General features: G+C 54.7%; 2 protein-coding genes and 1 non-coding gene across 5 annotated transcripts; 1 reads left to right on the top strand and 2 right to left on the bottom strand.

Moving 5' to 3' along the window:
* Window positions 1-7,818: 7,818 nt before the first annotated feature.
* TMEM201 (transmembrane protein 201) lies at window positions 7,819-29,253 on the bottom strand. Of its 2 annotated transcripts, XM_008151747.3 has the most exons (11): window positions 29,032-29,253; window positions 23,002-23,122; window positions 22,274-22,468; window positions 20,790-20,966; window positions 19,114-19,466; window positions 18,149-18,352; window positions 13,312-13,544; window positions 11,793-11,864; window positions 10,921-11,220; window positions 10,403-10,537; window positions 7,819-9,478 (listed from the first exon to the last, which is right to left on the bottom strand). In XM_008151747.3, exons 1-11 carry the CDS (start codon window positions 29,142-29,144, stop codon window positions 9,381-9,383), a joined length of 2,001 nt encoding a protein of 666 aa, XP_008149969.2. In that variant the 5' UTR covers window positions 29,145-29,253; the 3' UTR covers window positions 7,819-9,380. The 2 variants fall into 2 exon arrangements, with proteins under 2 accessions (XP_008149969.2, XP_028016777.2); XM_028160976.2 differs by lacking the exon at window positions 7,819-9,478 and having other exon boundaries at window positions 10,534-10,592.
* A 4,489-nt stretch (window positions 29,254-33,742) lies between these two features.
* On the bottom strand, window positions 33,743-64,973 carry SLC25A33 (solute carrier family 25 member 33). Of its 2 annotated transcripts, XM_008151746.3 has the most exons (7): window positions 64,664-64,972; window positions 52,527-52,706; window positions 40,168-40,245; window positions 39,523-39,623; window positions 37,919-37,985; window positions 34,983-35,263; window positions 33,743-34,228 (listed from the first exon to the last, which is right to left on the bottom strand). In XM_008151746.3, exons 1-7 carry the CDS (start codon window positions 64,717-64,719, stop codon window positions 34,026-34,028), a joined length of 966 nt encoding a protein of 321 aa, XP_008149968.1. In that variant the 5' UTR covers window positions 64,720-64,972; the 3' UTR covers window positions 33,743-34,025. The 2 variants fall into 2 exon arrangements, with proteins under 2 accessions (XP_008149968.1, XP_054577043.1); XM_054721068.1 differs by lacking the exons at window positions 37,919-37,985; window positions 39,523-39,623 and having other exon boundaries at window positions 64,664-64,973.
* Window positions 64,974-108,144: 43,171 nt separating this feature from the next.
* On the top strand, window positions 108,145-108,251 carry LOC114235256 (U6 spliceosomal RNA). Its single transcript, XR_003621442.2, has one exon. It is a non-coding gene; the product is annotated as a U6 spliceosomal RNA (small nuclear RNA).
* The last annotated feature ends 13,645 nt before the right edge of the window (window positions 108,252-121,896 follow it).

Below are 121,896 nucleotides of genomic sequence, written 5' to 3'. Positions count from 1 at the left end.
CTGGAGACCACAGAGTCCAGAGCCTGGCAGCTGGTCCAGCACAGCCTCTCCAGGCTTCCCGATGCCCCCCTGGCTCCCTGACCCCCAGGCTCCCTTCCCAGGCAGCCTCTCCTTCACCCCCCCCCCCCCCCCAGCTCTAGGTGATGAAAGGGCTTTGGTGCAAAATTCGTTGGGGAGAAAAACAGGAAGTGGCCCTGACAGCCGCCTGCAGAGGCTGCCTTACAGGAAAGTGGTGAGGGGCAGCCCCAGCCGGCTGCGGGGGCGTGGGGGCGGCCAGGGGAGAGTCCGGCGTGGGACCCTCTGGCCAAGTGGGGCTTTATTTTTAGACCACACATCACACCTGCATCCTGCACTGCACCTCTCCTCTGACCTTCTCACAGCGAGCCTCAAGGTTAGCGCCATGAGCCCATTGTACAGACGAGCAAATAGGCGCTGAGACGTTGAGTGGCGAGGCTGAGGCCACACAGCCTTTCCCACGCTGGGTCACGGCCCCTCGATTCTCTCTCAGACGTGGATGCTATTTGTGGTGTGTTTCTGTTCTGGGGTGAGCGTGCAGCGGTGAGGGCGGCGGGGGGGGGGGGGGGTGCTTCTGGACCCTTGGTCTCAGCACGTCTGAGCTGGTGGAGAGGGTGTGGTGGCCTGTCCCCTGAGGCTCCTGGAATGTGTGACATGGAAGGACCTCGCTGGGAACCAGGGCGGGAGGGCGCCAACCCCTCAGTACAAATCAGGCTTTTATGGCCTCACCTGGCTGGTGGGCCAAAGGACTCAGAACTCAGGTGAGTCAGAACCCCTTTCCCTCTCAGGCCTGGAACTGGAGGAACCCCAATCCCGGAGCATCAGGCCCGAGAAGCATCACTGAATGAGACTCCAAGGAGAGGGGGGACTCCAGTGGCCCCCTGAAGGCCACTCCCCGCCAGGCCCAAGCCTCACCTGGACCCTAGCGGCCCCACCCTCACCCTTGGCTCAGTCCGCTCCCCGGGGACCCATCACAGCATGCAAACCAGGGTTCTCCTTACAGAGGCCCCCGGCCTCTCCGTACCTGGGCTCCTGAGACCTGAGGCCTTTGTGGGGTGGGGGGAGGGGTGTCCCCTATTGCCCAGGTTCCTCAGGCCTTGACCCACCCTGTGCTCCGGCCCCCCTTAGCTGCCCAGGCCTACTTCCTGACCATCACCCTTACCTCCAGCGACCTCTGGGCATCCCCCCAACTTTCCACAGAGTCTCCCCCCAATCCTGACCTTCCCTTAGAAGGCCCACATGGTCCTGAGGGAGGAACCGCAGTGTTGTGCTGGCCTTCCCTCACCCGCCACCACGCGTCCTCCGGCCATGACAGCAGCCTCTGGGGACCTCCAGGCCGCAGTCCACCGGAGGCCAGGCGGGGCCAGGACGGAGGCCTCAGCGGTTCCTCCGCTGCATGTGGGGGCGGGTGCCCTCTGCCTCCACGTGCTCTCAGGTGGGCTGCTGGGCTGCAGAACCAGAAGCAAATGGGGTCCCCTCCTCCCTCTGCCCTGTTTGGGTAGCGCCCCCTCAGCACTGAGCAGCACCAGGGGCCAGCAGGAGGCGGATGCAGGGGGGAGGCGGGCAGGGGGGAAGGCCTGGCCTCCTTTCTTCTCTGGAGGTCTCAGCCTCTGGTCCCAGCCTCTGTCCTATGAAAGCGAGCTCTGAAAATGAGTTGCTATAAGTGCTTAGAACAGGGCCTGGCCCTCAGTGAGGGCTCCATGCACGTGTATCACCATCATCTGATCATCGGCTGTAATGCTTACAACAACCCCGTGAGGGCGGCAGTGTGCTCCCATTTCACAGGTGAGAAAACTGAAGCAGAAGCTCACACAGCGGTAGTGGCTGAACAGGGATGTGACCCTAAGTCTGTTGGAAGCTTGTGCTCTGTCCTGGGGCATGACTTTCAGTCTCCCGTCCACAGCGCGGACAGACACACACACACACACACACACACACACACACACGCACCCCTCTCTGCACTGGATGGGCTGGGAGGCGGCACCTTGACAAAGAGGCGGAGTCCGAGGCGGGGGGCGGGGAAACCTTCCTGCCGCCCAGCCCACCGTCTCCCCAGCTCCCTCTCCCCCAACTTCTGGGGCCTCCGGGTTGAGCTCCAGGGAGGCACGGGCGCCACCTGGTGGCGACGGGGGCAAACGCCACCTCTGTCCCAGCCGCGCCTCTGGGCGCTCAGCGCTCCGGCGGCCAGGGCCGGCTAAGGTGTGCGGCGGTTCCGCCCAACTAGTGAGACCGAACCCGAACTCCCCTCCCGTCCTGCCCAGCTCCCCCCGGCGGCGGGGAAGGAGCGCGCGCCCTCGTGTTGCTGGGCTTGGGCGGCGGGTGATTGGGCAGGCATTGAAGCAACAAGCTCATTTTGCTGAAAATAGATGGAATGCTCCCAACTCCCCATGCCTTTCTCTATTCCTGCGCGCAGGAGGCGGCTTTTTCCGGAGTCGCTTCCCCGCTTAACTTTGGGGTTGGGCTGCTGGGCCCAGCTCCGACCTTCTCCCCTCTCCCACCGGCTCCGCTCCGCTGGCGGGCGCCCGGCTGCACCGGCCCCCGGGCTTCGCTCCCAAGCCCGCCCCCCCTGTGCCCGGCACCGCCCACCGGGCAGTCGGCAGTCCCTCCGAGGCCTCTGCCCCAACCAACTTCCCGCCCCCCACTTCCTCCTGCCTCAGTGAAAGTTGTCCCTCTCCCTGTGGCCGAGCAGACACGGCCTCACGGTTCACTGCTCGCCGCCGCCGCCGCGCGCAGGTGTGCCCGGCCTCACGGTCCGTGCCACCGCCAAGGGGGCGGGGCTACAGTCTGAGCCACCGCCAAGGGGGAGGGGCTACGGCCTGAGCCACCGCCAAGGGGGAGGGGCTACGGCCTGAGCCACCGCCAAGGGGGAGGGGCTACGGCCTGAGCCACCGCCAAGGGGCGGGGCTACGGTCTGAGGGGGAGGGGCTACGGTCCGTGCCACCGCCAAGGAGGCGGGGCTACAGGTTCACTCATTCATTCAACAGGTTCCGTCAAAGCCACCAGACAGGGTCCTGTGCCTGGGACACAGCAGTGACCCAAACTCCTGCCTCCAGGATATTCTAGTGGGGGGGTGTGTGGGGAGGGTATGCAGTGTGTGTGTGTGTGGGGGGGTCACATGATACAGAAATAAGAAGATGAACACGCGCATCCACAGCACCTGCATGGCGCTCCGTGCTGGGAAGAGGAAGCAGTGTGGCGCCGCATCACCAGACCCCAGTGCCTCCTCCCTTTGCTGGCCCTCCGCACCCACATCGTGTGGCTGCTGCCCTCACCCCTATGTTGCCTTCCTCTGGGCTACGGACCCCCCTCCCTCCTCACCCCACCCAAGCTCTGAAGCCCCACTAGGCGCCCTCCTGGGTGGTTTCTCCTTACCTGGCAGGGGATCCAACACCCACACCTGGCCCCCAGGCAGCTGGGCGGAGCCTCCCTCCTCACCACGCCTCCTGAACTGAATTCAGGAAAGAGAAGGGATGACGGGGGAGAAGGAGGAGAGAAAGCCGAGCCTCAACTTGATATTTTGAAGTTTCAAACCCTTCAAAAAGCTGACAGTTGTTCAGTGAACGCCATATGCCCTAGACATCTTCAGATGGGAGGAGACAGCTGGGAGGAAAACGGACCGTGACCTATCAGAGGGGCGGGGCCTGGAGGGGCGGGGCGGAGCCTGGAGGGGAGGGGTGGGACCTGGTGGAGAGGGGCGGGACCTGAAGGGGAGGGGCGGGGCTTGGAGGGGAGGGTCCTGGAGGAGAGGAGCGGGACCTGGAGGGGAGGGGTGGAGCCTGGAGGAGAGGGGCGGGACCTGAAGGAGAGGGGCGTGGCCTGGAGGGGAGGGGCCTGAAGGGGCGGGCCTGCAGGCGAGGGGTGTTGTCAGGTGCTGGGAGAAGGGGCAGCCGTCCCTGGGCTGGTAGAGATAACGTGACAGCGTATAGACTTCTCTCCCGAGTTTTGTATTCTTCCCCCGCCCCCCCCGCCCCGTTATTTAGGAAGCCAGCTCCCCAGCTGAGAGAGGAGGGGCGGAGGTGCTGAGGATGGGAGGCGGGAGGTGGAGGGGTGACTGTTCCTCTAGGAGCCCCAGGAGCCACACTGTTCGGAACTGGCTCTCCACATCCCTATTTCACAGGCGATGAAACCAGGCCCAGGAGGACTAAGTAAAGGGTCCGCCTTGCCGTGGGCAGTGGCTGAGCTGGTGTTTACATCAGGGTGTGCTGTGCTGTTAGCCTCTGAGCGCGGGGCGTGCGCCCCCCCCCCCATCAGTCACTATGTAACCAGCAGCCGTTACAGGGGTTTCCACCAAGCGCCTTTACGCTGGCCACAGCCCTAAGAGGTGGAACACAGGGCCTGTTTCTCCAGGAGGAAACAGTCTCAGTGGAGTAATTAGTTCATCCCAGGCGAGCGGGTCAGTAACTGACTTGTCCAGCCGAGTCCCAGCCCGGCTCCACATGCGCATGCTTTGCACTGGCAGCGAGCTTTTCTCTGCACATCTTCTCGTGTGCTCTGGAAATATACATACATACACACATGTGTTAAAACTGTAAGTGCTGGTGGACATGTATATGTACACAGGATGCAGGAAATCCTGCTTTCACTCCTCCTTCCCGGCTCCCAGGAGTAATTTTTGCCAACAGTCGGGTACGCGTTCCCTCGGGGCAGGACGGGCTATGTAATTGAGAGGCGAGTCAAGATGAAAATGTGGGGCTCCCTGTTCGAAACGTACTGAGGCTTCAGGACAGCCTGCTGGGTGCTCAGTCGGTGGCAGCACTGTCCTGCTGTGCCGGGTCGGGGGTTCGATCCCTGCTCAGGGTACATACAGGAATCCACCAAAGACGCCCGAGTGGGTGGAACAACAATCAATCCCTCTCTCTTCCTTCCTCCCTTTCTGTCTCAAAAATCAATCAATGAAAAAAAAGTTAAGACAACTGTCCCATTAAGCAGTGTTGTTTTAACAGTCAGGACGCCCGATTCTGTAAGTTGCTTTTCAATAAGCTTTTCACTTCGGCACAGATTTAGATTTACAGAAAAGGGCAGCGTTCCTGTGGGCCCCACAGCTAGTTCCCCCGTTGCTACCCTCTCCCACTATTATGGCATCTGTCGCAATGAGGGAACGGATATTACTATTAATAAAACTCTACAAGAAGCTCTTGCTTTTACGTAGGATAATATTTAGGAAGTCCATGCTAATTGCATACATTCTAATACGTTTGTGTGTGGTGGGGTGCAGTGCAATAACGTGAACTGGTTACTCAGCACGGAGCGAAGAAAGGGCCGTGCTAACTTGGTCTCTCCCATCCCGCTGGCTGGGCTGGGCCGGGGCCGCTCGGGGACAGACACAGGCCCTTTGGTGAAGCCCTCGGCGAATGCAGTGCACAGCTGGGCGGGTTTGAGGGAAGGGGCCAGATGACGTTGACATGTGGAAGCCAACTCCCCCTTTCCTGTCTGTAAGGTCACAACAGAGAACCCTTGTCCCCGTGCCCAGTCAAGTTCATGACAAACTTAGTCTCTGAATAAAAACCAGAAACCAACCAAATCTCCAGACAAAACCCCAGCCTGGATTTTGTCGTCTCCGAAGCCGCGGGGAAGACCCAAGGCCATAGAGCTCCGCCCTGGGGTGGCCGCTCTCCACCAGACTCTGCCTTAAAACTAACTTCGGGAAACCACCGCCTTGGCTCGGCCCCGTAACTCCTCCTGCGGCCCCGTTACTCCTCCTGCGGCAGGTCCACAGCAGCAGCCCCCGGGGACGTCCCGGCAGTGAGACCGGCAGGCTGGGGCCTCAGCCTGGCGCTGTGCTCACGCGTGTAACTGAGAAGATGTTTTGGAAATACCACTAGTAGAAGGAAGAGCTAGATTCACTTATAGAAATGTGTATAAAAGGCGCCGAGCCCTGGTCCGGTGGCTCAGCTGGTTGGAGCGTTGTCCCGTGCAACGAAAGGTTGTGGTTCAATTCCCGGTCAGGGCACATGCCTAGGTTTTGGGTTTGATTCCCAGTTGGGGCCATATGGGAGGCAACTGATGGATGTTTCTCTCTCACATCAGTTTCTCCCTCTCTCTCCCTTCCGTCTCTCTAAAAATCAGTAAAAACATAGCCTTGGGTGAGGATTAAAAAAATTTTTTAAAGGCACCAAGTGGCCCAGCAACATGCCCACCTGTCACACAGGCGCCTGGTTCTGGCTAAGGTGCCTCGGCTGAGGAGGCCCCTTCATATTTACGCATTTATTGACTTAATTTCCACGCACGGTGCTGAGCACGTCTGGATTCAGTGACAGAGGCACCACCACAGGAAATGCTGCCACACGTGGAGATCTTCCACTCACAATCGTTCTTGGTTCTCCAAAAACTGAACAACCAGGAAACGGTTTCCACCTTCAGCATCGAGGGGCACAGCGGAAGGACCCCATTAAATCCTCACCCGCACCCTCAGCCTGAGCCGTTGGGCTACTTCCCGCACGGAGCCAGGCAGATGAATCCCGGTGTCACACCCCGATCGCTTTCTGTCAACTCCGAGCTCACAGGGGAGGCCGCACCGTCTACCCCAGGGGCGCTCTTTGACGTCCAATGTGCTTTTTCGGGAGTTAAGAGCAGCTCTGACAACTGGAGGTTCCCCCCAAACCTCAGGGCTTGTCTTGGGAAACCAGCCGTCTCCCCTCCGAGCCCCTTAGCCTTATGAATGGTCCTTATTTGTGAACTCAGGTGTTTGTGGCGCCCCCTGCAGGCAGCTTGGCCCTGCCCTTTACCATCTTCAGGCGTCCTCAAACTACGGCCCGCGGGCCACATGCGGGTGTTTTTGCCATTTTGTTTTTTTACTTCACAATAAGATATGTGCAGTGTGCATAGGAATTTGTTCATAGTTTTTTTTAAACTATAGTCCGGCCCTCCAACGGTCTGAGAGACAGTGAACTGGCCCCGTTTAAAAAGTTTGAGGACCCCTGATTCTAACTCAAGGTCACGTTTAGAGCCCACTACCACCAGCCACCCTCCCCCTGGGTGCTGGGCCAGGAGTCACTCACCTTTACTGGGGCTCCCGCATCATGCTGTGGTTTCATGATCCCACCTTGGCCCTGGATGGCGGTCCAGTACTTCCGTTAACCCAAAGCCCCTAAAAACAGGCCCAGGCTCACCCCCAAGAGGCTGCCCCTCACCCCACCAGGGGTTGCAGGCTCAGTGACAACTGGCTCATCACCTCTGAGGGCCTCCCCAGTGCCCACCCTGTGCCTGCTGCTCGGGCCGGCTGACTTAGGCCGAGCCATGAGGCCTGGGGGGCCGCCCTGGAGGGGCTGACGGGGAGCCCAGCTGCTGACCCCCAGGCCATTCGAGGGGGCTCAGGAGGAAACAAGGCCTCTGACCGCCCTGCAGCCCTGGGGCCAGGCCTTTCTGAGACGGTGAGAATTCCTGCCTCACTCATGCTGTTGTGACACCTGCCTTCTCTGCACTCATCTGTTCAAATCCCTGAGCCTTTCTGGGGACACTGCCCCCCCCACCCTATGAGCCGGGGACCCCCGGAGCTCCGTGCTGAACAAATGTGACACCACTTCCACCTCAGCTGGGCTCGGTCCCCACCCTGTGGGGTCCTCAGGGGCCGAGCTGCAGAATAAAGACAAGTACAGTTCAAAGGCTGGTGTCTTTTCAATTTTTTTTGCTTTTGTAAAGATAAGGCTGGGTTTTTTGTTTGAAGGAAAACATTAGGTAAACCCCTCCCCGCCAGCCTCTCCAGGTCTCGGTGAGGAGCTGGGACCGGGGCCTGGGAGGGGGCCAGGCCTGGGGGTGGGGTGGGCTCCGTGGCGGGCTTCCTCAGAGCCAGAGAGGAAGTGCAGCTGAGAATGGAGTTTGGCTTTATTAGGCAGAAAATAAAATTAAAAAGTTGACACATGCCCACTGTACACATGGAGGCCGAGACACCCGCGCTGGAACCATCTCGGCAGCTGGACTCGGGTCCTGGTGTGGCCCTCAGGTCCCAACCCCCGTGTTCTGGGGAGGGGTCAGGGCAGGAGACCGTAGCTCTCAGGACGTGAGTGGGGGCAGGGAGAGGAAAGTCAGAGCAATCTCCTCCCCCACGTGGTAAAAAAAATTACTAAAAAAAGCACCCAAAGCTTAAAAAAACTAACCCTCCCTGGCTGGGAGGATGGGGGCATCCTGCTTCCCAGCAAAATGCCTCACCTGGCAGAAATGTGTAGAAAAATAAAATTAAACTTTATCCCTGAATGGTGGAGCGAAGACCCTTCCTCCCGCCCGAGCCCCCACCACGTCTCAGATTCATCCAGGCAGCCACTTCCTCCCCCCGCAGCACGAATGCCTGCAGTCATACGCATGTACATGTGCAGTCACATACACACATGTGCTGCCCCACCTTCTGTCCAAGGCCCAGGGCAGCAGGGACTGGGGTCTGACAGCCACAGCATTGTGGAGGGTCCCTGTGCCATCCCGAGGGCCCTCCTCCCCCCTTTGGGGGGGGGGGGCAGGACCCGGCACCAGGGTGAGGGGGAGCCATCGTGCAGTAGTGGCTGAAGGGCGATGGCAAGGACGGAGGAACAGGGAGGGAACAAAGCCAGCCAAGGTGGCCTGAAGACTAGAGGCCACACTCGGCCCGCGGTGTCAGCGGAATGAAAGGGAGGACGGGTCTCAGCAGCGGAAAGGAGCCAGGTTCATGGCGGTGGGGCCTGGTCTCATCTGCCACCTGCAGGCTGCTCTGGGCAGTCCCACGGCACAGCCAGCTGAGGGTCGAGCAAGGCCCCTGTGGGCAGCACGGGAGGGGCCCTGGGTGTGTTCTCAGGGTACAGGGCTGCTGCCTGAGAGGCCACCAGAGGTACTAAAACGGGTGCACTTGGGCAGAAGGGAGTTGGGGGGCAAGATGCTTATATGCGTCCTGCAGGCCCAGCTGAGCCGGAGACCCAGGAATTCTGAGGTGCCCACGGGAGAGCCAGAGGGCAGGCCGGGCTCGGGATGGTAGGAAGGGGTGAGGTGGGGGCAGCGGGTGGAGGACAGGGACACAGGGACCATGCCTCCCGCCCCCCCAGGGAGACTGAGGCCCGGTGGGACGGGGCACACGGTACTGAGATGTGACCGTGGCCCATGGTGCGGGGTCCAGGGCAGGGCTCCTGCTGCAGGTACAGTGGTGGTGGCCCCACAGGCAGGGCTGGACAGTGCAGCCCCCGGGGACCCCTGGCTCCGTGGCAGCACCAAACACAACGGATGTCAGCAGATGGACGGCGGAGTGTGGCCTCCCAGGCCCCCTCAGCCTCGCAGTCCATTCCGCCCAGTGAGGAGAAGGCGTTCCGAGGACAGTCCGGCGGCAGGGCCCTGAGGAGGGCGGCGGCAGTGGCAGCAGCACGCACCTGGACACGCTCTGGCTCTCCGGTGCCAGGAGGCCGAGCCCTCGGTCAGCGCAGGCTCTGGTACAGGTAGGCCGAGGTGAAGAGGGCGTTGGCAGTCAAGCTCACGGCCAGGAGGCCCTGGACCAGGGAGGGGCCAAACCGACCTTGGAGAGAGTAGAGACCCAGTCAAGGGCAGGGCGGTCAGCAGACGCCCCGGGTGGGGTCTGTGCCCCCAAGTGCCCCTGGCCCCCGGAGGACGCCCCACTCGGAAGGACACTGCAGCCTGGGTCACGGGTCAAGTCCTGCCCTAAAGGTGCCTCCTTCCCTGAGTCCGGGCCTCCGGGAGGCACTGGCTGGGCGCCCTGTGCTTGCCCCGTGGTGACGGGCGGGGCTGTGACCTGGCTTTACAGACAGGAAACAGGGCTTTGGGGGACTAGAACCCCCAGGCCTCCAAGGTCAGCAGGCGGCCCCTCTGCGCCCTGGCATGAGCTCGATGCTGCCGTGCTCCTCCCAGACCCCACCTGGTGTGGGGGCAGCACCCAATCTTCCCAGGAAACCTCCGTGTCCATCTTCAACACACGTGCCCCTGCTCCCAGGGCAGTGCCAGGTGCTGACGGGGTTTATCTCACAGCTGCCCTGGGGCCCACAGGCGGAGGCGGCAGGATGTGAACTCAGGTAACTTTGCCCGGCACAGGCCGGCGCCCTCCCGGGAGCTGTCTGCGGAGGCGAGGTCTCCTGAGCACCACGGACCACACGGGCAACCGAGCACTTGACGGTGGCTGGTGCCGCTGAGAACCCAGCGTTCACTGTTACCAAACTTTAATTTTGTTAAGATTTAAATAGCCGCCTGTGACCGTGTGACCCGAGGCTATTGGAACAGCGTGCAGCCCTGGACCTAGCAGGGAGGGAGCCGGCGGGACACAGGCTGCATCCTGGGGCCCTGGGCGGGTTACCTGACCGCCCTCCATCACTAGGGGGCCCCTCGAGGGTCTTTCTCGGTCAGGGTCCCAGACAGAACGGGTGATTCTGGCTGCACACCCGCGGCCCATGCTGCCCTGCCCTCCCCCTGAAACAACGCAGGGGCAGACCTCTCCAGCTGGTCTCCTCGGGGCACCCTTGGGTGGTGGTGTCCACCGCGCATGTGGAGGACTGCGATGAGTCGTCCTCCTTCTTGATGGAGTGGCTGCTGTAGGCGCTGCCTCCCTCCCGCATGGACCTCATGTCTGCAGAGAAGGGTGTCTCAGTGGGTGCTCACGGGCCACCCCGGGACAGACAATTCTTGAGCAAAAAAAAACCTGTTACCAGACGCAGCCTGGCAGGGCATAATGCGTTTCTGATCCATCCTAAGGAACAGACCAGCCTCAAGGTCAATTGCAAAACAATAAAAGAATATCAGCTAACAGAGCAATGTCCTGGAGGGTTCAAGGTCCTGAGAAGCCCAGCCAGGGGCCATGGAGCTGGGGAGAGTGGCCGCACACACCCCAAGATCAAGGACAGGCCCTGTGCAGCCTCCTAACGGGGGTCCCCACCACAGCGCTGATCCCAGAGGCGCCCCCACAGCCCAGCTGGGCTCTCCTGCCCCGGGGCAGGGGTCAGAGGAGCGTACCCACGGTGTGCTTCGTGTCCGGCGCCGGCTGCCTCTGTGGGACCTGGGGTGCCTCGATGCTGAAGTGGCTGCCGTTGAGGGGCAAGTGTTCGTCTGAGCTGCTGGGGGTGCTGGGGGCCTCCCCGGGCGGCGACGGGAACAGCAGCAGCTTCTGCCCCTTCAGGTTGAGCCGGGCAGGGCTGATGAGGGGCCTGCGGTGGCGCAGAGAGCCGGTGCTGGAGGCCACCGAGCCGGCCACGGAGGGCGCCGGGGAAGGGAATGGGGACGAGGGGCAGCTCCCCAGCAGCAGAGAGTAGTAATCTGGAGGGCGGAGGGTGACAAAAACAGTGCCTATAGCGCAGGCGTCTGCGATTGGTAGTCAGTCTGCACTTGCGGTTGTTACAGTCAGCTTGACGCCTCTTCTGTTCCTGTTACCCCAGGAGAAAGGCAAGGCTGGGCAGAGGGGGGAGGAGCCTGCGCCCGCCAGGCCCCGTGGGAGGGGAGAGGACCCTGGCACCTCAGCAATGTCCCCTCTGCCTCGCGATTTCTATCCAACGGCCGTGGTACTGCCCTCAGCTGAGAGCAAGGCCGGGCCGGCAACCAATTCTTGAGACTTAAGGTCAGCTCCCCGCCCTGCTGAAGCCGGGACCCCGAGTGTGCATCTCCACCAGCGGCCACTGATGAGGACGAGAGCATTCCATCTCACCCTAAACGATCATGCCCACTGCACAGAAGAAATCGAGGCACGGGGGTGTTAGTCACTTGCCCAGGCTGCACACAGGGAGGCGCAGGGATGGGATTTGAACACAGACCCTGCCTGACCCCCAAGTTCATGTTTAACACACAACCCTCTGGAAACCCCACCGAGGCAGCCTCCCCATCACTCCTCTTACCTGAAACAGGGGCCTCCCCGGATGGAGACATCTGAGACGGCGGGCGGCTCCCGCTGAACAGATACCCCGAGTCTGGAGAGGGAAGAAAGTGACACAGGTCAGGCCTGCCGAGCGACAGGGGCCCACCCTCCAGCCCCATGGCCGGCTCTGCCGAATCCAGCCTCTGTCACTCACAGCCCTGCCTTTCACCCCGAGGGCCATTAACCCGAGTCATTTCCTTTTTTAAGGATAAACCAAGACGCAGTGCCCACCCCCAGCCGTCTGCAACACTCTCCCTCCAGATGGTTCTGGGAAGGCTCTGGGTCTGCACCGCCGTGGGCCCAAACCCACCGCTCCCCACCCCGAAGGCCTGGACCCCCGGCTCCTGGCGGGCAGCTCCAGACAGCAGTCATGTGGGGAAGGGCAGCCGTGGGTCCCCTGCCCCGGCTGCTGCGCACGAAGGGCCCAGGAGGCCCGAGCTGGGCCAGGTCAGGGCTGTGACCGAGCAGGGACTCAGGGACTCAGCTAATCCATGGCTTCCAGGCAGGAGCGCAGGCAGCAGCCCCTCTCCCAGCGCCCCGCCCGTGCGGTTCCACAGAAACGTCCAGAGTCCAGGTCTGTGTACTCGGTGCAATCCCACCTTCACTCCCATCCGAAAGCCTCCGCCCCACACTGTCCCTGTGAGCCTCCCTCCTGCAGGGGGCACACCCCCACCTACGAGGACCCCACCTGCACGCAACCCTGAGCTGGGCTGACCCCCACCGCCCGGCAGCAGTGGGACCCGGGCAAGTCACAAGGAAACTGAACCCACTCGGCAGAGCTGCTGAGCGGCTGAAAGGAGACAGTGACTGCACGTTAGCAAGCCCTGGGGAGCCAAGAGGTGCCACATTCTCAGAGGATGGGGTCCTGCTCAGGGCCCCCCCACGGGCGAGGCCCCCCAAGCCCGCTCCAGGCGGCTCCCCCAGGGCTGAGGGTCCTCACAGAGCAGCAGCGCTCCGAGTGGGAAGGCGGCTGGGCTCACAGCCCCGCCCCAGGACGACCCTGCGGGGAAGGTGAAGAACGAGACTGCGCTCGTGACAAGGACGAGGTGGCGGTCATGGCAGGGCCCCGGGCGCAAGCACTCAGGACGGACCTGAACTGAGTCCTGCCCTCGGACCACACGGAACGGCTGGGGCACAACTTCCAGCCCAGGTCTGAAAACAGCAGCAGTAACAACAGGGCAAGAACAGGGTACGGAATAAACCCCGCGAGGGGCTCAAACATTTACTGAGTGCCTGCTGGGTGCACTGCCCTTGTGAGCACTTTAAATCCTCTCGCTTCTCTCTCACAACCACCAGGGGGCCGGTTCTACTACTGGTCTTATTTTCTTGAAGGAAACTGAGGCTCGGAGCCAGAGCCAGTAAGACCCTTGGTGAAGGGCAGCTGCTTAGTGGATGCGGCAGGATTTGAACCCAGTTCCTCCAGCCCGTACACAGCCGGAGTCCCGGTGCCCAGCTGCCCCCAGGCCCACGTGGCCCGCCGATGCCCGAGTGCCTCTTACCTGCTCGGGTCAGAGAGGGTATGGTGCCCAGCGAGAGGGCCCGGCTGAGGCGGCCTGGCAGCGAGGAGGGCGAGGCCCGTCGGGGAGACCGGAACAGCTGCTGGTTGGTGAGGGGCAGGAAGCCGGGCGAGGTGGGGAGGAAGAGAGACGGCGAAGAGGCTGCGACGCTCGGGTAGGGGATGGCCAGGCTGGGGCACGTGGGGAACAGGCCGGCCGAGTCTCCGGGGAGGTACCTGCAAGAGGCCACGGCGGGGAGAGGAGGTCAGCCTGGAGGGCTCTGGAGGCGGCTCCGCCAGCTGTCCCCTCACCCTTGGCACAGGTGGGGCCTGAGTCGGGGTCCCAGAGGAGGCGTGCGTTAGTTGAAGCGGAAAGCAGTCCGACCACATTCACACCATTAGGATCGGTGGCTGGGAGGTGCAGCGTGACCCACCGCCCCCGCATGCCCCTTCCGATCCGTCACAGCAAACTAGTTCCACTATGGGTCTCAGTATTAAAGTGACACTGTCGCCCTTGCCAACCTCACACCAACCCTTCGCCTTGAAGCAGAAATGCCCAGCCCCTTGCCAGGCTCCCAGTAGCGGCCAGTGGCCTGGGCTCCTCCTTGTCCTTCCTGCTCGTGCCCAGAGCCTCCCGACAGCGGCCGAGCTCGGGGCCCTGCTCCCCGGGCCTGACTCCAGGGATCCCGACTGCTGCCCTCTGGCCTCAGACAATGGACATTAATCTCAGTGTCTTGTAGAGCAGAGGGGGGCGGCCAGGCTTAGGATCCCCAGGAAGAGACACGCAGGACACAAGCCAAACTCGAACTTGGAGAAGATTCCTAAGTGACCACAAGGCTGCCCAAAAGATGGAAGGTGACAGTGTCCCTTTAACTTGAGAATGGTACAAATCACACAACAGGACCCGGTGGCCCCAAGCCAGAAGGTCAACCATGCTTCTGATTAAGGCAACCGATTACAGAGGCGGGGACGGAGACAGTTAATACATTAGTCTGCCCACTGTCTGGACGGAGCTGCGGGAGGTCCGGCCTTACCTCGGTCCCCAGGGACAAAGGAGCCCACGGACAATGTGCTGACGATGGACAGGCTGGCCAGGCCCTGCAGCAGAGCCGGGCGGCTGAGGGACCCCCCAGGCCCATCGCACCCGAGGAGTTCCCTGCTAGTTCTCACCCTCCCCTTCAACAAGCTTTGAGGAAAGGGCAGGGTCAGCATTGCCCTCCGGGAGATCACGTGACCTTTTTAATGCTGTCCGGAGTGCCAGCAGGCTTCCTGGACTTCAGAACCCAAGGCGGGAGCATGGGGAAATCAAGGCAGGAGCTCAAGCCAAGCTGCTCGCCCAGCCTCCACCTACCGACCTGTCCTGAAGCCAAGACACCTGGGGAAGCCTCCCCCACCCCCGATTTTACGGTTTTGTGGCAGAAGGGGGAGCGTTAGGGATGTAGAGGCAGCAAAGGACGCCGGGACCTTTGGCAACCTGCTCTGATGGTGCATAAAGCTGGTCCCTGCTGGGCCTGTGCCGCCAGAGGACCCAGGTGTGTCCGGAGAAGCCGCCGAGGAGCAGGGCACGCCCAGGCCCCTCCAGCAGATGCAGCAGGACGCCTCGGGGGGAGAGGGTCCGAGCCGGGCTACAGGTTTCGCAGGTGGTCAGCTGGCCCAGGACAAGCTGGGTCTTGCCAGCACTTTCCACGACCCCGCCCCGTGCCAAAAACCCGTCCGCATGATCTGGCACAGGGGCTGGCCCGTCTCTGATGCCACTAAAAATGTTGGCGTTGAGGGGGAGACAGTTCTTCGGTCTGACCCTCTCAACTAGCGGATCCTCGTAAGGTGCCGAGTGTGAGCTCTGGTCCCGACCGCAGCCCGGGTCCTGGGAGCCTCCTGTTAAAGGGCCGTCTCCGCTGGCTCCCGAACCGACACTTCCACGGGCCCCTGAGGCGCCCAGACCGCCCGCGCTCCGGAACCGTCTCCACAGGCACCAGCCCGGAATCTGAGTCTACGTCCCGGGATAAGGGGTCCGAGGAGGGCCGGGTGCTTGTACAGTGTCCCATCTGACAGAGCGACGTTGGCCTTTTTCAGCCCAATCCCAGTCCAAGCCAAGAGTGGAAGGAGCAAGCTATTTACAGTTTGCTGAGACGGGGAACTTCCCACCCGGCAGGGCACACAAGGACAGCTGGGCCCTGTCCTTCCATTTCCACGTCGCCAGCTCCCAAGCCTGACTCCGTGGGCACGCCTGTACCCCCAAGTCCCGCCCCCGGCACAGGCGCCTGGAAAGAACGTGAAAGAAAAAACAAAAAAGACGCGATACCTGACGCCCACGGGTCAGAGCAGGGCCCCGGAGGCATTTATTTAAAATACAGCATCAAACACACAACGTCCGGCCGGGAGCTGCGGTTACAGGGATTCGAGGGCCACTAGACAATCATCTGCAGTTCTACACGACCAGGGACAGACACACGGCAACAGGCAGACAGAGGGACACGCTGCTCCCAGGCCGGTGCTGCGAGGCGGAGCGCTCCTGGGAGGAGCCTGCTGGGCCCGGGTGGGGACCCAGACCCAGAGGGAGAAGACAGCACGTGTACCTCCCTCAGGTCTTGGGGACAGAGGTCCCTGGCAGGGGTGACACACTCCCAGCTAAGAAGCCATGATCCCAGCAGTGCCCGCACTTCCTCAGCTGTTGCCGCTAACGTCAGGAGGTGCTGGAATAGCCTCCAAGTAATGCAACTTGAAGGGACTGGGGGGCAATTAAAAAGTCACAGACTGAAAAGGCCAGGGAGCCTCCCTCGGCTGAGGCTCATTTCATGAGGGTCTTCCCATCCCCACGGGGGCAGGCAGACATCTGCTCAGCGGGGGCTCCCGGCCAGCTAGGGAGCTGGTTGTGGTGATTATAAATAACTTAAATACACACACACACACACACACACACACACACACACACAGATGTCCTGCTTCTCAGTGCCAAGAAAAGCAGTCATCAGCTTCCTTGAAAACAGGAGGCTCCAGAGACAAGGCCGCGCACAGCCCAGCACGCCCCTGGCTCTCCACGGGCAATGCCGCCTCCCCTGCCCCACAGGCTGGCTGGGAAGGGGCAGGCGGCCGCGCCAGCAGGACTAGGTCCTGGCTCTGCATCCCCACTCCTCCTCCGCTTCCCTCCACACGCAACCAGCGGACAGGCCTGGTGTGAGGCCACACAGCTGCTGGGGGGCAGCTCCTGACTCCCTGCGCTCTTCACGCGTGGGTGCGGAGGGGCACGGGATCAGGGGGTGGGGCAGCCTCTCAGGGCCCCGTGAACACGAGGATTAGTGACAGGGGCGCAGGTGCAGCGCTTGTGCTCCCTGGGACCTCGCTCGGGTCTGGCCAGGCCTGTGCCTCCTGCCCCGCCGCTCAGCTGGTCGGTGGCCCCATGCTGAGTGGCCCTCATGCCCGTGTCATCTGTTCTTGCCTTCCCTGGGCTCCGAAGTGCCGAGTGGCAGGACATGGGCCCTGGAGGGAGTGTGCAGAGCACTCGGAGGTTCGGCCTGGCCCAGGAGCCGCCGAGGCCTCTGTGGACGCCCTACAGGAAAGTAGAAATCGGGAGCCTCTGCACCCCCCGTGAGGGCTCTAGGGGCCAGAGGAGTAGTGACTGTGACAGGCGACTCACAAAATGACAAATGACCTGGTGCCCTCAAGGACCTGCACGTCCCTTGGGCCGCTTACCCCGTGCTAACCTTGGCCTTGGGCAACTAGGTCTTTCCCAGGCATCCAATGGAGGGGAGAGAGAACTGGGGCGTCCCGGGCATCCCTGGCCTGGAAGCCTGAACCCTGCGGGGGCAGGTGGAGGGCCCAGCCAAGAGGGTTGGGGTCCTGACTTTCTGGGGCAGAGCCAGGGGCTCCCAGGAGAATGGGCACGGTGTGCATGCCCTATTCTGCCTGTGTGCCCACAGCCGTGCCAAAGAGATGAATACAGGACTCTTCAGACTCCCCCAACCTGGGCAAGCTCCCACCATGGCCTGGGTGTCCAGAAACCTGCTGACCACAGCAGAAGCAGGATTTCCTACTGTTCACCGTGAGAAGACCCTTGCCCTACAAACTCATGATCAAGGCCAGTCTGGGCCCAAGAACTGCACCCTCCCTTCCCAGGAAAGGAGGTTGAGGGTGAGAGGGGCTCAGGAAGGTCTGAGTGGGAATGGGGCAGTGGGCCCAGGGGGCAGCCCAGACTTCTGGTCCCACCGGTTTCCAGCAGGACTGGCCGGGCACTGGGCAGGACCAAAGGGACAGACCAGAGAAGGGACATGGGGACGAGGTGCGGGCTCTCCTCTGGGCCCCGCTCAGCAGCACCTGCCCGTGTCAAGTTGCCCAAGGGGTCAGGCCACGTGGCAAGGGCTCAGTCTGCAGCCACTGTCACCAGCCTGTGCCAGGAGCTCAGAGATGGGGCTGGTGCAAGGAGGAGCAGACAGCAGCCCCATCCCACGGTGTCAGAGCCAGGCAGGGGCCGTGGCGGGATGGGATGCCTGGAGCTGCCCGGAGGAGGCCATAGGTCACCGGCAGCCTGTGTGGGTGTCGCCCGTGTGCTGGCCTTGGGGCAATGAGAGGGTCTTTGGCCCGAGAGATGGTGGCACTCGAGAGTGTCTTAGGCTGGGGGATGACTTATTGGTGTGGAAAGGAAAAAGGGGGGTGGGGGTGGGCAGGCCTGATTCCTCACGGAAGGGCAGGGGCTGGGCCAGGACTGGGGCTCTAGGCTGGGCAGGGATGAGAGTGAGGCAGGAAGAAAGCCAAGACAGAGAAGTGCCCTGCTCTGGGCTGGGGGCAAAGCTCTGGGGCTGTCTGTCCGTCTGTCCTCCCCCCGCAATCACTGCTGCTTCTCTGACCTTCGGGGCCGGAACCTCCGTGGGCCCGTCGCCTTCCTTGTGGCCACAGCTGCCATCAAGCCCACCAGGCAGCACAGGGACATGGTGCCGAACTTGAGCGTGTCCAGCCAGCTGGGCGAGCTGGCCTGCAGGTACTGTTCGGCCAGGTGCAGACCCAGCAGCAGGGCCCACAGGCAGGTGCAGAAGGCGTCAATCCTCCGGAGCCTGAGGGAAAGCGGGGCTGTGTGAGGGCCCATCTCGGCAAGACAAGTCCCCTCATCCTCCCACTCGCTGCCCCTTCACCCACCCCGTCCTGCTCCGAGGACAGAATCCAGAGCCAAGAGCGCAAGTGCCTCTCGACCCGCCTCCAGCACTTACACGCTGCTCAGCTCTGAGCAGGTCCGTTTCCCTGAGCCGAGTGTTCCAGCCTATAAAACGGGGCTCAGAAACCTCCCCAGCTCGGCCTCAGTGGCTGGGCATAAACCTATGAACCAGGAGGTCACGGGTCGATTCCCAGTCAGGGCAAAGGCCTGGGTTGCAGGCTCAATCTCCAGTAGGAGGCGTGCAGGAGGCAGCCATCAATGACTCTCTATCATTGATGTTTCTCTCTCTCTCTCCCTCTCTGAAATCAATAAATATATTTTAAAAAGAAAGAAAAGAAGAAACCTCCCTCAGAGTCACTGAGATGACATGGACACCAGTCAGAACAGGGAGGGAAACCAGGGCCCAAGGGCACCCACTCGACCCTCCAACAGCCACTAGGTGGAGGTTATGAGGAGTCTGAGGCGGAGAGGAGCGAGGCGCTTCGGCCCTGGTGGCCCAACCAGCAGCGGTCAGTGGGGGCTGCTCTGAGTGCCGCTGCCCCCTCTACGGCAAGCCATTTACTTGGTCTCGCCCTGGACGCCCAGCTGCTGGGAGAGGGACACAGCGGAGCCCAGTGCAGGCTGCGCGCCCAGCAGGCCCTCCCGGCTCCAGCCCACACGCACCTGATGCGGCCGGCCAGCAGCATGGCCAGCAGGCAGGTGAGCAGGCCCAGCACCGCGACGCCCGTCTGGTGGCCCCGCCCGTAGGCCCAGGCCTCCTGCAGCTTCTCTGTCATGTGCTCCGGCAGCAGGCCCAGCAGTTGCCGCCAGCCCTCAGCCTCAGGGGCAGTGCCATTGTCAGGAGCAGCCGAGCCATTGCCACCAGGGGGCAAAGCTGGGGGCAGGGAGACCCCCGGGGCAAAGGGGTCGCTGGTGCCGTAGAGAGTGGTGGCCAGCAGGAAGGCACAGGCCAGGAAGGCGAGGACGCGGAGCACGATGACCTGGACCGGGGCCTTCACCGCGGACGAGCAGAAGCTCTGAGGGAGGGAGAGACTGGTCAGCGAGATGGCAGGAGCCGCCCACAGCCACTGCCAGCGCACTCCGTGCTCGGGGTCCGGCCAGGGCCCGGGGCACTCTCTGAAGAACCCACCCGGGACCTGCTGATCCGAGAGCCGTCTTGACCAGGCCCGGAACCTCGGACCTTCTCGGCCGTCTCTAGGCTTACGGCTGAGACCCACCGACCCGGCCACGGCTGCCCCTTCACCCCGCCGTGTGGGGAAGGCCCCCACATTCTTTACAGAGAGCTTTTGATATTATGGTGACCTTATTCTTTCAAATAAATTTTTCAATATTTTTGCCAAATTCTCACCATAAATCCCTACTGGAATTTCAATAAACATATAAATAACTGGCCAAAGTTAAGTTTAAAAATACGGCAATAAGTTGTTCATGTAGAAACACGTGGTGAGGAGAAAAACCACAGGTCCGAGCGCCCTGCTGTGCAAACACGGGCTGTGGGCTGTGCGTGGCCATGAGGGCGGAGCCAGCTGCGGACTGGAAACCACCTGCCAACTGGACACAAGGCACATCTGGGGACCGAGGGGGTGGTTCTATCTACATCCACTCACCACTCTATCAGATATTTAAGACCCAACACATTCCACTAACTGAATACTGTGATAAAAAATGAGTGAGTTTTAGCTCGGCCGGCGTGGCTGAGTGGTTGAGCATCGACCTATGAACCAGGAAGTTACGGTTCGATTCCTGGTGGGGCACATGCCCGGGTTGCGGGCTCGATCCTCTGTGCGCAGAGGCAGGAGGCAGCTGACCTATGACTCTCTCTCATCATTGATGTTTCTATCTCTTGCTCCTTTTCCCTCCCTCTCTGAAATCAATAAATACATAATTTTAAAAAGTTAATGACTTTTAGCCAACTGGTTCCGGGTTCAAATCCTGGTGCCTTGGCACACGAGGTGTGGGGCCCCCCACAAGTTTCTTTACCTCCCCGTCTGGTTTCCTGGCTGTGAGCGGCCGCCACACGGCGCGTTGGGGAAATGCCAGGTGTGGGGAACGGATGCAGGTGTGGGAAAGTGCTCAGACACATCTGGGCTCAAGATTGTCAGGTATGCAAATGATGGGTGGACCCCAATACGTAGCCACTCTTCTGGGGACACCCTCTCCAGCTGCTGACACAGGGGCTTGGGAACAGGGCCCCACAGGAAGGTTGTTTCCCAGGGAGAAGGGCCTTGGCTCTGGAGAGCTGCCCACCAGTCTGTGGGCCCAGCCCTCTGTGAGGGGCTTTCCTGCACAAGCCCCAGGGCTGTGCCGCCCCAAATGCCCCGTGGGCGCACTGCTCAGACCTGCGTGTGGCTCTGGTCGGCCTCCCGGCGCCTGAACTGGTGGCTGACCAGCAGGGCGCGCAGCTGGCGGTTCTGGTGCTTGATGTAGTGCTCCACGGCCGCCTGGCACGGCCGGCACAGCTTGTAGATCTGCTCCAGGTGGTGCCGGTACACCTCGATCTCCTCGTCATACCTGCCCTGCGGGTCGGGGGCAGAGGCTCAGGTTCTTGGGTTCACTTACAAGCGGGGTGACCATGGGCAAGCTGTCCCCACTCTGATCCTGCTTCTTCCACTGCCCACAGGACAAACAGCACCCTGAGTGCGTGCCGACGGCTACCGGGAGTAAGGGCGAGCCCAGAGCCCAGGACGCAGCAGGGACCCACAGGGCACGGAGGCACTCTGGCCAAGTTCCACTGCTCCAGAGGAGGCCACAGGAGCAGGTGGCTCTGGGCTGACGCTACCTGGACTGGAGCAGACCGACACTCAGAGGCAGGGCCTCCCCGCTGGTGAGCCCTGAGTCTAGAAAGCATGAGAGGCCCTGGCTGGGCTGAGTGGGAGCTGCAGGGTCCTTGGGGCTCCAGGAATAGCCTGCAGACGGTCCAACCCTCCCCTCCTCCTAAGGATGCAGCAACGCTCCTCTCCCTGTTTCCAGGGCCCCCAAACATCTGTCTGCAGGGGCCAGGGGGGGTATCAGTTTGATCTTATCTTGCTGGGACCAAAAGCTGCCCTGGTTGCCAAGTCACACATGCCTCCATCTCTCTCTCCCAACGCCCGCCTCCCCCCCCCCTCCCCCGGTTCCCAGCTGGGCCTTGGGAAAGCCAGCATCTCGGGGCCTCAGCTCCTGAGGTCACAACCACCGGCCTGGGGGTGGGAAGGCAGGACCAGCTAGAGCAGTAGTCGGCAAACTCATTAGTCAACAGAGCCAAATATCAACAGCACAACGATTGAAATTTCTTTTGAGAGCCAAAATTTTTAAACTTATTCTTCTAACGCCACTTCTTCAAAATACTCGCCCAGGCCGTGGTATTTTGTGGAAGAGCCACACTCAAGAGGCCAAAGAGCCACGTGTGGCTCGCGAGCCGCCGTTTGCCGACCACGGAGCTAGAGGACAAGGCTGCTGGGCTCCACGGCAGGCCCGGGGGAGGTGAACTCCTAACATCCAGCCTCCCTCGCTCCACCAACTCCAGAGCAAAGTGTCGGGCCAGCGGTGGGCAAGCCTGACTCAGAGGGACAGGGCAGGTGGGTCTGACAGGGCCCCAGCTGGAGCCACCTGCCCCTGCCCAGGGACAAACCCCTCAGGACCGGCAGGCACTAGGTTTCCATGATGTCCCCAGCCTTGGAGCCAAGAGAGCAGGAACCATGCGATGGAGGGAGAATGGAGGCATGCTCCGACGAGATGAAAGAGGGAGCCAGCGCAGGTCAGGGTGGGGGAGGCCCGGTCCGGAGAGCCCTGGGCATGCCCTCCCCCAGGCGGCCCCCTCGCCCGGTCCCGGTCCCGGCCTCACCTCATCCCGAGGCGAGAAGGCGGCCAGCTGCTTGATCTTGGTGGTCTGGTGGTGGCTGCACCTCCTGCACAGCAGCACCTGGCTGCTCACCCACTGCTGTGGCTGCGCCGGGGCGCGGGGGCTGGGCGCGCTGCTCACCACGTGGTTCAGGTGCTCCAGGTACTGCGCGGGGATCGGCTTATTGTAGTCACCATTCTGGGGGAGGAGGGGCAGAATCAGCGGGAGCCCGACCCAAAGGGCGAGTCTCCACAGCGGCTGGGGCTCTGCGTGAGGCCAGAGGCCCGGGGCGGTGACACCCCAGTGGTAGCAGCTTCGAGTGCTCCCATTCCCTCCTTCCATGCAACCATCAGCTGCTTGTCCTCCACAGAATTTACCAGGAACCCCCACAGGCAAGAGTGCAGCCCCAGGGGGCACGGCCCGGACCAGGTGTGGTGGGGGGCGCTGTCTGTGAACCAGGTTTCCTATTGTGATGGTGGCTGGCAGAGCGGAGTCCCGGGACAGGGGCAGTGTGGCTGCAGAGCCTAGAGCCTCCCTGGCTCTCTGCAGAGAGCCCGCTGACCCCTGGCCAAGCGCCAAGCAGAGAGCGGGCGTGAGCCAGAAAGATCCGGGGCTGAACCCCAACCTGCCAGCTTCGGTGGTGTGCCTCTGGACAAGTCACCTCGGTCCCTGGGCTGCGGGGGGGTGGAATGGGGGGGCAGGGCGGCTGGACAGGGGCGGGGCCGCCGCACCTCCTGGAAGCCGTTGTACTGCTCGCAGTGGGGGCAGTCCCAGCAGTTGCGGTTCCCGTAGGGCACCACCGTGTCCTGGGCGCAGAACCAGCAGTTGACAGTGGTGTGAGTCGGCTTCGTCCTGTGCACAGGGGAGAGTCGAGTCAGCGAAGGCCTCTGTGCCTGCGCACAGCGGAGACCAGGAGGGGTGCGGAGGCAGCACCGGAGGCCCAGCATGGAGGCCACACGGGCCTGGGCTGCTCCTGGCCCTCCAGGTCCTGCCCACTCACCAGGTCCCTGGGCTCCAGCACGCCCACGAGGGGACCCAGGGCTCCAGCACGCCCACGAGGGGACCCAGGGCTCCAGCACGCCCACGAGGGGACCCAGGGCTCCAGCACGCCCACGAGGGGACCCAGGGCTCCAGCCCGCCCACGAGGGGACCCAGGGCTCCAGCACGCCCACGAGGGGACCCAGGGCCACCCGCCGCTGGCTCCTGGGGCTCCTGCTGGTCAGGCCACAAGGCCAGCCCTGACTCCCTCCCTGGGAGGCCTGTTCCCAGGCTGCGGAAATGGTGCTCCTAGAGCCCCCGGGGAGGCCAAGGGGCGGGGCTTAGACAGCTGCGGGCTGGGGCCAACCCTCCCTGGCGGAGGGAGTACCCTGCAGACAGCACACATGTGGTGACAGGTGCTGTCTGCAGGGTACTCCCAGCCCAGATACCAGGGATCTGTGCGCGGGCCCCTCCAGCCACCTCGTTGGCCAGGGGTGTGATGGGGGTGTGTGTGCGCAGCAACTGCCCAGCAAACCCCTGGTCCTAGGAATCTAGACACAAGCAGGTGACGGGAGGCAGCTGCTTGAGCCCTGGGGTCCTGGCCAGGCCACCTCCAGCTCTGGGGGCGCCATTCGGACCCTGCTGTAGTGGCAGCCACACCACACAGACGCCTCTACTGCCCACAGGGTGGCACGGCCCCCAGCTCCCAGGAGCCAGGGGTGCCAGCTCTGCCCACTTCTGGCTGCGAGCCCCGGGAGCTCCTCCTCTCCCGTTCTTCCTGCCTCCCTAGGGCCACGTTTGCAAAGTGTTGAGGTCACAGCACCTCGGGGATCCGTGCATTACAAGGACCCAACCACACAAGCCACACAAAGGTGCTTTGCCACGTGAGGGGCCAGCTCCGTCACCATCCTGCCCCCGAGAGCGGAGCTCCCACTCCCGACACTGCAGCTGCCTCCTGCCCTCCCTGCCCCCGACCACGCAGGTTCCAAGAGTTCTCCAAGCCTCAGTCTGACCACCTGTTAACGGTGCCTGGCCCAAACGCCCCCTAAAGGGTAGTCACATGGGGTGGGCGGAGAGAGGAGGCGGCTCAGGGAAGTGCCCCCCAAGAAACCCCTCAACCCACTTCTCCCCCAAGCCAGAGACGGACAGAGATGGAACCAGGATTGCCCCTGTAGCTGCAGCCCCGCACCCCCGGCCCCAGCTCTGAAAGCTCACAATGGACAAGGACTGCTCTGTCACGTGTCCACAGCAGAGGGCAGGGCCCGGGAGAGCAGCACTGCGGTCACAGGCGTGGCCTTTGGGGAGTCGCCCTGCCTCCAGACACCGCCACCTGCCACCTGCCTCGCTCATCTGGGCAGCGGGATGATAATCCCTCCCCGGAGCCGCAGGGAGCCAAGAGGGTCAGGTGGCCACCGCGCAGCACCGGACAGCTTTGTGGGCTTCAGGCGAAGAGCCTGGGAGGAGGAGGTCAGCCATGCAGGAGGTGTGGACGCCTCTGCTCTCCGCGGGGCCAGCACTCAGCACCCCGAAACGAAGCCCTGGGCTTTCTCTGTTCATCAGCACCTGCTTCACAGGCTCCCCAGTAACTGTGGGGCGTGTCCCAGTGGTGACGATGCAGGCAGGTGACCTCTCATCTGCCCCCTGGGACTCTCCAGCCCTTTCACCCCACAACCCCATCACCCCACACCGGCCTCTGGACTGAAGCCAAGCAGAAGAGCTGGCAGCCCATGAATAAAGATGGGGAAGGAGACAAAGACGCCAGCCCAGGGGAGGTGGTGGGGGCGCAGGAACTGCAGCCTCGGTCCTGGGAGCCAGCTCGAAGCCCCTCCCACCCAGAAGCCACCATTTCCACGAGAACCTCCAGTTCCTCCGCTCCGTTGCTAGGGAAATGAGCCTGGCCTGGAAGCCGGTGGCAGGAAGGGCGGAGGATTAGCCTTGGTCCCTGGGGCTAGCGGCTCCAGCTCCGGTCACTCAGCCCTTGGTGATCCCTGCCCAGCGTGTGAGTGGAGGAGGGGTCCCCGGGGGCAGGTGGGAGTCCACAGGTCAAGGAGTCACCCCCCACAGCGCCTCTGGGCGGTCCCCGCAGGGTCCGCAGGCCTGTGAGCGGCAGGTGAGCTAGCAAAGCGCTGGGAGCTGGGCTGAACCTCAGCCCCCACACACCAGCACTGGGCCCCCTGCGTCAGACACGTGGGCGAATGGGAACCCTGTCCTCTGGGCTACACCACTCCCCTGGCCGCTGTAAGACATTTGGGCCCATCTATTCTGTGCCAGCTGAGCCCTGTCCCCGACTTGCTCAGGGAAATGCCCCCTCCCGCCCTGATAAACCCCTCAACCCACTCCTCCCCAAGCCAAAACCTCTGCCCCGGCAAGACTCTGGGACCACCCACCCCTAGAGCAGGTCTGATGTGACAAGATAGAACGAGGCAGCGCGTCCCAGCAGGTGGGCAGATGGGAGGCCTGGAGGTGCTCGCCCAGCTCCCACTACACCTTCCCTGTGCACAGCTCTTGGCTCTGTGGGGCCCCGAGGAGCCCGAAGCAGCAGAGCAGGGGTCCCTCAGGGCCGTCCTCCACAGGCCTGAACACACTCCGGGGAGGGAAGATGGACACAGCATCACCCCAGCAGCCCGATCACAGCGTTTAGTTAAAACAAAGCTCGCGGCATCCCACCATTCCCTGCGGGTGGGCATATTCTAGGCCCCACCGGGCTGCAGCTCCAGGGCCTGGGCCCAGGGCCCTGCCAGGGGGTGGGCACCGCTGTGAGCCCACAGGTGAGAGACAGCCCCTGTCTGGGGGGCTGAGACTGGGGGAGGCCAATGTGCCAGCTGGTTTCCACCAGGCCCTGAGGGTGCCCAGCCTCCCCCAGAAGGGGCCTGAGAGTGGTCCCATGAGTCAAACTCGGTTCCCTTAGGGAGCAAGAGGTCACCTCTGGCAGGGCCCCAGGAGGAGGGGAGTCCTTGCTGAGCCCCTCGTTGGCTTCTCGCTTGCTCCTCTGTGCCTTGTGTGGCACACATGCTGTCCTATCCCACAGGGAGAATCCAAGAAGTTGCCTCCTGGGCAGCAGCGTCAGAATGCCAGCCAGGACCCCAGGGGCCTCCGGGCAGAACGAGCCCAAGTCCACAGCAGCCCTGCCACACCGAGACAGAGAGCCCCAACCCACCTCCCCGGGACAGACCTCGCGTTCATGGAGCTAGGCCCCCAGAGAGGGAGATGGCCCCCAGAGAGCGAGCCGGCCCCCAGACAGAGAGCTAGGCCCCCAGAGAGCGAGCCGGCCGCCAGAGAGGCAGAAATGAGCCAGCTCTCCACTTCCGACCTGGACAAGGATGAGAACGGCGACCTCACGGAGCAGCTGGTGACAGATGCCACAGGAGAGAAGCCAAAAAGTGGAGCATCTGCTATTACCCTGAAGAACAGGTCTGCTGGCCAGCAGGGCAGAAGGAACAGATGGCATTCAAACAGGCGGGGCTGCTGGGCAGAGGGGGACCACCCAGTGCGCCCCGGAGCAGCAGAGGGAGAGCATGGAGAGTGCTGAGCGGAACCGGCTCTGGCGCCAGGACAAGGCTCCGCTGCTTACCCTGAAGCTGCATGCCCTCGGCCTCCCACCATGACACCGTGCAGGATCCAGTCAACCCCTGTGGGCGGCCCCCGAGGTCCCGAGCATGGGCGCAATGCCGAGCCGCGGGGTCTGGGGGGATGGACCCAGGAGCAAGGCAGCCCCAGGCTGGGCTGGGAGCTGAAGCTGGCGGGGGGCGGGCCCTGCCGTTGGTTGGACAGCTGGGTGCCGAAGGGGAAAGGCAGGCAGCCTTCGTCCTTAGCTGTAACGGGGAGAAGAGTGGACCTGCCCCCAGGTGTCCCGGGGCAGCACTGGTGGGAAGGCCAGGTCGGCCCTGCCTGAGGCTCAGGGCACTGCCCTCCTCCTGGCGGCTCCCTGGCCAGCGTCCCCTCCACCTCTGTGCTGGGCTCCCAACCCCCCAGAGACCAAATCACTTCCAAACACGATTCTCCTCAGGAGGGTCACCCCAAACCCATGCTGCGGCCAAAGCCTCCGCTCCTGTCACAGGGCTCCTCTCCCTGGGGGACAGGGCTCAGCCTCGGGGCTGGTCTTGGTTCCATCATGACAGTGGCCGGTTCATGACCAGACAAAGCCAGTGCTCTGTGAGCACCTCAGAGCATCCTGGGAAGAGCTGGTCCTTCTCAGCAAGCCAACAGGTCCCAAGGCCACCCCACAGCACCCCTCCTGCTGCTGGAGTCACAAGCCTCCCAGGACCCTCCCAGATCCCCTCGCCCAGCATGCCCTTCTCTGCACCAGGGCCCGGCCTCCGGCCTCGGGGACAGGGAAAGCTGTGGCTGGCAGTCTGAGAACAGCCGGAGCACAAGACACAGGAGCACGCGGCACGGTCCAAACGCGGCCACACTACACACCAATGAGGCGTGGCCACGCGGGGGACAGTGCCTGGCCCGGCTCTGATCCCGGGTCACCGGGAAGCAGCAGCATCCAGGAGACAGACCGGGCGCTGCAGCCCTGAAAGTGCCTTGCATTCTGTCCCCTCCTTTCAATCAGCGGGTCCCGCAAGCCCTCCCAGCTCCCAGAACTCGGGCAGGAACCGGGACACTAGAGATGGGGGTTGTCAGGGACCCCTCTGAGTTGGGGCTCCTTCAATGCCTCACTGCCCTCCCCTGGAGACTGCCCCCTCCTCAGCCTGCCAGTCTGGCTCAGCCTGCACACAGCTGATGTCCCTCCTCCTCCTTCCTCCTCCGCGACGCCTGTGACTCAGTCACTCTCCCCTTGGGTGCCAAGTGGTACATGTGGTGGTGAAGTGAGAACAGCCAGGCTGCCCAGGTTCAAACCCCAGCTCGGTCACTCGTGGGCAGGTGCCTTCGCTTCTTCCACTTAAAACCTGAGCTTCACACACCCCCTTGCTGAAGCTACAAGCCCACCCACCGTCTCCCCAGAATGTTCTCACAGCCCCGCCTTTTCTCCCTGTCCCCCGGGAAGGGGGTCAGATGGAGACACATTCCCAGGGTGGGCCGCAGTCCCTGCTGAAGCTTTCAGCCCTGAGCCCCGGGGTCCCTGAGACAGGCTGGCTCTGAATGGGGGTTGGCGCGACCTTTAAGCCTGGCCAGGGCTGGGGGCGGCCCGGGACCAGCTCAGCAGCAGCCCTAGCCCAGGGGTTGGGGATGCTGGCCTCGGGGTCAGCCCACCCCTGACTCTTCTAGTTAACGAGTTTACTTAGTTCTGGGGGAGCAGGGGCTGTGACTGCAAAGGGCTAACGTGAGACTAGACCTGAGACGGGGGAGCAGACCACAAAGCGCCACCTACCACCAGGCCACCCCAGCCTGCTCTCGAGGACCTGGAGGCGGGGGTGAGGGCGGAAAGCAGTCAGAGTGCAGTCTGATCCCCGCTGAGTTCTCCCGCAGGGCTGGGGGCCCGGGGGGGGGGTGTAGTGTTGGGGTTTGGGGGTCCTGCAGATGCTGCGGCTCCCAGCACAGGTCTCCTCGGAGAAGGAAGTTTGTAACCCACGTGCGGGCTGCTCCCGCCCACCCCGCATGCCTGGAGTCCCCAACCCATTCCTCAGCCGCTTCCGGTCTTCTTTTGGGGGGTGGGGGGGCGTGCAGGGCGGGTCTCAGCACGTGGGCACACAGGCCTGGCCCCCACGCAAAGCCGCGGCCTCGCCGGGCACGGGCTGGGAGGCGCCGTGCCGCCCGGAACCGCCGAGGCGGGAAGGCCGCGTGCGGAGGGCGAGGGCGGGGGCGGGGGCCGAGGCCGCACGGGCCCGCGCACTCACCTCCGCGCGATCCGGTAGAGCAGCACGCCGGCCGCGGCGCACGCCGTGACCCCCAGGCCGCCGGCCAGGCCTGCCGTGGGGCAGCGGGCCAGCAGCGCGCTCACTCCCTCCATGGCTCCCCCGCGGCCGGCGGTGGGCAGAGGCGGCGACGCCGAGGAGGGCCGCGGGCGGATTACCGGGCGGCGGCGGCGCGCACCTCCTCGCGCCGTGACCTCCGTCGCTTTGTAGCGGGCGCGGGCCCGCCCCCTGACTCGGCGCGCTCCCGCCGCGCAGCCAATCGGGGAGTGGGACGAGCCCGATGGGCGGGGCGCCGGGGGAAGCGGCGGCGGCCCGACGGTGCCCTCTGGCGGCCGGAGGTGGGAGGCGGCGCGGAGCCCTGCGCTCCCGCGCTCGGCAGGCCCCTCCCGCATTCGGGCTACTGACCACTTGGAAGCTGTCTTGGCTCCTGCTGGTCCAGTTTCCCAGCGCCTGGGCCAGACCGGCTGCAGCGCGCAATGCTGTTTGCTTCAAGTTTCAGTTCCTTAAGCCACTTCCACTGAAGCCACGCCAACGGGCCAAATAATTTATAGAAGCATGATTATGTTTATAGAAACAGCTACGAGGTTGAATAAGTCATAGGACAGCCATATATCTGAACATAGGCGTTGGCCTGGAGGGATGGATGATAATCAGCTGCCTCCTGCCCACCCCCTACTAGGGATGTGCCGGCAACCAAGGTACATGCCCTTGACCAGAATCGAACCTAGGACCCTTCAGTCTGCAGGCCGACGCTCTATGCACTGAGCCAAACCGGTTAGGGCATGCATGTTAGTTTTTTTAAAATATATTTTATTGATTTTTTACAGAGAGGAAGAGAGAGGAATAGAGAGCCAGAAACATCGATGAGAAACATCGATCAGCTGCCTCTTGCACACCCCCTACTGGGGATGTGCCCGCAACCAAGGTACATGCCCTTGACCGGAATCGAACCTGGGACCCTGGAGTCCGCAGGCCGACGCTCTATCCACTGAGCCAAACCGGTTTCGGCTACACGTTAGTTTTAATAACATCCGGTTTAACTAAATAAGCCCTATAATATGTGTATGCTTCTAGGAAGTAGATGGGTAAATGAACTGCAGTTACCTCCAGGTGGGATTAGCGAGGAAGATGCATATTTTGTTTTAGCATTATGGATTTTCATTAAATTACTCTTATAACTAAAAAGAAACAAGTAGGAAATATTTGTACTTAATTACATAATGTTTCAGTGTCCCCACAACTTTTCCAGTGTTTTGGGGGTCATCATTCCAGTTTACTGCTGTGGACAGTGGTGGGTTGAGGGTTTCCTGTGGCCAGTTCATCTGTCCCACACCCTAGTTCTGTGTTAGAGCTGCCTGTGGAGAGGGGAGGGCACCACAGGAAACCTGGGGGTGATTAGTGTCTGCAATGGAAGCTCCTCATTCTTGGAAGTGGGTGTCAGGGCAAAGGCCTCTGGTGAGTCTGTTTCACCCGCCTGGGGCACACAAAGGAATGAACGAACAGCCGTGAAGCTGCCCTCTCCACGTGCAGCATTCTCTTCCCAAGGAAGAGCCAGTGTCTGCAGTGTCCCACTCACAGGAAGGGCTCTGTCCTGGGCACCATGGAGCCAGCGCAGCTCTTCGGGGATAACGCCTGTGGACGCACCATGGGGCAGTGAACTGGATGGAATGCTTTGCTGGGACTTGGCTTCAGCCAGGTCATTCCACAGGCTCAGGTGCCCCCGCTGCTTTTCATTCATCTACGGGACTAGCCGTCAGACCTACTACTGGTCAGCTTATTCCTCACCATCCCCGAGACCTCAAGCAAGTCATGTGAACCTCTGAGCCTTATTTGTAAAATGTGGATGATAAACCTGCCTCACAAGGTTGTCAGAACGAACTTAAATGAGAAAATACACAACACTTTGCAGTGTTTGGCACACACTGGGTAAGCAATAAGGGTTGTCTTTTTATAAATATACTAGAGGCCTGGTGCATGAAAATTCATGCACGGGGTGTGTGTGTGTGGGGGTCCCTCAGCCCGGCCTGCCCCCTCTCACAGTCCAGGAGTCCTCAGGGGCAGGAGACGACCTGGCAATCAGGGGAAGGCGATGCCCCCATCACACCTCTGCTGCTGCCACTGCCGGCAGTGCAAGCCTCAGGCCGGCCCTGGGTGGCTGGGGGGGCTGAGGGGACTCTGGAGGCAGGTGCACGGAGCGGCCAGACCCATCTGAAGGTGGGCCCAGCTGTGTTGTGTGTCTGCTGCCCTGGCAGGGCTGAGGGGACTGGGCGCCACCATCTTTGAGGGTGTGACGGTCAGTTAGCATACTCCCTCCTTATTGGCTGTGGGCACCGCCATCTTTGTGAGGGCGTGATGGTTAATTAGCATATTCCATATTTATTAGATAGGACTAGAGGCTTGATGCATGAAATTCGTGCAAGAGTAGGCCCTCGCAGCCCCGGCTTCGTCCAGGTCATTCTGCCGTTCACTGTTCGGTCAATTTGTGTATTACGCTTTTATTATTATAGATTACTTAAAAATAATAAGATCCCAATGACTAAGCTTGTAGAGAAGAAATAAATCAAGGAATTTCTCCATTAACAGTTCAGTGACATTTTCCGTTTAAAAATCCAGCCCTGGCCCGGCTGATGTGGCTGTGGTTGAGCGTTGACCTATGAACCAGGAGGTCACAGTTCAATTCCCGGTCAGAGCACATGCCTGAGTTGCAGGCTCAATCCCCAGTGGGGGGCGTGCAGGAGGCAGCTGATTCCTGAAATCAATAAAAATTACTTAAAAAAATATCCAGTTCTGACCAGTTTGGCTCAGTGGTTGGAGTGTTGGCCTGCATACGATAGGGTCAAGGGTTTGATTCCCCATCAGGGGCAGTCAGGAGCAAGTACCTGGGTTGCAGGTTAATCCTTCCCCTTGGGGTGTGTGTGAGAGCCAACCAATCGATGTCTCTCTCTCACATGGATGCTTTCCTCTCTCTCCCCCGCCTCCTCTCCCTTCCAATCTCTCTGAAAGATCAATGGAGAAAACATCCTTACTCCTTGGGTGAGGATAAAAAGATAAATTGCCCAGCTGGCATGGCTCAGTGGTTGAGTGTCCACCTATGAACCTGGAGGTCATGGTTCGATTTCCAGTTAGGGCACATGCCTGCTTTGCGGGCTTGATCCCCAGTGTGGGGCGTGCAGGAGAGCAATGATTCTCTCTCATCATTGATGTTTCTCTCTCTCTCTCTCCCCCGCTCTTCTGAAATCAATAAAAATACATTAAAAAAAAGATAATTAAATAAAAATCCAACAAGCCCCTTTATAGAGGAAGCATCCCTTTTTCCTGCCTATTCTCATCCTACCTTTGGGGCTGAGTTTCTTGCATTTCAGTGCCTGGGGGGCAGGAGAAGCAAGCAGAGGACTAACTTGTACTAGGTCAACATAAAATTTATTAATTCAAGAATGTCAGTGAAAATTATTTTGAAATGATTCTCTTACCTAATTTAGTGAATATTAAGCAACCTAATTTTTAATGTTCATATCAGATAAAATCTTGAGAAAAATTCAGGCTTTAATATGAATATTCGAACCAAGACGTTGGTAAGCGCCATATCACAAACAGTTAACACGAGGTTCTGGAATAGAAATCTTCACTGTCATACATTTAGGAAGCATGAAACATGCCTAGCTGTTGACAGTTGAAGCGAATTATACTAGGGAGCTCACCACCACCGACAAAATTCCTTCATGACTCAAGGGAAACAAAATAAACTCAACTTAAATACAATCAGAAACCACCTGCCCCTCATCCCTACCAGAGCGTCTGCCCCTGAATCGGAAACTCCACGCATCAGTTATTAGAGTCCTATCTTTCTAGACATTCAGACTGAAAACGAACCCAATGTTCAGCATGTGCAAAGTCCGGGGAGAGAGCTAACGGAGACAATCCCTCTTACCTGCCTCTGCCTTAGCTCTCTCACCGGACTTGTTCCTTATTAAACTTCCTTACAAGATGGGAGGATGGGCTTATCATTCTGCTAATTTCTCATTTCTAGATTTAAAAAATGTTTTTTTGAACTAGGGTATTTAAGCACCACCACCACTTCCGGGCACAATAAAAGTGAGCTAGCTCTTCAAGGAGCCGGCAATCAACCTTGGTCCCAGCAGCGGGGACCAAGAACAGCTCACACCCTCACGGGACTGCGGCACTCCCCACATTCCGTGTTCATGGCCGGCCACGCTCTAACATACCTGCAAAGTACCCGGGCTTGACTGGGCTTGGCTTCTGGAAATACATCCAGGAGCGAGGCCACTGGTAAACAGTTTTTTGAAATTCTCACCTTTGGTTCACTTGATCTTAGCCAAAAGGCCGAGAAGCGATTCACCTTTGGTTCAAACTGGGGATAGTGGATAACTTCAGGAAAATGCATATAGTTTTAAATATTTAATGTCAGAAAGTTGCTTTTTAAAACTCAGCAGCCTGAAAACTTGGAAGTGTCAATCTGTATGAGACTTGGAAATGTACAAAGAAGAAAACAGCTAGGCAATCTGTTCTGGTCAGCCCAGTGTCACCGACACGTGTCATCCCTACCTGCCGCGTGCGAGATTTGACATTCTGATTAGAAAACACGTGCACTTTGACTTTAGAGGTGGTCTCTGTGTTTCTAGTGTTACCAGCCTGAGTTTACAGTACCGTGAAGTGAAAGAGAACAAAAACCAAATTTATACTTAAATTAAATAGCATGATTTAATTTACTTGCTGCTTAATCCTGAATCCTCTTAAATTAAAAAAACAACAACAAAAGTTAAAATTAACTATTAACGTTAATGAATTTAAACCTTCCAGAAAACATGAATCCAAAAGGAAATGTCCAACAGGTGACTGAGCCACATATTTTATGGCCTTTCCTGTATCGGCCTCGAACTTTCTAAACATCAATGGGAAAAAAAAATTCTTTATCGAGTTTTGCAGTTTTATTCTTCCGGAGCACAATGTTCGGCCTGTTACTGAGGACTGTCTTCCAACAGGTACACAATTAACTCATAGGTGGACAGCACAATGGCCGTGTTTGGGATCTGCCGGATGAGCTGGGCAAAGAGTCCTCTATAGAAGGCAAGGTAGCCTTCTTCCCGGAAGACCAGCCGAGCGGTCTGGACAAAGGACTTGTACTTGGTGCCCTCCTCCCGCAGCCGCGTCCTTATCACTTCTGCAGAGAGAAACACACACTTTTGTGACAAATAAATTCATTTCCATGTAATATGAGGAGAATTCAAAGCACACAGCTTTATAATTATCAATGTATACCTCTGCCCAGATGCCACCTAAAATAATAAACTATGTTAAGATCTCAATAGATGCCCTGGCCGGGTAGCTCAGTTGGTTCGAGTGCTGTCATGCTATGCCAAGGTTGCGGGCTTGATCCCGGTCAGGGCACATACAGGAAGCAACCAATGAATGCATAAATAAGTGGAACAACAAACTGATGTTTCTTTCTCCCTCTCTCCCTTCCTCTCTGAAATCAATAAAATATATTTAAAATAAATAAATAAAGTTAAAAAAAATAAACTTTAAGTGAAAAATAAAATTCAAAGTGGAAGCTGAGAGATTTTAAGTGTGGCTCCTATGTCATTTTTTTTTTTCAAAGTTAAAGAATTTTAAGTAAAATCCAGATTTTTGGCTTCTTGAAAACATCAGAAGTTCTACAACACAGGCCCACGTTCTGCACAACAAGTTTTGGGAACTGGGGTTGAGTGACACCGAGTTCCTGCAACACACACACACACACACACACACACACACACACACACACACACACGGGCGTGGGGGAGGCCAGGCCCACTCGGGCTCGGTTCCCTCACCACCTGCAGGCATGTGCATTTCAGTCGGCTCCAGGTCCAGGTACACTGACAAATGGCACAGCCTGACAGCTGTCCCTGCTCTGGGAGAAGAGTGGCACGTACCGTGTGGATAGGCGATACAAGAGGCACATCCCTTGGACACAGCAGCAGCTGCCATGAGTCCAAAAAAGCTTGCGGAATTCTTCTCAGTCCCATTTGTAGAGGGGGCGAATGGCGCGTCCTTCAGATACTTCTTTAAACTTTCATAAATAGCAAAGCAGATGACAGTTTCTGAGATCCCCGCATACGAGGCAGTTAATCCCCGATAGAAGCCACGAATGCCTTCCGTCTGGTAAACGTGGCGCGCACACTGGAGCGTGTTCATCTGCTTGCAGCCGCGCACCCTGTGACAGAGACCAAGGACAGGCCATCAGAACACGCGTGAGCGGGCTCCAAAGACACGCGCCGGATGGAAGGAAATCAGTGGATGACACGTATTCTCCCACGGCGAGCCCAGGTCCACGGGCTGGGCCACCCGGCCGGCCCACAGAGAACGTGTGCCCGTACAAGAGTCACAAGAACATGTGCATAGCCTCTGGCCCGAGTTCGGAAAGGGCTTCGTGGAGGACGACATTCCTAACCAGCATGACCAATTCGTCCGAACACCTCAAAGGAGGCGGAGAGAGGTACCCTGGGCACCCGTGCCAGACCAGAACTGCTGTGCAGGCGGACTAGCTGGTATGTGAGGCACAATTACAGTGACGATGCCAATGTGTTTTAAGAAGACACTGAAGGAAAACCCGCCAGCCTTCGGCAGGGAGGGGAGTGTTAGGGTGGGTGACACTCTGATCGCTCGTCTCCAAACGGGGCACTAACTCCATTACTGCTAAATGCCTAAAACCACAAACGTCCAACAGACCACACAGCGACTACTCAAAAGACAGGCTGGGTGTCCTCCCGTGATGGAAAGTGCTCAACGGGCTGGATACAAGCTGAATCCCAGGACCCGACAGTGTGCGCACTGGTCAGGCAGAGACCCGTCCGGCTCCCATCACGCTCCACGGTCTCCCCCAGGCTGTTCTGTACCTGAGCTGGGGTGATCTTTCTAACACCCATCCAACCCGCCACGCCCTGCTTGCCACTCTGCAGGCAGGGTCTCTCAGCCTGGGGACCACTGACACTCGGGCCAGATCACTCTGTTGTGGGGCTGTCCTCTGCCCTGGAGGACCTGGCCTCTACCCACCATGTGTCACAGCACCCCACCCCACCTGAGCTTGACAACTAAAAATGTCTCTAGTCGCCACCAAATGTCCCCTGGGGCACGTGCCCGGGGCTGCCAGCAACTGCTCTACGGGCTCTCCAAACAGAGCCCAGGCCCAACTGCAGGCTCCTTCCCAGGGAGGGGCCAAGGCTGCGGGCCTGCCTGCTTCCCAGGCTTCTCTTTCCACGTCACTCCTGCTCCCGCACATTCGCATGTGGCACTGACCACGCTTCTCTTCTTCCCTTCCCCAGAGTGCACGGTGCGTTCCTGCCTCCAGGTTGGCCCGGACACGGTTCTCTGCCCGCAGCCTCTTCGCTGCCGCTTTCTCCGACGGCAGGGACGATGTTGCTGCCACAGGAGCTGCCTCTGTGCATCCTGCCTCGACTGCACTGGGGGCCCTGCGGGCCCTGCAGTACTGAAGGCCCTTATCCCACCAGACCGACTCCCTTTATTTCCTGAAAGCCGAGCCTCTGGAAGGTAGTGCCTGTGTCTCACTCCCCGCGTTTCCCGTGACGAGTGTGCAGGATGCATGTGAGAAACGCTCCCTGGTGAGGGACATGCTACAGAGCCATCCGAACAATCCTTTCCAACCTCCTGAGCACGGCTCACTGCAGGCAGATTAACAGGACGCACATGCGGCCCTCCGCTGACTCGAGCACTTATCTCTGCTAAGGGACTAGCACCCTGCACACCCTGGGATTGGGAGTGATTCCCGAAGGTTTCCAGGAGAGGAGCTGGTTAGAAGCTGGAAGGCAAGCCGGTGAGAGCACAACCAAGAAGGGAGAAATGACTCCTGGTGAGGGATGGTCGACTCAGGGCTAGACACGTAACAGCACGTTTTTAGGAAATTGCAAAGGACCTTGAGTGGTAAGCCAAGGAGTTAGGGTTTAACCCTGAGCATAATCGAGATTCATCAAAGGATTCTAAGCACATATGTTCAAAATTATTAGAACTGCTGCATTTTAGAAGGTTCTTTCGGGCAGGATGGGACGGGGAAATATGGGGTCAAAGGCCACTACAGAGGCTGCTGTGGTCACTGGAGAGAAGAACAGCCCCTACCGGCACAGGCAGGGGCTCCTGCTCTCCCCGCTGTCCTTTCTAAGTAGCTTAAGTTGGACTGGATTAGCTGCAAGTTTCCAGTGCCCACACAGTTACACAGGGTTCTTAGAGAGAATCCTGTCACAAACCTCACTTACCATCATTCCGCCTCTGAAATTACAGTAGTTACTGGGCCACGGCCTGATTTAATATATTAAGTAGGTATATCACTGTATCGTAATTTTAAAAAACATTAATAACGGTATTTCAGCAACTGGTTTCCATTGCTTCTACTATTCTAAAAAGGGCCTGCAGACTTCGCCGGACCACCAAAGGAATCTGCAGGCTGCAATGAGTTTCAGGCAGAATCCAGAATACTAGGGCCTTGGAGAGAAAATGGCCCTTCCCAGGCCTGGAGGCACTCGCTGCTCTCCCTCACTGTAAGGCATCTTCCTGCCTGAAAGAGAAGCATCTGGGGAGAGTCCCTAGCGCTGCAACTGGGGTGGGGCCCGCCAAGCACAGGGACCCCGACGGTCTGCGGAGGTCAGCACTGCACACCAGGGGCCACAGCTGAGTGAACTTGCGGCCACCTCTGTTGGTCTTTGTCCCCACAATGCTAGATAGCACGACTCTCCAAACAAAAGGAGCTGCTGTAGGCTCACATTCAGAAAGAACAAGACTGTGTACTGCACTCCACGGGGCTGGGGGAGAAATATCCCCAAGAATTCTTATGTTAAGGAAGCAACAATTAATAACTTACTTCCGTTCTAGCTGCATCCGGGTTTTAACCATCCATATAGGATTCATTAAGGAATTTGTGATAAAAGCTGGAAGAAAAAACACACCAGAAAATGTCATCACTGAACACAGCCAATGCTGATTAAAGTTGTCTATTCCCTCTGATAAGTGCTGAAACCAGGCTTTCAATGGTTTAATAATAAAAACGGACAGTAGGAAGCAGCTACATTTCTGTATCGCACAGGACGCTCCAGTCCCTAAAGTGTAGCTTCTAGTGGCCTAAAAGTCTCTCCAACCTCTAGAGCCCTGACTAGGGTTTCCAGCCTCTAGGTGGTGCTGTTGATATTTCTGTCAATGTGATGCCCATGGGAAACATGAAACCACTCTACAACTCAATTTATAAGCATCAGATCCCGAAATAATTTGTTTTTAAGGGAAGTTGCTGTCTTAATCCAAAAGGCTGCCTTATATCAAACTTATAATAAAAGGAACTAAATCTCCATTTAACGGAATCCAAAGGCAGACATTTTAATACCTCCTAATGTTTCAGGAAACTGAAGTTTTAACCCTGATCTGCTTACAAGAACCATTTGTTAGTGAGTCTCCCCATCTCAACACTGCTAATCATTCCAGAGCAACAGAGCAAAGCAGAGTCAGGCATCAGCCTGACTCAGTGACCCTCCTTGTGACCTTGCCCCCCCCAGGCCCGGGCTCAGCAGTCAGACAGAGGACCCCAGGGCGAGGCTGAAAGACTGCCGCAGGTTTGCTTTAGGTACTGAGGGTTCTTCTAAGCGAACGCTGCCCAAGTTAAGCCTGATAACCAGCGTTTAGGTTGCAGCTAACCCCTATCGGTCTCAAAGTGAAGGCTCCTCAGAGCTCCGCACTTAGCACACACGCCTTTCTTGTTTAACATTAGTTCCAACTGGGGTCCAGAGCATCATCTGTAACTACTCAGGGGGGTTACTGGTGCTTTATTTGACGTAAAGAGGTGTATACACTTACAGGCTGGCAGAGGCGGAAATTCTTTATAAAATGCCAATTTAAGTTCTCTAAAATACCTTTCTAGTTAAACAGACATAAACATAAATCTGTAAGACATGGCCTTCTCTCAGCAATCTACAAGTCCATGCTTTTTTTGCCAAGCATTTCCTGGGGGGAAATCCTGTTATAAGTTTCCTATAGTGAGTAGGAGGACTCCCTCATGAGGAACGCTCTGGGGCCTGTTCCGGTCCCACTAAAAGCCCACCAACCCCGACCCTCGTCGTAGAACCCAGGGATTAGGACAAAGTGCCAGCTGTGCACAGGAGTCATGAGAAAAGGAGCTTGAACTTTAGAAAACAATGTCATGGAATAGACATGAGAAGCACATTAAAATTCCTTGAAAAGAAGCACTGCACCCAACTAGCATGCATGGACATGGACATGTTGAGGCAGAATGAAAAGCTTTAGTGGCCAGAGAGATAGGAACCAGGTAACAAACTGACCTTAAACCCATTATTTTATCAGCTCTAACATACAGCGTCAGAAAAATGATTTCCGACGGAGAAGAGGCAGAGAGCTAATTTCTAATTCCTAGAAAAGGCTGTTGGGCATGGCACGTGCTTGCTCCTCCCACGGGTAACGTACCTGCAGAGCCAGCTGAGAAAATGTGCACAATATTGCTGTTAGGCACGAAAATGCCATTGAACTGCTCTTTGGCTTTGGAGTAACATGCAAAGTACACAGCCCTGTTAGAACAAAGGGAGAAGGAGATGAAGACACCGGTACGGCCAATATCATGTCCCTCCGCAACCTCTAAACTTCAGGTAAATAATATGGACACGAAGTTAACACGTAACGAAAGCTCGGCCTCCTCTGTGTCAAACCCAAACCTGCTGCAGGCTCCTTCAGGAAGGTCCTGCTCGCCCTCAGAAAGTATTCGGTGGAGGGAAGAGCCCAGAATAACGGAGGAAAATGAGATTTTGGTAACATACAAAGCCTATTTATATTCTTCATTCTGGATACATGCCAATCCTCTGAGCACCAGCATATACTGTAACATTTAAAATGTGTAGTATTTCTAAATATACCACACTCGTCCTGCCTCACACCAAAATGAGCGTGTGATTGGGGGAGGGGGCAATGCTGATCACAAACAGAGAAGATTCAGGGATGAGAGCAGCTCGTTTTCACTCAAAGAGACGGGCCACCTAGCAGTACGGCCCTTCCGTGGGAAAGGACTCGGGATATTACATCCACATGAGGGGAACCGGGTGAAAGTTCAAAGCTTACCTTGACGGTGCAACTCCAACCAAATTTGGACCCAAGCCTCTAAAAAGTGACTTTGGTCCCTCCTTCTCCAAGATTGACCTGAATAATATAAAGAAGATCCATCTTTAAAATCCTTAGGCAAGGTCTATGCAAAGCAAGCATCAGCCTTCCGCTAGCGCCTTGACTAAAGAATAATAGGTTGTTGCACGGCCCTGTGGTTTGGTGGTTGAGTGTTGACCTATGAACCAAGAGGTCACAGTTCGATTCCCAGTCAGGGCACATGCCCGGGTTGCAGGCTTGATCCCCAGTGTGGGGTGTGCAGGAGGCAGCCGATCAGTGATTCTCTCTCATCATTGATGTTTCTATCTCTCTCCTCCCTTCCTCTCTGAAATCAATACAAACATTAAAAAAAAAAAAAGACTATTACTAGATTGCTTACAAGACCCCAGTCTTTATCTGATTATGTTACAACACAGCATCGGAAGGCTGAAGAACACGGCTGCAGTAGCAGTGAAAATCCGCGCTTCGTAAGCATCAGTCTGACATGTTTGCAAGAAGCTTTTCCCCTGCTCACGCAGGAGCTGCTCACGCAGGAGCAAGGCACTCGAGGTTTGTACGAGGAGACCCTGAGGGACAACAGGCACTGGCAAAGGGCGGACACAGGGACAATGGCCCCACTATACCCAGGTCCCCTGAGAGACACGTTCAGAGACTTCTTTGGATGGCACTTCTTTTGGGTTTACTCCTTATTTATAATAACCCCATTTTCTAGATTTTTACTTATTGTGGGCAAGCCCTAAACAGATATAAGGAATAGAAAAGGCTAGTAATTTCATGGGCTGGATGGAAAAGCCTAGTACCTCAAGTCCAAAGAGAATACTGTGCCTGCTTTTTCTTTTTAATTTTTCTCATTGTGGTAACATATATGTAACAAATTTTTACCATTTTAATCATTTTTAAATGTACAGTTCAGGGGCATTAAGTGCATTCACATTGTTGTACAACCATCACCAGCATCTGCCTCTAGAACTTTTTCATCGTCTCAACTAAAATTCCACACCCACCGAACCCTCCCCCTCCATGCCGCCCCTCCCCCAGCCCTTGGCACCACCATTCTACTTGCTGTCTCTATGAACCTGACGGCTCCAGGGCCTCCTGGAATCACACAGTATTTGTGCTCTTGTGCCTGGCACATTTCACTTAGCATAACTGCTCACGGTTCACCCATGTTGCAGTACATGCCAGAATTTCCTTCTTTTTAAAAGCTGAATAACATTCCATTGTGTAAACGGGCCACATTGTTTATCCATTTATCTGTCAGTCGACACTTGGGTTGCTTCCCACCTTTTGGCTCCTGGGAAAAATGCTGCTATGAACGTGAATGTCCAAATGTCTATTCAAGTCCCTATACCCAGAAATGGAACTGCTGGATCATATGGTAATTCTAGGTTTAATTGTTTTGAGAATTGGCCATACTATCAACCACAGCAGCTGCACCTATCAACAACACACATGGGTTCCAATTTTTCCATATACTTGCCAACATGCTTTAAAAAATAACTGTTAAATATAGTTTTGATCAACAGTGACTAAGAAAATCCTAAAAGAACATTCTTTAGAAGCATAATCCCCACTGCAATGTAATTCTTTAAGTTAGTTAAGTTTATTCTTTTAAAAAATATATTTTATTGATTTATTACAGTGAGGAAGAGAGAGGGATAGAGAGTTAGAAACATCGATGAGAGAGAAACATCGACCAGCTGCCTCCTGCACACCCCCCACTGGGGATGTGCCCGCAACCAAGGTACATGCCCTTGACCGGAATCGAACCTGGGACCTTTCAGTCCGCAGGCCGACGCTCTATCCACTGAGCCAAACCGGTTTCGGCAAGTTTATTCTTTTTAAAAATATATATATTTTTATTGATTACAGAAAGGAAAGGAGAGAGAGAAACATCAATGATGAGAGAGAATCATTGCCAGCTGCTTCCTGCACACCCCCTACTGGGGATCGAGCCCCCAACCCTGGCATGTCCTGACTGGGAATTGAACCGTGGCCTCCTGGTACATAGGTCAGTGCTCAACCACTGGGCCACTCTGACTGGGCAAATTTACTCTTTTCAATGGCTCAGTTTTCTTGGTATCTAAGAGAATTTACATTGTTAAATTAGAGTCCTCTCTAATTCAATCTCCTTTTCTGAGAATTTTCTTTACTTGTAATTAGTACTTCCAATTTGACAGCATTCTAAGTTGGCCAAGCTCAAAAATAATCACATTGTTTTCAAAAGAGTTTATATACTGTTTTACTTTCATTATGACACTGAAGGTAAGATAAAAAGACATCTTTCACTTCATGGAAAAGATATTCCTATAAAACTAACAATAAAATGAATCCTGTCAATTCCTACTCTACCAACTTTGACTTTTCACACAGAGAAAACGTTTCCAAAACCAACCTGAAATTTTTGGTGCAAAAGAGGTTAAGCTGAGGTGTTTTAGTCCTTAGCATGTTGCTAATGATCAAATTTTCTCCATTTGTAGTTTTCGCTCCTGTTCTTTCCTTCCTCAGATCAGTGTAATTTTCATGATCTAGATTCCCAGAAATTTGAATCCTAACCTCTCCTCTCCACGATTTTTGATGTTTATAAAATAGTTCAATTGCTTGATGAGAAAGAATATTTATACCTTTAAGAGCATTCTTAAAAAGCAGTAGGCTAGCAATTAGACAAGAAAAAAAAGAAAAGAAAAGGTATCTAGATTGGAAAGTAAATCTATATTCACAAACATATAAATAGAAATACTAAAGAATCCCCTAACAATTACTATAATAAACTAGTTCAGCAAGGTTGCAGGATACAAGATCAATGTACACACACACAAAAATACCCAAACAATTGTATGTCTACACAGAAGCAATGAATAATCTAAGAATGGGAATAAACAGCTATTCCATTTACAACAGCATCAAAAAAATGAAATACTTATCTACAGAGAGACAAAGTAGATTAGTGGTTGCCAGGGGTTGGCGGAGGAGGAATGGGGAATGACTGCTCATGGGTACGTGTTTCTTCTTGGTGTGATGAAAATGTTTTAGAACTAAGATACGGTGATGGTCATATAACTCTAAATATACTAAAACCCACTGAACTGTATACTTTATTTATTTATTTTTTTAAATATATTTTATTGACTTTTTACAGAGAGGAAAGGAGAGGGACAGAGAGCTAGAAACATCAATGAGAGAGAAACATCGACCAGCTGCCTCTTGCACACCCCCTACCGGGGATGTGCCCGCAACCAATGTACATGCCCTTGACCGGAATCGAACCTGGGACCCTTCAGTCTGCAGGCCGACGCTCTATCCACTGAGCCAAACCGGTTTCGGCTGAACTGTATACTTTAGGAGGACAAATTGTATGCTTCTGAATAATATCTCAATAAAGCTACTACACTACCTCAAAATATTAGGGAGACAATAGTTATATTTTCTAATCCTATATAATAAAGAGGTAATACGCAAATTGACCATCACTCCAACACACAAGATGGCCGCCCTCATGTGGACACAAGATGGCCTGCAAGGGAGGGCAGTTGGGAGTGATCAGGCCTACAGGGGACGGCAGTTGGGGGTGATCAGGCCTGCAGGGGACGGCAGTTGGGGGCAACCAGGTTGGCAGGGGAGGGCAGTTAGGGGCAACCAGGCTGGCAAGGGAGGACAGTTAGGGGTGACCGAGCCAGCAGGGGAGGGCAGTTAGGGGCAATCGGGCCGGCAGGGGAGCAGTTAGGTGTTGATCGGGCTGGCAGGGGAGTGGTTAGGGGGTGATCAGGCTGGCAGGCAGAAGCAGTTAGGGGCAATCAGGCAGGCGAGTGGTTGGGAGCAGCAGTCCTGGATTGTGAGAGGGATCCCAGATTGGAGAGGGTACAGGCTGGGCTGAGGGACACCCACCCTCCCTGTGCATGAATTTCGTGCACCGGGCCTCTAGTCATAAAATATTTTCCTTGCTGGCAGGTATAAACCCAGACCCTTTAAGTTAGGGTGGGGAATGTCCGGCCCACAGGCGAAATCATTTAGTCTGGCCCTGCCAAGGCATTAGGGGTGAGTTAATTAAATGTTTGACCCAATATAGCAAGCTAATTTTTAAGTTGATAATTTTGTATGGCCTGTGAATGATTTTATAAATATCCAAATGGTCCTTGGCAAAAAAGGTTCCCCACCCCTGCTTTAAGTGATCCCAAGATACACTGTTGTTTGCGTGGTCCAGACTAAACCCTCTGGCCACCCTACGTGTCACATAAAGGTACCTTGTTGGACACACTAGACAACTAGGGAGGCATATCTCACTAAAGGACAGTAGATTTCTTTTCTCTTTTATCTTTTCATCGCATAAGGGCAAGGTCAAAAGCAATGTATTTAAAATAAGACCTAGCCATAATAATGGAATGCTATTCGACAATAACTACAAGTGAAAGAGGCCATAAACATATTGCATGACTTCATTTATATGCAAAGTCCAGAGGAGACACAGCTAGAGACAGAAGGTAGGTTAGTGGGCTGGGACTTGGGGTGGGGAATGGGGAATGACTGCAAATGGGTGAGGGCCTTCTTAGTGGAATGACATGTTTTAAAATCACATTGTTGTGATGGTTGCGCAAAACTATGTGAACATGCTAAAAACAGTCAATTGTCTTCTTTAAATGGGTAAGTTGTATGTGAATTACATATTAGTAAGCTGTTTAAAAAACCCTGCAGGGAGAAAAAGAAAGAAAGGCTCACTAAAAAAGACTGAGAGAGATGAGCAGGAACAGAGTTTAAACAAAATTTAGTTCTTGTGCTAAGTCAATCATTTACAAAAGATAACAGAAAAGTGGAATACAGACTGCAGATGAGATGAGTTAAAAAGTAGTATATCAAGCCCTGGCCAGTGGTGCTCATTGGTTAGAGTGTTGGCCCGCACCCCAAAGGGTCTTGGGTTCAATTCCTGGTCAAAGGCACATGCCTGGGTTGCGGGTTCGCTCGCTGAACCTGGTAGGGGTGCGTGCGGGAGGCAACCAGTCGATGTGTCTCTCTCACATTGATGTTTCTCTCTCACATTGATGTTTCTCTCTCTCTGTCTCTCCACCTGACACCCCCCCGCCCCCCACACCCACACACTCTCTCTCTCTCTCTCTGAAAAACCAACGGAAAAAATATCCTCAGGTGAGGATTAACAATAACAGCAGCAAAAAATAGTATATCAATATTAAATTGCTTGAATTTGAAAACTGCTGTGGTTTTTTAATCTTTATTCTTAGGAAATAAATGCTGAAGAATTAAGGGAAAAGGGGCACAATGTGTGGAACCTATTTTCAAACGGTTCATGAAAAACATGGATGTATACAGAACAAAATGACAACACAAATGTGGCAATATGTTAAAAATCTGTGACTCGAGATAAAAGAGTATAAGCAAGTTATTGGTACCATTCCTGTAACGTTTCTACACGTTTGAAATCATTTCAGAAAAAAAAGTTCTTTAATAAAAGTAAGTTATAGGCAAGCCATAGGTTGTAAAAATATTGAACTCGTGATTATAGCCCAATGTTACGGGAACAAGGGCCGTGACAGGCAAGTGTTTGGTTCTGTAAGTCAAACCCCAAATGAAGGTCATTCACACTAACCAAAAACAAGTCATTTGGCCCTCAGCAGAGGCATGAGAATTTCGTTTTTCAACTCTAAATACTTGACTTCTTTCTTACAACAGGCCTGATTTAAAAAGCTAAGATCTCTGAACAAAATCTTTTCTTAAATAACACCTGCAAGAGACCTACACCTTATAGCATGTAAGATTGTCAAATGGTCAGTATATCCCCATGTCTCCAGTTTAGATTCTATCTGTGGTTCCCATTAATGAACACTGTGCGGCCAGCCCAGGGGTCATTTAAACACGATTCCCGGACTCTCTGGCTCCAGGAAGCCTGAGCCTCGCATCTATAATGCAGCAGGGAACACCAGTCCTCAAGTGACCAGGGCTTCTTCAGAGCTGGGCAGGCTGTCGCCATAGTGACGCACATTAACAGTGGGCAAGAAGTCAAGCCTGTTACATAATTCAAACTTCTAACCTTGCTGGCTGTGTACAAAACTCTTCTGGAACAATCAAGTGCCTACTATAAATGGTACACTTCAGCCTCAAAATACAGCAGCAGGATCCAGGCCGATTTTCCCACAGTCAGAGAAACTGTCATTTAGGCAAGAAATGCAAGGAGAAGCGGGGCCTTATTTGGAGCATTTCATCTTCACTAGTTGTAGACCACGATCCAAGACAAAGGTCTCACCTGAACACTCAGTTTTATTTTTATAACACAGACTAGATCCCAAATATATTACTTTTCAGATAAAAAAGGCACCTGAGTAAAAAATTACCTGAGTGATGTAAAAAATAGGAGGAGCTCTGATTAAAAAAAAAAAGCCTGGCCGGCATGGCTCAGTGGTTGAGCATCAACCTATGAACCAGGTCAAGGTTCAATTCCGTTCAGGGCACATGCCGGGTTGTGGGCTCGATCCCCAGTGTGGGGCGTGCAGGAGGCAGTTGATTAGTGATTCTCTCATCATTGATGTTTCTATCTCTCTCTCCCTTTCCCTTCCTCTCTGAAATCAATAAAAAAATATTTTAAAAACACACACAGATTAAGTCATAAGACTTTAAAGCAGACACAAGAAATAAATTGATATATTATTCCCCTTTGGTGAATTTAACAGTGAGAGCCTTTTTAAAGTAACCATCTTCAAAATGTAAAGGTTAATGGTGCCGCAATGGAGAACATGTATTCTCTAGAGGGTCACCCTGTGACACAAACACTGATTTGCATTTTGAAAAATAAACTTCCCGTAAACAAGTTCGGTTAAGCCTTTTAAAGTAGTACTTCCTGACAGAGTAAGACTAAGAAGAAGCAACCTAACCATCATCCCTGCCCCTGCTAGGAGAAGAGAGATGGCTGCAACCAGGTGGCAGAGTGCCAAGCAGTGCCCTTCTGCCGATGCCCGAGACAGTGCCGCTCCTGCTGGCAGTCTGCCAGGCGTGTGGGTGACAGGCCACTGTGGGACTCAGTAGCAGGAGACGCCCATTTCCCCTGGAGCGAGTGTGCTTTCTTTAGGAGAGAACTGTGTAATGTGACAGTCCCCTTTTTGCCTTGGCTACCAAGAAACTCAGTTGTATTTAAAAAGTACAGGAAGTGGATATTACGATAGCCACCGATATTTATTTACATGTTGAGCTCTTTACATGTGACATTTTACTGATGTGCCAAAATGCATTCATTCCTTCTATTTGTACTAAATGCTTACTGTGTGACAGGCAGCATTCTAGGGGTCTGGGGACACCTCCGTCACCATAACAAATCAAAGTCCCTGCCGCGGAGGAACTTCCATTCTGGTGGGGATAGGGAGAGAAAATAAACAATACTAACAAGTAAGCTACACTCGCTGTTGGATGGAGGTAAGTGCTGGGGATAAAAATAAGGCAGGAAGGAGCGATGGAGCAAGAGGGAGGCTCAGTGTTAAACAGCACAGTCACTGCAAGGCCTTCCTGCTAGGGTGACAACTGGGAGCCAGCCATGCAGATAAGGTCAGGCACCAAGGCCCTGAGGCGGAATGTGCCAATGTTCCTGGCCTTTTAAAGGGACAGCTGAAGGGTGTAGGAGGAGAAACATCAGAGAAGTAATGGGAGCGGTGGCAGCTGTGTGGAGGCCGCAGGGACAGAGGACAGGTAGTCCCTGGAGGGATCTGAGCGAGGATCTGGGTTGAGAACAGACTGAGGATGGGAGGGAGCAGGCCTCAGGCCAGACCAGCGAGGAGCTCATGCAGTGAACAGGGGAGACCGGGTGGCTTCCATCAGGCGGGGGTGCTGACAAGCAGGGGCAAGGGTCAGGTGCTGTGCGTATTCTGAAGGCAGAGGGGACAGGACTGGCTGTGGGTGTGAGAAGTAAGATCCGAGGATGACTGAGGCGTTAGGTCTGTGGAGTGGAAGCTGGAGTTGCTTCGAGACTGCGGGCGCGGCAGGGCTGGGAGCTCAGTTCTGCACGAGTTCTGCTTTGCTTGCCACTGCACACCCAGGAGGAGCTGTCAAACAGGCAGCAGGACTGCAGCGGAGAGGCCGGGCCTGAGCCCTGGGCCTCCAACCAGAGGCTGCTAGCCCGCAGGTGGGGGGGGGGGGGGGGGCAGGGGGAGAGACACACAGGGGTTGTCCCAGCGTCTCGGAGTGGACCTTGGGCTCTAGTGGAAGCCGAGCCCTGCTAGGGCACTCGGGATTATTTACTGCTTTCAAGTCTTTCTTTGAAATAGGTGAATATACATTAAAAATGGCCTTGAGCCCTAACCGGTTTGGCTCAGTGGATAGAGCATCGGCCTGCGAACTCAAGGGTCTCGGGTTCGATTCCGGTCAAGGGCATGTACCTTGGTTGCGGGCACATCCCCAGTGGGGAGTGTGCAGAAGGCAGCTGAATCTCGATGTTTCTAACTCTCTAACCCTCTCCCTTCCTCTCTGTAAAAAAATCAATAAAATACATATTAAAAAAAAAAAATGGCCTTGAGCCCAGTCGGTGTGGCTCAGTGGTTGAGCGTCTGTCGACTTATGAACCAGGAAGTCAGGGTTCGATTCCTGGTCAAGGTACATGCCCTGGTTGTGGGCTCGACCCCATGTAGGGCATACAGGAGGCAGTTTATCAATGACTCCCATCATTGATGTTTCTATCTCTCTCTCCCTCTCCCTTCCTCTATGTAATCAATAAAAATATACTAAAAAAAGAAAAAGGCCTTTGAGTAAGTTGTATAATTCCAATTTGTGTTTCCTCATCTATAAAATGGGGTGATATCCCACCTGAGTGCTCTTCTCATACATACAGTTGGTGTGAAAAATCAATAAAATAATACTACATAAAAGTGGCAATTTTCAACAGAAAGCTATTAAATATCAGCTGAGAATCTTAATAATGTACATAAACCAAGCTGATGAAATAAAGCTTTAATAAAATAACTTGATTAAAAAAAAAGCCACTTTCTGAGTCCCGGGCCCAGGTGAGGCCGTGCGCCCCTGGGTCCGGGAGAGGCCACGCGCTCCTGGGTCTGGGTGAGGTTGGGTCCCAGGCCCGGGTGAGGCCATGTGCCCCTGGGTCCGGGTGAGGCCACGCGCCCCTGGATCCAGGTGAAGCTGGGTCCCGGGCCCGGGTGAGGCTGGGTCCCGGGTCTGGGTGAGGTCGCGCGCCCCTGAGTCGGGGTGAGACCAAACCAGAGGGAGTCGGACCTGCATTACCACTATTTGTCCACCATCCAGAACTGAAAAGTCAGTGCTGACATGTACACATAAGGAACTGGTGGACATTGAAATTGGGTCTCAAAAGAACTGTTGGTCCAGAAAGAAACTCACTACAGACTGATTCATTTGCCTGTCAGCATAACTATTATTGCTCGTCTCACATTCGGTTCTTATAAGTATATTTTTAAGTAACACATGATCTCACTCATCTAGGGGAAATGATGAACAACATAGACTGATGAACAAGAACAGACCCAGAAACAAGGAGGCATCGATCCGACTGTCGGGCCTCAGAGGGAGGGTGGGGGAGGGTGGGGAGATCAACCAAAGGACTTGTGTGCATGCATACGAGCCTAACCAATGGTTGGGGACAACAGGGGGGTGGGGACATCCGTGGGGAGGGGTGTGGGATGGGAATGGGGGGATGAGGACAAATATGTGACATCTTAATCAATAAAGAAATTTTTTTTAAAAAGCCACTTTACAAACCCTTTTCTTAACAAAATATAGCTCAACAAGAATTTTACTTAAAATCCCATTACTTATATTTTCATGTGGCTACAGTATAAATGGTTTTAAAAGTATTCGTGTGTAAGTGGTGTCTCGTTATTGTGTAGCCGTGGCTACTTTAACCAATGGCTGCTGTGAAACGCGTGGCCGTGCAGTGCGCTGTGCACTGTTCTTGGACTTCAAGACAGGAAGCTTTGAAATTTTGATTCACATTTTAGTAAACAATGGTCCTAACTGGGGAGAGAAAATACACACACATATATATAGTGTGTATATATACATACTAGAGGCCTGGTGCACGAAATTCGCGCACTCCGGGGAGTCCCTCAGCCTGGCCTGTGCCCTCGAGCCCTCAGGGGATGTCCGACTGCTGCGGAGGTGGGAGAGGCTCCTGCCACTGCCGCTGTGCTCTGCGCTCATCAGCCTGTGAGCCCAGCTTCTGGATGAGCGTATGCCCCCTGGTGGTCAGTGCATGTCATAGTGACCAGTCGGTCCGCCTTTTGGTCTATTTGCATATAGCCTTTTATTATATAGGACACACACACACACACACACACACACACACACACATACATATATATATATATAGGGAGGGAGGGAGAGAGAGAGAGAGAGAGAGAGAGAGAAAGAGAGAGAGAGAGATTTGTTGGAGCTAGAGAGACACCAGAGAACATGTAGAACATGCAAAAACCTGAGCTACAGAAAGCCTCACTTTGATCTACCTACAGGCCTGGCCCGCTGACACCCACAACTTTTGGGTAACAGTGTCCCAGTTACAGTAAGCCTATAAACACACTAGTCATGAGTTACTTGCAAGCACGCAAGAGGAAGTTCATGGAGGATGTTAGTAAAGCTGGCAAATGACCTGTCTTTCCTTTTGTCCAAAGCGCTGTATGTTCCCCAGAAGGTGCCATGTGAGACTGCCCTGCCCACACGTGTAAAAAGACCAACAGGATGGGGATGCTTCCACAGCCATGTCTTCTGCAGGACGTGGGGCTGTCCGCTCCTTCCTGAGGTCAGAGTGGGCCTCCCATCAGTGTCCCCGTCCCTGCACCCTCCTCGCGGTTTAATTTAAAAAGTGGGTTCTGGGGTGTTGGGTGCCAGCCTCTTCCTCTGGCTGGGCTTCTGATTCTTCACTGGGACCTTGTCCTCAGCAGCTGGTCTTGCGTTCAGTTTTGCTCGATAAGCTTGGATGCAGATCATCCACGTTTGGCATGGAGGCCTGTGTGCCTTGCAAACAGGCTTTACAAACAAAACGCACCTAAAAATAAATCCAGTGCTTTCCAATGCATTCTCCTTATCTAAAATGGGACTGAACCCTGTCCAAAGTGCTCCGTGTGGAGGTTATTCGGACAGAGTGCTTCCACGTTACTGCATCTGCCTCTAACACTTCCCAGCTGAACGACTACACGGAACGACTACCCTCTTCCAGTGGTACATCTCAGATACCAGGTGTAGTGAAATTCAACTACCATTTACTGAACACCTCTCTTTTTAAAAAAATACTTTTATTGATTTTTACAGGGAGGAAGGGAGAAAGAGAAACATCAATGTGAGAGTGGATCATCAATGAGCAGCCTCCTGCACGGCCCCCCTCCTGGGGATCAAGCCCATACCCTAGGCATGTGCCCCGACTGGGAATGGAACCAGCAACCTTTTGGTGCACAGGACAATGCCCAACGAAGTGAGCCACACTGGCCAGGGCTGAACATCTCTCTAAAGCACAGGCCCAAGGTGACATTCAGATGCCATCACGAGGTCTTGATTTCTGATTCTAAGCATAGATACCAACAAGTCAAATTCAACTTATGGACATTTGCTACTTCAAAAGCAAATGAAATATTTTTAATGTAGTAAAAATAATAAATTAGGCAGGTAGCCTAGGTCTGAAACAAATTAAAAAAAAAATGTTTTTATTGATTTCAGAGAGGAAGGGAGAGGGAGAGAGTGAGATAGAAACATCAATGATGAGAGAATTATTGATCGGCTGCCTCCTGTACACACCCTACTGAGGGTGGAGCCCGCAACTCAGGCATGTGCCCTTGACTGGAATCGAACCTGGGACCCTTCAGTCCACAGGCCGACACTCTATCCACTGAGCCAAACCAACTAGGGTGAAACAAACATTTTAAAAACCATTTTACTAAGTAGCTATTGAAACTTTTCTGTAAGTATGAAAGTATTTCCAAATAAAAAGTAAAAAATTAAAATGTTGTTTCCAGATTACTTCCCCTTAAAATATTCAAAACCTTTCTCTTGTGAAATTTAAAAGTTTTAATTTCATTCCATCATGCCATAGCTTCCTGCTAGCCCTCAGGATTTTGAGCAACAATTTGAACATGATTTTTTAGTTTGCTTTGTTAGGTTTGCTTTAACTGTCCCTGGATGGTGACCGCATGCACACTGGGTGACCTGCTGCCAAGGGTGCAAGGTCAGAGTTCAAAGGTATTGGTACAGAAACCTAATTCTTAGGTTTGGAATTAGGCTGTGCAAACAGGAGATCCATCTGATGTGCTTAACAAACATTCGGTATTGACAGTGGGGGCAGGGGTGTGGCAGGAGTCCAGGTTGGGGACTGAACTTACTTCAGAACCTGCAGAAGTCCAGGCGTCACTGACGTTGGTCTCACCACTCCAGCTCCATCAATGGCCCCCAGGTGAACCTGAGGGTAATAGACTGTCCGCAGAGCTAATTTCGAAGACTGCAACCTTGTCTTAATGACTTCGAGTGGACAAGTGAAAATAGCACCAACCGTGCCCCCGCACCTGTAGGAAAAGAAACCACGACAGGGTCAGAAAAGCCGTACCATTCTCTACACAAGTGAAACGTGAAATTTATATTTTCTTTATTTGAAAAAAGAGCTCGACCGGTTGAGTCCGGTGGTTGAGTGTTGACCTATGAACCAGGAGGTCACAATTCCATTCCTTGTCAGGGCACATGCCCAGGTTGCAGGCTCGATCCCCAGTGTGGGGTGTGCAGGAGGCAGCCAATCAATGATTCTCTCTCATCATTGATGTTTCTCTCTCTCTCTCTCCCTTCCTCTCTGAAATCAATAAAAATATATATTTTTTAAAAATGAAACTTACGTTCATTTGATAATTAGAACATAAGGGAGGCAAAAAAAATTATAGTTGAAATCACAGCCGCTAATGAGATAACCATTGTTATGTCAGCACATCCTTTAGGGCTTTTCTGTACTGGCTCTTTAATCTCACTTTTCCCGTTATCCAGATGTTGTGAATGTCAATATATACACTTACGTCATCGGTAATGGCCGCATACTATTCTCCTATATTGATGTATATTAACCAATTTCCTACTGTTAGACATTAAAGTCATTTCCGATTTCACTACCCTGTTGCGATGAATATTCTAGAAAATGCATCTTTTCAGTCAAACGAAATAGTTCTTCAGGCAATGCTCCTATTTGAAAATCATTGCCTACTACAACGGACTTTTAATAAAGTCTAATTAATTTGGACTTCATTGAAAATTAGGCTAAAGCTTATTTTTTAACGACAAAGTCCTTGAGGTCTGAACCAATCAATTCATCCTGTTTTTGTTAGTCAGAGTCTCTCTGAGTCAGGGGTCTCCTTTACAATATTTCATACCAAAATATTACCTGTATTAAAAATTTAAGTATTTTTCTTCAAGACAACTCACTGATCCTAAAATAACTCCTCCCACCTTTTCTTAGACAATACCCATGAAACTGCGCTCCGGAGGGCTGGTGAGAATTAACAATGTCATGTGCCATCGAAAGCCACCCGCACCACCAGCCACGCAGGTTCTACCCCTCGTACAAGAGAGCGCAGGGCCTGTGTCTCATTCATCTTTGTTTCCCTGGCATCAGGACTCCCAAGTTCACAAACAATACTTGCTAAGCAAAGGAATTATTAAGTTGAAGTTTCAAGGAGGGTGTCTTTTAAGGGCTCTCCATGTTTGAAGACAGAACTTCCTGTCTGCCCGCTATCACAGGGGACCTTCCCAGGAGCACCTCACTAGGGTACAGGTAGAGCCTGGCACACTAGAAACGATACAGCACCATATCTCTGAGGGGAAAGCGGTGACAAGGACAGGTCTGTCCGGCTCACAGAATATTAAGTTAGGAAATCTGGCTGGGAACCCAGCACCTGGCATGGCGCCTGAGTCAGGAATGGGGTAAAGCCCCCGTGTAGTATTTTAAAATCAAGAGCCTGTAGCTCCACAGGGCAAGTCAAATCCTGGTAACTGGACTCAGAGAGCTGGAAGCTAGCGGTTTAAATGCTAGCATTTCTACCATGGAGTGAATGACCACCTCATGGTAAGCATGCAATCCTCCAACAATCCTTCAAGGTAGGAACTCTTTAGCCTCAATTCACCCTAAGGCATCGAAATGTCAGAAAAAAGAGAGGAAAAGGTAGACTGGGGGCGGGGATAGCCATATTGGGCTATTTGTAAACCTGCTTTAGAATCATGACGATAATACACCTAAAACAAACTGTTTATATACACAGTGTTTTCTGAACTGGGAGCCAAAGCCCATCAACCACAAAGCAAGGGGATCGGTGAGAACGGGCGGGAGGCCGGCAGGCAGGGCGCGATGGATGAACCGGCCGGCATTTACCCCTCAGGGATTGGGGGCTAATAGAGAGGGGACCCTGGGTCTCAGTGAGGTCACAAAGCAGCTCAGTATCTAATCTGAAACCCAAATCCAGACCCTCTGTGTCCACAGCTGGTTCGTCCGTCCCACTGTGCTCAGGTTTGCCCTCTGGGAGCATTATGGGAAGACGGGTGGTGCAGACAGCTTTGCCAGCTAACGTACGCTGTTTCACTCTTACTCAAGATGGAAAACTGGTGATCAGACAAGTAGGACTTCAAAACTCTAATGGGTCCTTTTGTATCAAGAAAAATTGTGAGCCCAACTGAATGCTGTTCTGTAGTAATTGGCTCTAAAGAAAATAGGATATAATGGGGAGTGTTTAAAAAAATAACTTCCTAACCATGTCTATTCACACAAAATATTACTCTTATCTATTACCATAAACATGTGCTTAAAAGGTATATTTTAAAACATTGGAAAATTTACATGCTACAAAATCAGGTAAAGGAATAGCTGAAACCTATTTATGCTCAATAACATGACTCCATGTCACCGAAAACAAACAAAAAACCCCACCACAAAACAGCTTCTGAGGAACTCTTTCATCAGAAAGCCAACAAGTTCGAATGTGGCCCAGGCCCAGGTCAACCACCTCGCTTTGCCCCAGGTCAGCTGCACTCCTTATCGGGCCGGCTGTCATCCAAATCTATGCCCCTGATCAAAGGATGGCCTTTGGGCGGTGTGCTTGCCCAACTGGGCAAATGTGCTACTATCAAGAGGCGGTGGACTCTGAGGATGGCAAGCCACACTCACTCCGTCACTGGCATGGGCTGCACGCCGTGCCCATGGCGGAGGGGTGGCCTTCCAGACCACTCACCAGGGGACAGAGTAAGGCGCTCTAAACAATGTTACTACTCAGAAGTCAGTCCCTTCTGACCTACCAGGAAAAAACTCAGAGGAAAAAATGTCCAAAGGATATTCTGAGTCGTTAAAGCTGTGGTATAATAATACTCTTAGAAGAACCTGATATTCAATTGAAATGTCCAAAGAAGTCTTCCTGAATCTTAAACCTTTCAGAGCAGAATTCTGTATCTTTCAGCTCAACTTCTTTTTCTTTCTTTGTGAGCCAACACATCAAGACAATCATCTGAACCAAAATGCTGACTTCTCCAGACTGGCTTTCCAAAATTTTCTAAAAATATTTCATCATGTTGGCCACAGAGCACTTAAGAGTACAACCAATTCCATTCTTTGTAGAAGCGTTCCTGTCAATCCCCAACTGTTGGATACAAAGAAGCCCTTCAGTGTCCGCCTGGCTCCTAACTCCTAACCTCGGTGACTAGCTTGGATGGAGCCCCACCCACCGCGGCCCGCGGCCGCAGAATTCCCTCAGAGGACTCTTCAGGAGTCCCAGGTCAGAAAGGGTGGAGGCAGCAGCTCTGGGCAGCCTCCCATCCAGCCTCCCGTCGCTGCTTCTCAGCTGTGCTCTACTGAATGCCCCCTTCCTGCCTAGGAATCACAGGCAGGTTCCATGACTTTCTGGTAACTTTCAGCCCCAACACTGGAAACCCATCTTGGTTCCACCAGTAGCCCCTCCCCCAACCACCTTTCAGCCTTACTTGGCCTGCAACCCTTCACACAGCACCAGGTGCCTCTCCTTCCTCTGGTCCTCATGCTCCTTGCCACCAAGCCAAGGGGCCCAGGTATCCTCCCCTGCCGGCCACAAGGCGACAAGACTGGCACTAGGAGGAAGTCACCGAGTCCTCTCATCCTGGTGGCATGGGCTGATGCAGCACAGCCTCCCACCTGCAGGAAGAGTCTGCCACACAGCAAGTGACTGCTCAGCCTCCCCAGCTCCCTCTGCATGGAGCCCAGAGCACTAGGGCAGGGGTGGGGACAGGGAGAGACAGTGACAGGAAAAGCCTCTCTCAACACCACATGCCACAATGTTGACAACTATAACCTTCCTCCTCTGCACACACAATCCGGGCGGAACAACTGGTGCAGGCGGGCAGACTCTGCCCCCTCTCTAGGCCTCAGAGCAGGCTTCTCTGGGTTCAGCCCAGGACCGGGAAGCCGATGCTCAGCCAACAGGCAGAGTCACATTCAGCATCCACTCACACAGGGACACAGTGTGGGCATCAGGAAACAGACTAGTCCTGGTGAGATACCAATACTTTAGACCTCATATCCAAAGTGGGGGACATCCTTAAGAGGTGCATACTTAAGAGGTCCACAGACATACAGGAAGAAGATAGCACAGAGAGAAATAGTTTCGTTACATTAACCATTATCATTCCTACCTCTAATTTCTATTTTGTGCATGTTTCTAATATATATGTAAACTTAATAAGAGTAATAAACATACATGGAGATATGAACAAACATCTTAACCATAGGGCTGTGTGATCAAAGTCTGAAGACCATTACTATTCTAGACCAGTGGTTCTCAACCGAAACAATGTGCCCCCATCCCGTGACATCTGGCAATGTCTGGAGACATTTTTGGATGTTGACATTGGGGGAAGGGGTATTAGCATCTAGTGGGTAGTAGGGAGGCTGCTAAACACCCTACAATTCACAGGACAGCCCTGCCCCACCCCAAGCAAATACTCATCTGGCTGAGGTTGAGAGCGCAATAAAATGGACAAGCTATCGGAAGGCAGTGTAAGGAACGTGGAGGCCACTGCTGCTGTCTCCCAGCATCCATGCCTCTTCCTGTCTTAAGACAACTGATCCCAGATGTCTTAAGCCATGCAGTTTGGATGCAACTGAACCATTTCTAGGTTTAGCCCCGACCCAATAACAACGCCGCCACGTGTTCAGCAATGGGCACCTTATTCAGCCCAAGCAGCATAGCGCCCCTGGGAGCAATGCCTGGTTTAGAGGCCGGTGCATGCCCAGGTTGGTCCAGAGTTAAGCTCCAGCCAGACTTGTTCAATGGTGGGGAACATCGGGAGCTGCTGTCAGCCATGCTGTGTTCCTCGTGTAAGGACCAACCCTGGAGTCAAGCAGGTATTTCTAGAAGGCAGAGCAGGCATCACTTGAGGTCCCACAGTGATACTGTCCAGCTATTTAGATAAGTCCTCACCACGCCTAGCTTTCTCTAGAACTCAGGTGTATGCACCAATAACCAAGCCAGTAGGAACTGAAATTCTTATTATTTACAACTGAAAGCCTCCTAAATGAGCCTAGTCAAAAGCCTTATACCCAAGCTTTTCAAGGAAACGCGGCGGAGTTTGACATGCTTGGCTTAAAGGGTTTTACTCTTATCAGCAATCTTCCAAAAAGCAGTTAGGACTGTTTCTAGTAGGCTAGGTTTCTCACAGGAGGAGGAACTCCCTGGATGGTAATTTAATTCGCCCCTAAGGAAACACTCTAGTCACTGATGTCAAAGTCCAGAGGAAATCTCTGGGGTACTCCATTCAGCAAAACCACCCAAAGGCTCTGCACGGAGCAGCAGAAAGACCAGGAGGGCCCGCGTTATTTCTCAGAGCCATCGCAACAGTCGCTCTCTGAGGCCTAGCTGTCCAGTCTCCTAAAAACTCTTATCACCTGGATTTTTCTGTGCTTTTTCCCTTTTACTACTTGTTTCTTTTTCTATAAAGACATTCCTCCTCCCATTCTCTCAGTCTTCCTGCGCAGAACTGAAGTCTTGTGTTTATTACATAGACTAGTGGCCCAGTGCACGGAATTTGTGCACGGGGTGGGGGTGGGGTGGGGAGTGTCCCTCAGCCTGGCCTGCACCCTCTCCAATCTGGGACCCCTCAGGGGATGTCTGACTGACAGTTTAGGCACAGTCCCTGTGGGATCAGGCCTAAACCGGCAGTCAGACATCCCTCTCGCAATCCAGGACCACTGGCTCCTAACCGCTCACCTGCCTGCCTGCCTGATGGCCCCTAAGCACTCTACCTGCCGGCCTGCTCGTCCCCAACTGCCCCTCCCACTGGCCTGCTCGCCCCCAATTGCCCCCTGTCAGTTTGATTGCCCCCAACTGCACCCCCCTGCCAGCCTGATCGCCCTAACCGCCTCTGCCTCAGCCCCGCCACCATGGCTTTGTCCAGAAGGATGTCTGGAAGGTCTCCCGGTCTAATTAGCATATTACCCTTTTATTAGTATAGAAGATAGAGTCCTGGTGCACAGGTGGGGGCCAGTTGGTCTGCCCTGAAGGGGGTCTGGGGCTGGACTGGGCAAGGGGCCTGGGGCAGTTTGCAGGCCAGCCACGGCCCCATTAGAGGGTCCCCGCTGGGGCAGGGTGGGCCTGGGCAAGGGGCTGATGGCCGTTTGCAGGCTGGCCAAGCCCCCATCAGGGTGGGGGTCTCCGCTGGGGGGTGTGGCCGGCCTGGGAGAGGGGCCATTTACAGGCTGACAAGCTGAGGGCCATTTGCAGGCTAGCCATGCCCCAACTGGGTGAGGGTCCCCGCTAGGGAGCATGGCCAGCCTGGGTGAGGGTCTGAGGGCCATTTGCAGGCCATCCACACCCCCATCAGGGTTGGGGTGTCTGCTGGGGAGCGGGCAGCCTGGGCGAGGGGCCTGGGGTGGTTTGCAGGCTGGCCAGCCCCCTGATGGGGTGGGGGTCCCTGCAGGAGGCGGGGCGGCCTGGGCGAGGGCCTAGGGTGGTTTGCAGGCCTGCTAAGCCCCAGTCTAATTAGCATATTACTCTTTTATTAGTATAGAAGATAGGTTTAACTGTTTATCTTTTTACCCACATAGGCCTGTCTTGATTCCTCCCAGGCCCCCCGTGAATTAGGCTCCTCTCCTCCAGTTTACCGTATAGCAGAACAAAGCTAGACTGTTAGTACATATATAGCTTTATGTGATCAGAGACATAAAAATTTTAAATTATGCACATAAATTTTTACTCTTTAAACTCTGAATTTCAAGTAACAAGTACCATTTTTAAAAACTTGGTCTTTTCAACAAGACCTCTGTTTTCTACACACACACACACACACACACACACACACACACGGACATTTTAGGCACTATAGCCAAGACCAATATGCTCTTTATTATAATCGCCACCAGACTGATAGTAAACGGTTTCAGACTCACAGCTTTTTCATGACTATGATACGGACTCTACCCACAAAGGACACTGGCAGACCCTGTGACTCCAACCTCTGGAACTTTCTTTGTAGTTTCCCCTTTCATGTGCTATCTCTATAGTCACTCCTTAAAAACACTAGTACTTCTTCACATAGAACTTTCTGGCACAAGGCTTAGAAGATTCTGATTATGAAAATTCTGTATTCATTCAGTCAAAGCAAAATGCATAGTTTTTGATGCAGCTAATTATCCTTTAGATGCTACTTCCTGTCTTCTAGCTCCTGGTTAGAGCATCATCCCTAAGTTTCGGGTTTGATCTCAGGCCAAGGCACATACAAGACTCAACCAACAAATGGAACAACAAATCGATGTTTCTCTCTCCCTCTAAAATCAATCAATTAAAAAAAAATACATGTTACCTATGCCAAGATAGTTTCAGCAAATCTTAACAGAGAACTATGTTCATAATTCACAAATAATCAAACTACTTCTTCTCTTAATTTGGGACAATTTAATAAGCCACATCAATCTATACTCCCAGGCATGACCCACAATACCTTTTATTCACTTAATTAATCATTAAACAAGTGTCCATTAAGCATCTGTAACATGTAGGATTCTGTACTTGGGATGTACCAGCAAAGAAAACAGACATGGCTACTATCCTCAGGAAGCTAAATTCTAGCAGCAGTCTTTCATCCAAATACCACACAACTTTTAAAAGTGTTTACTATAGATATGAAATACACTGGATTAAATCAATTTATAGTCTTAGCATACTTATATAAGCTATATACAAAATATGTGCACATTATATTGGTCTTATCAAAAGTTCTTTAAGCATTTGAAATAAATCTTGCATCTTCTCTACATTGTACCCCTAGCAAATATATTAACACATGCCCAACACTTCAAAAGAAACCATTAGCCAGTACAGATTAAACTTGTAGGCAAAAGCATGGTACAGGCGTATACTAGGTGACAGCTATTCATAATAGGGGGGTGGGAGGAAGATTGAATTTTGAAAATATCTTATATATTTTAAACCCTTAAAAACATACCATAGTGGCATTAAGATATATTTTAAAGCCTCTGTAAGTATGCTTGATGACAAAAGAAAAAATCATGGCATAAAAATAAGACCTAAAGCATATAATCTAGGCCATTAGCCTCGAGAGTTAATGACAGCTTAGTCTATTTCAGGTGCCGAGAACATCTCCTAATCGCACCCGGATGTTACTGCTTGCTCAGCAGGGGAAGGACATCCCTCACCCTACATGTGCACCAGAGCCCCGTCATTCGACAGGGAAAACGTAAGGGATTTCCTCAGCAGACATAAGGCCTAGACACGGAAAGAATTTTACTGTTTCTCTTAATGAGATGTTAAGTTCAAATAGTAGAAAAGGAATGATGGGTTTTGTTATATAATAACAATAAAATCTGTGCAAGTACATTTTGTGTTTTGATAATACTACCCAGATTTTGAGATAGGAGGAAAGAAAGCAGAAAACAGTAAAATCCCTGACCATATTAAAAGTCAACATCAAATGAATGAGGTTCATTCACACAGAAGGCACCACCCTAAGAGATGTTGTTGTTTTTTAAAATATATTTTATTGATATTTTACAGAGTGGAAGGGAGATGGATATAGAAACATCAATGAGAGAGAAACATCGATCAGCTGCCTCCTGCACACTTCCTACTGGGTATGTGCCTGCAACCAAGGTACATGCCCTTGATCGGAATCAAACCTGGGACCCTTGAGTCCGGCCGATGCTCTATCCACTGAGCCAAACCAGTCAGGGCCTAAGAGATGGTTTTATGAACGTGCTGGTAGGTAGCAAAAGCCTTAAAAATGGTCCGGCCAGTGTGTCTTAGCAGTTGAGTGTCAACCCAGGAACCAAGAGGTCGCCTGTTGGAATCCTGGTCAGGGCACATGCCCAGGATGCAGGCTCCATTCCCAGTAGGGGTGTGTGCAGGAGGCAGCCGATCAATTATGTTTCTCACTGATGTTTCTGTCTCTCTTCCCCTCACCCTTCCCTCTCTCTAAAAATCAATATAAACACATTTTTAAAAAAATTAAGTTAAAAAAACGCCTTAACCTTTTGCACTCGGATGTCGAGTGTTAGCATTAGAATAAAGGAATCGAGAAAAAAGCAAGCGAGTGCAAAGGGTTAAAAATATGTTTTAACTCAGCAATTGTACTTCTAATGTTTATCCAAAGGAAATCATCAAAGAACTACACATCTACACAAAAGGATGTCTAGTTATTTATATTGGCAACAAACAAACAAACAGCAATGAGAGATTAGAAGTTACGTAATCCGAGTATTATGTATCCCTGTCATAAATTACTGTAACATCCTCACTGAACTCGAGTCATGGGCCTGGAACTGGTTTGCCTCTTCACTGAAACCACTGGACAGGAAGTCTCCACTAAAGGTACACGGGGAGAATTCACTACCATTAAAAATGTAACATATTAGGAGGAAGAAAGCAGTTCTGAAAATACGAGCCTATTTTAAAATTAACTACAGAATGACATCTGGTCCACAGATACACACACAGAACCTTTTTCTAAAGTGCTGACTTCTCGGTGTTGGTTTGTGGGTGATTTTTCTTCCGGTTCTTTTCTTGAAGGGCAACACTATATTAAAAAGATTTGCAGCTTAATGTAGGGCTATTTCCACCTTTGCAAAGAACCCAAGAAACTGCCTTTTAAAAAAGAAATAATTAAACCTGAAAGACTAATGAGTTGTTTTGGGTGTAGCTTTTATTTTCGAGGATCTAAAAATAACTTTATCCATTTATAAGCCTGTGATACCTGATATAATATTTATTCAACATCATTAATTGGGGATAGCATTAAACTTTAGATGTTAGTTTCCAATGGCTATTCAATAGAAGGAGACAGGTGACACTTGAAGAGCTGGGGCTGACTTCTTTTCAAAGGAAATGAGCTTAGTTCTTTGGAAAGATTCCAGTAACATGGAAACTAGTTACTTCTAGCAAAGCAGCATCTCACCCACTGGACCAAGCTGGGGGTTGACTGATTTTAACTGTAGAATATACCCATTCAACACTTGGCTCCTACAATCTTCTTCCCTAAAAGAAATGCATTTTAGGCTAATGGGAAGGCATCAAAATCCATTTAGTTACTCTGAAAGCCTCCTTTGGAAGATTTATTTTCTTTCTTGAGTGTTTTAGGTAAACCTGAAGTGCTGCTAATGAAGAAACTAAATCCTGTTAAATTCAGGGCTTCAGGCACTGCCCTAATGAACTCCCTAAATTTTAATCAGTTTTCCTCCATCACAAGGCTGGTGCTTCCGGTAGGAGAATCAGCAGCCAGAGGGCACTGTGAAGGGCATGCGGAAAGATTCATCCCGACAGGGTGATCCATTCCGCGGCCAGCCTCCCGGAGCCTGCTCCGAACAGGCAACTCTCCAGTACGAAACACAAAGAATTTTCAAGAGACCACCTCCCTAAAAACAATAAATTAAAATCAGAGTATAACATCATCAGAAAAAAATTACCCTTCTTGGCTTTAATAATATGGCCGACTTGTTTAAAATTCTCCAGAATGACAAATTAATACTTTGCCATAATTTAAGAATTGCTGCCTGCCCCCCCTCCCCAAGCTGAAATATCAATGGGAAGAAAATATCAACGGGGAGATGAAGTGAAAGGATGAGAGGGAATGAGAGGGAAGATATGAATGTTTTGGTTGGAAAAACAAAGAAACTGCCCTGACCGGTGTGGCTCAGTGGATAGAGCGTCGGCCTGCGGACTGAAGGGTCCCGGGTTCGATTCCGGTCAAGGGCATGTACCTTGGTTGCGGGCACATCCCCAGTAGGGGGTGTGCAGGAGGCAGCTGATCGATGTTTCTCTCTCATCGATGTTTCTGACTCTCTCTCCCTCTCCCTTCCTCTCTGCAGGAAATCAATAAAAATATCTTTAAAAAAAAAAAAAGAAAAACAAAGAAACTGCTCAGCACTTCCAGTAAGTACATAGAACTCAGAACCCTTTCACCACAGTTATTTTCACAGGTAAGTTCTCAACCATTACTCGTTTGTAACAAGGAAACATATCTAGGCAGCAGTCTAAGCTGCAACTAAAATCCTCAAGTCAAGAGGACAAGCCGGAATAAATCCCATTTTATACAGAATGTCCGTCCTATCCTTAAACACTGCTGTGCCGGGCCTGTGAGGTCCTCCAGCAAGACTCCAGAAGGACCCAAAGCCACGGGCTGTATTGAAGGAAAACAAGTACTAACACTCAGAAACATTTAACCATCTATTTTCTGAAGAAACAAACAAATCAGCGCTGTCATGAACCCCGTGATCACCCATCCTCCCTAACAATGCGTTGCCTCCCCTGAAAACCAGCAGTAGCAGCCGCGTGACGATCAAACGAACGCAGCTCTCAAAACAGAAGCGACTTACCTCGGACGCGTCTACCGGCAGGAAAGCAGCATTTCAACACGCTTTCCGGACCTTACTTTCTCCCGAGGGTGGGGGTGGGGGGTGGGTCCCCCAACACTCCCACAGGTTGCTGGCCGCATCACAGTCGCCAGCACTTCCCAGGCCCTTGCCGATACCCAACACCTACAGCCCACTGGACTGTCTGAGCGCGGCCCGAGCTACCCTGCCAAACTCCGGGGCCAACCCGAGCATCCGTCCCACTCCCGGGCCCTGGGCGGTGGTGGTGGCGGGGGGTCCAGGCAGAGGGACTGCAAGGGCGGCTGGCAGGGAGGACGCAGGGCAGCTGAGCCACGGTGACCAGGCAGCACCGCCGGAGGGACACTCGTCACACCGGCCTGTTATTGTTCAAAAGGACTAACAGCGGGAGACGCCGCGGGGAGGGGGAGGGGCGTGGGGACGCGGCAGGCTCCGGGTAAAGCCACGCTCGGGGGATGCGGACCCCCGGAGGGAAAAAGGCCGACGCCTCCCGGGCCTCGTCGCCGCCCCGACGCCGGGACTTCCTCCTCGGGGAGCCGGCGCTTCGGCCTGGGGAGGGCCGGTAACCGGCCAGGGCGCACGGAGGGCGTGGGACGGGCCCAGAGAGCCGCGGGGTCGGGCCGGGACGCTCACCCGCCGGCGAAGAGGTGGAGCAGCGTATTCTCCTTCTGCTGAGAGCCGGTCGCCATGGCCGCGCCGGTTTCGCGGCCCGCCGCCGCCGGTGCCGCAGGCGCGAGGCGGCTCGAAGGATGCGCGAGGCGGCCCGCTCCGCTAGCCCCGCTGCTCTCAGGCGTCCGCCGGCGCCGTCCCCATGCAGGCGCGTCCCCACGACCCGCTCCCTCCGTCCGCACCCTCCGCGGCGTGGCCGCCGGCCCTTCACCCGCCTCTGCGGCAGCGGCCCGGCGTCCAGTGGAACCCCACCGCGCGGCCGTCACGTGGCGGGGGCCGGGTCCGACGTCACCCGGCGGCGCGCGCCGGGGCGGTGAAGGGCGGGGGTGTGGACCCGGATCCGTGCTCCCATTGGTCGGCGAGCGGATATGGGCGGGGCTAAAGCCCAGCCCGGGGCGGGGTTCCGCTTGGAGCGCGAGACTGGGCGGGGCCAGCCGGGGCCCTCGCGGTGGAGGGAGAACCGGCTTAAGCAGCCTGGTACCTGCTCACGGGCTGAGAACCTGGGCTCGGCTGGCTGGGGAGGCCCTGGCCTTTTTACTTTTTTAGTCTGTATTTTCCTTTACTTTGTGATACGCACGATGTGCAAAAATGCATAATAATTACATATGACATCTCACAGCTCTGTACTCACCACCCAGTTTAGGGAAAAAACCACGATCAAAAGCACTAAAACCCCCAGTGTACCCCTAGTATAATTTTGTATATTTCTTATTTTTCTAGAAATAGCATTACATGCTGCAATACGCTTTTTGGCCTATCGTTGGTGATCATCTCCAGACTGCTTCTCTACTTGTATGTCCTTGGGTCACCGTCACCCTCAGCCTGGCATCTTCTCACCTCCAGGTCCCCACATGCAGGCCTTCCCAAGCTACCCTGGCAGCGCGCCTATCACATGACTCCGTGTGATTTCCTCGTGTAGGTTTCTGCCGTTACTTTGTGGATCAATTGGTTTAAGTTGTCCTTTGGCCAGTGGAATGTCAGCTTCAGGAGTGCAGGGACCTTGTTTCATTTGCTCACAGTTGCTCCTGGCAAAGTATCTGAGGCTAGTAACGCCCAAGAAATGAGTAAATGTCCCTAACTGAACTCATCATTCCATGCCTCTTTTATTTCCTGTCCTGGAAATATGATGACACCACCATCTGCACAGCCACCAATGCCAGAAACTTTCATGTTACCTTGAACTCCTCTCCCTCTATCTCTCCCTCTCTCTCACTCGTTCTCTCTCTCTCTCTCTCCTCTCCCAAAAGTCCATCACGCACCTGGCACTTCTATCTCCTAAAATTCTCCCAAAGCGCCCACCCCGTCTCTGTGTTCCTTCCACTGCTGCTGCCGTTTCAAGTCAAAGCTGTACCTTGACCAGACAGGAGCGGCTAGAAGTCCTGTGTGTAAACACAAAGAGAGCTTTAGTAGAAGGGGAATCGTGTGCAAACACAGGAGCTGGGGATTTGATTGCTGGGACTCTTTAAAAACAACTCTCGGGGGCAGTCATCCAAAATGCAAATACAGTGAATACTCTATATTAAAACCATTACTCCCAGGCCTAGAAAGGGAAGGCCACACAGCACTCCACATTATGGGGAAAAGGAAGGAAAGAAGGCAGGCAGTGAGAGAAAGTGTTTCCGATGCTTTCTGGATCTCCCAAGTCCCTTGCTTTGGTTGTTAGGAAGTCCGTGTTGGTCTTAGCTGAAGATTTATGAGGCAGAAGGGAAGAGGAGGAGAAAGTAATGCGACTCTGTTAGCCAGGAGGGAGCTGTGCCCACCTGGGTAAAATTCTAAACCCAAGGAGACACTGCTATCCTTGGATGCTCTCTCACAGAGGTGTTTGAGGCTGGGACCCAGGCCTCTGACGCCAAGGCAGCACCCAGCCTCCTGCCTTTTTTCGGGGGGCAAGGGGGCTCTGCCAGTCTAGGGCTGAGCTAGACACATAAACAGGCCTCCCCACCTGCTTGTTCATAGTTATGCTGCCTTCGGGTTGGAGTTTTTCCAAGGTCTTTCATGTATATTATCTTGTTGGGTACTCACAATGTGTGTAGCCTGTTGTTTTCATTCTGTCTCTATGGACAAGCAGGATAGATTTGCTCAAGGTCACACAGCCAGCTAGTGGCTGATGCAACAATCTTTCACGCCTCCATGCTTTGGGACATGCTGTTGCCTAGGAAGCTCCCTTCCGCTGTGGGCCAGCCAGAGGAAGCTATCTGATTCATCCATCCATCCATTCATTCATTCATTCACCCATTCAGCACGTATTTGTTGAGTTTTTTTATTTATTATTTTATTGATTTTCTACAGAGAGGAAGGGAGAGGGACAGAGAGCCAGAAACATCAATGAGAGAGAAACATCGATCAGCTACCTCCTGCACACCCCCCACCGGGGATGCGCCCACAACCAAGGTACATGCCCTTGACCGGAATCGAACCTGGGACCCTTCAGTCCGCAGGCTGACGCTCTATCCACTGAGCCAAACCGGTTTCGGCTTGTTCAGCTTTTTACTCTGTTCCATTCAGTGTTCTAGGTTCTGAGGATACACCAGGGATTAAAATGGATAAAAATATTTAGCAAAACGGTAGCAATCAGATCCAGCAATAGGTAAAAGGGATGATGTGAATATTTCTCTCTTTTCCGCGTCCAGAGTGGCTAGAGAGTGGTCTGGTTCCTGAGTAGGGGCAGCTGGGGATTGAGAAAATGAAAGAAAGAGACAGACACAGAGATAGGAAAAAGCTGGGGCTGGGGGGGGACAGCTGTCCTCTGATGGAGAGACAGGGACTCAGAGCCAATACAGCGTGTTTATTTTACACAGCAAAATACCAGGAAGTTTTACTAAAGCCCAACACAAAGGAGATTATGCACATTCTTGGGTGGGCCCAGAGTCTATTCATTCCTGGTGCTTGGCTGGATTTAAATAACAAAACCCACCCGGAGCACCTGGGCTGAAGGTCAAGCTGACAACACTCCTGCCTCTGGCAAAGCGTGTTTCCAGGACGTGGCTTTGCCCACGCCACTGGATTCAGCTGACAATAATTAAAGAAATGCCCGTGTGCCTTCCCAGGCGCTCTCTACAGGATGATATCTCATGGTCAAATGAGATATGCCCCAGGAATGTGAGGTTGGTTTAACATTCCAAAATCAATCAATAAAGTTCAGCATATGTTGTGTATTGCTTTAATATGATTTCCAATCCACCTGTTTATGACAAAGAAAAAAAGGTGCTTTGATATAAGAATGAAGTAAGTCATGTGAGGATGTCACCTTTTCCATCTGTTGTCATTGATAAGCAGTCAGCAGCCTGGCTACTGGGGCCCCCCTGGGGGCTTATCCATTAGAACATGTGGGGAAGCAGCTATGGCAAGGGGACCTTTTTAGACAATAAATACTGAGAACTTGGGAGGACTATCTGAGAGTTTCAGTTTGGATGGAGGGACTCCTGCTAATATAAAAACGTCCAGAAGACCCTCGGGTACCTGTCCTGTCTTGGTGAGGTTCTCCTGGAAGATAGTGGTGATAAATATCTCAGCTCCAGGTGAAAGAGATCAGCCCTCCCACCAACGCTGGCATCTTCGTTCCCTAGCAACATGCCCTAGCAACCCAGGACTTAGACTTTTGAGCTGGCAGCAGGAAATCGGCTCTTTGGTTGGTTGCCATCGCTCCCAGTGCCTACTCACATCAAAAGATACACCTCTGTGGAAATTTGGACTCTATTCCTTCGCCTCCCCTTGCTGGGAACAGTAGTGTGATTAATCTGTCATTTGTTTGGAATAACTCATTTCTTTATTTGACTTACTAAGAGATACCCTGTATACAATTGGCTTGTGAAATAATTATACACTGAGTGGCCAGATTATTATGACCTCTGAACACATAATAATCTGGCCACTCAGTATGTGTCTGTGTGTGTGTGTGTGTGTGTGTGTGTGTGTATATATATATATATATGAATATATATGTATATGTATATACATATATACATACATATACATATATACATATATATATATATATATATATGTATATGTATACATATATATATGAGGCCCGGTGCATGAATTCGTGCATGGGTGGGGTCCGGACAGCCTGGTCAGGGAGGGGACATGGGCGGTTGGCCGGCCTGCCTGCTGGTCGAACTCCTGGTCGAAGGGACAATTTGCATATTAGCCTTTTATTATATAGGATATACACTGAGTGTCCAGGTTATTATGCATTCAGAGATCATAATAATCTGGCCACTCAGTGTATAGATACTTGGTTAAAGCACAAGTGGGGCAACTCAGCTAATCTGAGTGCCCTGCCTGGGGGAGGTTCAAGGGTTTTATACATGTCCCCCCTCTAGGTTTCAAGGTTCCCCTGCCAGATATCTTGGCAAGGGACTAGATTTCAAGGTCCCCTTTTACATTGTTGTGGCTTTTCCCAGTATTTGTGAGAAAGTGGCGATTTTATCTTGGCAAGTCCCAACACTGCTGACTTCTTTGCTCAGTGGGTGAGATAAACTCCCATTTCTTCATCCCTCACCCCTTCTCCTCATCCTGCCCTAGAAGCTATCTATACTGCTTAACAATCAGAATGTACATCGATTAGTGAAAACTCATTAAAAATTACACTTAAAGTGGCTACATTTTATTGTATGTGAATTATATCTTGACAGAGGTGGTTAGAAAGAAAACAAAAAGCAAGGCAGACTCTATATCCTATATAATAAAAGGCTAATATGCAAATTGTCCCCACCGGTGGGAGTTCCACCTACTGGAGTTAGATGTGTGCTGGCCACCAGGGGGCGGCATGGAACATGGTGGGTGTCAGCGATGTGGCGCTGGCAGCAGGTAGCAGTGGAGGCGCTGCTGCCCTGATGGGCCCGATGAGAGCAGGACCATGGCGGGATGGTGGAGCAGGTGAGCGGGCGGCACCAGGCCAAGGTGGGTGCGAGCGGGGGCCCTGATCGCCCCACCAGTCACCCCACAGATCGGCCCTGATGGCTGGCTAGGCCTAGGGACCCTACCTGTGCACAAATTGTATAAATATAAACAATAGTATAAATATAAACCATATATATCAAGTTTGGCAATAGGTCAGGGCTTGGACAGATAGTTATACCCAGAAATCCCCTTGGTGTTGCTGAGTCACAGACCAGGGGACCACTCCCAGGCTTGATGGGGTGGGGAGGAGCGGCTTCTTTGTTTGTTTGATTCTCTTAACCATTCAAATTCTAAAGGACCCCAAGGTTTCTGCTGACGGGTTGCCAGTTTCTGCCAGCTTTCTCTCTCTGACTATTGGCTGTCAAACTTCTAATTGCTTCTTCCATGCTGTTTTTCTGCAAAAGCTGCTGGTGGCTGGGAAAGCATCCCAACCTCACCCCCAGCGGCTGGGGTTTCACATCTTGCAGAACATTGTAAGGAGCAGTTCCGCTTTGCAGAGAGCCTAAGGCTGGAGCAGGGAGCCTAAGGCTGGAGCAGGGCCGGTTTCTCGCTGAGGCCCCACCTAGAGTGAAAGCACACACAAGGCCTTTGTCTGCTCAGGGGCAGGAGGGCCGCAGGGCAGGTGGTGTGGTTGGGAGCAAAGGACAAATCCCAGCTACTCTCTCGCCTTTGCTTTCTCCTTAACAGATCCAACCAGAGCCAAGTTTCAGCGACAGCCTTTTTTGTTTTTGTTAATCCTCACTCGAGGATATTTTTTCCATTGATTTTTAGAGAGAGTGGAAGGGACAGGGGAGGGGGAGACAGGGACTAAGAGGGAGAGAGAGGTGGGGGGAGAGAGAGGTGAGAGAGACACATTGATTGATTGCCTCCCACATGTGCCCACCTGGGATGGGGGATTGAATCTGCAATCCAGGTACGTGCCCTTGACCAGGAATCAGGAATTGAACCCTGACCTTCTGGTATGCAGGCTGATGCTCTGACCAGCGAACCACACCGGCCAGGGCCTGCCTTTTGTTTTGTTTTATTGGAGAAAAATAGAACCCCACGTACAAAGGGAAGAGAGCACAAACATTCAACTGATGGCCCTAGCCAGTTTGGCTCAGTGGTTAGAGCGTCGGTCTGCGGACTGAAGGGTCCTGGGTTTGATTCCAATCAAGGGCACATGCCCAGGTTGCAGTCTTGATCCCCAGGAGGGGGCATGCAGGAGGCAGCTGATCAATGATTCTCATCATCGATGTTTCTATCTCTCCCTCTCCCTTTCTCTCTGAAATCAATAATAAAAAATATATATATATTTAATTCAACTGATACAGAACAATGGCTGAAAAGTCACAAGGATCCAATGTTGTTTGAAATTACTTTCCAATTTCTTAAACAGCTCCTCTCAGGAAAAGCAGAAATGTTTATTTGGGTTTTTAAAAAATCAGAACTGCTTTAATGTACTGGGGATGGAGCCCCAAACCTGGGCATGCGCCCTGACTGGGAATTGAACCAGTGACCTCTGGGTTTCTGAGTTGATGCTCAACCACTGAGCCACCCTGGCCAGGCTGCTTTAATGCCGTTTGCAGCCGTATGCTTCTTTGACTGTTGGAGCCATTAGGAAGGATACCCAGGTCCTAGCAGAGACTTGGGTCTGGTGTCCACTGTGGGTTGTTCTCCTGAGTTCTCAAAGGCCTGTCTACAGCTGTTTAAACAAAGTTGCCCGTGTCTCTCTAATTGCACCGAGGTGAGAGGTAACAACTCTTATCTAACAACTAGAGGCCCGGTGCATGAAATGTGTGCACGGGTAGGGTCCCTAGGCCTGGCTGGCGATCAGGGCTGACTGGGGCCTTCCTTCCCCAGCTACCAGCTGCTGGCTGGGGACTTCCTTCATTCCACACACCGTCCCCGTCCTCCCCCCCCCCAACCCCCGCCCCGGTGGTCAGTGCACATCATAGTGAGTGATCAAACTCCCAGTCTCCTGGTCAAACTCCCAACGGGACACTTTGCATATTAGCCTTTTATATATAGAGATACCCCATATTTCCAGCCTTCCCAATTTCTTTTCAGACAGCCATTGCCTATACTGTCTCAGCTCCTCTGGCATTGCATAAAGAGCTCATCTGACAAGGAAATACGATTTTGTGTGCCTTTTCTCCATACGTGGCCATCTACTGCTAACTCATCCCTGCTGCTCTCTGAGATACGTAGACGGTTCCACAAGGCCTGGTAGTCACTCTTCAGGAATTTTTACGTAGAATTGATCCTGTTTGGAGGAGACTCTTGGGGTCACGTTCGTCATCTTGAAAGCTGGTCCCTTTTCTGAGGATCTTAATTTTTTGAAAGTGTGATGCTGTTTCAGCTGAAAAATTGGCAAAAGCAGTTACAGTCTCAACGAGGCTCTGCAGCGGAGCCTTCTGCCCTCGGAAGGCCTGTGTGGCCCAACTCTGCCAGGCTGCCAGGGTCAGCCTGCCAGGCTCTCTCTCCAGTCTTACGCGGGAACCTGTTTTTTCAGTCTTTGTCAGCCCCTGTCCAGCACCCATTTCCCTGGCCATTTCTTAGAAGGAAAGCACCTTCGGTGAAATGTCAATTCAAGAGGCCTGGCCCAGCTGGTGTGGCTCAGTGGTTGAGCATCAACCTATGAATGAGGAGGTCATGGTTCCATTCGCGGTCAGGGCACATGCCCAGGTGCGGGCTGGATCCCCAGTGTGGGACGTGCAGGAGGCAGCTGATCAAGATTCTTTCTCATCATTGATGTTTCTCTCTCTCTCTCTCTCCCTCTCCCTTCCTCTCTGAAATCAATAAAAAATATATTTTTTAAAAAAAAGGGAGAGAGAGGCTCAGACTTATGTTTCCAATATATTTTGACTAATGCTTGGAACTGAAGGTCACTCAGTGTTAACCGATGACACTTGTAGCCGGACTCTCTGACTGCCCAGGGCAGACGATGCCCTTTTCCTTTCTCCTCCTTCCCTCCCACTCTCCCTTTTGTCCCAGCTGCTGAGAGGCCGTACAGCATAGGATTCTCCTGCCAAATGGCCAAGTTACTTAACCTCCCCGTGCCTCAGTTTCCCCACCTGAACAACCAGGCGAGTTATGGTACATACTTCAGAGTGAGGGTGGTTAATAATAAATCTGCTGACACTGACCATGCGCCGGGCACTGTCCTAAGTCCTTCTAGGACTCTCCCGTTGGAACTGTGATTGCGTCCCTGTTTTCTGTGCCAGGGAGAAGGCCAACAGCTGGCCTGGCTGGGAGGTGGTGGAGCTGGGATGTGAACAGAGGGAATGCCTTGGCAGAGGGCAGGCGCTTCCCCACCCAGCTGCACAGCCTGAGGACTCTTAACGGGCGTAGGGCCCTGCCCGTGGCCAGTACTGAGCACATAGCCGTGTGTGTGTGTGTGTGTGTGTGTGTGGTGTGTGTTACCAGGATCCTCACCAGTATCTATTAGAATCCACCAAAATGCACAAGAACTCTTGTGCAATGTGAAAAAGCAGAGTGGGCTGGAGAGAAAGGTGAAGGACATGCGTCATCCTAAAAGAAGGATGGCTGTCATTTATTGAGCACCTGCTGTATGCCAGTTTGGGGTGGCGGATGCTATAAGCACACTCTCGTATCCAAAGCCCCAGCGTGTTTCACAAGTCAGAGTTGTTCTGATGATGGCAGAGACATCAAATGGTGCGCACACCTCAACACGACACCCCTGGCCCAGGGTAGCGCTCCGTCTTCAAGCACGTACGATTTTGAACAGTCATGCTGTGAGGGATTTCAAAACACCCTCTAGCCCTGGTGGGTGTGGCTCAGTGGTTGGAGCAATGGCCTGTGACTGAAGGGTCCCGGGTTCGATGCCGGTCAGGGGCACATGCCCAGGTTTCAGGCTTGATCCCCAGTGGGGAGTGTGCAGGAGGCAGCTGATCCATGATTCTCTCTCATCATTGATGTTTCTCTCTCTCTCTCCCTCTCCCTTCCTCTCTGAAATCAATAAAAATACATGAAAAAAATAATAAACACACCCTGTCAATAGCCTCACAGCCAGGCAAGGTCAAGGGTTGCCACCGAACAAGGTGCAGCCGGTCGGCCAGGTTCTCTGCCAATTTTCAGGGCTTTTGGAGACGGAATTGCGGACGAGGGACTGCGGAGTGGGGTGGCCAGGCTGAGTGTTGCCTGAGGTCGCAGAGCAATGATGGCCATGATGAGAAGAACACGCACCATAGCCCGGCCCAGGGTTACCTCATTTCATCGCCCAGCAACCACGGCCTCTTAGTATTCCCCTTCTACCCGTGAGCAAACTGAGCTGAGGAGAAGCCAAGCCAGCTCCCCCTGCCTGCGGAATGAGTACGCTTGACCACCATGCTGGGGCAGATGTTCATCACACCCACCCTAGAATCAGGCCCTGTGGGTTCAAATTCCAGAACCTTGGGCAAGTCACTTCACATCTCTGTGGAGAAGGGCTAATCGTACCTGCCTCCCAGGTTGTGGTGAGGGTTAGGTAAAGTAATTGTGCCTCGACCAGAGAAACTGCCAATCATGAGTCTGATTGGGATGCTTCTGGCTTCCCAGCCCCACAATAGGGTGTAAGCCACATTGATTGGTGGGAGGAGACTGGCAGTTGGCAAGGCCACTGGGCAAGAGAGAAGGGGGGTCTGGGTTCCTGTCCACAGTGTGGCCCTGAACTGGGGAGATGCCCGCTGTTCTTCTCAGCCTGGTACCCAGCGCTGATGTTCTGAACTCGAGGGGTGCTGGGTTAGGAGCATCCACATGGAGGTGTCCACCCCAAAGGGAGAGGCTATGGCGTCTGGACCCACAGCAGCCTCCAACTGCTGAGGGGCTGGGGAAGACACCATTCATTCATTCATTCCTTCATTCATACATTCATTCATGCAACCAGTACTGATTTGCCCCCTGCTCTGCTGCAAACCCGGGCATGGCCGGGGCCGTCAGAGCGGCGAACTTTATAGGCTCCTGCCTACGTGGAGCTTCGGTTTCGTGTAGAAGGAAGTGGAACAAGCTCTTCAAGAGACAAACAGGGCTGTCTGTGAACTGGCGCAGCTCCCGGCGGGGAGGGGCCGCTTTGCAGTGAGTGGGCTGTTTTCGGGGCTCGCTCTCCCGGGGAGGCAGAACCTGGCCCCCTTCGAAGGACTGGGAAGAATTCGTTAGCCCCTGGAAGTTAGCCCAGGCTCCTGCCCGCCCGGAGGAGCTGGCTCGGGTTGCAGGCCTGGCACTGCCGCAGTGTAAGTGGGGCAGAGCCCAGGCTGCCGCTCTGGGCCCAGGACTGGGGGAGGGGACAGGCCTGCCAAAGGGACCCGGAATCCGAGCCTGTGCCTGTCCCAACGACCTTCCAGGGGGAGTCCATTATAATTGTCCCCATTTTACAGATGAGGAGACTGAGGTGCAGAGGCCTTGGCTCCAGTGTCTGCGCCCTAGCCCCTCCCCACCGGATTAGAGGCTCTGGGCAGAAGGGTCCTCAGGCTTCCCCCTCTCGCTTTCAAGTGAAGCTGCCCTGAAAAGTCATCTTCCTGTGGCAGCCGATCACCCACCTGCCTGATTTGTCCATCTGTTACAGGGAGGGGCAGGAAGGCAGGGGGAGGGAAGAGAGACAGGCGGGGTTCTCGGTATCAGAGGGCTCTTCCTGCCTCCCCCACGGCCATCACCGGCAAAGCTAGCGAGAGCCGAGCGTGTCCCTGTGTGCCCCGCCACTTGCAGGCTGTGTGACTTGGAGCCAGTTACCTGCCGTCTCTGGACCTCACCTGCCTCCTTTAGAAACAGGTGCTTCCAATGCTGACTTCACCCGGTCCTCCAGAGTCTTCCCCATCACACGCCTTCCCTCCCAGTGAGAAAGTGGCCTCTCACGCTCCCTCGGGACTCGGCCTCCAGGTTTCTTCCACTCGGCGAGCTTCCCCAGGACAAGGGCAGTGTCCTTCCCACATGGGCTCTGAGGGCCGGGGGGAGAGGGGATGCCATTTAGTGGATAAATAGGGTGGGTCATGTGACCCACGATCATTTTACCGCGGGGGAAACTGACGCGGAGACGCGCATTGTGCTGAGTGTCCAGCTGGTCAGGGACAGAGGTGAGAAGACCCCCGAGTCTCACCCTTCCCCACTCCATGCTCCTTCTGTGATGTCCGGGTGCCCACCCGAAGGACATGTGCTGGGCAGGTGACAAAGTGCTGTACAGCGTGGTCCCTACACTCAGACTGCCACGCTTCCCGGCACGGTGGTTGGGGCCTTTCTCTCTCTCTAGGTGACCTCGTCCAGTCCCACATGTTAAAGGCCATCAATATGGCATCCGTACCCGTCCCCCATTTCTTTCTTTAAAAAAAAAAAATATTTTATTGATTTTTTACAGAGAGGAAGGGAGAGGGATAGAGAGCTAGAGACATCGATGAGAGAGAAACATCGATCAGCTGCCTCCTGCACACTCCCCACTGGGGATGTGCCCGCAACCAAGGTACATGCCCTTGACCGGAATCGAACCTGGGACCCTTCAGTCCGCAGGCCTGACGCTCTATCCACTGAGCCAAACCGGTCAGGCCCCCTCCCCCCCCCCCCCCCCCCCCGCCCATTTCTATCTGCAGCTTCATTTTCCCTGAGGTATGTTCTGGAACATCACCTACGTGACACTCCCGACGGAGGAAGTGAGTGTTGACACGGCACATCTATTGATTCCTCGTCCCATCCTCCCACACCTGCTGCCCCAGCGCCTCCCAGACCTCGCTGGATAGTGACCAGTAAGGGACATGGCCCCGCGGGCTGATCTCTAGGCCTGGAACCAGTTCGGGCTTCATGGTGTCACTGAACCAGGAGAAACCGGATCCAGTTTTCTGCAGCTTCCACGCGAGCGCCTCCTGGGTGGACACCAGGGTCTCGGGTGAGAATAAGAAGTGGCCCCCACCCCTCAGGGAGCTCAAGTTCCGGGGGGGAGACCACCCATAAGCGGAGACGAATGTACACGCAGTCATGACCTCGTGTCCGAGCCGTGGAGGAAGTAGCAGGGTGCTGTGACGTTGACTGCTTTGCGTACCTAGCATTCCCTTTGGAGATGGTTGAGGGAATAGGGGTGCGGGGGGAGGTGTTGGGGGGGGGACGGCCTCCAGGGGCCGCAGCCTCAGCGAAGGGCGGACTTGAACACCTCTCCCAGCGGAGATTAGGAGGAAAGTGTCTGAGCATCCGGACTCCGGGAGGAAGGAGCAGGTGGCCCACTCGGTGAGGCTGCCCGAGGGGAGCGGGTGTGCGTGCCAGCACCTCGGTGAGCCGGAGAGAACCAAACCCGAAAGCTACCTGAGCCTTGGCTGACCCCCAAGCGTGGCCTTGGCGAGGCCGGGGGCAGCTAGTTTGCCTGGGGGAGGGGCCCCCGGCCGCAGGGAGGTGAGGGACGGGACGAAGGTGCACAGGGGGTGGGTAATGAGCTGTGCCCACTGTGGGGACATAGGCCAGATCCCGCTGGCAGCCCGGGGAGGCTGTGGGAGCAGCTCAGCACGTCCCCCCGAGGGACACGAGGCTGACCCCTGGCTCCCTCACACGGCACGTGTCCCCACCGCCCGGGAATGGGTTCAGGAAGCCACAGGGGCCTGCCAGGGACGTGCCCGCCGTGCCGTTGGGGGCTGGCCGAGGTGGGCCCGTGGCAGTGTTTGACCCACGAAGTTAACCAGTCCTGGGGGGACAGGCCCAGCAGGAGCCACGGCTTCACAGGGTCCCCATCCTCAGGTGCCGACAGAGTGTGAGCTCAAGCCCCCCTTTCCAAAGCGCAGCCTGCCCCCGGCGGTATTTCCAGATTCTTCTGCCTCGGGGCACTCCTCCAGGCCTCCAGGCCTTTGTACGCGCTGTGCTCGGAGACTTACCTCAAATGTCACCTCCCTGCGGAGCCCTGGCTGCTGTCGGTCCCCAGCCCCAGCTGACCCGGCTCCTCCTGCGGCTCATGTCCCGCGGCGGCCGCTTTGTTGACGTGTTTTTCCTCTTTAGTTCTCCCGGCCCAGGAAATACATGTCAAACAGATAACAGGCCTCCTCTCGGCCCTTCCTTGGGAACCTGCACAGAGAAGTCGGCCAGCTTCGCCCCTGTAACCCCTCTGTGACCTTGAAAATAATAACAGTGAATTCTTGAAAACATCCGGAGAGGTTCAGGCCAGGTCTCCCTGGAAAGGGTGGGTGTCGGTGCTTTTGTTTTACACGGACCGAGCTTCACCGCGCAGGCGTGGGTGGGTTTCAAACGCACCCTCGGTTCAGGGCACACGGGGTATGTGTGGGGGGTGCTGCCCAGCCCGGAGCCTGGCGGGGCCTGGCAGCGGCCCCCGGGACCTTGCTGTGCTGTGCGGTGCTTCCTTCCCCCAGCTGTCCCCTCTCACTCCAGCGAAGGCTCCAGGACACGCTCGGGGCTGCCAGAGCTTCTTAGGCAACCACAGGGACACGCCAGTCTCTCACCCGCTCTGCACCCTGGCTGTCAAGGCCACGGCACAGGCGGCGGGCGGTCACGGATCACTTTCCCATGCCCAGAACTGGAGGGCCATGCTGTTCCTGAATGGCCCATTTGGTCACAGGTCACATGTCTTGAGTGAGGCGTACACTGGGAAAGTGACTTTGAGTGGGTGTTTTCATCCCAGGACCAACTCCGGGGAGGGGTGGAGGCGGGGGTACCCATCCGTGGAGAGTGTCTTTCTTAACCTTTTTTTAAAAAAACATTTTTATTGATTACAGAGAGGACGGGAGAGAGAGAGAGATAGAAAATCAATGATGAGAGAGAATCATGGATTTGGCTGCCTCCTGCACGCCCCGTACTCGGGTTCGAGCCCACAACTTGGGCATGTGCCCTGACCTGGGAACTGTGACCTCCTGGTTCATGGGTCGATGCTCAACCACTGAGCCATGCTGGCCGGGCTCTTCACTTTGTTTTTTTATAGCTCAGATTTGACAGCAGGAATTATATCCACCCACAAGGATTGAAGCAAAGAAAAACTGATCCATCAGTTAGACTCAGAGTCTGTATGATACACCTGGCTTAATGGATTTTATTTTTAATTTTTCAGAATAAGGATTGCCAAACTACAGCCTGCGGGCCTGTTTTTGTATGGCCTGGGAGCTAAGAGTGTTTTTGACATTTTTCCATGATCGGAGGAAAAGCACAGGAGAATCATTGACCGGCCGCCTCCTGCACGCCCCCTACTGGGGATTGAGCCCGCAACCTGGGCATGTGCCCTTGACCCGAATTGAACCCGGGACCCTTCAGTCCACAAGCTGATGCTCTATCTACTGAGCCAAACCGGCTAGGGCTTGTTTGTTCACCATTCATTCATTCATTCATTCATTCATCCCCCTGATAGATAGGCAATGCTGTGTTGCCAGGTGCCACAGACGAGCGACATCATTAATGGCTTTGTCGCCAATATTGTAACCCAGGGCTCCACAAACGCTCTGGGAAACAGTACCAACGTTCAGCTCTGCAGCCATCTCAGTCCCGGAGGCTGGAAGTTCACGATCAAGGTGCTGGCAAGTGTAGCTTTTCCTGGGCCTCACGTGGTGGTCTCTCTGTGTGTGCATCCCCGGTGTCTCTCTCTCTTCTTAGTCCTGTTGGCTTAGGGCCCACCCATCCGAATTCATTTGATCCTAATCACATCCTCAAGGCCCCTTCCCCAAACACAGTCACGTACTGAGGGACTAGGAGCTGGGACTTCAACATGTGAATTTTGGAGGAACACAATTCAGTCCATAACAGTGTTCCCTAAATCCAGGGGCCCTGTCCTTGGCATGGATAGGAAATGCCTTATCAGGCTTCAAAGCCGCTGCCGGCTCCTGCCTTCCCACCTGTGGAGCCCTGAGGGTCTTCTGATGCCCAGACGTTGGGAAAGGACCCTCGGAACATCCAGCCTCCTGGTCGCTGCTGATCTGCTGTCCATCCTAGGCGACTTCTTCTCGATGAAGGTGGGAACCCCACCCCACCCCCCGGCCGCAGAGTCTGAGTCTGCCCCCCGCCCCCCCCCCCCCGCATCCATCTGGAGCCCCTGAGGATGCAGGTGAGCCTCCATCTGCCTTCCCCTGACTGCCACTCCCTAAGCCCCCAGCCTCAGTCAATGCAACTCTTTTTGGAGATGAAAGAAACTCTGAACTTGGGCCCACGGGTTGAGGCAACCAATCGATGTCTCTCTGCCCCGCCCCCTCTCTTCCACTCTCTCTAAAATTCGATGGAAAAAACATCCTTGGGTGAGGATTAACAACAACACACAAACAGGAACAAGCGAACAAAACAACAAAACAGACCCTAGCTGATGGCTTTCAGGCAGTAGTGTTTATTTACCTTAGTCATTCTCGCACAGGGGAGGTGTCACTGTGTGGATTCTCAGGCCCATTCAGAGTTACTTTCAGGACAACCCCAGCTGGGGCTGGCCCAGGTGGTCTCTTCACTGGAGCCTGAAGCTGCAGGGCGGGGAGCAGAGGTCTCTCAGGCTGTGGGGTCCTGAAAGCTGAGCGGAAGCCAACAGGAAGCAGGCCGCACACACCAACGGTCACACCTGTTCCAGCTTCCAGTTGTCGCCTCTCTCCAACTCTAAGACACGGACTTGGGATCGGAACCCGGGGCGATTTTGCAAGTGGCAGGAATTCAGCCGCGTGTGCGGGCCCGCTGCCCTGCCCCGGAGAGAGGCCGCGTTCGGACGCCAGATCAAACGCAGACGGGGCTGCAGAGTTAGGCAACAGCCGCGAGGCAGCCGAGGCAACCGGTGCCAGAGGCGCCTCTGAGCGCAAGTGTCGCACGCACAGCGCCCCTGAGGGTGACCCGGCACAGGGGTCACAGCGGGAGGTGGGTTTTCAGAGCAATTGCAAAAAAAACGCGCTGGTGCTCAGATGCCAGCCCTACCTGCGGCCTCCTCGCACGTTAGTGGCCAACGGGCACTCGGCGTATTTCCTGGAGCCCGTCTCCCTGTGTGCCACCAGACGGGTCATTCAAGCAGCCGGTGCTAGTGCCCCTTCCACCACTTTCACCTTAAAAACAATTTTTAAAATTGATTTCAGAGAGGAAGGGAGAGGGAGAGAGAGACGGAAACATCAGTGATGAAAGAGAATTATTGATTGGCTGCCTCCTGCACGCCCCACACTGGGGATCGAGCCCGCAACCTGAGCATGTGCCCTTGACTGGAATTGAACCTTGGTCCTCTCAGTCCGCAGGCCGACACTCTAGCCACTGAGTCAGACCAGCTAGGACCATTTTCACCATTAACTCACTTGTGCTGGGTTGAATGGTGGCCCCTCCCCAGATATTTCCACGCAGAACCTGGGAATGTGACCTTGTCTGGAAAAAGGGTCTCTGCAGATGGAACGAAGTTCAGGATCTGGAGAGGAGACCACCCGGGATTAGCCAGAGGGGCCCTGATCCAGGGACCGGAGTCCTTGTAAGAGATGAAAAGGAGAGACACCGACACAGAGACAGAGCCCAGGCTGGGGTGATGCGCCACCAGCCAAGGGAGCCCCTGGGGCTGGAGGAAGCGAGGAGGGCCCCGTCCTGGAGCCTCTGCAGGGACTGGTCCTGCGGACGCCTCGGTGTTGAACTCTGGCCTCCGGGACTGTGGGGGGAACATCGCTGTTGTGTCAGGGCACTCAGCTGCTGGCCCTTTGTAACGACAGACCCAGGAAATGTCTACAGTCCTTCTGAGTCGTCTGTAACCTGTGAAATCTACTTACCTGTTTAACAGACACGTATTCCTTCCGTGGAGCACCCTCTGCACGCAAAACAGATGGCTTCAGATTTCTGAGCAGAAAGGAAGTCAGGTCTGAACGGAAAGGAAGTCAGGTCTGAGCGGAAAGGAAGTCAGGTCTGAATGGAAAGGAAGTCAGGTCTGAGCGGAAAGGAAGAGGTTTTGTGAGTCTGCTCCTTGTTTTCTGGAAATCACTGAACTGAGCCTTTTAAGTCCCCCGGATCACCCCGGCCGGTGGGGCTCAGTGGTTGGAGCGTTGGCCTGCACATTGAAGAGTCTCCGGTTCAATTCCTAGTCGAGGGCACATACCTGGGTTGCGGTTCGTTCCCTGACCTCAGCCAGGGCAAGTGCGGGAGGCAACCAATCTCTCTCTCTTTCCTTTTCCTTCCCCCCTCTCTTCTACTTTCTCTGAAAAGCAATGGAAAAAATATCCGCAGGTGAGGATTAAAGAAAGACTCCTGAAGGCTGTGGCCAGATGGAGAGCTAATACATTAATCTATATATATAATCAATCTATCTATCTATCTATCTATCTATCTATATAAAGAGGTAATATGCAAATTTGTCCGGGATGCCTTTACAGTCATGACCGGCACGGCTCAGAGCACGCCCCCACCCCAGCGCGCGCACACACGGGTCCTCTGCCGTGAGCTGCAGAGGAAACACCTTTTCTGACCGCTCATTGGCTAAGCTCCCTGTACGCCGCCACTCGCAGTGCTCTTGGTAACTTGGGTATAAGAATCCAAGAAGGTGATCTAGGGTTTTTCCACCACACTCCTGGAGGAAAAAACGAAGGTCTGCTGCTGGAGGGGCTAAGAAATGTCATATCCTGCCCTAACCGGTTTGGCTCAGTGGATAGAGCTTTGGCCTGCAGATGGAGAGGTCCCAGGTTCGATTCCGATCAAGGACACATACCTCGGTTGCAGGCTTGATCCCTGGCCTGGCTGGGGCTCCTGTGGGAGGCAACCAATCCATGTCTCTCTCTCTCTCTATCTCCCCCGCTCCCTTCCACTCTCTCTAAAAATCAATGGGGAAAAAATATCCTCGGGTGAGGATTAACAAAAAACAAATAAGCCCTAGCTGGTTGCTCAGTGGTTAGAGCGTTGGCCCATGGTCCCAAGAGTCCCAGGTTCGATTCTGATCAAGGGCATGTACCTCGGTTGCAGGCTCCTCTCTGACCCGGGCCCTGGTTGGGGCGCGTGCAGGAGGCAACCAATTGATGCATCTCTCTCACATCGATATTTCTCTGACTTCCTCTCTCTCCCACTCTCTAAATATCAAGGGGAAAAAATCCTTGGAAAAGGATTAAAAAAATAACAATAATAAATAAATAAAAGATAGTTAAACAAACAAATCAGAAAACCTCCCCCAACCAATCAACCAACAAACAAATCCATTAAATGATAAGTAAACAGGTGTGGGTCCCGGGGTGCAGGGCTCCTGAGGACACCTGTCAAGGCAGTAACTTTAGTGCTGTGACCTCTCCCCTCCAGGGAGCTGGCCCCTCTGCAACTGGTCCATCTGTCAGGTCTGAGCAAGTGCACGGAAAGTCATCTGCCTCCCCCTGCGCCCTCCTTCTCCCTCTGTGCTCCCCCTCACCCCGCCCCCGCAGTAAATAGCTCCCAGAGGCCAAGGGGACGGACTGTACCGCTGCAGGGGGGGGGGGGGCGGGCCAGGCCAGGGCAGTTATTTATAAGCCCGGGCAGCCGCCAGAGCTCTGATCAGACTGGTTTGTTTGAGTCTCTCTGTGCCAAGTTTTTTCTCTTCCCAATGAGAGTCGGAATCTGAACTCGGCCAGGTGAACCCAGAATCAAGCCGCTGGATCAATGCTTGCTCGCTGGCCACGGTCAAGGCCCCGACAGTCCAAATGTCCCGTTTGTTTCCCACGCCCCTCCTGGGTAAATCCCTTATGGTGGGAAGGAAACGGTGGGCCGGGGGTGTGTGTGTTGGGGTGCTCCTAAGCGCAGCTGCCGAGAATCTGTCCTGGATTGTGCCCTCAGAGGGGGACAGGCTAGGGCTCACTGTGATTTACAAAGGAGACTGAGGTTCCCGGAGCAAAGGCCTTCGGAGCGTCCGCCGACTCCAGGGCTCAGGGCCCCGGGCACTTTTGCTTTCATGGCTCTCTTCCTCCAGAAAAATTATTTAAAGTTATATTTTAGCCCGGCCAGTGTTGCTCAGTGGTTGAGCGTCCACCTATGAACCAGGATATCAGGCTGCGGGCTCGATCCCCAGTGTGGGGGCGTGCAGGAGGCAGCTGATCAATGATTTACTCTCATCATTGATGTTTCTCTCTCTCCCTCTCTGAAATCAATAAAAATATATTAAAGCCCTAACTGGTTTGGCTCAGTGGATAGAGTGTCGGCCTGCGGGCTGAAGGGTCCCAGGTTCGATTCCGGTCAAGGGCATGTGCCTTGGTTGTGGGCACATCCCCAGTACGAGGGTGTGCAGGAGGCAGCTGATCGATGTTTCTCTCTCATCGATGTTTCTAACTCTATCCCTCTCCCTTCCTCTCTGTAAAATATCAATAAAATATAAAAAAATATTTAAAAATCGTTATATTTTATAACTGTTGGTTTAAAGATAAACATAATTCAGACTGGGTTCATTATTATACATTTATTATCAGTGTATTTATTTTTTCTTCTGATCTTACAAAGTAATCCAAATAATTTTGTGGGCTCCTAAAAGTCTCAGGATCATGGGCCTCCTGGGTGTGGAGGCTGAGGCTGCCCGGATGCAGCTGGGGCCTCCCCGCCCCGCTGATTTATTCTTTAACGGGCGTCTGTGTCGAGGTATACTGTGCAAAGTGTCTTACACACAAAGTCACATTTCTCCTCCGAAACAGGCCCCTGGGGTGGGGAGCCTTGCTGGCGACCCCCAACCCGCAGACGTGGAAACTGAGAAGTCAGATAACTCGTCCAAGGTCACACACAGCGGGGGCTGGGCCCGCAGCTCCTCACACCCCACAGCCTTGCTCGTAACCTCTGTGCCGGGTGCCTCCTCACCCACATTTGACTTTGGGAAGTTTGCGTGGCCACAGTCAGAGCTGCACACAGCTGCCTGGAGGCCGCGTTAATCAGTAGCCACTTGCACCTGGCCCAGTGGGCAGGCCCCGGAGCAGAAAGTACAGTACAGATGGGGCCGCAGGGCTGCCAGGCTGTGCACGCCCACCCCTGCCTCCCTCTCCCTGGGCCCGGCGTCCTGGGTGTTGGCAGTACCCCCAGCTATCCCAGGCCCAGGGCCACTGCCCTGTGGGAGTTCGTAAAAGGTGGATCCTTGCCTGCAGGAAGCTGGTGCGATGAAGTTACAGGTCTACTGTGTCCAGCAGGTCCATGCTGTGCACGATGCTCCCTTCAACCATATCGGGGCCTGTCCAGGCCTCCCAGTGCCAGCGCCACTGCCAGCTTTCAAGGAGTTTCTGATCTGAGTGATGTGATGCAGCGAGCCCCTCCCCCCATGCGCCGAGAGAGAGAGAGAGAGAGAGAGAGAGAGAGAGAGAGAGAGAGAGAGAGAGAGAGAGAGAGAAGGCGGGGCCCGGGGGAGGCTGCAGAGGAGGCAAAGGACCACAGCTGTCCCACGGCCAGGCCTGCCCGGGCATCCTCGCATCCCCAGGCCTCCTCAGTCTGGGAGGGAACAGTGGGGTGGGGGTGGGGCGCATGGTGATTGAAAAGCCAGGGCCGGGAGGGCTCCCTCCTCTGGCTGGGCTGCGTCTGGGCTCCCATCCGGCTCCACCACTTTCCAGCTGGGAAACTTGGCAAAGACAGCGCCCGTCTGTAAAAACGGGGGCACTAAAGGCAGCCCCCGCGCGGGTGCGGGTGAAGGTTACGGAGATGACACAGGTGGAAGGAGAGAGAGGGTCACCAGGGGGAATTGTTAGTGCCCCCGGGTTGCTGCTCGCGCCGCTGCGCCCCCTGGTGGCCGTGGAGGGAACTACGCTCTGGCCCGCTGGCTGCTTGGGGCTGGGCCACCTGCCCCCAGCAGCTGCCTCCACTACCATTTACTAATCAGGAGCCCTCGGCCCAGCTGGGGTGGCCCAGTGGTTGAGCTCCGACCTATGAACCAGGAGGTCATGGTTTGATTCCCGGTCAGGGCACATGCCCGGGTTGTGGGCTTGATCCCCAGTGGGGGATGTGCAGGAGGCAGCCGATCCATGATTCTCTCATCATTGATGTTTCTATCTCTTTTTCACTCCCTCTCTGAAATCAATAAAAAAATATTTTTTAAAAAAAGAGTCCTCAATGGTGGCCATACTGAATTTTCTCCCAGCTCTCTGCTTTGAGGGACAAGATTGGTGGACGCTTTGGGGTGAAAACATTGGCAAAGTGTTTCAAATTCTCAAATTGATGGCACTAGTGTTTAATTCGCAAAAAGAATACATTAAGAGAGAGGGGTAATTTACTGGTGAAATAACTGCTTGGCCATTAGGGGAAAATTCTAGATTCCACTGAAAAAACCCTATTGAGTAACCCATTTGTGAAGATCAAGTATTTATCAATACCATCTTTCTGGATCAGTTTTTGGGGGTGTCCTTGGACGGCCAATGAGATCTTTCACGTGACCGTGTCCCCAGCCCTCGTAGAGGGAGCCCCGGAGGCGGCACTCACCACGCAGCCCTTCACGATCCTTTCCTGGGACTTCCTGAGTGGTTGGATCCGGAGGACAGGGCACAGGGCACAGGGGTGCCGACCTGCAGCTGGACGGAGGCGACACCCACGGCTGGGAAGGCAGAGCGGGAACCCTGCGGAAGCGAGTGAGGACGGGCCGTGTTTGCGGTTTTGGCCTGGACTCCAGGTTGTGAAATCAGGGCACTTGAGCCATGTTTGTCTACATTTCATCAGGCCCAGTTGGCCCCCGGTGACATCTGAGTCTGTCCCAGTGTTTATATCGCTGGAGTTGCCCTGGAAGTCGGGGTGCTGCCTGCCAGGCTGTGATGTGGTGGCTGTCCCAGGAGTAGCAGCGCAGGCCTGCCCCTTCCATCCCCCCCACCCCGAGCTCAGGGGAGACGGGCAGCTCAGAGAGAGGGGCCTGTGGCTCGGGACCGAGGGGGGAGAGGCCGGGCTCCAACCTGGGCTCAGGTTCTCGGAGCCCCTCGGATTTCACACCGCCTTCCTCCCAGACAGAACCTTTCTGCTCACTGGCCCAGAACCCCCAGGACTTGGGTACATTCGAGCTCTGGCCATTTGAAAGAGGTGGACCGTGCAGCATTTTCTCATTTTCCTCTGACTTTGTCTCAGGTGTATTTTCTGTTTTTTAAAAAAAAATGTTTTTTTTGTTTTTGTTTTTTCCCCTCTGATAAAAGGACCAGAGCCATAGAGGGCTGGCTGGGGAAAATGGGACAGAAAAACAAATAACCCCTGTGTATCTCTGCCCACAAAACACGCGGCTCGGGTCCCCCTAGTCATGATCACGGCCGTCACCCCAGAGCACCTGTAAATGTAAGTGAGGCGTTAAAATAGAAAAACACTAAGAGGAGATCGTACGTGCGCTCACCGGCACGCACAGAGACAGGCGCGTGAAGCGACGACGTGGTAGTGAGCTCGATGGTGGTGATCATCTCACAATGTTTATCACGAAACCAGACAACCAAGGGGTCCGGGCTGCCTGTCACTACTTGAGCCAATTAAGCAGAGTTGAATCCGATGTGAGCGTTTATTCGGATCCTGCCGGCACGTGGGCGAGCTGCAGGTCATCCAGGAAAATTCGCTCTGCGCCTCCCCAGTAAGCCAGCTGCTCATATTGGGTAGGACATAGATTACATGGGGAAATAGGCACAGTATCAACATTACAGGTTACCAGCAATGCCGGCTGGGGGGTGGGGGAGGGCATCAGAGAGGGCAGACGCCTCCAGGAGTAGATTGTCTCAGCCACGAGGTTGTAAATCTTTCCATAATGCCAGGCAGTTCTCGGGGAAGGAGGATGGATTGCATTCCGATGTGAGCTCCCATGTCCCAGGGCGTACAACTCCCAGCCAGGTGAGAATGCGCTTTCTCTAAGCAGAACTGTAAACAGAGCATGATCCGTGTTTCTTATCATTGTAGCTAGTCCCCAATATCCTATTTCTGCCCCGAACACTATTTCTGCCCCTAGCACTTACATCAGATCTTCACGTTGTACACCTTAAATCTATACAGTTTTTTTCCCCAGTTTTTATTTGTCAATTATACCTCAATTATAGAAAAGCACCTTTCTTCAAATAAATTGCAAGATGAACAGGGAACCTAGAAATAAAGAGAAATTGAAATGGCAGGTCAACGACTCTCAGTGGGCCCTGATTCAGACAGGCTGTTCACAAAAAAGAAAGAAAAGAAGCACATTTGGCATTGGTGACATGACAGTGATACTTTCATGATGGTGAAGTTTCTAAAGGTGTGATAACAGTATTAAGGTGATGTTAAAAAGAGTCCTTATGGCCTATGCATTCATAAATACTGTATCCACAGATGGAATAATATGCTCTCTGGAACTTGCTCCAAAATAATGCAGTTGGAGGGAGGGGATGGAGATCAGGATGAAATGAGAATGAGATCGGGCTCACATTGGCAACTGTTGAAGCAAGGTGGTGAGTATGTGGGGACTCATTAGGTGATTTTATTTATTATTATATTAAAAATATTTTTTTATTGATTTCAGAGAGGAAGGGAGACGGGGAAAGAGATAGAAACATCAATGATGAGAGAGAATCATTGATCGGCTGCCTCCTGAGCACCCCCACAGGGGATTGAACCCACAACCTAGGCATGTGCCCTGACCGGGAATCAAACCGTGACCTCCTGGTTCATAGGTCGACACTCAACCACTGAGCCACGCCAGACGGGCTGATTTAATATTTTATGTTTGAAGTTTTCCATAATGAATGTCCATAACAAAAAGGTTTTAAAAATAAAAAAAGGGGGGGATCTTCAGGTGCAAAGGAACTGAGTGACGGAGAGGTACCCCAGGGCTGGGAGAGAGCTCCCTCCAGATGCCCTTCTATGGTACATCCCCAGTGCCCGCCAGGGGGCGTCCGAGACCATGGTAACTGACGCCGGGCCGAGGGGCTGGGCGGGGCTGTGTGCGGCCCTCCCCCTCCCTTCTCAGCCCCTCGGAAATCTGCTGAGGCTTCAAACTCCTCCGAGGGGAAAGGGGAAATGTCTGGGCACAAACCGAAGAGATGTGCATGGGCCGAGGCGAGGGCCAGGATCGCAGGAATGTGGCTGGGAACTTGCGGATGAAAATGGGATTTTCTTCCTGTTTTCTTATCCTGGGGTCACTTCAGAGAACTCTGTTTCTTTGGTTTCTGTCCCAGGATTTCTCGTCTCCCTGGCGTGTGTTTTTAAATCGAGTTCTTAGGATATAATTCTCATACACAACCCTCCCATTTAAAGTGCTCAAGTCCATCGTCGTTAGTGTATTCACAGATATGTGAAACTGACACCCCCGTAATGGTTAGACTTCTTTACCACCTCTAACGGCAACTGTGTACGCTTTAGCTGTCACTCATCGATCCTCCCGCCCCCTGCCCCAGCCCTGAGCATCCACCAATCCACTTCCTGTCTCCAGATTGCTCCAGTCTGGACAGTCCCCTGTGTTTGTTTGTTTATCTTCATTGATTTCAGAGAGGAAGGGAGAGGGAGAGAGAAACATCAATGAGAGAGAATCATTGATTGGCTGCCTCTTGCACGCCCCCTACTGGGGATCGAGCCGGAAACCCAGGCATGTGCCCTTCACCGGAATCCAATCTGAGTCCCTTCAGTCCACAGGCGGACACTCTATCCACTGAGCCACACCAGCTGGGGCTCCCCTGCGGTTTTGATGAGCCAGCAGGCTTCCTTCTGTCCCACCTGGAGGTGAGAACTGAATGGGGGCCCCGGGGCCTCCCGCCCTTCCCTCTGCAAGCTTGGTCCGCAACACAGAAGTTGCAGAGCCACTGTAATCTCTGGACCCCCCCATGAAACTGGTTTCTCCAAATCAGTGTCTAAAGAGTCGGGGTCGCCCGGCCAGTGTGGCTCAGTGGTTGAGTGTCGACCTATGAACCAGGAGCTCACGGTTCGATTCCCGGTCAGGGCACATGTCTGGGTTGTGGGCTCCATCCCCAGTGGGGGGTGTGCAGGAGGCAGCCGATCCATGATTCTCTCTCATCATGGATGTTTCTATCTCTCTCCCCCTCTCCCTTCCTCTCTGACATCAATAAAAATATATTTTATAAAGACTCGGGGTCCACTGCAGGGGATCACACCCTGGTCCAGTGCACACGCGTGTGCACACTCAAGGGTGATGAGCAGTTACCGTCTACAAAGGCCCCCACCCCCTCCTACGTGGTCAGGGGACTGTCAGATGGCGCGGCCACTGTGGAATCGGCCTGGCCTCTCCTCAGACAGTGAAACGAAGTTCCCATACGACCCAGCAGGTCTGCTCCTCTGCCCGCCGGGTGCAGAGGATGCCGGGAGGGCAGGGCCGCGGGCAGGAGAGGGGGGAACACCCAGGCTCAGCGCCGAAACCCAGCCTCTTTCACCGTGTCGTGCCCTTGGCCTTCGTCACCTACGCCATGAAGCTGACCCAGAGCGGGCGCCGTCGGCCTGCAGGCGGGCCCAGGAGAGGTGCCAGCACCCCTGGAAATAAGACGGCGTTTCTCAGCCAGGGAGTTTCCCGTTGGGTCTTCACCTATAGCGTCCACCTATAGCTTTGGAGGGAATTTTGAGGAGAAAAGGCAATAAAAGTGATGAAGAGGCTGGAGGGCCTGATGAGGAGGAGAATGGAACAGCAGCTTGGCCGCCGCCTGGCTCGGGGAGAGCCCAGGCCTCCCCCTGGCGGCTGTCCAGGGTCCCAGATGGAAGACGTTGGGGGAGTCTGGGAGGACATAAGGAGAGTAATGATGTGATTTTATGAAAAGGAAGTGATAGGCTGAGGATCAAGCCTGTCTCTGGGCAGAAAGCCTGTTTCGGAGAATAATAGCGTCCCGGGGGCCGGGGACGTGCTGCTCGGCTGGATTCAGAGAACGTTTCACAAGATCAAAGTCGTCGGAGCTGTTCTGTTGGGAGTGGCCACCCCTCCCCAAGGCCCACGGCCCCCCCCCCCCCCCCCATCTCACGAGTTTGTTGGAAACACTGTCGCTGGTTTGCAGTCCAGGTTTTGGGGGGCGTGGCCAGGCGGCTGGGAGGAGCCCTTTGCAAAGGGGAGCAGATGGGTGTGGTCGACAGAGAGCACCTGCATCCCCCCTCCCCCCCCCGGCGGGGCCAGGGCTGGACCAGGGACCAGAGGCAGTGGGTGCTCCCCGAAAAACCAGAGGGCTCTGGTGGTCCGAGCTGAGCAAACATTTGTTGGTGCCTTCTTTTTTCTTTCTTTCTTCTTCTCCTTCTTCTTCTTCTTCTTCTTCTTCTTCTTCTTCATCCTCATCTGAGGACTATTTTCCATTGATTTTTATTTTTTAAAAATATATTTTATTGAGTTTTTACAGAGAAGCAGGGAGAGGGACAGAGAGTTAGAAACATCGATGAGAGAGAAACATCAATCAGCTGCCTCCTGCACACCCCTACTGGGGATGTGCCCGCAACCAAGGTACATGCCCTTGACCGGAATCGAACCCGGGACCCTTCAGTCCTCAGGCCGACGCTCTATCACTGAGCCACACCGGTCAGGGCTCCATTGATTTTTGTAGAGAGTGGGAGACAGAGAGGAACATTGGGTGAGAGAGACACATGGGTTAGTTGCCTCCCACATGCGCCTCAGCCGGGGCCAGGGGTCAAGCCGGCAGCCCAGGTGCGTGCTCTTCACTGGACCCGAACCTGGGACCCTCAGCCCGCAGGCCGGCGCTCCGGCATCTCCTGAGCCAGTTCCTCTGGTGTCTGGGTTCCTGTGCCCACTGGGTCATGGCGCCATTTCTGGCTGGAAAGGCAGTCCCATGGCCGTCGCCTTCGGCACCTACTCACGGCCACCACTTGAAGCTGACCGCGCGGGCACAGACACTCACCTCACCTCCTCTGGCCCCCGCCTTTGCTGACGAGGACACCGAGGCCCCTGAACGGTCAGTGGCTTCCCCAAAGGCACCCGCACGCCCAGACCGCGCGTGCGGAACGCGGGGACCCTGGTGCAAGGGCTCCACGCCTGCGGACACGCGAGGGCAGCGCTTCGACACCGGGAGTCACACAGATTTCAATGGGCGGAGCCCCAGGTGCTGCGTGTCCGACGGGCATCCCGGTGACACCTCCGCTGCTGCCCCAGGTCCCACAGTGACAGGGGCGGGCTCGTTCTTTCCACTCCGGGAAAACAGAATCGATGGCAGTTTCGAAGCCGAACCGTGCCCGAGCCCCCTCTGCCGCAGGCCCCGTGCAGGGCCGCTGCCCGTGCTGCCAGGGCCTGTGCGACCCGAGGGTGAAGACGGAGGAGACACCTTTCACCTCTGGGATGGGGGCCAGGAGTGCTCGGTCTGCAGCCAGCGACCCGGACCCTTCTTGTGCATTAGAATTACCGGTGTGTGTGTGTGTGTGTGTGTGTGTGTGTGTGTGTGTGTGTTTTCAGGCTTTTAAAGCCCAGATCGCTCAGGCTCCCTCCCTGGAGACTCTGCTCCAACTGGTGTGGGTGGGGCCCAGGGTTTAGAAGCCCCCAGGGGATGCTGAGTGCAGCCAGGGTGAGAACCCCGCTTTTGATCGGTAACTTCCCCTCATTCATTCCTCCTGTTAAAACAAGGAAACAACAGGCCAGAATGGAGTCACTTTTGCTCAGCCATGCCTCCGAACCCAAACTTACTGCCTGACCTAAATGCAGTGTCTGCCTCTCCCAGGAGGGGAATTTTAAGCCAAGCCATCTGGAATTTCCTGATCAGCCCTAGCCAGGTAATCTGCTGATAAGACCCCCTGCCTTCCCCTAAGGAAAGGTGTCCTTGACTAAAAACGATCCACTCTTCTTTTTTTTTTTGTTAATCCTCATCCAAGGATATTTTTCCGTTGATTTTTAGAAAGAGTGTGTGTGTGTGTGTGTGTGTGTGTGAGGGTGGGGTCGGGGGGGGGGAGGGATGGGGAGAGAAACATCAATGTAAGAGAGACACATTGATTGGTTGCCTCCCACCCATGTCCTGCCCTTGACCGGAATCAAACCCGGGACCCTTCAGTCCATGGGCCGACACTCTATCCACTGAGCCAAACAGGCTAGGCCAGTGGTCGGCAAACTCATTAGTCAGCAGAGCCAAATATCAACAGGACAACAATTGAAATTTCTTTTGAGAGCCAAATTTTTTAAACTTCAACTTCTTCTAACGCCACTTCTTCAAAATAGACTCGCCCAGGCCGTGGTATTTTGTGGAAGAGCCACACCCAAGGGGCCAAAGAGCCGCATGTGGCTCGAGAGCCGCAGTTTGCCGACTGCTAGGGCCACTCTTAACTTCTTAGTTCCACCCTCTTTCTGCCCATAGAGGCTCGGGGCGCCCTTGTGGTTGCTGAATAGGAGGCTGCCCGACTTGAGTTGCTTAATAAAGCTCTTCACACTTACCTGGTTGAAGTTTGTTCTTTTGTGTTGTTAATCCTCACATGAGGACACTTTCCCCCCATTGCTTTTCAGAGAGAATGTAAGGGAAGGAAGGAAGGGAGAGAGAGAGAGAGAGAGAGAGAGAGAGAGAGAGAGACATTGATGTGAGAGAGACACAGCGACTGGTTGCCTACTGCACTCTCCAAAACCCAGTGATGAGCCCTTGACTGGGAATTGAACCCGTGACCCTTCGGTGCGCCGGCTGATGCTCTAACCCCTGAACCACACTGGCTGGGCTGAATTTTGTTCTTTAACAAGTTGCATAGCTGACATTTTACAAGATCAAAGTCCTAGGGTCTGCTTTGTTGGGAGTGACCCCCCCCCCCAGTATTTTTTGAGGCCCCACGATGTGCCAAGCACTGACACAGCTGTGAACAAGTCCCCGACCAGTGGTGATGGGAATATAAAGTCGGGGAGGAGTCGGGGTGGGTGAGGTGGGGCGTGGGGTATTCTCGAATACACGGGCAGGGCAGTTCTCTAGAGAAATGAGCTCTGAGCACCGTGTGGTGCTGGGGTCGGGGCGGGGAGGCCCAGGCCCAGGCCCGTGTCGGGAGCTCCCAGGATGATGGCGGAGACCTGGGAGCAGGTGCTGCCACCCGACGGGCACCGAGCACACGAGGTTCTGGTGCTCGAGAAGCAGAGAGAAGAGTGTCCGAAGCTGCCTGGGTATGGAGAGAGCCTTCCCGGAAGTGGACTCGGAACTGAGTCTCAACAAACAATTACGTCTTGGAAAGGGAGGAAGAATGTTCCGGAAGAACCCACACGAGAGGCGTGAACTGGGAATGGTGAGATGGGGTCCGTGTGGGCGCCAGAAGTCCCTGATGGGTGGATCGTGAGGAGCCGTGTGTCTGGGTTTCATCCTGAGGGCTGTGGCCACCAGCCCGGGGTCCTGGACCAGCCACAGTCCACAGGCCACGTCCTGCCCACGGCCTGTTTGCTTTGCTTGTTATTAAATTTATTGGATGGCCTGTTTTGAACAACCTGCAAACTAAGGACGGTTTTTGCTTTTTGAAATGATTGGGAGGTGGTGGATCAAAATAAGAATATTTCATGACAAGAGGTCAGGGTTCAATTCCCGGTCAGGGCACATGCCCGGGTTGCAGGCTCGATCCCCAGTAGGGGGCATGCAGGAGGCAGTTGATCAATGATTCTCTCTCATCATTGATGTTTCTCTCCCTCTCCTTTTCTCTCTCTCTAAAAATAATCAATAAAAGCACATTTAAAAAAGATTTCATCGGGACTCTGCCCGATGCTTGTCTGAGGCTGCCTTATGCTTATCTGAGGCTGGCTTCCCTCCGCCGGGCAGAGTGGAGTCGTCCTGACCGAGGCTGCGAGGCCTGCGCCCTGGGACTGCGGGCCGCCTGGTCTGTCCACGAAGACCTGGAGCTCTGAGACCGGCCTCGTAGGCAGGCGCCCAGGGAACCAGACGGAGGTCGGGGCCCTGCAGAGTCCCTGCTGCTGAGGCCGCCCGGCCCCGAGGCTGCCCCTTCTGAGGGTGGAGACCACTGGGCACCGATCCGCGGCTGCTGCTGGAATTTCACCTGCTCGGTGAGGCTCCCTCACCAACCCTCTGGGAGCGGGGATTCGGCCCCGTGAGCCGCCTGAAACGTTCCTTCTGGCCGATGTTTATAGCCTCATGGGTGCTCCAGGCCCGGAAGGAGCCGGTGGTCCCTGGAGCGGCCTGCCCTTTCCCTGCAGCCCCTCTCGCGGGCTGAATGGCAGGTCCTTTACCTAGAATCAGCTTTCATTGTTGTGTTTTCCCTTCGGGAACAAGCTGTCCATTCAAGGGCAGGCGTGAACTTGGCTTTCTGGAGCGGGAGGCCTGGAGGCCGCCTCCCATTGCTCCACTGCAGGAACCCCGGCTCCTGAGTTCACCCTGGGACCCCGGAGGGAAGGCAGGATTGGGGGTCAATCAACCAACACTGGGTCCCCCAACTGAGCCTGAAACAGGGGCCCCATTCCTTTTTCAAAAAATATTTTTTTTATTGATTTCAGAGAGGAAGGGAGAGGGAGAGAGAGAAACACCATTGACGAGAGAGAATCATTGCTGCCTCCTGCACGCCCCCTACTGGCGATGGAGCCCACAACCTGCGCATGTGCTCTGACCTCCTTGTTCACAGGTCAATGCTCAGCCGCTGAGCCACTGAGCCGGGCAGAGGGCCCATTCTTGATTAGGTCCCAGGGTGGACGGGCTATTGGGATTCTAGGGCTGGCTGTGAGTCAGTCCAGGGCGGTTCCACAGCCGCTCCAGGCCCGGCCCTGCTCGATGAGGCTCCCTCACCCACCCTCTGGGAGAGGGGATTCGGCCACGTGGGCCGCCTGGAACGTTCCCTCTGGCACGATGTCTATAGCCTCATGAAGCGTCCAGAGAGACAGCGTCTGCTCCCTGACAAGGAAATGGAGGGACAGGCAGGGGAAGGAGTGCACCCGGGAACCAGAGCCACTCCCAACTACAATCCTCAGCCTCTGGGTCAGGCACCTCTGGGCAGCCAGGCCCCAGGCCCTCCTGGGTCACCCAGCGCAGCCCCACCCCGTCGGCTCAGACCCCAACTGGCATCCGGAGGGCGGTCCCTGCCAGGAGCCCCCGGGACAGAGAAGAAAGTGCACGGAGGGCTCTTTGCCCCGCCCCGGCCAGCGTCCCCTCTGACCTCCGCACGCAGGCCCAGACACTGAATCAAAGCGCGTGGAGCTGGCTGGCAGGAGGCAGGCAGAGGCCCACAGAGCAGGATCGCCCGGCGAGGAAGGGCACGAGGGATGAGCCCCCGACAGCCTCCGGGCTGTCGTATTTAAACGCGCGCATGCGACCGCTACCAGAGCACTAGACAGGATTTGGGGGTGTCTAACTCTGGCTGGGGGCAGAGACCCCCTTCTCCCCACTGTCCACAGTGGGTGTCAGAGGCATCCCTGTGAGCTGACGCTGCAATGGAGCCCCAGCTCTCCCCAGCCCCCACACAGGCAAGGGTGGGGGGCCCCAAGAAGGGCAGGGCCCCAGAGTCCAATCTGAGCCAAAGCAAAGACCAGTCACTAAAACATCACCAAAATATTAGAAATTGCATCCTTAAGTACGGGACGCTTGCCTGGACAAAGGCTGCTGGTATAAATGAAAACTCTGTATCTTCGGGAAACATTTGGAAAATAAGCTCTCTTTCAAAGCCGTGTTCCAAGGCATTTAAAACAATATATTTTATTGATTTTAGAGAGGAAGGGAGAGGGAGAGAGAGACAGAAAATCAATGATGAGAGAGAATCATTGATTGGCTGCCTCCTGCACGCCCCACACTGGGGATCGAGCCTGCAAAGCAGGCATGTGCCCTGACCGGAAATGGAACCCTGACCTCTTGTTCATAGGTCGACTCTCAACCACTGAGTCACGCCGGCCAGGCAACAAGGCCAAAGGCATTTTGTTCATTTGTTCGTTCGTTCATTCATTCATTCCATCAACAGACCGACTGAGGCCTTACTCTGGCCCAAGCGTTATGCCGGTCAGTAGTGAGTCAGGCACAGACGTGGCCCTGGAGGATCGCGGTTTGGGTGTGTGGGGTTGGAGAGGGGACACGGACAGATAATTAAAAACAACTTGTAGGCGAGTGCTGCGACTGAACCACACACAGGGTGTGCAGCCGGGGGATGGCTTCCGGCCGGAGGGGTGGCGGGGCACTGAGTCAGGGAGGCTTTTTGGAGGAGGTCATGCCTGAATCAAGTGATAAAGGATGAGTAAGCATTTGGGGGTCCAGGTGGGGGGATGCAGAGGGGACAGCAAGAGCAGAGATCCAAAGGCAGGAAAAGCATCATGTGTGTGCGTGTGTGTGTGTGTGTGTGTGTGTGTGTGAATTGTGTGGCTGACTTACTGAATGAGAGGCGGAGGGTACAGGGATGAAGGGGGAGAGCGGGGAGGGGGGGGTCAGATCTGGAAGGCCCTGTGTTCCTTGCTAAGGAGCTGTTTTTTATCCCATCAGGGATGGGGAGATTCCAAGGCAGGTGAGTGAAATGGAGTCCCCTTTGCCACGCGCACTGTTTGGGTTCCTTTCAGTTGCGTATTACAGAAACCCAGTGCCAATTATTGTGAGCACAAAAGGCTGGCCAGCTTTCCAAAGTGAAATGTCTGAGGATGGGTAGGGTCACCTTCAGGCAGAGCTGGATCCAGGTGCTCGGGCCGTGCTGACAAGAGCTGGCCTCCCCGTTGTCTCTGGGTTCTCCCAGGTGGGTTTTATTCTCGGGTGGGCACTCGTGGCCCGGTGGCAGTGGTGGCTGCCGCAGCAACTCCAGTCTCCCATTCTGCAGATTTAGCGGGCCAAGCTAGCAAAAGTCCTGCGGCTGCTCTCATTGGCTGGGATCGAGTCACAAGCCCGTCCCTGAACCAATCAAGGCCCGGGTCATGTGCCCTCCCTGCGAGCACATGGATTGAGGAAGGGGGGGTTGGGGTGACTTTCCCAAAGTAAGATGCAGGCGCTGTGAGCAGGAGAAGGGGAAACGGGGTGCGGAGTAGGGAAAAGCAACAGACATCGGGTCACATACCCATTGCAAGGCCCCATTTACCTGGAATGTCCAGAACAGGTAAACCCGAAGGGCAGGGGGAGCTATTGGTGGCTGCCAGGGGCCGGGAGGAAGCGGGATGGGGGTGGCGGTTGAGCGGGTGATGACAATGTTTTGGAACCAAATAGACGTGGTGGGTGCCCAACACGGTGAACGGCTAAATGCCGCCGCACTGTTCACTTTACAGTGGTTGATTTTACCTCACAGGAATCTCACCGCCATAAAAAATAAAAACATGCCACACGTGCCCCCCAGGATCCTGGGGTGCTGCTGGGCCATGCCACCCCTTCCTTCCTCCTCCTCCTGCTCTCTCCCTTCTCTCAGCGGACCGGACCGGGAAGCAGGCGTGGTTCCGGGCGTGGTCACGGCAGGTCCGCTTCCCACTGCAGGGGCTGGAGACCTGGTGGCTGGTCTGGAGGCTGAGCTCATGTACCTTCAGGAGGCCTGGTAGATGGAGCGCCAGGGGATGCCGGGCACGTCCTGTTTGCCAGCTGCACCGGCTCAGGGCGGCGGAAGGGCGCTGCCCTCGCAGGGTGCCCGCTGCAGCCCCAGGCCGGCCAGGAGCCCTGGGAGGGAGGGGTTCCGTCATCACTTGGCACGGGGATGCGCACTTGACGCCACCGTGAGAAAGGGCTGGGCTTGGGGAAGCTATTCGCGCTGCAGTCGTAAAGGAGAAGGGTTTTGGCTCACTCGCTGGGCCTTTCTGAGCCCTCTGGGCTGGGGTTTGGGCAGAGCCCAAGCCGCCTGGGGGCTCTCCCAGAGTGAGCGCACAGACTCCTGCAGGACCAGAGGCCGGATCCAAACCCTCCTCCTTGGCTGCTCGCACCAGCCCCTGCGGCGGGATGAGGACTTCTGGTGCCCGCAGGCCTGGCGCGGGCTCGCTGGCGCGGGCACAGGGACGGTCCCTCGGGCTCGGCGGTGCTCTCTGCTCCTACCTGGAGCTGGACAGGCTGACCTGCAGCCGGGGTCTGGTCTCAGTGGATGCTTGGGGATTCTCAGGACGGGGTCCTGGGCCTGTTTACAAGGCAGATCCTGGCTCTCCCCTCCCCCACCTGCCACGGGGTCAGAACCTCTTGGAGCCATTCCCCTCCCCTCTGCCCCCCCCCCTCCTCCGGGGGGGGGGTTGGCGCACAACTGAAGTGAGAGAGCAACCCTGCTTTGCTCCGGGAGGTTGAGGGTTTCCCCTCCTGCCTGGAGGGTGGGGTAGCAATTCCTGTGATGCTGGGTTCTGGCAGACAGTGTGGGGGGTCCTGGCACCGAGGCCTGGGTTTGAACCCTGTTTCCACTCCTTACCAGCTCTGGGACTAACCGCTTCACTTCACTGGTCCCCAGTGTCCTCGTCTGTAAAGGAGCCCCCCAAATTCGTGCCCACGCAGACCCTCGAAACGTGACCTGCTTTGGAGATAGCGTCTTGGCAGATATAGTTAGTTAAGGATCTTCAGGTGAGATCACCCCAGATTTTGGGTGGGCCCTAAATCCAATGACAGTGTCCTTATAAGAAAAGGAGAGGACACACGGAGACATACACAGCGCACACAGGCCACGTGGGGATGGAGGCAGAGAGGGGGGTGATGTGGCCACAGCCAAGGAGGTGTGCACCTACTGGCTTGATCTCCCACCTCCAGCCTCCTGAGCTGTGACAGGGCGGTTCCTGTTGCTTTAAGCCACCCAGGTGGTGGTCATTTGCGATGGGCAGCCCTGGGGAACGAAACAGAGGCAGGTACCTCCTAAAGCGTCTGAGACACAGCACATGGCAGGTGCTCCGTGAACAGCCGCTGTCATCACTGTGCTGGGCGTGTCGAAGGAGCACCCCCAGGCCCCCCCCTCCCCCCGCTGGTGCACTGTCTCACCCCACAGCCCCCAGCTGCCCGAGGCTGGAGCCCTGGAAGGCTGCCTGGAGGGAGCGAGAACAAGGAGCCGCCCGGGAAGGCGGCTGCAGGCGGAGGGCTGAGGCCGCAGGAGGAACGCTCCCGCCATGAATCACGCGCAGCAGGCCCGTGGCTGCTGCTGACACGTTGCACCCCGGGGGCCGCACAGCCGTGACCTAATGCTGGTTGTCACTTACTCAGGGCCCCTCCCGGCTCCGCCCGATGCTTCAACGCTGCCCAGAGGGAGCTGTCCCCACCCCGGCCTGCGCTCCCCTCCCCTGCACGCACTGCGGGACCTGCAGACCTTCCCAGCCAAGGCCTTCGCAGAGGCTTGTGATTTGAATGCGTTTGGAATGGGCGACGTGGGAACCCTGGGCCGTGCCAGAGCGTCTGCCACGGCGGCGCGGGACAGCCGGCTGGGATAGGCTCCGAAGGGGTTTGTTCCCAGGCTGGACGCTATACAAATAACGGCTTACAGGTGGGGAAACTGAGGCCCAGAGGAGATAAGGGCTTGCTCTCCACTTTCAGGTCAGAGAGCTCCTTGGCGACAGAGCCAGGGTTTGGATTTGAGGCTGACCTTGGGGAAGGCTCTGTGCTACCCCCTGGGCCAGTGCTCTCTTCTTGGCTCTGGAAGCTCCTCTCCTGCTCCCGGTCTCCGGATGTGGCTCCGAGTCAGGGCATCGTGGCTCCTGCCTGGAGAGACCACCTCCCGGAGGCGCACAGGGCTACGGACAGCAGTGAGCACAACCAACTCCGTCCGTGTCCACCGCCTTCGGGGATGGAGAGAGCTTCCCCCAGGTTCTGGGTTTGGGATCTTGGCCACAGTTGCCAGACCACCGTGAGCAAGGGTTTTAGGGGACTCCTAGACAGGACATGGGGCGTGGAGGATGGGTCCCTGAGCCTCCAGGGTGCCTACAGCCCCCCACCTGTCCTGTGTCTCCTGGGGAGAGAGCTACCCGCTTCCCTGCCCGTGAGCTTCGACCGGGGACCTAGCGCTGTGGACGGGGCCACTGTGAGCTCTTCAAGCCTCCTGCTTATTTCTTTTTACCATCATGACCTGAAGCCAATATTTAACGGTTACCAAGGCAACAGCCCAAATCTCCCAGCCCTTGGCCCCCCTCCAGCCTCACACGATGGGGATGAGGGCATGAGGGGGAACAAGAGAGTGAGTCAGCCGCCCCCCACCCCCCAACCACCTGGGAAAACAGTCACCGAAAGCCAGATCGCAGCCTCTGCTGCGGTAATTGTTTGCGCTCCTGCGACTCAGCACTTTTCACACAGGCGCAGCGGCCAGGCAGGCCTCTGTCCCAACGTTTTGTTTTGTTTCGGCCGTTATCGTTGGAGCCAGTAGGGTTTCCAAACGTTTTGTTGGAGCTTAATCTACACGAAGAACGTGTGCAAACCGTACGTGCAGAATCCCGCCCCCCCCCCCCCCCCCGCCAGACTGAGCTCACCCGGCACGGGACCAGGCCCATGAACAGCACAGGGCAGCCCCGGAGCCCCCGTCCCCAGGCCTCGTAGCCGTACCCACAGGGAAACCACGGTCCTAGCGGCTCACAGCGCAGCACGGTTTGGCCTGTGTCTGCGCTTTCTATTCACGGATCCTAACCATGTTCTCTCCTGGGATGAAGCCAACAGCACTTTTGGTTTCTGAGAGACCCGAGTGGCCCTCCCCACCCCCAGCTCCAGGGAGGAGCGAACAGAGCCGACTGGAAGGCACCTGCCCGTCCCACAGGCCACGCGGTGTCAAGACAGGGGCCGGGAGGCATGCATAGAAGCGGTGTGTGTGTGTGTGTGTGTGTGTGTGTGTGTGTGTATGTGTGTGTGTGTGTGGTTTTCAAAAAGGCACAGCATCCTTCTTTCTTGTGTGGCATAACCGGGACTTCCCCGGCTCGTCTCCACCGATGCACAGGGAAGGGGAAAGGAGGGGGACCCCAGAGTCGTGAGAAGGCCACCAGGGAGGCCTCCAGAGCCCTGGCTTCTCCCAGCAGGGGACCTCCCCACTGCAGGGCTGGCTCCAGTGCCCGTGCTCATGCCTGGTCGGTGCGGGCAGGGGATGCAGCAGCCTCCCGGTGTCCCCGTGGTGTGGGCGGGCCTGGCCCTGCCGGGCAGGGTTCTCCCGCGTTCTGTCCTGGGATTGGGGAGGGGAGCCGTTGCTGGTGCTTCACATCCTCTTGGACCGGGAGTCTCACGTCTACCAGTCAGTGTAGACGGCTGCCTTGGTGGCTACGTAACCAGAACCTCCCGGGAAGACGAAAGAGGAGAAACAAGAGCCTCAGAGAGCACAGCCGTCCCTCCGTATCCGAGGGGGATTGGTTCCAGTCCCTCCGCCCCCCTCGGATACCAAAACCCGAGGATGCTCAAGTCCGGCAATAAAGTGATAGTATTTGCACATAACCTACGCACACCTCCCTGTCTGCCTGAAACCACCTCTAGTTACCCCTACTGCCCAATACAATGGAGGTGCTGGGTAAGTAGCTGATACGCTGTGTTGTTTAGGGAATAGCGACAAGAATCAAGGGCCTGTACCTGACCCCACAGACGGACCCCTGTAGCCTCAGGGCACGGTGCACGTTGGCAGCCACGTAACTTTTTCTTTCTGAAAAATTTTGATCCACGAACCCGGGGACAAGGAGAGAGGGCCCGACTGTATAAACCTGCGTTTCTTTCTTCTTCTTAGGTTCGATGCTCACAGAGTTGCATTTCATAAACTATAATAGGACTTTCTATACATGAATCCTAACCGTTCTATACACGAATCCTAACCGTTCTATACACGAATCCTAACCGTTCTGTACACGAATCCTAACCGTTCTATACACGAATCCTAACCGTTCTATGCACGAATCCTAACCGTTCTATACACGGATCCTAACCGTTCTATACACGAATCCTAACCGTTCTATACACGAATCCTAACCGTTCTATACAGGAATCCTAACCGTTCTATACAGGAATCCTAACCGTTCTATACACGAATCCTAACCGTTCTATACACGAATCCTAACCGTTCTATACACGAATCCTAACCGTTCTATACACGAATCCTAACCGTTCTATACAGGAATCCTAACAGTTCTATACAGGAATCCTAACCGTTCTATACAGGAATCCTAACCGTTCTATACACGAATCCTAACCGTTCTATACAGGAATCCTAACCGTTCTATACAGGAATCCTAACTGTTCTATACACGAATCCTAACTGTTCTATACACGAATCCTAACCGTCTATACACGAATCCTAACCATTCTATACACGAATCCTAACCGTTCTGTACACGAATCCTAACCGTTCTATACACGAATCCTAACCATTCTATACACGAATCCTAACCGTTCTGTACACGAATCCTAACCGTTCTGTACACGAATCCTAACCGTTCTATACACGAATCCTAACCGTTCTATACAGGAATCCTAACCGTTCTATACACGAATCCTAACCGTTCTATACACACGAATCCTAACCGTTCTGTACACGAATCCTAATCGTTCTATACACGAATCCTAACTGTTCTATACAGGAATCCTAACCGTTCTGTACACGAATCCTAACCGTTCTATACAGGAATCCTAACCGGTCTATACAGGAATCCTAACCGTTCTGTACACGAATCCTAACCGTTCTATACACGAATCCTAACCGTTCTATACACGAATCGTAACACCTAAGAAGGGGAAAAGGAATCCGGGGGTTGCTCAGGGCTTACTCTTGGTCTCTGTACTTACTTTGTTGGACTCGGGACGAGCTGGCTAAGCCCAGGTCTGCGGGCCCCGCCCTGAGCTGGCCTGGAGGGGCCTCTGCAGCTGGCATCCGCCCGTGGCCCCGCGTCTTCTTCCTGCGCCTGCACACGCTGCTTCAGCGCAGGTAGGAGACAGGAAGCTCTGCCCGCCCCCTTGGGGACGCTTGTCCCAGACCCCGCCCCTGTAAGCCTTGCTCTTTCCAGTTGCTCATAGATCCCAGAGCTGCGTTTTTCTTTTTTAAATGTTTCTTATTTATTTTTATTTTTATTTTTTTTTTTAAATAGTGGAGCTGGGACTCAAGTTCTGGTTTCAAAGCTATACTCTTTTCTTTTTTAAAATTGATTTCAGAGAGGAAGGGAGAGGAAGAAAGAGAGAAACATCAATGATGAGAGAATCATTGATTGGCTGCCTCCTGCACGCCCCCTACTGGGGATCGAGCATGCAACCCCGGCATGTGCCCTGACTGGAATAGAACCTGGGACCCTTCCGTTGCAGGCCGGTGCTCTAGCCACTGAGCCACACCAGCCAGGGCCCGGAGTTACATTTCATTTCTTTCGCCCTCTCGTGGCATTTCTCTCTCAGATGTGGGACAGGCTCCCTCCGGAGCTGGACTGGACTGTGATGCTGCTCACCAGAACACATTGCCACACCCCAATCCTTCCTTTGGGGCCCCCCTCCCCGGAGTCCTGGCCCCTGGAGCCACCCTCAGGGAGATGCCGAGTGTGGGAAGGCGGTTTCTGGAGTGTGCAGGAGGCACCTTTGCCCCCTCCTCGCTCGAGTCTTCCTCCTGTGGTTCAATGTGAGATCACACGGCCTGGACTCTGTCTCGCAGGAAGGTCTCAGGACCAAGGGGGCCAGCAGCGTCCTTCTGGCGGAGGTCCCCACCAGCTATGGAGCCACGCCCTCGCCCCAACGCTCTCTCTACCCCGCAGGAAATCCTTGGTCTCAGCTCCTCTTACTCCAGGGAGATCGCCAGGATTGCTCGTCCTCCCTCCCCCTCACAGCCGGGTCAGCTCCTCCGTGGCCAGCTACGGGGTGACCAGCCTCCCCAAAGGGCCGACACCGATGCCTCCTCTGCCCCGAGGGTCACCAGGCTCATCTGACCAGAGTGTCCCCGGTGCAAGGAGGCTGGGGGAGGGCGCAGTGCGTCTTCTACAGCACACGGTTTGTCTGGGCTCCTTTAGGGGCCGGCGGGCTCGGTGAGGACGGTGCGGCCCCCGCAGAGGCACGCGCGGATTTACGAGCTGTCACCGTCCTGCTGCGGACAAGCCTTCCTGCCGTTCCCTCTCCTCTCCTCATTCCCCGCTCTCCTTCCTTTTCTCGTTTTAATAACCCTGGCTGCATAGTTCCTCTAAACCAAACCATCTGTGTGCGAGCTCTCAGGAGCAGCCATGAAGGCGGTGAGGACCGGAGCCCTCTGGGCGCAGCCCGTGCCGGCGTCTCCAGGAGGCCCGGCGAGAAGTGCAGGGTCCCCGGGGGTAGCGCATCGGGCAGGGCCCTTTAGGGCCTGGAGTTGCCTGTGCACCGCGGAGAGGGTCCTAGGGCTGAGGCAGGGACAGCGCAGGCTCGGGGTCCCCTGCCTGCCGGGCGGGCGAGGCGCTGCAATGCGACATTGTGCGCATCCATCCGGGCTCACGGTGCCGGGATCACTGGGCCTGAGCCGAGCACAGAGGAGCCGGGAAACAGCTCACAACAATGCGCAGCGCCTAGGTGACGGGGAAAGAGGAGTCTGTTTGGGAACAGATTTCGGCCGCCCCTTCCAAGGCATTAGTAATTCAAGCAGCAGCGAGCGTAACACTGACTTGGGAAACTATGAAAAGTCGTATAACAATGTTCTTCCCACAGCTTTCATCGTTGGCTCGCCGGGTTCCGCGCGCCGTCAGCCACCTAATCACAAACAGAGGAGGACGCAGCCATCTGGCAGCCGGGCCCCTGCGTGATCTGTCCGCTGCGCTGGGTCCCTTCCTGGGCCGGGTGTCACCAGGCCCCAGCAAACCTGGATGGCGAGTCCCACCCAGCCACGGCCCCGAGGGTGGCGCGCGCACATCTAGGAGAGAGAGATTTTAAAACCTTTTTTTTTTTTTTTTACCTTGGCTGGCATGGCTCAGTGGTTGAGCGTCAATCTATGAACCAGGAGGTCACAGTCAGGGCACATGCCCGGGGTTGCGGGCTCAGTCCCCAGTAAGGGGTGTGCAGGAGGCAGCCAATTAGTGATTCTCTCTCATCATTGATATTTCCATCTCTCTCTCCCTCTCCCTTCCTCTCTGAAATCAATTTAAAAATTACATATATATATATCCCCCAAACATGTTTAATGGAACTTATTTATTTTTGGTGGGAAAGGGGGTGGGAAGTGAGAGATAGAAAGAGGAACCACCTCTTTGCCTGGGACTGAGAGGGTCCCAGGCCAACCGGGATGAGTTAGGTGGGGATGTCCACAGAGTAGGGAAAAACCCAGCATCCAATGGCAGCATCGGGGATTTGCCCCTAACTCCCCGCTAGCCCCTGGGAAAATCGCATAGCTTCCCCAGGGCTTACCTAGAACAGGAATAGATTGGACTACAGCGGGGAGATGAAGTTCAACAGCCTACAGGCCAGGCAGGTAATCTGAGAGTGAAGGGGGCGGGTGTGAGGGCACAGGTGCCCGGGGGGCGGTGGGCAAGCAGACCTGGACACGAGGTTCCTTTCCTCACCAGCCCATCACCACCAGGTGGGGGGTGAGCCCGGCCTGCCAGACATCTGATTTTTAAAAGAAATTTTGGTGAAAACTCCCACATTCTGAACTGTTGGCTCACATATTAAGGACATCCCGTATGGGCCGCACAAACACATCTGCCTGCCACAGTGGCCGCTGGGCCTCTGGGCCACTGGTTTGCCACCTCTTGACTACATGAGTTCCAAGTTTCCTGTCCGTTCCCACCGTCAATGATTTTGCAAACTCCAGCCAGCCGGCCCCTCAGCCATTTGGAAATTAATTACATTGTTTACTCTGAGGAAGAATATATATATATATATATATATATATATATATATATATATATTTCAAAAGGTGATTTCAGGGGCTTAATTCTAAGAAGCAATTTCTGTAGAGTGTCCCAGGCCTGTATTTTTATCCATTTATTCAGGTGCTGTAGATATAATACTTTTAAGATGTCTGTTATGACCTGGGTGAACCTTGAAAACATTATGCTGAGTGAAAGAAGCCAGACCTGGAAGGTCTCATGTCGGATGTATCCATTGATATGAAATGTCCAGAGTAGGCAAATTCATAGAGACAGAAAGTAGATTAGCGGCTGCCAGGGACTAGGGGAGGGAGGGTGGGCCCATTAGGTCAGAGTTTCTTTCAGGGGTGAAGAAATGTTCTGGAATTTGATAGTGTTGATGGCCATACAACCTGGTGAGTATTCCAGAAACCACTGAATAGTACGCTTTAAAATGGGAACTTTTATGGTATGTGACTTATATCTCAATTTTTTTCTTCTTTTTTACTTATATCTCAATTTTAAACTAGGTGTTTGAGGTGTCAGTTCTTCCCAAATTGATTTATAGAGTTTATGCAATCCCAGTCAAAATGTCAGCAGGCTTCTTTTTTGGACAGAAATCGACAAACTGATTCGGAAATGAACAGGAGGTGCCAAGGACACAGACTAGCCCAAGAGCTTTGGAAACGAAGAGCAAAGGAGGAGGAGGTCTCACACGCCCTGATCTCAGGGCTTGTAAAGCTACGTAACGGAGACAGGGTGGCGCTGGTGTAAGAAAGGCAAACAGATCGATGGAACGGAACAGAGAGCCCAGAAACAGGCCTACACCAATACGGACAACAGATTTCCAACAAAGGTTCAAAGGCAAGTCAGTGGAAAAAGAATGGTCATTTCAACAAATGTTCTGGAACAACTGAACACACACACACACACACACACACACACACACACACACACATACAAACACACACACACAAAACACAACCCCGAAAAAAAAGGACCTTGATCCATACTTGCATCATATAAAAATATCAACCCCAAATAGACACAAATGTAAAACCAAATCATATAAAACTTTTAGAAGAAAACCCAGGAGAAAGCCTTTAACATTGGTTTAGGCAATGAATCCCTAGAAATGGCACAGTCCCTAAAAGAACAAATTGATAGAAATTGGACTTAATTCAAAGGAAAAACTGTTTTTTTTTCACACACTGTTAAGAGACTGAAGACAAGCCACAGACTGTTTAAAATATTTACAAATCATATATCTGATAAAGGAGTTGTATTCAAAATATATAAAGAACTCTAAAAAGTTAATTATAAGAAAACACATTTAATATGTTTTAAAATATATCTTATATAATACATGCCTAATATGCTAAGTGTCCGACCATTTGTTTGACCGTTCAACCAGTCGCTATGACATGCACAGACCACCAGGGGGCAGATGCTCTGACTGGTAGGTTAGCTTGCTGCTGGGGTCCAGCCTATTGGGATTGGGCAAGGCAGGCTGGACATGCCCTGGAGCCCTCCCATGGTCACTCCCTATCCCTGATCATGCACCAGTGGGGTTCCTCAGCCTGGCCTTCACCCTCTCGCAATCCGGGACCCCTCGGGGGATGTTGGAGAGCCGGTTTGGCCCGATTCCCGCAGTCTAGGCTGAGGGACCCCACCGGTGCACGAATCCGTGCACCAGGCCTCTAGTGTGTGTGTGTGTGTGTGTGTGTGTGTATATATATATTGATTTCAGAGAGGAAGGGAGAGGGAGAGAGATAGAAACATCAATGATGAAACTCATGAATCAGCTGCCTCCAGCACGCCCCCTACTGGGATTGATCCGGCAATCTGGACATGTACCCTGACTGGGAATTGAACCATGACCTCCTGGAACCATGACCTCCTGGTTCATGGGTCAACACTAAACCACATTGGCCTGGCAAGAAAAGCCATTAAAAAAATAGGCCAAATATTTGAACAAATAAACAGATGCTTATTTTGTTTAATAAGCTATATGTTCCTTTCTGGATGGCCCATACACATATGAGAAAATGCTTTATTAGTCACCAGGGAAATGCACATTAAAAGCACACTGCGATATTGCTGCACAGCTATCAGAATGATTAGAATGAAGAAGGCTGACCATGCCACGTGCTGGCAAAGATGTGGAGCAACTGGAACGCTCATGTATCGCTGGTGGGAATGCAAAGTAGTATGGCCACTTTGGAAACCAGTTTGGCAGCTTTTATAAAAGTTAAACGTAGTGCTCTCTTTGGCAGCACACACGCTAAAATTGGAACGATGCAGAGAAGATTAGCATGGCCCCCACGCAAGGATGACACACAAATTTGTGAAGCGTTCATATTAAAAAAAAAAAAATTAGACACACAACAGCCGTATAACCCAGCCACTCTACTCCTAAACATTTACCCTAAAGAAAAGGAAATATATATTCACACAAAGATTTGCATACACATGTTCACAGGAACATCCTATATAATAAAAGGGTAATGTGCAAATAGACCAAACAGCAGAACAACCAAACAACCAATCAAAGCGTAATATGCTAATGATATGCTTAGGCTACTCAACCGCTCTCTATGACGTACACTGACCACTAGGCGGCAGATGCTCTGACCGGTAGGTTAGCTTGGGTCAGACACACCCTGGAGCCCTCCCACGGTCTCTCCCCAGCCCGATTGTGCACCGCTGGGATCCCTAAGCCTGGCCTGCACCCTCTCGCAATCTGGGACCCCTTGGGGGATGTTGGAGAGCCAGTTTCAGCCTCCATCCCACAGGCCACTCCCCTTGGGAGGGCGCCAGATGCAGGGCTCATGGCTGGCGAGCACTGCTTTGGCAGTATGAGCCTCTCCCGATCGGGACTGATTGGGGGAGAGCCCACGGCAGGCACAGTGGGGCCGGGATGAGCAGGAGTGGCAGGTAGGAGCTGCGGGCGGCATTGGAATGCAGGTTTCAGCCCGATCCCTGCAGGCCTCCCGGAGGGACCCCACCCGTGCATGAATTCATGCACTGGGCCTCTAGTTACTTATAATAAACAAAAACTGGAAAAACCCCAAATGCCCACCAGCAGATGAATGGGTAAATAAATTGTGGTATATCCATACAATGGGATGTCACTCAACAAGAAAAAGGAACGGACTGTTGCTAGGTGCAATAGCATGCACATCTCAAAATAATTATGCTGAGTGAAGTAAGTCAGACAGAAAAGGACACGCTTGTATTAGTTTGCTCGGCAGCCCTAACACAGCGCCGCAGACCAGTGGCTTGAACAACGGAAATTGGTTTTCTCACAGTTCTGGAGGCTGAAAGTCCGAGATCAAGGTCGGTGGGTCTACTTCCTCTCAGGCCTCTCTCCTTGGTCTGTGGACTGACCATCACCTGGTATTGTCACGTGGTCACCCCACTGTGTGTGTCTCTGTCCTAATCTCTGCCAAGCACACAACTCAGAATGGATTGGGGCCCGATCTGATGACCTCATTTTAACTCAATTACCCCTTTAAAAAGCCCTATCTCCAAATACAGTCACATTCTGAGGTACAGGGTTGAGGACTTCAAAATATGAATTTGGGGAGGGGTACAGTTGACCCCATGACGATACTGTATGGTTGCGTTGATGTAAAACTAGGAAGCCTAAGCTAATCTATAGCGCCGGGAAGCAGACAGGCGGCTGCCTGGGATGGGGAGCAGAGCGGTGGGAGGAAGAGATGAGGGGTCCCAGGAAACTTTGGGGGAGCCATGGACACGCTCACATGCTCATATTCTAGATTGTGAAGACGTTTTCATGAATGTATACATATGTCAAAAGTTATCAAATTGTATACTTTCAATAGGTGCTGTTTATTGCATGTTTTATGTTTTTAATGATTTCAGAGCGGAAGGGAGAGAGGGAGAAAGAGAGAGAGATAGAAACATCAACGATGAGAGAGAATCATTGATCTGCATGCCCCGCACTGGAGATCGAGCCTGCAACCCCGGTAGGTGCCCTGACCAGGGATCAAACCGTGACCTCCTGGTTCACAGGTCGACGCTCAACCACTGAGCCACGCCGGCCAGGCTTAAGCTATTTTTAAAAAGTGATTTCAGGGGTTCAGTTCTAGAAAGAAGTCTCCTCTAAGTGTCTTGGGCCTTTTCCACTTCCGGCTCCATCCCGTCCACAGACGTCAGGAGGAGGCTGATGGTGAGCGGTCCTTCCTGCCCCCTCACTTGCTTCCTGTCGCCCTGTGACCCGTGACTGTGACGAGGCGCCGCTCCTGTGGTTGTGTCATGTTGTATGAGGCTGTTGACCTTAAGACAGGAAGACACCAGCTCTTAAAAGCGGAGCGCTTTCTCTGGCTGGAGGAGATGGAGTGGAGAGACGGGGAGCGGGAGAGGGACTGGATGCTGCTTTGAAGGTGGAGGGGCCGTGTGAGAAGGAACGTAGGTGCCCGAGGTGTTGAGGGAACCCCCTGCTGACAGCCACAAGAAGACAGGGACCTCGGTCACCTCCCTGTGCCCCCTCCACCCCCAAAATCCTATGTTGAAAACTAGCCCCCAATGTGATGCTGTTTGGGGACGGGGCATTGGGGGTGCTTAGGTCATGAGGTGCAGCCCTCATGAACGGGGCTAGTGCGTGGGAAAGAGACCCCGGAGAGCTGCCCGGCCCCTTCGGCCACGTGAGGACACAGCAAGGGCCGGCCAGCCAGGAGCCAGCAGCGGGCTCTCACAGACACCAGGTCTGCGGGCACCAGGACGGTGCGAGTGGCTGCTGTGTACGTCTCCCTGCCTGTGGGCTTCCGTTCCAGCAGCCGGACAGACGGACAGTCCGACGCCCGGGATGAACCTGGAGGTGAATTCCTTCTGAGAGCTTCCAGATAAGGCCTCGGGTGGCCGTGGGAGACCCTGAGCATAGAACCCGGTTCCGACCCAGAGAACCGGCGGCTACTAAACAGGTGCTGTTTTAGTTTTTTCATTTTTTTTACGTTAGTGTTTTTTTGTTGTTTTTAATATATTTTTATTTGATTTCAGAGAGGAAGGGAGAGAGGGAGAGAGAGGTAGAAACATCAATGATGAGAGAGAATCATTGATCTGCTGCCTTCTGCATACCCTCCACTGGGGATCGAGCCCGCAACCCAGGCAAGTGCCCTGACCGGGAATCGAACCAGGGACCCTTCAGTCCGCAGGCTGGTGCTCTATCCACTGAGCCAGACCGGCTAGGGCTAAATGGGTGCTGTTTTAAACGGCTGAGTTCATGCTAACTTGTTATGGCAGCAAAACAAATACCCCCCCTCAGAGAGGGGTTCCCGGCCACCCTATCTGAAGCAGCCCCCACCTCCCACACCTGTGCTGTTCTCTCAGTCCCTCCGCTGCCGCAAAGCAACGATTCTGTCCGTTTTGTCTGACTCTCCCGTCCTAGAACTTGGCCCGTGAAGGCAGAGACAGGGCCGCTCTGATTCACCTGTGGGTCTGAGCACCTGGCCAGAGGCGCTGCCCCTGCCCCTGCCCCTGCCCCTGCCCGGTGACTGTCATTGGATGGATGTGTGGTCCCTGAAGACCGCTCCTGTTGCCGGCCAAGGGGAGTCACGTGACCTCCCTGCTCCCTTCCACCTGAGGACGCAACTGTAACGTGCTAGTGTAATTAGGAGACTTCTCAACAAAGGTTCAAACTAAACCAACCGGATGTTAAAAGTTATTATTCCTAATTTCCTCCAACCAAAGCAGCTGGTTAGCCAACTTTCTCAGCTGAAACTGAGATTTCGCTGTAGTGCTTGTTTGGAATCTTTCTGGAAAAACCAGTGATGATGCTCTTGTTTCAGCAAAAAGGACTGACCAACTCTTAGGGCCCTGAAAAGTGAAGAGGGATGGGAAAGGGTTAAACAGGGAGCTTCCCTGTGACCCAGCAGTTCCTCCCCGCCCCCATAGCTGCCCAAGAGAAACAAACACCTGCGTGTAGCCCAGGCCGGTGTGAGTCAGTGGATAAAGCATCTGCCCGTGGACTGAAGGGTCCCGGGGTCGGGTCTGATCAGAGGCACGTACCTGGGTTGCAGGCTCAATTCCCAGCTCTGGTTGGGGTGTGTGTGGGGGGCAACCGATCGATGTATCTCTCTCACATCGATGTTTCTCTCTCTCTGTCTCTCCCCTTCCCTCCCACTCTCTCTCTCTCTCTCTAAAAAAAAAAAAAAAAGATATGTTGGGAAAAAAAGAAAACCCACGTGTGAACAAAATTGTGTTCAGGAGTGTTCACAGCAGCAGCAGTCATAATAGCCAAAAAGCAGAAATAACTCAGAGGGCCATCAACTGGTGAATGGATACACAGCATAGGGCAGCTACACAATGGAAGCGAATCAGACATAAAAGGGAATGAAATCCCGATCCACGCGCAACCTGGATGGGCCTTGAAAGCATCAAGTGAAGGGAAGGAAACAGTCACGGGAGACCACGTGTTGTGTGATTCCATTTATGTGACGTGTCCAGGACAGGCAGGTTCGCAGAGAACATAGATTAGTAGTTTCCCAGGGCTAGAAGGGATGGGAGGGTTGGGGGTGATGACTGAGGGGTGCGGGGTTTCTTTTTGGGGTTCTTTTAGAACACTGTGGGGATGAACGCACAACTCCAAACACGCTGAAACCCACGGCCCTGTGTGCTTTCAAAGGGTGAGCCGTATGGTCTGCGAAGTATCCTACATAATAAAAGGCTAACATGAAAATGACCGAAGGGTGGAATGACCGGTCACTATGATGCGCGCTGACCACCAGGGGGCAGACACTCAATGTAGGAGCTGCACCCTGGTGGTCAGTGTGCTCCCAGAGGGGGAACGCTGCTCAGCCAGAAGCCGGGCTCACGGCTGGCGAGCACAGCGGCAGTGGTGGGAGCCTCTCCCGCCTTCGTGGCAATGCTAAGGAGGTCCGACTGACGGCTTGGGCCCACTAAGCCATCAGTCGGACATCCCCCCAGGGCTCCCGGACTGCAAGAGGGCGCAGGCCAGGCTGAGGGACCCCCCCCAAGTGCACGAATTTTGTGCACCGGGCCTCTAGTATCTCAATAAAAAATATGCCACAAAAGTAAGAATGAGAAAAAAGGGGGTGGGGTGAGGGCTGCAGGCACTGCAAGGTGACCACGTGGGAGCGGGACCCTCAGCCCAGGCTCCCCCCCTGCCCAGGCCACTCCCTGGGGGACAGACTCTCAGCACCGCCTCCCAGACTCTGGATCTAAGAAAGCTCTTATTTTTCTGCTCTACTGAAAACTCAAGGTCATTTCCTCTTCTTTCTTTAAATGTTTTTATTGATTTTTAGAGAGAGAGGAAGGGAAAGGGATAGAGAAAGAGAAACATCATCGATGGCTGCTTCCTGCACAGCCCCTACTGGGGATCGAGTCCACAACTCAGGCATGGGCCCTGATGGGGAATCGAACCAGCAACCTCTTGGTTCCTGAGTCGATGCTCAACCACTGAACCACACCGGCCAGGCAGACACAAGGACATTTTTACATATGATCATGGCTGTTCTTGTATCTTCAGACAAAGAAATAGGTCTAAAATCCAGCGTGTTAAGACCAGAGAGCATATGCAGCCTTCAGATCTCCCCTGGTGGAATTAGTTATGTTGTGAAGGAACCTCCTGAATTTCTTTCTGGGGGCCTCCCGCTGGGCCTTCTGAGAGCCCGGATCAAGGCCTGTGGAGCCCCCCCACAACCCCCCTGCAGGAGGGGGCGTGGTGCTGGCCTCCCACAGGTGTCAGGGCTCATCAAAGCCCTCCTTGCCCGATTCCAACAGTCTGGCTGATCCCTCCGAGGAATTTCAGCTGCTGGGAGGAGCCCACCACGTGAGTCACACAGATGGCGGGGAGAGACATTCCTCCTGGGTCCCCAGTGACCCTGGGTTCTCACCCAGAGCGCCCCTTGTCAGCGCTACGCAGACGCAGACGTGACTTATGGGGGGTATCGATCGTCTGGCCCTGGATGGAATGTCAGTGCGGGCCGTGGCGACAGCAGGCGTGTACAGCGGAGCCCGGAGAGGTTCTCACAGCCTCGGGCCGCGTCCAGAACCCGCTCCCTGCAGCTTCTAGGCTTCAGTGCGGCCTGGAAAGGACAGAATCCTCCTCCTTTGGCCTTTCACAAACTTCTTCGCTTGACGCAGAAGGCGAGGCCTGGCGCTGCGGTGTTCTGAGACCTGCCCTTTCCCACACGCGTGGCATTTGTTTGTGTCTTCCTGCGACTTTCTATAACCATGTCTGACAAGTACATTATTTTATTTTATTTATTTATTTTAAAAATATATTTTATTGATTTTTTACAGAGAGGAAGGGAGAGGGATAGAGAGTTAGAAACATCGATGAGAGAGAAACATCGATCAGCTGCCTCCTGCACACCTCCTACTGAGGATGTGCTCGCAACCAAGGTACATGCCCCTGACCGGAATCGAACCTGGGAGCCCCCAGTCTGCAGGCCGACGCTCTATCCACTGAGCCAAACCGGTTAGGGCCATTTTTTTTACTTTTTATTCTCACCCGAGGACATGCTTAGAGAGAGAGAGAGAGAGAGAGAGAGAGAGAGAGAGAAAGAGCGAGAGAGGGAGGGAGGGAGAGAGATGGGAGAGAGAAACATCCATCAGTTGCCTTCCGTATGCTTCCTGGCTGGGGATTAAACCCGCAACCCAGGTATGTGCCCTGACTGGGAATCGAACCCCCAACCTTTCCTGCAGGGCTATGGCTTCCTTCCCTGAGACCTGTGGGCGGCATCTGGGAGCACAAGGCCGGAGTCCCCACAGCCGTCCGGCTCTCCGCGATCCCAGTCCCTGCACTGGTCTGTGCCTCTCCCACTGGGATCAACACCCACCTCCCCTCTTGGCCCAAATCTAGATGAGATCTTCCCAGATGGAACCGCATCGGCGCCAGGTTGGCCGAGGTGGGCCCTGAAGGGCCTCATGGGAAGCCATGGGTCTCGGGCTGGCACAGAGGCGGGAAGATGTTAGCGACGGAGGCGGAGGAGGCTGGTGTCCTACCCGGGAGGCCCACGCCGGGTGCTCTGACCCGCTCTCGCCAGAGGGCGCCACACTCCTCCTTTGTGGCCACCCTGGTCTCACTTCCCGGGTTCAAAGCCTCAGGTCAGACGCTCACCGTCACGCCACTTCGCAAGCGGCTGGTAGGCATCGCCGTTTCCTCCCGGGAACCTGACGATTTCACGGGAAAACACAGCTGGCCAGACAGCGGCTCTTTGGTAAAAGAACCTGTTTTTGGATTGAACAGCGGCAGGAGTTCCCACTCCCCTTTAGACTCCAGAGTCATCTCCCCCTTTCCGAGGGCAGCATCGGCCCTACTTGGGGTCCTGGGTGGTGAAGAGGTGCTGAGACGGCGGGTGTGACCATGGGGCCTCGCTCTAAAGCCGATGGGACAGACCCTGCTGGTCCTGGCGCAGCTGCTCGGCCAGGAACCCAGCGGGACGGCGCCCTTTCTCGGTGGCCGCTGGTCAGAGAAGGACACCGAGCGGGAAGCCCTCAGCCATGCGGGGGCTGGGCATGTGCCTCTGCCACGCAGACCGGGAGGTTTGTCCGGCTCTCACTGTCAGGGGGCCCCACGCGGGAAACCTGCTCAGATATTTGGGGGTGCCCAGGCCAGGAGTCCTGAGGGGGTGAGAGGTGAAGCCACCCCTTGGAGAGGGATCCCAGAGCAAGGGGAGGGGGGGGCGTGCCATCAAACGGTGCGTGTGTACCCTGTGTGGAGGCGTGAGTGTGTGAAAGTCACCAGGATGCAAACTGGGGTGATCCCCTCCCCCCAGTGCCACAGGGGCACGGCTTACACCAGAGCCGGCTACGGCCTCGGCCTGTGGGCCTGTGGCTCCCAGTTTGCCCATGTCCAGCCTCGCCACGCCTCCTCCGTCCAGGGACGTTTTCACCAGGGACAGGCTCCGAGCTCCCCAGCCCCACGTCGCTGAGGGTACGGGCAGCCCTCCCACCTGCCCCACCTCATGCTCCAGGAGCCGGGACCTGGGGAGGGTGGCCGAGGCCTCACAGTCCCCAGCCCATGCCTGGAAGGGCTGGGGGCCTGGGTCCCAGCAGCAGCTCCTGTTCCGTTGGGGCCTCCACGGGTCAGTCTGGCCCTTAGTCTCCCGGGGGCCTGTGTTCTGGCCACCGCTGCCCCAGGGGGCCTGGCCTGTGAACTCCGGCTCCCTCAGCTGGTTTAGGCAAGTTTTTGCCCTTCGACATGCTCATGATGGAGGTTCCATGTGGTGATGGGCATTTGGGGGAGGGGGCGTGCAGAGAGAGAAAATGACGCTCAGGCTCGTTCTCAGAGAGAAGAGCGAAGTCAGAACTCGGTTGGTCCTCAGGCCAGGCCTGGCTGGAGCCCGCGCGGCCTCGGCCCCGGTCCCGGTCCGTCACGGGTGGGCCGGCCATGGAGGGTGCGACGGCCCAGGATGACCCTCACATGCGCGGCTTCCTAGAGCCAGTCCCGTCCTTTCCTGTTTCATGGGAAGACTGACTTCATGTTTCCGACCCCTCATTTTGCCAAGTAAGAACGTTAAGGACAACAGCCACATACTCTTCTAATCATTTTCCAAAAAGAAAGCTCTTCCCACGGAATTACTTAATCTCACAGCAAATGACCAACGGATGGCCTTTCAAAGGAACACATTTAGCTTTATAAGCTCACACGGCTGTCCCGTTCCCTCCATGTCGCTGCTGGCGTGTGGCTGCGCCCTCAGGCCCTGCAGGCCTGGGCCTCTCTCTCTTCCCTCCCTCCCCCACCTGGGCTGTCAGCCTCCCTTGGGACTGACGTCGCTCATTCACGGGACATTTCACTGTAGCCTTTCTTCTTTTTATAAACAGAGGCCTGGTGCACGAATTCGTGCATGGGTGGGGTCCGGCTGGCCCGCCTTGATTGCTGCCGATCAGCCGGGCCAGCTGGGGGGAGGGGACACGGGAGGTTGTCTGGCAGGCCCGCCGCCTGGTCAAACTCCCAGTCGAACTCCTGGTGGAGGGGACAATTTGCATATTAGCCTTTTATTATATAGGATTTTTATTGATTTCAGAGAGGAAGGGAGAGAGAGATAGAAACATCAATGATGAGAGAGAATCATTGATCGGCTGCCTCCTGCATGCCCCACACTGGGGATCAAGCCCACAACCTGGGCATGTGCCCTGACTGGGAATCGAACCATACCCTCCTGGTTCATAGGTCAACGCTCAACCACTGAGCCACACTGGCTGGGCCAGTGATACTTGTTGAAGATGGTAAGGCAGACTTCATTCAGGGGGTGGGGGCGTGGCGGTAGCTGTAGAGAGACTCACACAGGGTCTTGCAGGGAGGGAGGGAGATTGGACCAACTCCCCATATAGCGTGGGCATTGATAGCCAAGGGGCAGGGGAGGGCCAGTGGCTGGGAAATTAACAAGAGAAAACATCAGGGGTCGGGGCTCCTGGCTGAAGCGGCCTCCCGGGTCCTTGGGGAAGGCAGCCGGGTGGTCAGACATCCCCTGGGAGACGGAGGAGGAGGAGGAACCCTCGGATATCGAGAGTTGGGGTTCTTGCTGAACCGCCCAGCAGGGTTCTTGCTAGCACGGGGTTCATGGGGAAGGAAGGACAGAAGAACTAGGAGGAGGCTCAGGGGCCTGAGTCGGTCAGGCAGGACTCTGTTCTTCTCCAGCGTTTGCCCCGAGGACAGTCCTCAGTTTCCCCGTCCCCTCTGGTGCCAGGTGCAAAGTCTATGGCACAGCAGCCCCCCACCTCCAGGAGCCATGTTCTTCTTGGGGCCACAGAAAGGGGAGGCCCTCAGACCTAGAAGAAATGGAGACCAAAACCAACCCACCCCCAAACGCCTCGAGCTGTTCTGCATTCTGGGAGGCAGGTGTTTGGCACGAGAGGATGCGAGCCGAGCCGAGGGACTGAGAGGCAAGCAGGGGTGCGGCAGGGTGGTGGGGGGCGTTGGCAGAAACGGCTTCAGGGCATGCGACGAGCGAGGAAGAGGCTGCGACCCAGTGTTGAGTGTTCGCGTTGGGAACTTGCTCATCTCCCCGACCTTCCCGAGCACAGAGCCGTCTTTGTTATTGTTGTTGTTCCTTGGTCTTCAGATCCGAGAGGCTCCCCCACCCTGGGCTTGATGCTGCGGTGGAGCCACAGCGCCAGGCAGAGCCGGAGCGGGACGAGGCCGACCCTGGGCTGCGGGGCAAGCCGTGGCCGGGACAAGCTCCATGGGAGGAACCGGGGGGCGTGGGAGGGAGGCGTGGACCTGCCGTGGGGCTGGCTGGTGTGCTGCCGCGGGACGCCGGAGTCGCGGGAGGAGCTTGCTCGCAGACCCACGGTTTCCATCGCTCGCTTCCCTTCTTCGACAGCGTTGCCTGCTCCTCCTGCCTGAAGGCCAAGGCCGCATCTTCCTGAGTCTGGAGGGTGACCCTTCACAGCCTGCCCCCCCCCGCCACTCACCTGCCCAGCCCTCTCCTCCCACGTCCCCAGGGAGCCCCTCCGGCCTCAGACTGATCCCTGGATGCTCCCAGAATCCCTCCAGCTGGGCCACTCCTGCCATCCTTCCAGGCCCGGTGAGAGCGATGGCCCCACCCCGTCACCCCGCCCACCTCCCCCCAGGCCCAGCAGGCTGTATCCTCTCCACCCGGGGGCGCTCCCACGGCTCTCGGCTGGCAGCAGGCACATCATGACTCGGTTTTGTGAGGTCCCCCTCCTGGGCTCTAACAGCCAGGGGACCTCCGTCTTCCTCATCTCAGCGCCCACCCCCGCCTGACACTCAGGGGTGTCTGCTGAGGGGCTGCCCAGAGAGAGGGCCCGATCGTGTCCACCCGGGGGCCTGCAGACCTTCCTCCCGGGCGGAGGACAGGGACGTGGCTGCACCTCCCCTCGCACTCGTTCACCGACTCCCAGCATAACAGCTTCCTCTCCCCGTGTCGGAGCACATCTGCTCCCACTCGCTGCCGTCCTGCACCGGCCGTAACTATCCCGCTGGCCCGGGGCCTGGCCAGGGGCCGGGAGCGTGGAGAGAGTGAGCGGCGCGGTGAGGGCGGCGGGCGTGAAGAGGCGGGAATCGCCCGGTCTCCCTCCTCACGCACCTCCAGCACCGGCTGGGGGGGCTCCCACGTGGGCTGGAGACCCCCGCAGTGTTCCCGGGAACCAGCAGATGCAGATCGACGGCGGCCACCCCCGGTCGGTGGTTTTCACACGCTGTCTGGTGCAAAGACCCAGCTCGTCCCTCCTCGCCGGCAGCCGCGCTGGGCCGCGGTGAGAGGCCAGCCCGGAGCGGCAGGTTCCTGCAGGCGGGGATGCCGCGCCGCACACGGAGCTGCTCCCCACGCACATCTCAGAAGGAATCATGTAATTCCGTGCACCCCTGGAAGCGACTTTTTCTACTTAACTCACTGGCGGCCCAAGACCCACCAGGACTGTGCTCTAGAACCCGCGGCTCCCCGAGGAGGAGGGAGGAGCTCGGTGTTTGGGCGAAGGGGCCGGGGAAGCACTCGGGGCCCCTCTAAAAGCACCCACGGCAGGTGCAGGTGGGGGCTGCGGAGGCGCCGGAGAGAAACCCCCTCTCCGGGGCCTGCTCAAGAGAACCCTCTGTGGCAGCTCTGGCGGCCCCGTGATGCCTGTGACCTTCCAGCGTGGTCGGATCACCAGGCCTCTGGTCACCTCGAGTCACCGTCTCTGTGCCACGGGCTTCACCGGAGTTAAACCTCTCCCCCCTCGGTGGCTGCTCCCGGCCGGCAGCCTGTGGGGGGAAGTGGGGAGCCTTCTCGAAGCACCTCTGAGCCTGGGTCCTCCGGAGCAACCACCGCGGGCTCACATCTGCGTTTACGCCAAAGAAGGCGCCTCCCCGGGGCCTGGAGGTGGAGGAGCCCAAGACGCGCAGGAGACTCAGGAGAACCAGCGGTTTCAGTCCACGTCCACGTCCACGGGCAGGGGACCCGTGTGCAGCTTGAAGTCACTCAGAGAGAGTTCTTTCTCGGCCTCCTGTTCCGCACAGGCCTCCCGTGGGGAGGTTGGGCGGGGGCGGGGGGATGCAATCAGCCTTGGCTCCCTTGGGCCACAGGAAATATTAAAGGCTGACTCTTTCTCCGGGAAGGGGCTTTGGGGTTCCTGGGAGACCCCCCATGAGCTGGGGGGTTGCTCACTGTGGCTCCCTCGGGGGCATGAGGACTCTTCAGCTGGTGCCTTAGCCCAGTCCCCGGCAGCCCTCGGGCCAGCTCTTTCTCATGCCCACATCTGGGCACGGGGCAAGCACCAGGGGGTGGGACTCGGTACCCACCCGGGCAGCCCCCTCTCCTCGTTCTGACGTAGGCTTTCCTGCTGTCCAGATCTCGTGGGCATGTGACAGACACCAGCTGTGTGGTCCCCAAGCTCCTGGGGATGGATGTCTCTCAGGGGCCTCCTGAAGTCCTCGCAGGCCGCTCCTCTCAGCATGGTGGGGGTGGAAGTGCCAGAGCAGCCAACAACTCTCCTTAAAGAAACCATCTCATTCCCCCCCCCCCTTGGCCTTGCCAGCCTCTGCTGTGGGGCCACGGGTCCGAAGACAGCTCTCCGAGCCGGCCTAGCGCCTCACTTTGGAACACGGGAGTAGCTGCGCCCACTGGTGTGCGCTCTGCCTCCGACCTTGACCAGAATGGAAGCAGAATCGCTTTTAACTTCTTGTTCCGTTTGTATCGCCGAGCGTGTTAGGCCAGCGGTCAGTCCTAGGAGCAGTTCGTCTCCTTCGGTTTCATGATGTCCCGGGCATCGCCCCTGTCCTACTATTGCCACAGTTACGCCGGGGAGGGAAGGCTGGGGGCTGGGGTGGCCTTCGGGCACGAGGCGACTAGACTGCAGACTAACGGGCTGGTTGGTCGCCGCATGGTCACCAGTGGCTGCCGCAGCTCCGGGAATCGTGCCCACCGTCAAGGCGGGAAGGAGGGGCGGGGGCGGGGGCGGGCCAGTCCTGTCAGTCTCTTATAGAAGCAAAGCTAAACCTCTCCCAGGGGGCCCAGGAGAGGGCCAGGCACCGGCGGCCCTCCCAGCCTGAGTGGGGAGGGGCACGGGAGGAGGGTGGGGAGCGTCGGCGTGCTAGTCATGGTGCCACGTCAGCGTCTGTCTCACTGAGCGGCCACCTCAGCCGAGATGGTGACTGTGCTCGGGGCAGCCTTTCCTTCCTCCCCGGCCTCCTCCCCTCGCTCTGTTCTCCAGGGCGGTCCCTACGCGGCGAGACGCATAAACACTGCACTTGTTACTATCGCTGCCCGTGGTCATCAGTTGGGGTGGCATTTTAACCTGGGTTCAAGCCAATTCAGGTGGCACCCAGGGCCGGACTTCAAGGCATGAGAATGTGTATCCAACACGAGGACGGAGGAGGCAGGTTCTTGGCAAACCCTGACCGAGAAGTCGGAATAGCCTTCAGACCGGCTTTTCTTTCACCCGACGTTCCGCTTGGCATTGGCTGCACGCAGACCTTTCTAGATAGAACTGCCGTGTAGGCTGCAAGCAGTTGAATTTCTGGTCTAAAATTGGTTTTTCGGCCGCATTTCTCGAAGGGGATTAAATGGCTTCCTGCAAGTAGGCGGGCTACCCTCTCAGGCTAGCTCGGCGCCGCTCCTGCCAGTTACCACTTCAGCTCACTCACTCTTGCCTTCAGGCCCCAGAGAGCTTTGAAGTTACCAGACCCGGTGACGGTAGAGACGCTGCGGCACCAGGAGGAATCTGGCGGGTCTGTGACGAGAGGCTTTTAAAAGCGTAGTAATCAGAGCATCATGGCACTGGCAGAGGAACAGGCACACAGATCCATGGAACAGAACGGAGAGCCCAGGGGGAACCCCACAGCTTTACGGTCGATTACTATTTGACAAAGGAGGCAAAACCATACAACGGGGTAAAGAGAGTCTACTCAGCAAGTGGTGTTGGGCAAACTGGGCAGATGTGCGCAAAAACATGAAACCAGACTGGCGGCCTTCTTACACCAGAATAAACTAGGAATGGATTAACGACGTAAATGTGAGACTCGAAACGATAAAACTCCTAGAAGAAAACATAGGCAGTAAAATCTCGACATTTCTCTTAGTAA

Source organism: Eptesicus fuscus, chromosome 9 (assembly GCF_027574615.1).
Source record: "Eptesicus fuscus isolate TK198812 chromosome 9, DD_ASM_mEF_20220401, whole genome shotgun sequence".
In the NCBI taxonomy this organism is placed as follows: domain Eukaryota; kingdom Metazoa; phylum Chordata; class Mammalia; order Chiroptera; family Vespertilionidae; genus Eptesicus; species Eptesicus fuscus.
This window is presented reverse-complemented; position numbering and strand designations above follow the sequence as displayed.

Coding starts and splice junctions, on each gene's coding strand:
- TMEM201 (XM_008151747.3), bottom strand. CDS start 29,144: ATGGAGGGAGTGAGCGCGCTGCTGGCCCGCTGCCCCACGGCAGGCCTG. Junction 18,353..19,113: donor CTGCTGGCCGGCCGCATCAG/GTGCGTGTGGGC, acceptor GCTTTCCCTCAG/GCTCCGGAGGATTGACGCCT. Junction 11,865..13,311: donor ACCCTCTCTGACCCGAGCAG/GTAAGAGGCACT, acceptor TTCCCTCTCCAG/ACTCGGGGTATCTGTTCAGC.
- SLC25A33 (XM_008151746.3), bottom strand. CDS start 64,719: ATGGCGACCGGCTCTCAGCAGAAGGAGAATACGCTGCTCCACCTCTTC. Junction 40,246..52,526: donor GGACTTCTGCAGGTTCTGAA/GTAAGTTCAGTC, acceptor TATATTATTCAG/GTCAATCTTGGAGAAGGAGG. Junction 35,264..37,918: donor CGGATGCAGCTAGAACGGAA/GTAAGTTATTAA, acceptor TCTCTGTCACAG/GGTGCGCGGCTGCAAGCAGA.